At 37.7% G+C, this 123,573-nt stretch overlaps 10 protein-coding genes and 2 long non-coding RNA genes across 18 annotated transcripts; 8 read left to right on the top strand and 4 right to left on the bottom strand.

Moving 5' to 3' along the window:
• Positions 1-2,940: 2,940 nt before the first annotated feature.
• Positions 2,941-9,016, top strand: LOC109191424 (sugar transporter ERD6-like 5). 4 transcript variants are annotated; one of them, XM_019342076.1, is made up of 20 exons: positions 2,941-3,092; positions 4,237-4,370; positions 4,946-5,008; positions 5,387-5,476; positions 5,583-5,642; positions 5,720-5,785; positions 5,871-5,936; positions 6,021-6,096; positions 6,190-6,254; positions 6,679-6,771; positions 6,866-6,946; positions 7,040-7,124; positions 7,229-7,272; positions 7,417-7,479; positions 7,693-7,752; positions 7,839-7,898; positions 8,020-8,079; positions 8,465-8,579; positions 8,670-8,822; positions 8,961-9,016. In XM_019342076.1, the coding sequence occupies exons 2-19, from the start codon at positions 4,239-4,241 to the stop codon at positions 8,789-8,791; spliced, it is 1,401 nt and encodes a 466-aa protein (XP_019197621.1). In that variant the 5' UTR covers positions 2,941-3,092; positions 4,237-4,238; the 3' UTR covers positions 8,792-8,822; positions 8,961-9,016. The 4 variants fall into 4 exon arrangements, with proteins under 4 accessions (XP_019197621.1, XP_019197624.1, XP_019197620.1 ...); XM_019342079.1 differs by lacking the exon at positions 8,961-9,016 and having other exon boundaries at positions 7,842-7,898; positions 8,670-8,916; XM_019342075.1 differs by lacking the exon at positions 8,961-9,016 and having other exon boundaries at positions 8,670-8,916.
• A 6-nt stretch (positions 9,017-9,022) lies between these two features.
• On the bottom strand, positions 9,023-12,805 carry LOC109191423 (aspartate--tRNA ligase 2, cytoplasmic-like). The gene is made up of 10 exons (XM_019342074.1): positions 12,199-12,805; positions 11,941-12,051; positions 11,656-11,769; positions 10,848-11,138; positions 10,590-10,700; positions 10,307-10,360; positions 9,934-10,013; positions 9,724-9,839; positions 9,524-9,638; positions 9,023-9,377 (listed from the first exon to the last, which is right to left on the bottom strand). Exons 1-10 carry the CDS (start codon positions 12,694-12,696, stop codon positions 9,251-9,253), a joined length of 1,617 nt encoding a protein of 538 aa, XP_019197619.1. The 5' UTR covers positions 12,697-12,805; the 3' UTR covers positions 9,023-9,250.
• A 5,113-nt stretch (positions 12,806-17,918) lies between these two features.
• Positions 17,919-22,746, top strand: LOC109191448 (phosphoglycerate mutase-like protein AT74). Its single transcript, XM_019342128.1, has 3 exons — positions 17,919-17,933; positions 17,995-18,550; positions 22,111-22,746. The coding sequence occupies exons 2-3, from the start codon at positions 18,073-18,075 to the stop codon at positions 22,512-22,514; spliced, it is 882 nt and encodes a 293-aa protein (XP_019197673.1). The 5' UTR covers positions 17,919-17,933; positions 17,995-18,072; the 3' UTR covers positions 22,515-22,746.
• A 2,247-nt stretch (positions 22,747-24,993) lies between these two features.
• Positions 24,994-42,110, top strand: LOC109191440. The gene is made up of 3 exons (XR_002055921.1): positions 24,994-25,003; positions 37,881-37,884; positions 41,966-42,110. It is a non-coding gene; the product is annotated as an uncharacterized LOC109191440 (long non-coding RNA).
• LOC109191438 (phosphoglycerate mutase-like protein AT74H) lies at positions 38,787-40,158 on the top strand. Its single transcript, XM_019342110.1, has 2 exons — positions 38,787-39,374; positions 39,532-40,158. The coding sequence occupies exons 1-2, from the start codon at positions 38,879-38,881 to the stop codon at positions 39,975-39,977; spliced, it is 942 nt and encodes a 313-aa protein (XP_019197655.1). The 5' UTR covers positions 38,787-38,878; the 3' UTR covers positions 39,978-40,158.
• A 613-nt stretch (positions 42,111-42,723) lies between the features above and the next one.
• LOC109191437 (zinc finger CCCH domain-containing protein 18) lies at positions 42,724-47,514 on the top strand. Its single transcript, XM_019342109.1, has 4 exons — positions 42,724-42,963; positions 43,923-44,279; positions 45,657-45,717; positions 46,326-47,514. Exons 1-4 carry the CDS (start codon positions 42,832-42,834, stop codon positions 47,333-47,335), a joined length of 1,560 nt encoding a protein of 519 aa, XP_019197654.1. The 5' UTR covers positions 42,724-42,831; the 3' UTR covers positions 47,336-47,514.
• Positions 47,515-47,544: 30 nt separating this feature from the next.
• Positions 47,545-48,205, top strand: LOC109191439. The gene is made up of 2 exons (XR_002055920.1): positions 47,545-47,603; positions 47,727-48,205. It is a non-coding gene; the product is annotated as an uncharacterized LOC109191439 (long non-coding RNA).
• A 234-nt stretch (positions 48,206-48,439) lies between these two features.
• Positions 48,440-54,306, bottom strand: LOC109191451. Of its 3 annotated transcripts, XM_019342132.1 has the most exons (7): positions 53,904-54,303; positions 53,433-53,873; positions 52,802-52,904; positions 52,561-52,616; positions 49,406-49,570; positions 48,949-49,062; positions 48,440-48,858 (listed from the first exon to the last, which is right to left on the bottom strand). In XM_019342132.1, exons 1-7 carry the CDS (start codon positions 54,135-54,137, stop codon positions 48,766-48,768), a joined length of 1,206 nt encoding a protein of 401 aa, XP_019197677.1. In that variant the 5' UTR covers positions 54,138-54,303; the 3' UTR covers positions 48,440-48,765. The 3 variants fall into 3 exon arrangements, with proteins under 3 accessions (XP_019197677.1, XP_019197676.1, XP_019197678.1); XM_019342131.1 differs by having other exon boundaries at positions 53,433-54,303; XM_019342133.1 differs by lacking the exons at positions 48,440-48,858; positions 48,949-49,062; positions 49,406-49,570 and adding an exon at positions 50,792-51,177 and having other exon boundaries at positions 53,433-54,306.
• Positions 54,307-57,425: 3,119 nt separating this feature from the next.
• LOC109191379 (uncharacterized mitochondrial protein AtMg00810-like) lies at positions 57,426-58,586 on the bottom strand. Its single transcript, XM_019342024.1, has one exon. It carries the CDS (start codon positions 58,584-58,586, stop codon positions 57,426-57,428), a length of 1,161 nt encoding a protein of 386 aa, XP_019197569.1.
• Positions 58,587-60,645: 2,059 nt separating this feature from the next.
• LOC109191425 (5'-3' exoribonuclease 4) lies at positions 60,646-81,819 on the bottom strand. Its single transcript, XM_019342080.1, has 22 exons — positions 81,286-81,819; positions 78,844-78,946; positions 78,638-78,714; positions 77,233-77,421; positions 76,932-77,051; positions 76,790-76,852; positions 76,546-76,698; positions 76,266-76,430; positions 75,923-76,000; positions 73,985-74,071; positions 72,816-72,896; positions 67,146-67,241; positions 65,656-65,726; positions 65,309-65,437; positions 65,035-65,111; positions 64,914-64,954; positions 64,696-64,770; positions 63,159-63,310; positions 62,939-63,043; positions 62,773-62,848; positions 62,044-62,126; positions 60,646-61,949 (listed from the first exon to the last, which is right to left on the bottom strand). The coding sequence occupies exons 1-22, from the start codon at positions 81,490-81,492 to the stop codon at positions 61,184-61,186; spliced, it is 2,994 nt and encodes a 997-aa protein (XP_019197625.1). The 5' UTR covers positions 81,493-81,819; the 3' UTR covers positions 60,646-61,183.
• Positions 81,820-112,676: 30,857 nt separating this feature from the next.
• On the top strand, positions 112,677-116,252 carry LOC109191442 (TLC domain-containing protein 2). Its single transcript, XM_019342115.1, has 3 exons — positions 112,677-112,983; positions 115,391-115,668; positions 115,752-116,252. The coding sequence occupies exons 1-3, from the start codon at positions 112,722-112,724 to the stop codon at positions 116,064-116,066; spliced, it is 855 nt and encodes a 284-aa protein (XP_019197660.1). The 5' UTR covers positions 112,677-112,721; the 3' UTR covers positions 116,067-116,252.
• Positions 116,253-119,235: 2,983 nt separating this feature from the next.
• LOC109191443 (late embryogenesis abundant protein 47) lies at positions 119,236-120,919 on the top strand. 2 transcript variants are annotated; one of them, XM_019342116.1, is made up of 4 exons: positions 119,236-119,326; positions 119,437-119,608; positions 119,736-120,017; positions 120,540-120,919. In XM_019342116.1, the coding sequence occupies exons 1-4, from the start codon at positions 119,274-119,276 to the stop codon at positions 120,708-120,710; spliced, it is 678 nt and encodes a 225-aa protein (XP_019197661.1). In that variant the 5' UTR covers positions 119,236-119,273; the 3' UTR covers positions 120,711-120,919. The 2 variants fall into 2 exon arrangements, with proteins under 2 accessions (XP_019197661.1, XP_019197662.1); XM_019342117.1 differs by having other exon boundaries at positions 119,272-119,608.
• The last annotated feature ends 2,654 nt before the right edge of the window (positions 120,920-123,573 follow it).

Genomic DNA, 123,573 nt, shown 5'->3' with positions numbered 1-123,573 from the left:
AGACTGCTTGAAGACTATCAGCAGTTTGGAGAACAGAGATTGCTTATCTTATTTTGATCTTATTATCAATGATATTACGGAATTAGCTAAAGGTTTTTTAAAACTTAGCTTTTCTTTTGCTAAACGGTCTGCGAACAAAGTCGCCCATCTACTAGCTATGGACGCTTTGTCTAAGTCTGACTGTGTGAACTATTTTGGAGTCCCTTTTTCTTATATTTTTCATGCTTTGGATGTAGACTTTTATTAATTTAATAATTAAGTTTTTTCTTTTCAAAAAAATTTGTGCTTTTGGGCCTAAATCCCACCCACAAAAAAGTATAAACATTCATTTTTAATGTATGGAAGGTCTATTTTAGGTATATTTAAAAATGAATTTTCAATACACTAAAATGAACTTTTTCAATAAAAATAAAAATGCATAATAATATTGAACCACAAATATGTACTTAGAGAGTGTTTGGTAGCCAAGAAAGTTTTATTTGAATTTAAAAGGTGAGAAAATTATTCTCAGACTTACAATGTGGTCAATGAGAATCTAATCCCAACTAGGGGATGTATGATTCTTATTCAATTACATATTTATTATTTTTGGCGTTAAATTACTTATAAATATATAAAAAAAATTGTCTCTTCACCATTACGAAGGACAATAACATTATTTATTGAAAGACAATTTGTATCTCTCAACATTTTATTATATACGTACTGTTTTGAATTTTGAATATTATTGTTGCATACTAGAATCTTTTGGCAAATGGTTCACTAATTTACAAGTAATTTATTAAACTCTCAATAATTCGTTATGTTTTTTCTTTTTCAAAAATTTAATATTCGTTTAGAGATTTACACAAAAAGAAAATCACAGGAAAGTTTAAATGAACCAAATATCTTAATTAATTTATGTTTCTAAAATAACACCATGATAATTGATTTTCCCTGCAAAATTATTCTTATCAAATACCTTTCTTGAAAATATTTTTTTTCCAAAAATTTAATTGATGGGAAAAATATTAAAAGCCCTCTTAAAAGTCTTTTTCTGATCGATTTGTGCTTTCATGTAGTACTATTTATGATGTCAACATAATACATTAATACACAGATTTAAAAATATCTACATTACATCATACAGATTCAGATAACGATTTGAATGCTATATATATGCATTGTTTTTCCCCACAAACCTACACCACACAATTCTAAGGCAAAAAATTGTGTCGACCATAGTCCACATAGTGCTTTCTGAATCATAATAAAAAGTACATTATTCGTGTAATAAATGTATATTATACAAAATAATATATATTTTCAGTACTCAAACAATGTATTTTTTCTGAATATAATGTAAATTTTTAATATATTAAAAGTACATTATTTGTGTACTGAATATACATTATTTGATACTATGATCCACATAGCTGTGTGGACCATAATAATTGTAAATGTAATCAATTTATTTTACACGCAAAAACTCATGTTAATACAATTAGCTAATTGTATAAATATGAAATAAGTCTCATTCAATAGTAAATCATATGGTTAACTTTTAACATCATATATTCATATTACCACCGAAATTGAAACAACATATAAAATAAGGTTCATATTTAAAATCTATATCCAAATAAAGATTTCAAACGCTAGCTCAATTTATTGATAAAATGGTGCAGGTGCTTTGAGTACGTTTATGGGTATTGATTAGCGATAAAAGTTATTAGTAATACATATTATAAGAAATTAATATAATGTTTTATTTTTAAGAACACCAAATTTGGTTACTTGAAAGGAAAAAGGGGTGATGGGGTTATACATCATGACTAGTTGACTACCATGGCATGGTTATTATACCACAAACCCAAGTTGAATTATTATACCATAGTAGTCAACTAGTCATGATGTATAACCCCATCACCCCTTTTTCCTTTCAAGTTGAGTTAGTATCTAACACACTTTATGATCGACTTGAGCTATCAGCTATATGTTATCATGTTATTCGTGTCGATAATGAGATTTCAATGTTATACTCCTTGTTAGAGGTGGCCAAAGTTTGGCAAAGGAGAAGGCATACCAATCGGTTGTCTCTTCCAAATGTGATCGGCGATCGTTCGACTGCTGGTCGTCAGTGATTGTGACTGAAAAATGATGGAAGGGTCGCCGAAACTTAGATAACCTGTAATTACATGTTACCAATCGATTTTTGACTTCAAAATAACATGTTTATGGATTCAATTGTAATTTTTAAAAGTTTAAAAGTCTAATTGACTTTTTGAATAAAGTGACTCCCTGATTGATGTTTTACACTTTCATACATTTTTGTTTACCTAATTTTATCAATCATTATTGCGTGGACCATATTTTTTATACTGTAAAATAATGTATATTCAGTACAAAAATAATATACATTATATATTATTTTTATACTGAGTGTATATTATATTGTATAATGTACATTCAGTACAAAAATAATGTATATTCAATATATTAAAAATGTACTTTTTATTATGGTTCATATAACATTGTGTGGACCATGGTCCATACAATAATTTGCCTGACTTTATACCGGAAGGCTTTTAATAAGTTATGGGAAATAGAGGGACATCTACTGCTAGTTTGGAAGAATCATTGTCTTTCTCTCTCTCTCCCTTTTCTTTTATTTTTAACCAAGAAAGATATAAGTATAAAACATGTAGAGTGAATACAAAATAAAATGGTATAAAATAGAAAATGAAAATTAAATTTTATTTATCGCAGAAAAAAAGACTTATTTACTGAAATATGTGGCGTATGGTATCAAAAGAAAAGTTGGAATGTCGTGTTAACTTCTGTTTGTTTAATTAATTAATTTCTGTTATGTTAGCCCCAAGAACAGTATAAAAAAAAGTCTCCCCCACTCAGACTCTAAGCAAGAATCAATCAATTTTCAAAAAAAAAAAAAAAAAAAAGCAAGAACCAATCAATTAACTTTTGTCATTCATTATTGTATTTTGTATTTGTATACTCTCTCCCTTTCTATCTATCTCTTCGTCAGAGTTTCTCTTTCCTCTGTAAAAGATTGCATCTTCACACAACAATATTGGAGCTATCTATTCAATCAGGTTCATCATGTTGCTTACTGCTCTACTTTCATTATCTCAATAATCTTGTTGGATACATGCAAGTGGGTTCTTCAAGTTGTTAACTTTGTGCTATTTCTGAGTAGATTGCTTATATTTGCTCAGTAACTTCTAACTCAACTGTCATGGGGTGTTAAAGAGGTAGAGGTTGTTACTGGCTTAGAGGCTCTGAGGCTGAGCTAAAGGGTTTGATTCAGACTCATGTTGTTCATTTTTATTTTATTTTTTCAAATACTGATCTTTGGCTTTCTGGAATTATTCTTTTCTCAGTATTTGAACTGTCAACGAATTCTTGGACACTTTCTTTTTTGGAGATTTAATTCCTGGCTTAAATGCTCTGAGCTCTTTAGTTTTGAGTTCTGCCTTTCTGGTTGAGTAAAAAAGTTTTGTTTCTTCCTTATAGATGAAGGTTGATAGTTGTACTTCAATATGGATCTGGCCTTCATTGTCACTGCTTGATGGCTAATTGAGGGTACACTTAAATGCAGAGCAGTTCCTTTAGCATACACTCAACCTCATGGTCAACTAGTTAACTTTTAGCCTTAATGGTTGCTATACTGTTCATTACAATACTTTTAACTGCTGAACATAGCTTGTTGGTTTTGGTCATTCATTCATTTCTCTAGTACTTTACTTGTCATGAGTAGCTGCAGAAAATTGATATCCTCTGAGAAATTTCTTGTTTTGTATCACTGTGGTGGAAATCCTAAAACTCAAGATAGAAAAACATACTCTGTATTTTTTGTCAGACCACGAGGTGTTCTGAGCAGGTCCTAACTGTAGGAGGCACCTTTAAGCCCGTACCATACTCAGACTAATCCCCGTTCGCACCGAGTCGACCCAATTAAGGGGGCCAGATTGGTTTTTCCATACGAGAGGGGTTCGAACTCCCGTAAGAGACGAGAGTGCACGGCCACTCACACTAACCAAGCTGGTTACATACTCTGTATTATTATGTAGCACCTATACAATACTTTAGATTTTGACAGGGAATGTTGTTTTTTCTATAATGGACATAACCATGTATCAGTTTATTAACTTCCGTACAATACTATAAATATGCACATTCATTATTCTAATATTTTCTTTCTGCTTCCATTTTCATTTTTTTGTGCCATCCCAACAGAGATGCAAGAAAGAGAGGGCGTGGAAGAAGGCTTGCTAGATGGAAACAATGGTGAAAGTGCAGCAGAGATAACATTTGTTGTTGTCCTATGTACCATTGTTGCTGCCAGTGGTTCTTTAGCTTATGGTTTCTCTGTAAGTATACTTACTTTGTGGAATGGATTGATGATGCCTGCATTCAAGAATGGGATATCAATATTATTTTCTTTACATACTTATATCGATATGCATATATACATATTTTTGCAATAACTATTGAATTAAAGATGACAGTTTATACCAAGCACCTTGTGCTCAGATGACACCTTTGTGGCTCTCCTTGAGAAAAGGTCATAGGATCGAACCCCGGTGGTGGGATATTGACTCTTTGGTCTGCAATAGTTAGAGAAAGTATAGAACAGATACTACCTTGTAATAGAGTCAATAGTACTCAAAAAAAAAAAAAAAAAGATGACAGTTTATCTGCACCCATATTGTTCCTGGCTTCAAAAGAGCATGCTAGGATTCACTAGACTAGCTTCATCTCTACTCAAAATTATCATTTTATTTTAACTTCTTCACCCTCCAGACAACAATGATTTCTTGGAAGAATAATGCCGTGTTAAATCGTTATTACTAACTATACATCTATACTATCTCTTGTGAAATATGATTATTTAACTACCATTGGGTGATTCTTTAACTAACCAATAGTTGCAAACTTTTTGCAGGTTGGATATTCATCTCCTGCTGAATTTGGCATCATGGATGACCTAAGCCTGTCTATTGCAGAAGTATGTAACCCTTAGGTTTCTATATTGCATATTTTGAATGGATATTTGGCGACCTCTTGAATTTCAAGAGATCACATATAACAAGAGTTTATATTCAATCATAAAGTGGTGTAATTATTTCAATCAATAAGCATGTGCACCAGTATGTAATTTGGAATATGAAAATTTTGACATTTCTACCATTTTGGTAGGTTCTGTTTTGATCCAACTATTCAATTTTTGGAGTTATACGTATTTAATACAATGCTTTTGAGAATATAATGTTCTTCTTTCTTTAAGGAAGACTCCTATTTTTCTCTTTCTTGATTTAGAACTATAATTGCCTTCTTCGTCCTTTTCTCCTCACTGATGTTGTCCTTCTTTGGCTTTATTGAATAGTACTCAGCTTTTGGTTCAATATTGACATTTGGAGGAATGATTGGGGCTCTAATAAGTGGCAGAATAGCAGAAACCATTGGTCGAAGACTTGTACGTTTTTGAAGTTCCCCCTTCTTATAGTTGTATGCTTTATGCTTGTTTGTTATTGCTGTCCCTCTTGCTGAGAATTAGCAATCTGATTTATGGTTGAAAACAGACAATGTGGTTCTTGGAAATATTCTTCATCGTTGGATGGGTTTTAATTATATTTGCAAAGGTATGGTGAAATTTCCCTTATTATGGTTTTACCAAGCACTCTTGAAATTCATTGTTATTTGAATTTTTTGTCTGAAGAATATTTGGTGGCTTAATATTGGAAGACTATTGATGGGAATTGGAGCTGGACTTCATTGTTATGTGGTAAAGATTGTTAGCCCGATGATACATGTGTTCGTTTTTATCTAGACGATGGTACATGATATGACACAATTGGTTTTACAAGCAGGCACCTATATACATTGCAGAAATTACACCGAAGAATAATCGAGGGGGATTTACAGCTGCTATTACGGTAAGTAAATGCCATTTCCCATTATATCAGTGAATGCATCCCTTTTTGAGTTCAAACTGCACTGACAATATAATTCTACTACAGTTTTCAGTATCCATTGGCTTTTCACTGATGTTCTTCTTTGGGAATTTCTTCGCCTGGCGAAACCTGGCTCTAGTTGGTAATAAATACACTTTGATGCTTTACATAACACTTCTTTTATTGTTTGAGTTGACAAACTTTGATGTCTTGAAATTTGTCCCCGCCCTTTTAGGAACTATACCTAGTTTCATACAGGTGCTAGGCACATTCTTCATACCAGAATCCCCAAGGTGGTTGGTGAGTTTGATTATTATAATTTGCACAACTTATTTACTACGTTAGAAAGGACATTGTGGGCAGGGCCGGTAAAGGGGCTATGTCTAGTACCCGGTGGCTGGGGGATTGTTGGGCGTAGGCCGGTAAATCCCCTAAGGGCCAAGTCCAGCGCCCAGCCTGTCTCGAACAATGTGATGGCGGTCTATAAGTTGCGCCTTCGCTACTAGCTATAGCTTTTGGCGTGAGTGGTAAGCGCTTGATCCTAACAGACATCGTACTCAACAGACAATGAAAGGATCTAAAACTGCTAGATCAATAGGCATCTTCAGTTCAAACTATTGGGCATTCATTGTCTTGATTATCATTAAGAAATCTACTAGTGAAGATCTCTTTTGGCTCTACCTAAGTTATCTGCCACTTTCAGCTGTTCATCTTGTTGTTTTAGGCAAAGACTGGTAGATGGAAAGAGGTAGAAGCGGCTCTACAAAGGCTAAGAGGGAAGAACTCTGATGTTTCTTCAGAAGCTGCGGAGATTAAAGTAATGGCTGGCTCGACTCTACTGATCAAGTCATAATATTTTTTTTTTTGTTGTGGATGTTGCTACACAAATTTACTTGGTTGTTTTTGGTCAGGAGCACATGGAAACCCTTCAGAAACTCCCGCAATCCAGATTTTTGGACTTGTTCAACCGGAGATATGCCCATTCACTTATTGTAAGCAGATGGAAGCTTACTAACTGGACTAACTCCTAAGCAAGGAATTTGACATTTGAACATCACATATTTGTAATTTTGTGTTGTTATTAGGTTGGAGTTGGGCTTATGGTTCTGGTACAATTTGGAGGTACAGATGCGATCTCTTCTTATACTAGCTCAATTTTTGAAGCAGCTGGTAAGTCTATCACTATCAGTATTAAATTATGCAGTTCATCACTTATACTGTGGCTTTTAGGGGAAAATCTTAAAGGTTTTTGACTATCACTACCAATCAAAAAGGTTTTTCGAGTGGCATTGCATCTACAGTGATGGCTGGCCTCCAGGTTTGTGATTCTGCCTTCCTTCCTTCCTTGTACGGTCACTCTAACAAAAAGAAAAAGAAAAAACAAAAATGTTGCAGCAGAAAGTGTGTTTTTGAAATGGCAGGCAGGCATGCATGCATAAATAAATAACTTTTGTTTCTTCAGCTTCCTGCTGCAGCTGTAAGTGTGGCATTGATGGACAAAATTGGTCGACGTCTAATTCTGATGGTAAGGATAGGAGGCGATAGAATAATGGAAGTAATAGATGGAGAAACCTCCAGCTTGGTTGGCGTGAGTGGCCGTGCACTCTCGTATGGAAAAACTAATCTGGCCAGCACTTTGCCCCTTAATTGGGCCGTGACCAAAAAGTAGTAGATGGAAATGGAGGGACGATATACAATACATACATACTACATTGCAATAATGTTTTTGTTTTTGCAGGTTACTGCCACGGGAACCTGCCTAGGATGTTTGATTGCAGGGTTGGGATTTGCTTTTAAGGTGTGTAATGAATGAATTATTAGATTAATGTGATTTGTAAGTGTTATTGAAAAATTTGAGAAAATTAATGATAAGTAGCAACTTAACAGGGGGGGTATGAAGAGCTGGAACAACTTTCGCCTGCATTAGTATTAACTGGCATACTGGTGAGTGTTTGTTTTTGTTTGAGTTAGTTAAGTTAAATAGTGGGCATGTATGAAGAAAGAAGCTAGTAGCTGTGATGGATGGATTTACTGATATACATTGATGAATTCATTCCCATCGCAGGTGTTTTCAGTGTGTTTTTCTGCTGGCATGGGTGGTACACCCTGGGTTATCATGTCAGAGGTAAGTAGTATTTGGATTTTGAATTTTGAATTTAGATTGGTTGTTGCAAAAACTAATATAATGGTGTGTTTAGTGGTTTATGGGTTAGACACAAGAAAGAAATGAGAATGAAAGTTATACACATTGTTACCTAATTAAAATCAACCATTCCATTAATTCAGCCTTATCACTCCTCACTGCATTGCCTACTCACCTCATCGCGATCAATTGCCTTGATTTTTGTTTTTGTATTTGTAAATTCTTTATTCTAATTATAGGGTCAATTAAACATCAATATTGGTAATCATTCTAATTCCACCTTACTACCAAACATGCAAAATACTTTCACCAAAACTCATTATAATTACCAAATATTTGATTCATCCGTTAAATTTGTTTGTTGCAGATATTTCCAGTAAACATCAAGGGAACAGGTGGAAGTCTTGTAACATTGAGCAACTGGTTTAGTTCATGGATTGTAACCTATGCCTTTAACTTCCTATTTCAGTGGAGCTCAGCAGGTACCTCTCTCTTTCTCTCTTTCCTATAGATCAGATGTATATATACAGAAAAAAGTACAGTGAGTGAGAAGTTAAGTTGGGGAAATGCAGGTGTGTTTTTTGTATTTGCTTGTGTGTCTGCAAGTATCGTCATATTTGTGGCGAAGTTGGTGCCAGAGACCAAGGGACGAACACTGGAACAAATTCAAGCTTCAATGACGTTGCTACAATAATCACCACCCATCATTGCATTCTTATATATATATGCTATATAGCTGCTTTTCTTGGAACAACACAACGTCCACATTCCAAACTATGCTACAATAATCACCAATCATTGCATTCTTACATATATGTATAATATAGTCTCTCTCATGCTAATATGCTATATTGCTGCTTAGATGGAATAACACAACATCCACATTCCAAACTAAAAAGAATTCAATCATGTTGTATATCTAGAGTTGCCAAATAGATTCATAAATCATGTTCCATGTTCATAATGGCATAAGCATTTAAGTTAAGTTGTACACATTTTTGGTTAAAAACCCATACAAGGAGGGAGAGATGTATATTTTATATGGGAGGGGAGGGAATTCAAAACAAATATTCAACTCAAAAATGAAATTGGGAAAACTGGCAAAGCTGATTTTGATTTTGCGAGTCTGTCAGCCAGCGGCAAGGCAAGGCAATCATGGAGCGATCCTTTGCGGATCTCGTGGGAAGAGTGATGTTTTACGGATGTTGTTAAGTGCGCAGAAAAGCATCACCACACGCTCCAATCCCACTCCAAATCCACCATGTGGAGGTGCACCGTACCTTTCACACAACAAACAAATAAATCATCAACTCTCTTACTCTTTTTTTTTTTTTTTTTAAATTTAAATAAACATTTTCAGTTCAAACCAACAATTTTGGTAAATAACCCTTGGTAAAAAGCTATACTAGTATATTATTTGTGTTACCTGAATGAATCAATATATGTTGATATTGTTTTAACATCAATTCCACATTCCTCTGCACGCTTAGTCAATAATTCAGGTACATGGACACGTTGAGCTCCTGAAATAATTTCTTCCCCTGAAAATAACACATCAAACAAATTTCAACACTTTTTTTAACATAAAAGAGCGTGCAAGTCCAGAGTTTTTTTTTTTTTTTTTACCTCGAATAAAGACATCAAAAGAATTACTGTAAGCAGAATTATCGTAACAAGGCATGGTATAGAATGGCCGAACAGCCAAGGGATAACGATGAAGTATATAGAATTCTGTTCCATACCTACACAAGGACAACAGTGCATAACAAATTCATCATATAATCATGACTTGAAATAAAACACACGCGTCAAAATAAAATTAAGGGGTGTCAGTACTTCTCCAAAACAAGCTGCCCCAGCTTTCTCTCTGATTCAGTATTTAGGTCTCCAAGTGGATCAACATCAATGCCAGCTTCCTGACAAATCAGATTTTCATCATTAAGTAGAATAATAAGGTTTAGTTCATAACATAATAACTCAGGATGTCCTTAAAACATTGGCAACTTGCCCTCAAAGAGAAGTGCAACCATGAAAGGAACCTACATGAGATATCCACATTTTATAAATCTTTTACTTCCTTTTACCAAAAGAAAGCAAAATTGGTTTGCAAAAAACAGAAATGTTCCCTATATCTTCAGCAGGTTATCCTTTCTCTGCATTTGAGCATATTGAAGTCTCACTCAACAAGTATTTAATCAGGAATTCTCACCTTAAGCATTTGAATCCCTTCTTCAAATGTAAGCCGCAAAGTCTTTCGCAAATACTGCAGTGTCATTCACTTCTATAATTAGTCCGCACAAAATAAAATATGAAAATTTCAGTAGCAGTCGAAGTTACTCAAGTATATGAGTCATTCTACAACTCCATGGTGCTAATATATTTAGTTCGCAACCCATATCAGCTCCTTATTTTTCAAGGATAGCCACAGATGTTGTGTAGGAAAAATTCATATACAGAAGACCATTAAGGTCAAAGGACTAATCAGATATTACCTTTAAAGGTTCAAAGGGATACTGCCTCCCAATCGCTTCAAGTTCCTTCTGGCAATTTTCATTCAAACTATCAAACATAGCTACAAATAGGCGGTCAACAACATCCATCACCTGCACAATGAGCTCAATGCATCAATTTTTTTCTATATATCTTGCAGATTTAGGAAGGCTAAGGTTTTAGCTGTTCATATAATAGTAATTACTTTGGTACTCTTTCATTAAAAACACTGATAGAAGTTAGACGATTGCAAATTATACCTCAGAGTAGTGTTCATTGATCTCCATTTCAACATCAAGCCCAGTAAACTCACATAGATGTCTGTGTGTAAAAGAATCTTCAGCTCTAAAAACAGGCCCAATTTCAAATACACGGTTAAAATCACCACAAATAGCCATTTGTTTGTGTAGCTGAGGTGACTGCGCCAAACAAGCAGGTTGACCCTTGTACTCCAATCTAAAAACAGCCGAACCGCCTTCACTAGAGCCTGCAATCAACTTTGGAGTGTGGATTTCGAAAAAACTTTCTGACAGCAAAAACTGCCTGAATGCCTGTATCATAACAGAAGAGTTTTACCATAAGTGAACTAGCAGCTGAGGTTGTAATCAATTTATATTTTTCATTTTTCACTAATAGGGATAATTTTACTGAGAAAATACTAACAGGATATCCTTGGACATTTCCAATCAGAATTTGTCCAATATAAATCAAGTTTGTTTTGTGTGTGAGCAGACAGAAAATCACACAGCACACAATAAGGGGTGGAACTCCAAAAACTGATAGATAAACTTGTACATTGGAGTTAATATGTGTGTGTGTAGGAATCAACGTAGTGGTACCAAAGTCTATCTTCCTGAAAAAAGTTTTTTTTTGCTGCAGAACTTTAATCTCAAGGCTCCTTGAGAAGTTAAAAAGGGTCACTATTCTAATGTTTGATGAAGAGTTACAGGTCACTATTGTGCAATAAGTTTAAATTAAGGCATCAAATAAGCTTGAACAACGAATTGATGAACAAATTTTGAAAGAACAGCATAAAATGATATGCAAGACAGAGAGATTAGGACAAACATTTGCAACTTGGGATTGAACACGAAATATGCCTTGGTTAGCAGCAGTACGGATATCAAGAACTCTGTGGTTCAAGCGAGTGTCCTGATTTACACGAACAAGCTGCTCTCCCTCCTGCACATGAAAACCATTGCATACATAAATGCATGAATAGCTGTGAAATAAATTCATCGAAGTAAATGTCGAAAGCTTATTCTAGAGGGAAGACATATCAAACAAACCTGTTAATGTAGTTTTGCAAATCAAATTTAGAGTAGCCTACACTTCATGGAAATAGGGATTCACCTGCAAGGCTTTTTCTATTTCAGCTTCACTTCTTGATGCATCTTCAATACTAATAGGAAGTGTTGGTGCAGCCTTGCTGACGCAATAAAGTTTCCGTATTTGGACTTCCACCTGCAGTTAAGGTAATCATAATAATCTTGAGAACTTCCACAAAGACAAATCATGCATCTTGAGAGGTTCAGGTTGCCACTAGAAAAATAAAAAATAAAAAATCAGAGTTTGCACTCTAGTGAGAAAATATGTGCTCTCAATTTGTACCTGCTGAGTAGCGCCCTTGATTTGAACATTGGGAACAGAGACTACTCCTTCGACATCAACAATGGACTCTTTGCTCAAGCTGGTGGCATATTTGACCATCTGCCCACTGACGAGATCAGGTGCGACAGTCAACACGCATTGCACGGTGAATCCGCGCTTTCTCACCACAATAAACGCTATCTTCTTCCCGACGGCCCGGATAGTCTGCGCCCTGCCGCGGATGAGGACCTCCTTGTCCTTCAGCTCGGCGGTCAGCGCGCCAATATCCGACCACTTGCGGCCGGAGACTGCCTTGGACTTGAGATCGTCGAGCGGAATGTCGCCGTAGTTAGCAGCAAGGGGGTCGGGGGAGTCATCGATGGAGACGGCGGATACCGCAGCCGACGCAGCGGCTGCCTCCTGGCGGCGGCGCTGGCGCTCCAGCTTCGCAGCCTCTTTCTTCGACAGTTTCTTGCCGACATCGCCTTCATTTGGAGGGTTTGAGGGCTCAGAAGCCATAGTCTGTAGGTAGGGTTTTAGAGAAGACGAGAAGAGAATTACTTCTGTGAACCGGTAACTGCGGTAAGGGAAAGGGGGAAGTCACACAACCTTATGACTCTGTTTTGGCAGCATATATTCTTATTCTTAAACCACGTACTAAATTTATACCGTGTGCTTGGTTAGTATTGGATTCAAATTTTGTACAATTTATATATGCTATATTCTAAATTTTTATCAATCAATTCTTAACTTTTTAAATCTAGACTAAGTTTTTTATTCTAATCTATTTGTTAAATTCTACTTGAATGGGTAGTATTACACATGTGCAACCTTTTTTTTTTCTTCATGTTAAATAATTCTTTTATAACTCAAGCTTCCGATTTTATAAGACTATATATCATATATTTCATGAACTTGTCCTCAAATTTATAAAAAAATAAATTGAACAAATTTAGTTTCGATATTTAACACTAAATTATCCATCGAAATTAATGACACTTATAATACCACTCAAAATAAATGGTGAAATTTTTAAATTTGTTATGGGTATAAAATTAATATTACCCCACACTTTGAAGTTTGTACAAAATATCAACATGTATCCTTTATCTCTCACACATATATTATTAATTATTAAAAACAAATCATTTTTGTTATAAATTATATTATTTATATTTATTTGGACATTAGTATAACAGTTGCCTGCTCTCATAAATATACATGCAATTTACATTGGTAAATTATGAATGTTTTCATATGCTGTTATATATAAATATTTTCTGTATGCATTCAGTTCGTATAAATACAGTATCATTTATATAAAATATATTATTCAAAATATACATTTCTTTTCGAAAAAAAGAAACGGTATGAATATATATATGATTTCGGAAAGGATTTTTTTTACATTCTCTGTATATGTATGTGAATAAATATATATACGATACCTTATGAAATTATTGTGTATGGAGCTGTTTTCCGGCCACGAGGGTAGGCTACCCGGCTCCACTTCCGGTGACGATGGACGACGGCGATACTCCTCCGGTCTCCGGCTTAGCTCGGTGTGATGAGTTGTATCTGTTTCTCTCTGCCTCTTTCGCACGTTGTTTCTCTCTTCCTCTTTCGCACGTTTTCTCTGTTTTATTAAGCTGCTAGAGTTGAGGAAACTAGGCTTAATCCATAACAAGGAATATGGCCTTGGGCCGGGTCTGGCCCAATTCGGCCAGCCCTGAGCTTATTAATACAAATGATTTGAGCTTATTGTTGTTGGGCTCATTTTGTGTTCATAAGTTATTGAACGAAGATGATGGATTATGTTGAGCCATGACAGGCCTAATTCGATTATTTTTTGGGCTTCTTTGGTTTGTTTTTTATTTATTTATAGGAAGGAAATATCCTATTAAATCTAGGGATGTCAACGGGGCGGGGTGGGGGCGGGGGACATACCCCCCATCCCCGTCCCCGACTTTCTTCCCATTTCCCGTCCCCATCCCCATCTCCGTCGGGGAATGAAAAATTCCTCCCATCCCCATCCCCACGGGAATTATTCGGGGACGGGGAATCCCCACCCCGTTAACAAGTTATAAAAAAAATAAAAATTAAACATTAAAAAACATTTAAATAAATAACGCATATATATTCATCCCCAACTCAAAGTTGTATTCAATATTTTACAATTAAACATTTTATTTAAAAATATGCATGACATACAATGACAAGAATACTTCTAAAATTATATATATTGTATACAAAGTACTACATTTGTGTGTGTTGTGTGACAATATATATATATATATATATATATATATATATATATATATATATATATATGGGGACGGGACGGGGGGACGGGACGGGGAGAGTACTCCCCATCCCCGCCCCCGTCCCCGGCGGGGAATTTAAAATTGCCCCCATCCCCATCCCCTATTTCTGTCCCCATCCCCGTCCCCGTAGGGGCGGGGAATCGGGTTCCCCGTCGGGTGCGGGTTCAATTGACATCCCTAATTAAATCAAATGAAATGTCTCCATTGAAGCTCGAACCTATTATTTCTCACATAAAAAAGCAACGTGATACCATTGGATTACAAAGTCTTTGATTGGTTTGTTTAAAGTATTAGGAATCGTTTTAAATTCTGGACTCATTTAATTTAAGATTTGGGCTTAATTTTCTTATGTTTTTTGTTAACCCAATTTCTTAAAAATCATCTTCCATCATTTGTTATTTGTGTCTATATTTATTTATTTAAGGTATTTGGACTAGCCTTAAATCTATGCATGCTCATACACTTAATTGCTATTATTTTTGTAATTTATTTGCTTTATATGAGTTCATATGCATATTATATTAGCATAATATATAATTTTATTATTATGCGAATGACAAATTATTCTTTAGAGGTGGACCCTCGTTTTTAGCCAGCCTTAGTATATATAGATTTTTTTTTTTGAAAAATCTCGATCTTGGCTGCTATAACCAAGTGTGAATTCACCGAGCTTGGTTTCAACGGGAGCAATTACTCAGATGTCCACGAGTGATGAGGCCAGTTGTTATATTATAGACCGCGGTGCATAATCGATTATGCACCGCAGCCCATATACGGCGCCGTTTCTTTAAGTAAAGAAACGGTCCGCCGTTAGAGTTAACGGAGTCCGTTCGTTTGGTGTATTAAACACCAACTGACACTACAGTATATCCAAACCGACACTGTAGTTATATCAAAATGATACTGTAGTTATAGTGAAATGAAACTGCAGTGTATATAAACTGAAACTGAATAACATTTCACATATTTGAGTGTATATTGTACAATGAAGCTGTAATTATATCAAAATGATCATGTAGTTGTGTTTTAATAAAACTATAGTGTATATAAAATAAAATTAAATAACATTTTCACATATTTGAGTCTATAAATATCGAATAAAACTATAGTTATATCGAAATGAAACTGTAGTTGTGTTCAACTGAAACTGCAGTGTATACAAAATGACACTGAATAACAGAGTTACTTTTTGCAAAAGGGTGCGAGACGGCGGAAATAAACACTGTTAATTTTCATTTAAAAAAAAAGACGCGCGGTGCATAATATAATTTGCCGATGAGGCTTTGAAAGCTAAAAGCCCTAATTTTTCCTTGCCACCATCTGAACCATGACCTGAAAAATGAATACCTTTCTGAAAAAAGGACCCCTATGCCTTGGAAATCCCTGAAGGATAGTTTTAACTAGTAAATATTCCTAGACATTCCTTAGACACAATTTGACTGACTTAACTTGAGATTTCAAAATTTTAAAGTCATTATAATTTGGCTTTACACAAAATTGTGTCCCAATTTAACTCTACACCAGTGTCCGAAGCACGCAATGTTGCTCAGTCATGCAACGCCAAGAGGGACCGGGGAAGAGGTTACGATAGGAATCAAGGCAAAGGTGGCAACAATAACTCCCGAAACCATAATACATAGCAAAATGATCCAACTCGTCGAGGATAACCATTTTCATACAATTAGAACTCTGGCCAGAAGCAAGTATGCTTCAAGTGTGGGTGTAAAAGGTAGGGATGCCAATGTGCCCTGCCCCCGACGGAAATCCCCGATCCCCGCCCCGAAGAAGATGGGGGTGAAGAAAATTTTCGAAAAACGAGGATGAGGATGGGGATACCCCGCCCTGCTCCGTCCCGTCCAGTCCCCGAATAATTATATATATATATATATATATATATATATATATATATATATATATATATATATATATATATGTTTATTTATTTATATACTTAGTATTTTAAAATTTGAAACTAGGAATTAGATTTCAATTTTTTTTTATTATTAAAAATTACAATTATTTAACATTTTGACTAGAAGTTAATGGGAAATGGGAAATTTCTGTCCCCACTTAATTTTCCGTGGGGACGGGGAGTATTTTCAATCCTCCGACGGGGACGAGGATGGGTACAGGGTTGCGGGGACGGGGACGGGGAGCCTGTTGAGTTTGGATTTAGAACAACCTAAATGTGGCATAGCACCCCGGTTGAGTTTAGTTTAGCTTCCGCATTTTGAGAAATTTCACATATTATTGTGAATAATTGTATTTAGAATTTGGGGGTGTTACATACGCACTCCTGAATTCTTAAATAGTTTGAGATTGTCGGGTCTTCATAATCATTCATTGATATGTGTATGTTATGTTATTGCGGAACATAGACCACTCTCTTGGTCTTTGTAACGGGACGCAGGTCATCATCACAAGATTGACAGATCACATTGTCGAAGTAATAATAGTTAATGAGACACATGAAGGAACCAAAGTTCTTATCCCCCGAATGTCTGTCACTCCTTCTGATACGAGATTGCCCTTCAAGTTCCAGCGTAAACAATTCTTATTGATGCTTGCATATGTCATGCCTATCAACAAAAGTCAAGATCAAACACTAACCCACGTTGGGTTATTGCTAAAAAAAACTGGTCTTTAATCACGGACAATTGTACGTGGCTTTCTCCCGAGTCACCCATCCTGATGGCCTGAAGGTGTTAGCTCTATACGAGGATGGACAAGATTGTGTTGCGGGGTCGTCTATAAAGAGGTTTTCAATAATGTGTAAATACAATCGATGATATTTTTTTTTTATCCAAAATAACAAAATTGCTATATATCTAGATAAAAATATATTATTTATACAAATGAATTAGGATAACAATTGATTACTATAACTAAGTTGATAGAGAACGAACACATTTGTCAATTTATAAAAATCCTAAACAATAATATATAAAATCTCTAAAGTTACCGCCTCGCATGCGTATCTACACATTAGTTATTTATTTGAATAATTATTTGCTCAAGTTCGAGCAATAATAACATCAACAAACATAAATTATCTAAACTATATATTGAATTACAGCATATAATATTTGATGTTATAATTTAAATAATTGTATATCGGTTCAAATATTTTTAATATATTATAACAAATATATTCAGTGCATCGCAGAAATGAAAATACTAATATTTATTTAAAAATATAAACATTGGTATTATCCCATAAGTTTGAACGTAATCTGTTACCATATTGGATAATATAATACGGCCCTCATCTTATTATATGCTTATGGTAAGAATTCAAAAAAATCATACTCCGCAGACCGTAGTATTTAACACGTTTTCCCTCCTTCAAAGTAAAACACTTCCTAATTCCTATGCCATGCGCGTGGGAACAAGAAAGCCGCTGTTCAAATTTCAAACGCTATTGATATATATATATATATATATATATATATATATATATATATATATATATATATATATATATACGGTATATCTTTTGAAACTAGCGAGCCGTCTCTATCCCCCCAATCCAATCCCATTTCTCTTCATCTTTCCCAAATTTCAGCGAAGAATGTTGACTGCCGGTGATACTGGGCAACTCCATCAGAATCACCAAAAGCTTCTCCCTAAACGCATAATCTTAGTGCGCCACGGCGAGAGCCAAGGCAACAAGGACGACGCCGCCTACACCGTAACCCCTGACTACAAGATACCATTGACGCCTCATGGGATCGAGCAGGCCAACCGGGCCGGCTCCAACATCCAGCTCGTTGTCTCCGATCATGGCGCCTCCAGGAACTGGAAGGTCTACTTTTACGTCTCACCTTACGAGCGCACGCGCTCCACTCTCCGTGAGATCGGTCGGGCTTTTCCCAGGAATCGGATAATCGGGGTTAGGGAGGAGTGCCGGGTCCGGGAGCAGGACTTCGGCAACTTCCAGGTGGCCGAGCGGATGAAGATCATTAAGGAGACTCGGGAGCGGTTTGGACGTTTCTTCTACCGCTTCCCCGAAGGTGAATCGGCCGCCGATGTTTTCGATCGCGTTTCAAGTGAGTTTCTATTTTCTCTTAGTTTTTTAAATTTTTGCTTTCTTAGCATTCGTCTCTGCGCGCTGTAATGTTGTGGATTTGAGCCTGTTGACTGTTCTCAACACTTCAACTGCGTATCGATCATTGACAGGTTTTGTTGGATGAAACATGAATATTGCGTGTAGATAGCTGTTCTCTACTCTCTAGGTTTTTTTCCTTATTTAAGAATTTGTTTATATATATATATATATATATATATATATATTTTAAACAAAGCCAGAGGATTAAAGTAGTTAGATCATATCAAGATGATGAAATTATTTCAGTCTGTGTTTAGGTGGAAAATAGGTATCTGCTATGCTTTTTCTTTTAGCATGTTCCATTTATTTTCCTTTTTCTTTGCTGATTGGAATTTCGAAAGGATCATTATTCTATTCTCATTGAAATTCCCTCATATGTAAACTGTAAATATGCTCAATTTTCATTAAATTACGGAGAAGTAGAAATTGCCCATAAAAATTGGATTATCCTGCGCTTCAGAAATTGTGATTTGTTGATATCAGCTAACAATCTCCTCCAAAGACAACTTAGAAAGAAAAGAAAGAGTTTTCTTCTTTCCATTTAGTCATGCATTTTTCTATAACTAGCATTTTAAGTACAATGGATGTTCCCTTCATATCATCATAGGGAAAAATGGGAAATATGATTGGTAGATGGACTGTTCTGTCATGGAGTATTTTTACGTGCTATGGTGAATCATAGGTTAGACTACATAATTTGTTATTTTTCTTGAAATGCTGCGATAGCAACCCATATGATCTTACCAAGTTTGGATGAAGTTCCTTTTTTTTTTTTTTTTTTTCGTCTATTCTGCATAGAAATGAGCTATTTGCTTCTCTACTATAGCGAATTCCTCAAAGTTAGTCATTAATTTCAAAATTGCAGTTGCTTCTAGACTTTTATTGTAGTATCAAATTTATAGGTATTGTTTTAAGTTTTGGGTTAAAATGGATGCAAGCTGGTGTGTTTGAATGGTATTTTTCTAATCTTCATTAGTCCTCTAATTGTTATAGTGTAACAGGGGGCTTAGTTCCTGTATTGTAGGCATCACCCCTTTTAGGGTGTGTTTGGTTGGGGACTTTTGCATTCTACTATAGGTTTTGATATGCATTACCATGTTTGTTTGCCTACTTTTGTTATCCTACTATTGGAATCAAATCTTTTAGTAATTACAAAGCTTTTTACCTTTTTTACTCTACTTGTGAACAATGGAATACAAAAATAAGGAAGAAAAAATTAAAAAAATAAAAAGGCAATTGTCTATGTATTAAATATGGAATTTTAATAATATACACACATATATGTATGCATATATATCTGTATTATATTTTTATTTTTTATTTTAATTAATTAATTATTTATTTGTTATTATTTCAATTCCTATTTACCACCAAACAAAGTGACTCATTATACTTAAACTCATTACCATTACCAAGTATTTGATCCCATTACCATTTGTTTGAACCAAACACACCCTTAGTTGTTAGGTCCTTATGTTAATGAGTTCGTCAAAATTTACCGTTATTCTTTAGAAATCCTAGTTGATTAGGGTTACTAATTGAAATTTTACTTGCTATTTTTCTTTTTATCCCCAAATTGCACTCTAGCATAGTGGCCAAATGGAGGTCATTTGTCTACATTTTTGCATTTTTGAATCTCTGGCCACTAAGTTGTGAAGTTTGGGTGCAATTTGGGAGAAGAAGAGAAATGAAGTGTGAAATTTCATTACTAGTCTTGATTAACTAGAGTTTCCAAAGATTTAAGAGTAAATTTTAACAACCGTAATAAAGGAACCAAAAACACCACTTCGTTGACAACTCAAGGATTAAAAGTAGTAAAATGCATAACATAGTGATTGTGTGTGCTATTATCCTATATTTGAGGGACACAAAGTGCTATTTTCTATTCTATTTATTTATTTCCAAACTATTCCTTATTTCCCCCAATTTCAAGCCCTAATTGCCAATATCATCTCATTTTAATGTTGATTTATGGTTTGAAATGAGAAGAGGTTAGATATAAATTGGAGTAGAAGAGAAATGGCTAATGAAATTACATAAACACCATCTTAACCAGCCTACTTTCTAACAACCCAAAGTGTCTTCTCTTGCTCATTCTTGAATTAAATTGTGGAGATAAGCTCAGAAAACTTTTAAAAGCTGTAAGCTCTTTTCATAAACCTATCCAAACAACAAAATGAACAAATATTAGTGTAACTACTTATTAGTAATGGATAAGCATAAATAAGTTGAAAATAAGCTAATCCAAGTTGTGCCGTAGTGTTGAAAATTTTATGTCTTAATGATCTCAGAGTTAAGTTGGATTAATATTTTGTTTCTTGGAGCTTTGAACTCTTCCTTGTTTCTTGAAAAGCTAAAGTGAATACAAGCAGAACTTGCACTTATGCTTGTAGTGGCACTTCATCTTATAAAAATAGGGAATGCAGAGATCCTTACATCACTTCTGAACTACGCTCTTTAACTGTAAAAAATGTAACTTAATATCAGGTCCTTGTGATAACACCAAAGTTAAAGATTGTGCATGAATGATTTAAGTAACAGCTATGGTGTAAAATTTGAAACAGAACAGATTCTTTTTAAGGTCAGTTTGAGACAAGGAGTCAAGGAACTGTACTTTATTATAATGCTGACATGTTGGCATGACCACAGTTCAGTATTCTGCTCTATATTTTGATAAAGTTTTTGCCAATGACATTTATTTTTTTGTTACTCGAGTACAAATTTAAAATGATAACAAATAAATGATCTACTTAATATAGTAATTGAAGTGTGGTCAGATGTGTTTGACTGAACTTTTTAGTGTATAAGAATTCTTTGACATCTTTTAAGCATGTAGTTGCATCAGTTACATTACTGTTGGAATGGAACTTTGATTGATCAGATAGCTTGTCTTTTCGTGATCTTGATTTCATTTTAAAACTAAACAGATCGTTTAAGAGTTTGCAATTTAGCCATCTTCAAGTGATTAATAGCCTCTTTTTTTATATTATTTTATTTTATTTTATTTTATTTTTTTCTTTCAGGGCCATATTAGCTTATTTATTTGATATTTCATCTGTGTCATTTGTTGACAAGACTATAAGATTTTCCATTAGTTCATGTGAATATATGAAGTGCTGATTAGACCTTTATAACTGTCTCAACTAATTGTGTTCATATGGAAGTGTTTTTTAAGTGTGTTGGGAAGTAAGAGACTAGTATTGAAGTAATTCTAGGCAGGCAGAAAAGCCTCTTAAGAGGATTAAGCTATATGATTAAATAGCCACTTACAAAGGGGCTGCTACCAAATGTTATGGAACATAAACGAAAATTGATTACTTGATATACTCCAAACTCCATGCTTTGTACTTTTTATCTTCATTGTACCTCGAAGCGAAATGTTAATAAATTGTCTATTATATACATGTTGTGAATGAAGCTGCAAAAGGGGTTTGGGTCTTGGCTTCTGTTTGATGATATTGCTGCTGCACCCGTTAATTTACAACATACATTACACTGCAGGTTTCCTTGAATCTCTATGGAGGGACGTAGATATGCACAGATTCCACTGTCAACCATCGGAAGAACTGAATCTTGTAATTGTATCCCATGGACTAGCTATACGTGTGTTTCTCATGAAGTGGTTCAAGTGGACAGTGGAGCAATTTGAGCGTCTAAATAATCTAGGGAACTGCGAGTTTCGTGTTATGCAGATGGGACGTGGTGGAGAGTACAGCCTAGCAGTCCATCATTCTGATGAAGAGATGCAAGCTTGGGGGTTAACCCCCGAAATGATTGAAGACCAAAAGTGGCGAGCTAATGCCCCAAGAGGCGCTTGGAATGAAAATTGTCCATGGTACCTTGATGCTTTTTTTGACAGTTATGCTGTGCAGTCAGATGATTGTGGTGCTGAAGATGAAAAATGAAATTTAAAAGCTGGTAGGCAATAGATGATTCTGATTCCCATTTGTTCTTGCTTGGTATGCAATGCTAGTCATGCCTAAACTAGTTTATGAACCATTAATTCACCTCTGCTGAAGAGATGGAGGTTCCTTATAATCAAGCATTATATTCTTTGTAAATTTAAATTCTAAATGTAGCTGTTGTAATGAATTGGCTAACATTTTCAGGAAAATAATGAAATTCAGCATTACCTTACCATTGTGCATTTTGTAGATGTAGTATTTAATTTTCCAGGCATTTAAACATTTTCTTCCCCAGTCTCTTAGATGCATGCATTGATGCATTCATGAACTTTACATGAGAGGGTCCTAAAAGCCCATTAGATTCATAAATTCATCACTTTAGTTAAATTTTTGTGTGGAGAAAACGATATTTAAACCTCAAATATACTAATAAGTTTGTGTTCAAACTTATACCAAGGGTTAATATGGACCAAGACAAACATGGCTTGATGAAGTTACTTGGACAATACAACGACAATAACATCTTTGTTTGTATTTAATTTTCCACACATTTAAACATTTTCTTCCCCGATCTCATAGATGCATTCAAATGATGAACTTTGCATTAATCACTTTAGTTGGGTTTTTGTGGAGGAAATGATATTTAAACCTCAAATATACTAAGTTACGTGTTGCAAAAATCTCGCCTAGACACTGGTCGGCTGCCTAGCGTATCACCATAATCGGTAGTCTAGGCGACCGACTAGGCTGCCTTGGCCGCTTAGGCCTCCTAGGCACTGACTAGGCCGCCTAGTCGGCCGATATGATTAGCCATTCTTCATTTTTTTTTAAAAAAAAAATGGGTTATTTCACTCAAAACAACATCGTTTTGAACAAAATAACCCTAAATTGTTCAAGCTCTAGATGTTTTTTAAGTTAATATTTAATATTTTTGTATTAACTATTAAAGTATTAAATACTTTATAATTATCAAGTTTTAAAAAATTTAAAAATTTTAAACATATTTTAAAAAAATAAAAATTAAACTAAAAAATACACGGATGCCTAAGCGCCGATTAATCTCCGCCTAGGCGCCCCTCGAGTGCCTAACAATTTTTTCAACCACGACTAAGTTTGTGTTCAAACTTATACCAAGAGATTGAATATGGACGATGAGAACTGATTGTATTATATTTTTTGAACTTGATTACAATGAGATCAGATGATGTGAATATATAGAATAGAGAGTCACAGTGTGACAATGATAAGAAGTAGAGAGTCACAGTGTGACAAGGATACGAAGTTCTAAACAGACTCATATACATAGAGTCCTAATACTCCCCCTCAAGCACAATGTATACTAGTAACTTGTAGCTTGTCCCTTAAGGAAGAAAATCTAGGTCCAGGCAGAGCTTTGGTGAAGATATCAGCAAGTTGATCCTTTGTGGAGATGAAGTTGACTTGGATATCGCCCGAAGCTACTCGATCACGAACAAAATGATAATCAATCTCCATATGCTTGGTGCACGCATGAAAGATTGGATTGGCACTCATATATGTAGCTCCTAGATTATCACACCATAATTTTGGAATGGAAATACCCGGAATCTGTATCTCATGCAATAATGACATAATCCATAGAACCTCAGCACAAACATCTGCAAGAGCTTTGTATTCAGCCTCAGTGGATGACCTGGCAACAGTTCTCTGTTTCTTGCAAACCCATGATATAAGATTACTCCCCAAGAAAACAGCAAAACCACTCATGGATTTTCGATCATCAGGACAACCAGCCCAATCAGAATCAGAGAAAGCATGAATGTCTCTAGATGAGCATCGTCGTATGCGTAAACCATGATCAACTATTCCCTTAACATACCTGAGTACCCGTTTGAGCTGCTCCCAGTGTGATATGGTGGGAGCATGCACATGCTGGCATAACTGATTAACTGCAAAGGATAGGTCAGGTCGTGTGACAGTGAGGTATTGCAATGCTCCAGCTAGACTCCTGTACTGTGTGGGATCATCATATAGATCTGAATTGAAGGTGACACTTTTCGAGACAGAGATAGGTGTAGAAAGGGGTTTGCATTCAGACATTCCAGCCCGTTTTAAAATATCATTCATATACCATTGTTGAGATAAAATAATCCCATTGTCACTCTTAACTGTTTCAATACCCAGAAAAAAAATTTGGTTCACCAAGATCTCTGATTTTGAATGTAGCAGACAGTTTGGATAAGAGCTGAGACATAATACTCTGATCACTTCCCATTACAAGAATGTCATCCACGTACACCAATAGATAAACCAAAGCAGAGTCTTTAGAGTAATAGAACAGAGAGACATCTGTCTTGGATGCTTGAAAGCCAACCGATAGTAAGAACGTATGTAGTCGATTAAACCAAGCTCTGGGAGCTTGTTTTAACCCATATAGAGATTTTTTTAACAAACAAACATGATTCGGGAAGTTAGCATCAATATAACCAGGGGGTTGCTTCATATAAACTGTTTAAGCCAGATTACCATTCAGAAAAGCATTATGAACATCTAGCTGTTTGATAGACCACCCAGATGATAAAGCTAGAGATAGAAGGAGTCTTACAGTCGTAGGCTTTACCACTGGACTAAAAGTGTCGAAGAAGTCCTGACCTGGAACCTGATTAAAACCTTTCGCAACCAGCCTGACTTTATGCCTTTCAATAGCACCATCAGCCTTTCTCTTCGTATGAAACACCCATTTACAGCCAATAATATTCATACCTGCAGTGGGTGGAACTAGAGACCATGTGTGGTTATGCAGGAGAGCATTGAATTCTTGGTCCATGGCTTCACGCCACTCAGGATATTTAACAGCTTGAGAGTGACATGTGGGTTCCGTGGGATGCACCTGAGCTGCTAGAGCAAAAAGAGGAGCATCTGCGTTGCTGTGAGTGGCCATAGAGTGAGTACGGACATTGGGCCTGATGGACCGCCCACGTGGACGGCCTCGCCGGCGAGCAACAGGCTCCACAAGATCACCCGACGAGGCAGCCTGTCCGGGATCCATGGTTGGTTTGAATGAAGCAGGTAGCGGCGGTTCTGGCAGGTCATCATTGGACATGGTAGGAATAGGTGTGCTGTGACTGAGAACAGATTCCGCCCAAGGTCCAGAAAACGGAGTAGATAGATCCTGCAAAGAAGTTTTAGTAGCAAAGGGGAAAACTTCTTCATCAAATCTGACATGCCTGCATGTGTAAATCTTATTAGTATGTAAGTCCATGCATCTGTACCCCCTAAAGGACTTAGGATAACCTAGGAAGACACATGGAGAAGACCTGTATGACATCTTATGACGATTATATGGTCGAAGATGAGGGTAACATAAACACCCAAAGACACGAAGAAAAAGATAGGAAGGTGGGGATTTATGTAACAGGAGATGAGGACTGGAGTTATTTAATACAGAAGATGGCATTCTGTTAATTAAATAGACAGCAGTCTCAAAGGCAAAATCCCAAAATTTCAAAGGAACAGAGGCATGAGCTAGAAGAGCCAGACCAGTTTCAACAATGTGACGATGTTTTCGTTCAACACGACCATTCTGTTCATGTGTATAGGCACAGGATTGTCTATGTTGAATTCCTAATTGAACAAACAAAGAATGCAACTTTTTGTACTCAGCACCTAAATCAGACTGAATGGCCTTTATTTTGCAATTAAAGGACCGTTCAACGAGAGTACGAAATTTATCAAAGATGACATAAAGACCAGACTTTAATTTCATAGGGAAGAACCATGTATAACGGGAATAGTCATCCACAAAGATCACAAAATAACGGAAGCCAGAAGTAGATAAAGTGGGCGCAGGACCCCAAATGTCTGTGTAAATAAGATCTAGGACTTGAGAACTAGAGGAAGCAACACGGTGGAGGGGAAAGCGGGCAGATTTGCCTAATTGACACACATTGCATAAAGAATTATGACAACGAATATTATCACGAGACCCACTAACCAAACAAGAACGAAGTATATGGCTAAGAACACGGTTATGAGGATGACCCAGACGATTGTGCCAAGTGGAAACCGAGGCACGAGCGGAAATAAACGCTGACGGAGACGAACTAGGTAATGAAAGTGTGTATAGTCCCCCCGAACTATTGTCCCGAAGAAGTATTTCCTTGGTATTGATATCTTTCACAACAAAAAAGGAGGGGTGAAACTCAAAAAAGACTTTATTATCGGATGCAAACTTCTGAACAGATAATAAAGAATTAGACAAACGCGGAACGTGAAGTATATCAGACAATGTAAATGATCTAGAAGGGGTATTAAAAGAGGCATGGCCAACATGACTAATAGATAAACCCATACCGTCACCGACATGTAAAGTGTCATTACCAGTGTACTTCTCCGATGTAGAAAGAGCAGCGATGTTTGGAGTTGCATGATTTGTGGCTCCAGTGTCCGGAACCCAAGTATGAGAATTTGACGAGGTTTTAGCAACTAAACCATTCTGAAACACCAAATTAGCCTGAGAACCCGGAGCCCCTGAATATCGCCAAAAACAGTTGACTCCCGTGTGACCGAAACTTTTGCAAATTTGACACGGATCATTATAGCGCCAAAAACAATTGGCTCCCGTGTGACCAAAACGTTTACAAATTTGACACAGATCATCATAGCGCCAAAAACAATTGGCTCCCGTGTGACCAAAACGTTTACAAATTTGACACGGATCATCATAGCGCCAAAAACAATTGACTCCTGTGTAGCCGAAACCTTTACAGATTTGACACGGATCATCAAAGCCACATTGCTGACCTCCACGGTAATTAAGGTTGCCATCGCAGCGCTGCATCTTCTTGATTTTATGAATCACAAAACCCTAGCTAACTGATACCAGATGAGAACTGATTGTATTATATTTTCTGAACTTGATTACAATGAGACCAGATGATGTGAATATATAGAATAGAGAGTCACAGTGTGACAATGATAAGAAGTAGAGAGTCACAGTGTGACAAGGATAAGAAGTTCTAAATAGACTCATATACAAAGAGTCCTAATATGGACCAGCGTTGTTTGATACTCATCCTTACCTAATATGGTATTGAATTTTGACAAACGTGGCTTGATGAAATTACTTGGACACGGCAACGACAATAACATTTTTGCTTGTATTAAATTACTCGTATTTTATATACGTGATTCACAAAAAATATATGCGCACTAGTAATATTCATAGTTGCAGTATATAATAATAGTATATAATTTTTTAAAAATTTATAGTTGTAAAATTTATATTATATAAAAAGTATAGTTGTGATAATTTGAGTAATAATTATATACGGTTAATATTATTAAAGTAAGAATTTTAGATATATATGGTAAATTAATAAATATAATTATGATAACATTATATATATATATATATATATATATATATATATATATATATATATATATATATATGTTGGAAAATATAGCTTAAAATGACATAAAATGGCATGTTAAGTGGCTATTTTGTGGTACAATTATCAGTGGGTCCACTTCCGATTTGGGTCGGGTCAAAGTGGATTCAGATTCTTCGTAGTGAGACGAAGAGATTGATATATTGTACGCTCAAAACGGATAATGGGTGAATGAGATATTGATTCTCAAAGTAGACCCATTTGAGTTGGAAAATGAAGGGAAAAAGTGAGCTTTTGTCCCACATTGCTTTGGAATGAAGATTTTCCCCCCTTATATACAAGAGCTCTTTTGAAGCTTGTAGAATTGTATAACATAGAGGCTCTCTCGCGCGGGGGGGGGGGGGGGGGGGGTGCAAATCAAATTCCAACTAGCAGAGATTGAAAAAGGCTTGATTCAAGCCCGAGCTCGTGTGCGCCGGCACCTGGGGGCACGAATGTCGTCCGGAAATTCGCGCATAAGTTATGCCAAACTTCGGTATCAGAACCGAACCGAGAGGTTGTGGTGCACCCTACTCTCGTGCTACAAGAGAGCACGAGAGGGAGGTTGTGGTGCACCCTACTCTCGTGCTACAAGAGAGCACGAGAGGTTGTGGTGCACCGTGAGCACAACTCTCGTGCAACAGAGTCCACGAGAGGTGCAAGGGCCGAAACTGGATAAGGTCGAAAGTTGAGACCGAACCCTGTACGCTAACGGTCTGGAACCCGAAAGTTCTGACTGTTGAGGGGATTGAATCATCAGTTACGGAATTAATTGTCTATTAATTCCAATTTTGAATTCTGTATTCAATTCCCAGGTAGTGGCCTGCTGTTATAGCTGTTGGAAGGCAGCTTTAATGTCATTTTTAATTGCCATAATAAAGGCTATTGGCTCCTTTCAACCCTATATAAGAGAGGGTAGAGGCAGTAGAGTTTTACACACAGTATTACACAACACGAAAGTATAATTTTTCCAGCTTCAAAAATCTCTGCTTCTACTCCTTCTTAGCCATACTGTGTTCATAGCTTGTTTTGCTCGCCGGATTCCTTGTTTGAGTGCTCAAACATTGAATCACTAGCAAGTTTTATCCTGGGAAGCCTAGGCCACAACGCTCCTAGCATCTTTGGGAGGTGGCAAATAAGGTTTTAAGGAAAGAGTGCTCACTTGACTCTTGCAAAAACCCAACACCAAACACTAGCAAAATTTGTTCATCTTTTCTTCCTCTCTTTCCAGAAAATAATAGTCATTTTTATTTGATTATTATTTGTTTTTCTACCAACGGTTCCTACAATCTTAAAACCTTATACCTTGTTTTCCCGTTGGTTGTTTTCTCGAATTTCCTTGAAGAAATGGAGAACCCCGAGTTGCCTATCGTGAACAATGGGGAAGAAAATGTTGTTGAGAACAACAATGGAGGAAACGGCAACAATGTTGCTAATTCCCAAGCTACACCAGTGAACGTTGGTTCACAAGATGGTGGGAGTACTGAGGGATATATTCCCATGTCTCGAGTACCTTCGGTACCGAGTGGTTCGGCTGAAAAGCCGGAGAAGTTCACCGGTGTTGGTTCGAACTTCAAGAGGTGGCAACAGAAAATTTTGTTCTACCTAGCAACTCTCGGCTTGGCAAGGTTCTTGTCCGAGAAGGTTCCCGAGTTGAAGGAACAAGATGCACAATCCGTGATGGCAGTTGGCTATTGGAAGGATTCGGACTTCCTTTGCTGAAACTACATCCTGAATGGATTGTGTGACATGCTATACGATGTATATCGAAAGATAAGCACATCAAAAGCGTTGTGGGAAGCTTTGGATCATAAATACCGAAGTGAGGATGCTGGCTCAAAGAAATTTGTGGTTGGCCGATTCCTCGACTTCAAAATGGTTGATTCAAAAACTGTGCTAAGTCAGGTAGAAGATTTGCAATTAATCTTTGATGAGATTCGTGACGAGGGCATGGTGCTAAGTGAAGCCTTCCAAGTGGGATCTGTGATCCATTTGTTGCCTCGAGGTTGGAAGGACTTCAAGAACTACCTTAAGCATAAGCGAAAGGAGATGAATCTGGAGGACCTGATCCAGCGACTCAGGATTGAGGAGGGGAACAGGACGAATGATAGGAAAGTTCCTATCGTTGTTGGCGCTAAGGCCAATGTTGTGGAGCACGGTAAGAGCTCCAAGAGGAACAAGAAGGACACGCGAAAGCTAGGTCCGAAAGGTGGCGTTGCCAAGAACAAGTTTCCTGGTGAATGCTACAATTGTGGCAAGCATGGCCACAGAGCATCTGAATGCAAGGCTCCAAGGAAAAAGAACAAGAGTTCTGAAGCCAATGTTGTTGGAGATAGCAGTCAGAAGGAGGTCGAGATTAGCCTTTCGGCTATGGTGACCGAAGTGAACCTCGTGGGCTCAAACCCTCGTGAATGGTTCATTGATACCGGTGCAACCAGGCACTTGTGTGAGACCGTTGAGGGTGAAAAGGTGTGGATGGGAAACTCTGCTCTGTCTGCTGTGGAAGGCATGGGCAAGGTGGTTCTGAAGATGACTTCCAGGAAGGAACTAACGTTGAACAACGTGCTGTATGTTCCTGAGCTGAGGAAGAATCTTGTGTCTGGCTCTCTGTTGAACAAGCATGGCTTTCGCATGGTGTTCGAGTCCGACAAAGTAGTTTTGTCCAAGTTAGGGATGTTTGTTGGTAAAGGATATGTAACTGATGGGCGCTTTAAGCTCAGTGTAATTCCTGTTATCAATAAAAGCAAAGTTAATTCTGTTTACTTGCTTGAGTCTTCCAATTTATGGCATGGTAGACTAGGTCATGTTAATTTTAATTCTATGCGTAGATTAATTAGCATGGACCATATTCCTAACTTTAATATTGACACAAATAACAAGTGTGAAATTTGTGTTGAGGCAAAACTAACGAAAGTACCTTTCAAATCGGTTGAAAGGGAAACTGAACCACTAGAATTAATCCATAGTGATTTGTGCGATTTTAGATCGATACAAACGAGAGGTGGTAATAAGTATTTTATCACATTTATCGACGATAGCACACGATACTGCTATGTGTATTTGCTTAAAAGCAAAGATGAAGCCGTTGATAAATTCATTCATTATAAGAATGAAGTAGAAAACCAACTTAATCGGAGGATTAAGAAGGTTAGAAGCCCGAGGTGGTGAGTACGAAGCACCTATTGGTGACTTCTGTGCAAGTGTAGGCATAATACATGAACGTACGGCACCTTACTCACCTCAATCGAACGGTATTGCCGAACGAAAGAATCGTACATTGAAAGATATGATGAATGCGATGCTTATAAGTTCGGGCCTACCTCAAGATGCGTGGGGTGAGGCGATTTTGACAAGTAATTACCTTTTGAATAAGGTACCTCAAAAGAAGCTCGTTAAGACTCCTTATGAGCTGTGGAACGGTAGGAAACCTTCCTACCAGTACCTGAAAGTGTGGGGGTGTCTTGCCAAAGTTTTGGTGCCAACACCTAAGAAAGTAAAGATAGGTCCTAAGACGGTGGACTGTATCTTTATTGGCTATGCACATAATAGTAGTGCTTATCGGTTCTTAGTACACGAGTCCCATAATCCGGATGTACACGAGAACACGATAATAGAATCAAGGAATGCATATTTCTTTGAAAATATATTTCCTTGTAAGTCCAACGAGGGACCAAGTACGTCAAAATGAACGTTTGATGAAACTATGGATAATGATAGTGGGGAATCCGAGAGAGAACCCGAGCTCGAGCCGAGACGCAGTAAGCGGGCGAGAGTTGAAAAATCATTCGGTCATGATTTTCTTACTTACTTGTTAGAGTATGATTCGGGTACTCTAACTTGTTTATTGGAAAACGAACCTGATTTTCTATCTTGTTTGATAGAAAACGAGCCTCGAACGTATGTAGAATCCGTGACTTCTACGGAAGGACCAATGTGGAAAGAGGCTATAAAAAGTGAAGTGGATTCTATCCTACAGAATCACACTTGGGAACTTGTTGATCTTCCTCCGGGTAGTAAACCCTTAGGATCCAAGTGGGTCTTTAAAAGGAAGATGAAACCGGACGGTTCCATCGAGAAGTATAAGGCTAGGCTTGTAATCAAGGGTTACAGGCAACGCGAGGGCCTCGATTACTTCGACACGTATTCTCCTGTGACGAGAATAAACTCCATTCGGATGATTCTTGCCATAGCCGCGCTGCGGAACTTGGAAGTTCATCAAATGGATGTGAAAACCGCTTTCCTAAATGGCGAATTAGATGAGGAAATCTATATGGAACAACCCGAAGGGTTCATGGTTCCGGGCCAAGAAAGGAAAGTGTGTAAGTTAGTTAAATCGCTCTATGGTTTAAAACAAGCGCCTAAGCAGTGGCACGAGAAGTTTGACCATGCGATGTTAACTAACGGGTTTAAAATAAACGAAAGTGACAAATGTGTCTACGTTAAGGAAACGATAGACGGCTACGTCATTCTTTGTTTATATGTCGATGATATTCTCATCGTTGGTAGTAATGATCGGATGATCAAGTCTACCAAGAACATGTTAAATGCGAGATTTGACATGAAAGATATGGGTTTGGCTGATTTAATCCTCGGGATTAGAATCATTAGAAGACCTGATGGTCTCGTGTTGAGCTAATCACATTATATTGACAAAATCCTTGAGAAATTTAACAAGGATGATAGTCAAGTGGCTAGGACACCATTTGATACAAATATTCATCTAACCAAGAACCACGAAGAAGGTATTTCACAAGTGGAATATGCTCGGGTTATTGGTAGCTTGATGTATCTTATGAGTTGTACTAGGCCGGATATTGCCTATGCGGTTAGTAAACTCAGTAGATATACGAGTAACCCCGGTGCTATGCACTGGAAGGCAATAGTAAAGGTTATGAGATACTTGAGGTATACTCGTGATCTTGGACTGCACTACGGGAGATATCCCGCTGTACTTGAAGGGTATAGCGACGCGAATTGGATATCCGATATTAAGGACTCTAAGTCCACGAGTGGCTACGTGTTTACACTAGCCGGTGCAGCCGTTGCATGGAAATCCTCTAAGCAAACTGTGATAGCTAGATCCACGATGGAATCTGAGCTGATAGCCTTGGACAAAGGTTGTGAAGAGGCTGAATGGCTACACCATTTTATAGAGGATATTCCTAATTGGGAAAGACCGGTACCTCCAATATGTGTGCATTGCGATAGTCAAGCCACAATCGGGAGAGTACAGAGTCATATGTATAATTGTAAGTCTAGACATGTGAGTCGTAGACATAATACCATTAGACAACTACTCACAACTGGTGTTGTCTCGATTGACTACGTTAAGTCAAAAGACAATATAGCGGATCCGCTAACCAAAGGGTTAGGAAGAGAAGTTGTGGAGAAGTTGACACGAGGAATGGGTCTAATGCCCTTGGACTAAAAAAGTTCTATAGTGGATACCCAACCTAGCTGGCACCTAGGTTCAATGGGACAACTAAATTATGGAACGGAGCGCGTCACTGTGGGGGTCTCGGACTCCTTACCACTCCTCGTTAAAACAGTGACTCCCGCAAGAGGCTAGCATGTTAATGCTTTAATGATTCTTGAGTATGCGGGATACTCGAGAAAGAATCACCTATGTTAGAGAGAAGTGAGGGTCGCTTCAAAGGAGAATTGTTGGGCACAATTCTTTAGAAACTCTCGCAGAACCAGGAACGGTGACCCACGACCAAAATGGGCACACTCATGAGAGCAAGAGCATGGTTGGGAGATTTCTTTGTGAGATATGTCATTGTCTACACAAACGGCAGTCGGTTCAAAGACATCGCGTTCTACCGTACAGCCAGTAGAGTAAACATGTCTTCACGAGGGAAGGTTCAAAGGGTATAGTGACTCCCTACCTTATCCTATGCAGGGATCGACCGTTTGAACACAGTTGTTTCCGATTTCAAAAATACATCGAAAATCAATTTTTCATTCATGTGGGGGATTGTTGGAAAAAATAGCTTAAAATGGCATGTTAAGTGGCTATTTTGTGGTACAATTATCAGTGGGGTCCACTTCCGATTTGGGTCGGGTCAAAGTGGATTCGGATTCTTCGTAGTGAGACGAAGAGATCGATATATTGTACGCTCAAAACGGATAATGGGTGAATGAGATATTGATTCTCAAAGTAGACCTATTTGAGTTGGAAAATGAAGGGAAAAAGTGAGCTTTTGTCCCACATTGCTTTGGAATGAAGATTTTCCCCCCTTATATACAAGAGCTCTTTTGAAGCTTGTAGAATTGTATAGCATAGAGGCTCTCTCGCGCGCGGGGAGGGGGGGGGGGGTGCAAATCAAATTCCAACTTTCAGAGATTGAAAAAGGCTTGATTCAAGCCCGAGCTCGTGTGCGCCGGCACCTGGGGGCACGAAATTGGCTGGCCTTGCGGACATAAGTTATGCCAAACTTCGGTATCATTTTCCAACTGGTATAGCCACTTGGTTCGGGCAGAACCGAACCGAGAGCACAACTCTCGTGCAACAGAGTCCACGAGAGGTGCAAGGGCCGAAACTGGACAAGGTCGAAAGTTGAGACCGAACCCTGTACGCTAACGGTCTGGAACCCGAAAGTTCTGACTGTTGAGGCGATTGAATTCATCTGTTACGGAATTAATTGTCTATTAATTCCAATTTTGAATTCTGAATTCAATTCCCAGGTAGTGGCCTGCTGTTATAGCTGTTGGAAGGCAGCTTTAATGTCATTTTTAATTGCCATAATAAAGGCTATTGGCTCCTTCAACCCTATATAAGAGATGGTAGAGGCAGTAGAGTTTTACACACAGTATTACACAACACGAAAGTATAATTTTTCCAGCTTCAAAAATCTCTGCTTCTACTCCTTCTTAGCCATACTGTGTTCATAGCTTGTCTTGCTCGCCGGATTCCTTGTTTGAGTGCTCAAACATTGAATCACTAGCAAGTTTTATCCTGGGAAGCCTAGGCCACAACGCTCCTAGCATCTTTGGGAGGTGGCAAATAAGGTTTTAAGGAAAGAGTGCTCACTTGACTCTTGCAAAAACCCAACACCAAACACTAGCCAAATTTGTTCATCTTTTCTTCCTCTCTTTCCAAAAAATAATAGTCAGTTTTATTTGATTATTATTTGTTTTTCTACCAACGGTTCCTACAATATATACACACAAACTGAAGTTTAATGATGTAGCTTGTCAGATAATTTTGTTTGATGAGAATGATAATATAATACTTATAGCACAATATTTATACTAAGGGTTTGAATATGGACCAGCGTTGGTTTGATACTCATTCTTACCTAATATGAGATCAGATTTTGATAAACGTGGGTTGATGAAATTACTTGGACACAGTGCAACGATAATAATATTTTTGTTTGTACTAAATTAGAAATAGCAGTGGGATGAATAAGTGAATACTAGAAATCTAAGGAATAATGGAAATTGATGTTGTATTGTATTGGTTGGATCGATGGTGATTGGCGAATAGATTCTTCATTAATTCCTATATATATTCAACTGGGAGGCTTCCACACGTTAGTGGGTGGACCAGTAGGTGGGAACATTATATTTTGCAATTTGCATGCACACTTTAAATAATTGGACGCATTTAATTTGTCGGATATATAGGATGGTTTAATTTCGCTACGTTGGCAGCGACACTACTCACAAGTAGCATCCAGAAAACAAAAGAGTAGTGCGTACTTTACTGTTTTCAATCATGTCGTGTGGTCTAGATATTTGAGTTGACTTGGTTTAAGTTTGGTCTTTTGATCTTTGTTTTGTTGATTGATACCGCGAAATCACAGCTCAATATGTTCTTCAGATCATATCGCTCTGTCCCTTGGAAGATGCATGCTACTTCCATTCCTCATTTGCATAATTGCATTTCCAGTTTAATTAAAAGTTTTGCACCACGTCCTTTTCTTTTTTTTTTTTTTTTTTTTTTTTTTTCTGTAAATTACGTAGTGCAATATATATACTCAATATTTTTTCTTCGAGTAGTAGGTAATGTGCTTAAAATGTAGAGTTTTTACTTGCAGGATTTTTATTTTTATTTTTTTGGAAAAAAGGAAGGGTGAAATTTCAAGAAACACAAAATAGATCAGTCACCACCGACATAAGGAACCTCAATACAATCTTTATGGACACACGTCGCAAGTTTGGCGTTTGGACAAAAATACGTACAACAAGGCCAAGTTAAACTCTAAACCATAATTCTTCACCAGCTAGTCTGTCACTTAATTTTGTTCATGCAAAACGTGACAACATTTGACATTCCAATCTATTTTGATCTAGATTTTGCACTCAAAAATAATATTGTTCAGAATTCCACCATCCTTAACGTAAAAAAGAGGGCCATTGATCCGGCTAACCACATTGACAGAGTCACTTTGAATAACAGTATTGGTAAAGGCCATTTGCCACGCAACTTTGAGCCCATTAAAACAGCCCAAGCCTTAGCACGCAATCCCCAAGGTTGAGCTGGAAACCAACGATCCATTCTCCACAATGGTTCCTCAAAACACCATCACAACCAGCAGTGTGGTCCTTGTCTTTGCTACTCTCGTCGATGTTAACCGCGATCCAGTCATCTTCCGGTCTGTTCCAGCCAAGGAGAGTCCTCCTTTACAACCTTAAGGTTCTTGTGAATATTGTAGGTTTATTCTACTAGGATGTGATTGATTTTTTTGGGGTGTACTCAAAACCGTTCAACACAGTAATTAATCTCAATTGTAGACATTTTTAATGAGTGGATCATTTGACTTGGAAATTTAAAACGGCTCGTCTGCTCCATACTCAAAATCAATAATTGAGCCATTAACGTTTGGACAGTTTGATTAAAGATAAACAATTCTCTTCCACTCAATCTCATTTACATGTTATTGGGTTGTGAATAGTTGATTTAATTTAAGAGTAAATACCAACGGAGGTCCTCTGACTTTGGTGGCACTGCCACTTTTAGTCCTCAACTTTTAAATCAACCACTTTTAGTCCTCTTACCTTTTGTTTCTAGCCATCTATGGTCCTTCCGTTAAACTTGACCATCTAATGCCGTTTTCTCAAGGATAATTCAGTCCTTTCATAATTAATTTATTAATTATTATGTTTGCCGAGTCATACCGAGATATTCCAACGTCGTTTTGGCACAACCTTCGTACTAGCTTTTGTACGCCATTTTGATTCACGAGCTGGTTTTGTACACGTTCATAGCTGGGAAACCATTGTTTGACTATTCTGATGAGGAAATTAAACACAATAATTAATAAATTAATTATGAAAGGACTTAATTATTTTTTAGAAAACAGCATTAGAGGGTCAAGTTTAACGAAAGGACCATAGATGGCTAGAAACAAAAAGTAAGAGGACTAAAAGTGGTCGATTTAAAAGTTGAGGACTAAAAGTGGCAGTGCCACCAAAGTCAGAGGACTTCCGCTGGTATTTACTCTTAATTTAAAGTCTGTATATATGTGGTTGTGTTCACACGTACCAGCTTTTTGAGTATGGTCTATGTTGAGTGAGAGTGTAGTGGACGTAGCAATCTCTTTGATATTTTGTCCCCTTGGGATATGATTAAAGCAAAAAAGGAAAGGAAATTCATTTGTCATTCCAAGGAAATTTCATAACCCCTTTGACGGGTAATGCTTTCTCTATCGCAGTCTTTGTACTGGTCGTGCTTTTGAATTATTGACATCTAGAGCGCACGTAGTAAACGGACTTTTTTGAAAAGCAGAAAATTAAATATACATGGAGTACGTCTAATTAGCCATACTAGCATAATTCATTCACTTGAAAATATGAACAATATTTAACCTAATAACGTAAAACAATTGATAAACGGTGCGGATTACTAATATAATTCTAAGATCAAATTTAATGATTAACTAACTTTGGTATTAATAGACTATGTTAAATAAGAGCTTTGCACTTGCATGACTTGACTTGGATTTAGATTAGTTTCGCCCACACCCTGACCCGACGCCGTTGGTACGTGAGATTCAATCACTAATCATTCTTTTCAAGTTTGAGCCCTATGACCAACTGAGGTGTCCATGCGAGCTAAATTAATTTCACAGTGATAAGACTATTGGATGTTGTACAAACATATGGAGGCATTGCATTTGATTTTTGTCATTTATAAATAACTATTCCATACATTTCATTTTATGTGTCTTGTTTGGTTAATGAGGTCGACTTGACATAAGTTATTTTAAATTCAATTTTTTCATAACATGAAATTTAGTATTAGTATATAAATTTAATTTAATTTATATATTTAGAAATTACATTACAAGTACTATAAAACACAAAAATTTAAATTTAAAAATAATTAATTAACACTAATAAAAAATAAGAAAAGAAGAAATAGTTAATTTGATAAATGAATAGTAAACATGATAGGTAAAATATGACAGGTGGAGTACTTATTTGATAGTGCTGTATACTAACTATTTTGACTCTGTTTGGAGCATAAAAAAAGTTTTTAATATAATATTCACTAGCATTGTTGTTAACATCGTCGTCAATTGTATAGTAGATGGACCAGGACTATGTGGTCTAATGGTATCAGGGTTGGACTTCCATTTGGAAGATTATGAGTTCAAGCCTCAGTGGAGGCGTTATTGGTTCTTTGTGTTTCAGTAGGTTGAGAAAGTATATGAAAGTATATGAACAGATACTACAATGTAATAGAGCCAGTAACTTTCAAAAAAAAAAAAAAAGTATAGTAGATGGAATCAATTCTATATTATAGTCTTCTCCGGCCGTATGTATAGTATATATTGTTAAACGTACTAATTTAACCCCCGGTGCACGGCACGGCATGATGGAGTTGTATATATAGAGCTCCAAGTTAGGCAATTAAGGATACATAAAACACAACACATAAAGCAAGCTAGCTAGCGAGGTAGCGAATTGAAATTAATAATAATTATTTGAAATATAATTAATATGATGAGGAGCAACGGGAAGCATGAAAATGGCAGAGTGAAAAGCGAGGATCGAATTGGAAGCAGGAAATGGGTTCCGAAGCGCATAATTCTGGTGCGCCACGGGGAGAGCTTTGCGAACGCGGATGTAAAGGTGTTCAGCACCACCCCCAACCACATGATCAAGTTAAGCCCAAAGGGCATCGCCCAGGCCCGCAACTGCGGCCATTTGATCAAGCAATTGGTCTCCCAGGAGGATGATGAGGATTGGAAGGTGTTCTTTTACGTGTCCCCCACTGCCCGAACTGTGGAGAGTCTGAGAGAGATGGGGCTCGCATTCCCCAAGCGTCGGGTGGTGGGCGTCAAGGAGGAGCACGCCCTCAGAGAGCAGCATTTTGGCAACTATAATGACCCCCCAGCTATATACCGGATTAAAGATGAAAGAACCACCTATGGGAGGTTCTTTTACAGGGTTCCCGGAGGTGAAGCAGGCTGCGAGGTTTATGATCGAATTTCAAGTAAGTATAGTATTATATATTTTAAGCCCTGTCAAACAGAGCTTAGCTCCACTTTACTTTAATTTATAGCTAGAGGATCATATATATTAATTACTTCAATTCAATTGATCGAATTATATATATATATATATATATATATACATACATACGTATACAGGTTTTGTTGAAGGTTTGAAGAGGGATATAGACGCAAACAAGTTCGGGCGGGGGGTGGATGATGATGATGATCCGGCAATTCCAAGTGAATCGTCGCTGAACCTGGTAATCGTATCCCACGGATTCACGGCCCGCGTGTTTCTGATGAAGTGGTTCAACTGGACGGTGGAGCAATTTGAGAAGCTGAACAGAATGAAATCGTCAGAGTTTCAAGTGCTGCAGCTGGGGAAAGGAGGAGGAGAGTACAGCCTGGCTATTCACCACGACGATGCCAAACTCATGGAGTGGGGACTTTCAGCTGAGATGATTGAGGACCAAAAGCGGAGAGCCGCAGGGGGGGAATTGGAACACAAATATTGCCAATGGGACACCCACCGTTTTCTGCACCTCTTCAGAGATTCATCAGATTCCGAGGATGATGATGATGAGCAAAACGCCCGCAGTTGATCGAAATCCAGGCAGGAATTTACGTTGATTGTTGATGTGGTATTGTGGTGTCCGTGTCCCTATACCTATTAGCTAATAGCTGCTAGCTTCTAATAATAAATTTACCTGCTGCACTCTGCTGTTGTATCTTCCTTCAATTCACCCCTATTATTCAATAAACTTGCATCTTCAATTCATTTTATTTTAGAGCACCCCTATTATTCAATAAACTTGCATCTTCAATTCATTTTATTTTAGAGCACCCCTATTATTCAATAAACTTGCATCTTCAATTCATTTTATTTTAGAGCAATCCCAATGTCGTAAAGTAATGTAATGGTTACATGGATAATATATACTCCGTATTATTTATCAATACAATGTATTTCTTTTCTTTGCTTTTTTTTTTTTTAAAGAGATTTAGAAATTTTTTGAACCAAAAGAACAAATATCAATTACCTTCCCATGAGGATGGGTGATTCATGAGTTCCATGATACAGATCAACATGCGTTATAAAATATAATTAGACCTTCAGCCTTTAAAAAATTTCAATTAAACACATGAACTTAGTACAATTGTCCATCTAAGTCTTATTTACTATTATTTACTTCTTAACTCTGTCACCTACCACTAGGAGAGTGCAGCGGAGGAATCTAATCGGTTTGGATGAGTAGAAGCTCAAACTGTTCGGATTTCATATTTTATTATTTAATTAAACCCAATTATGTTTTTAAATGTATACTAACCTTTCGATTTTATGTTCCTTCAATTCGGCCGGATATCCGAATAGAATTCAAGCAGTATTCATCAGAAAAAGAATTAATAAATTTTAACAAAAGTCTTGAAAATTGAAACATATATCATATTTAATATTTTGTTTTCATATTTTCAAAATTCTAATAAAGTGTATACTCCCATACTTGTATAATCATGTACTAAATTATTAATATATAAGTATATTAGCAACTTATTAATTATTATACAAAACTGAAAATTTGAAATACAAAATTACTATGTAGTTTAATGGTATCCGGGTTGGACTTTCATTTGGAAGATTATAAGTTCGAGCCTCAGTGGAGGCCTTATTGGTTCTTTGTGTTTCAGTAGGTTGAGAAAGTATATGAACAGATACTACAATGTAATAGAGCCAGTAACTTTCAAAAAAGAAATACAAAATTACTATGAATAAAATCTACATATTTACAATTTTCACATTACAAAAAATTTAGAAGCCAACTACTAAGTACTAAGTAATAATAGTATCAAATTATCCAAATTTCAAATCATGATTTACAGATTCAACATTCATGATTCATCCACAAAATATCAAGCCATCAAGCTATTATCTATATATCCATTTCCTATTACATTCCAAAATCCAAAACCTACTCTTCTTCTTTGAAAAGTTGAAAAAATTAGTAAAGTAAATAAGCAAGTAACATGAAATAATTAAACACTAGATAATTATAAAGTTCGCTCAGTAAATTTCTTGTCCATATCAATATTTGGATTAAGGGCAAATCGCTACAACAATTCTGGGTGTAGCTAAAAAAAATGCAACATCATCATGAACATTGAGCAACATATCAGCTTAATCATTCTTTTAGATCATAGGTGGAAGCTTCATTATTGCCAAAGGGACAAACATACTAAATTTTTTCAAATAGAAACATTACCAAATTTACAAAAGTGCACAAGGAGCTTAAGGCAACAACTTACAAAGTTACCAAGCCTCAAAATAGGAAGTAGTGGGCAACATTACCATTTACCAGTGCAAGGGCAGCAACTAACAAGTTAACAAGTCTCAAAAACTGAGGCAGAAATTAGTTGCATTTGACAAGACAATAATAATTAATTAATTTGAGACACATGTAATATAAAGAATAAAATTACAGGAATTGTAGGCAGTGTAGAACCACTAGTCTTCCCACTTTCACCATCAGCACTTGACTCTGCAAAATAAGAATTACAAGAATGTGTAAAAAAAAAAATTTACAGGAAAGTGTAGGAAATGTTACTTTGTTCAAATCTCTCAAATTCTTCCAGATTTTCCTCACTACATAATGGGGTATTTTGGTAGCCTAAGCCAATCCTGAATACAAACCAAAGCTTCCACAATTTTTGGAGTTGATGAACTCCTAAAATGATCTAAAACCCTCAGCTCCTAGGTGTACTGAAAGCAAGATTCTGAATAAATATTTGAGATTGGTATAGGCGTATAGCTAGGACATCCCTAGCAAGTTTAGAAAGAATAGGAAAACTTTTATACTTAATCTTCCACCACCTAAATATATCAAAAGAGTTTTTCTCTTCAACTATTACTTCACTCAAGTAAATATCAAATTCAATCTTTTTCTTACCCCTACTTTCTAATCTTTGGTTTTTATTTTTATTGTTATTTTGGACTTCAACTTGGTCGCCTTCCCAGGCGAAGGAGAAGGCAAACCAGTTGATCGCCTTCTCCAAATGCGACCGACGACTGTCTAGTCGCCGGTGATTATTATCGAAAAGTGTAAGAAATTTCTTCAAAATCTTAGATAACATGTAATTATAGATTGCCAATTGATTTCTGAACTTGCATGCTTGATGTTTCAAAATAATAAATTTATGAATTTAATTGTAATTTTTGAAAGTTTAAAAATAACTTTTTGAATAAAATTCAAAGACTTATTTAACTCTTTTTTCTTTAATCAAAATTATAATTATTTAGTGAATTTCAAATAGTGACTAAAATAAGGCAACAAACCACCACTTTATATCCCAAGGCATTTTTTTTTGAACCAAACGACGGAACTCTTTTGGGTCTTGCCCAGCCCAACGCAGAATGCATTTTATCTCCAACTGGCTTCTCCTTTAGGAATCCATCATTCATCAATGGCAAACAACGAAGAAGAAGAGAGAACTCTGGAGGAGCAGTTGGAGCTTCAGCTACAAGAACAGAACGACTCTCTCCGCGACCTCACCGAAGCCCTCTCTTCCGATCCTTCCAATATCGAACTCCTATCGGTTCGCTTCCTTTTACCTTTTAGCCCCCTAACCTAACTAGGGTTTCATTTTCTATATTTCTCTCTGCTATGCCTATGCCTATTCTTGTAAATAATGTTCCATGACTTTTGTTTTTCATTGTTTACATGAACACCCACCCCCCCATTTAATCTTTCCCAACTTCTTTCAATTAATTAATTGATCTAGGCTGACTAAATTTTCAAGTTGCAACTTCTACTAATTTTGGAACAAATACAATAAGTTATTATCTCCTAAAACAGTTGAATTTAGGTGGAACAACCACTTTTCTCCTCATAATACCCTCACCCTTTTAATTGCCTAAAATGCTAGGATTTGGTATCTTTGTTCAACATTTTGATCTTGAGTAGAAAGACCTTTTTCTCATTTTCATTGAGAATTGAGGAATATGGTAGAATGCATACAAACCAAACCCAGGACTATACATCTGGAAGACATGGCACCAATGAATTTGTTAACTCTTGTATTCTTGTTAGGTGCAGCAACCTGAATGAAGTGGCTTAATGCAAGATAGAACCTTAACAAATATGGACACTATTTACTATTTCATATGGTGTTTACTTTTATGAACGTACGTATTATGCTGAATATAATTGTGTTGTATAGAAACGTAAACAGAACTCTGAAACAATTATATACTATAATGTTATGCATGCATTGTATGCCTGGCAGTTCACTGAACTGCATTGAGGTCATGTGCTGAAGGTCAGATTCAGACAACTTTAAGTTGCCCTTTTCCTTTTATCTTTTTTCTCCTAAATGTACCTTAATGTTTTTATTTATTTATTTTTTTTTAAATTTTTTTATAAGAACAATGTCACTTATTCTGATGCTATTAGGCGTAGAGTTGATATCATTGATGTTAAAATAGTAACACTGCATTATTGCTTCTGCTAGTTTTGCACACTGTTTATTCTTGATTTTTGATAATATTAAATCAGGTTCAAGAAGAGATTATACAGTCTATCAAAGAAGTGGAGGAAGCGCTACTTCACCTGAAACGCGCAAGATTACTAAGAGAAGTTGATAATGCTATACAAGGGTCCAAACATTTTTCTAAGGATGCCGAGGTTGAGCCTCTTGATTCAAAAGTTGTTGAAGTACATCCCTTTCTGGATCAAAATTATTCAGATGTTGAAGCAGAACCACATGCACTTGTGGATCCAAATTATTCCGTTGGATCAAAATGTAGGTTCCGCTCTACTGATGGACGATGGTATAATGGATTGATTTTGCAGCTGGAGGGTTCTAATTCTGCACTGGTTTCATTCCTGACTCCCACATCTGAAAGCATGCTGGTGGGTACAATTTCCTTTTTGTCATGTTTCTATGCTGCCATTTTTCTTAGCTTCATAAACATTTGTGGAAGGTGAACCTCTAAATTAATCAAGTCAATGATATGCCGGGTTTTAGTGGCTTTTTTTTTTTTTTTTTTTTTTTTTTTTTTTTTTCTCATTATTTAAAGGTGTGCCATAATATTAAGCTTGGTGGATCTCAATACTGTATATTGATCAAATAGATGCACTTGCTTAATAATTTGGCATGCATTGCCTCAAGTTGGTTCTTATATGTTATTTAAGGCCCGCCATTGTGATTGCCATACATGAAAATGATCACATAGAATATGAGTTGTGGTTGGTGTTAAGTTTGGAAGATTCTCATTGTAGAAAATAAAGTGATTACTGATTACATAATGAAATGTTACCCATTCCAAATAATGAATTCTAGATAATATATTGCATGGAATTTTGGTGTGTTTTCTGCCCCCAATCCCTACCACTCACCCAGTCAACCTTGTTTGTTTGCACCATATGTTGCTTTGATCAATTGCCCAAATTCCATCATATGTTCTACTTGTATGAAACATTCTTAAAAGTTTTGTTAAAGCAATAAAACATTTTAGGATGAGTTATTCTCAACATTGAATATCTTAGTAAACTATGTGACCTTTTGTGAATTCTAGCTTATGATGAGCTTTTACAAGCTCACCCTTTTCTACATTTGTTGGAATCATACAAGTCAACCCACTTGAAGTCTACACTTTTTACTTAGTATGCCTGTTTGAAGAGTGCCATTTTTCATGGCCTTAGAGGGCAGGCATACAAGAATTTTCCTCTCAGTTTACTATGTAAACAGCACTTCTATGTTAGTCACGCCTTCTTTTGTATTTTTAATTTTTTAATTTTTTGTTAGGTTTCATTTAGATATTGATGTGTTCATTTATCTTTTCAGTTTTTGACCTTTTTCTTGTCCATCTTTAAGTTTCTTTATGTTAATCATATCATTTTGATCCTGTAAAGTTCCACTTGAAGCTTCTTGAAAATACTCATTGCCTATCCTATGATGTTCTTTCTGTATATATGCTATACAGTTCTACTGGAATATGTTATCATATCTTTTGCTCCGCACTATATTATATACTTCGTCTTCATGGAGGTATTTATCTTTTCTTCTCTGTGACTTGTACTCTTAACCTTATTGAAGGATGGCATCCCCTTGCCATGGGACAATGGGCAATCAGGTTGGTCAAAAAGCATGTCCATTCTAAAAGTATAAAACTATATATAGCTTAAGTTATGCATATTAGACATCTTTTAACATCTTATTGTTTTACTGTATAGAATACTTAAAATTTAGTAGCATCATCATACTAATGATAGATCACCCAAGTGCAGATGTGCAAGTTCTTTCTAAAGCAGCGTTGTCGGTTTGGTAGTAGTTGCCGCTTATCGCATGGTATGTTGAAATGCAGAAGTAACCCTGACAAGTGGATCTTAAAAAATTTGGTTTAAGAGACGATGACTACACAGAATTGTGTTTCCATTTACTTGGAAAAGAAAAATATAGTAGGTCATGAAGTAAGCAGCAAAACAAAAAGGAAATTTGGTTTATTCAGAACTAAAATGGGTAGTGTAGAACTGTAGACTTTCTTCATGCAAACAGGGAATATGCTGAAGTTTCTAAAAGGTTCTAAACTCATGTCTCTGATACCACTAAAGTGGTGAGGAATGGTAGCATACTTTTAGACTGAGTAATAGAAATTTTTTTTGGAGCTTGCTGCAAACTATAATGTTATGAATAGAGGGATTTTTTTTTACTTCTAGTGTTTTCTTTTCTACAACAGATTTCGGAGTCTGGCACACTTAAATGTGTGGAATAAAATCATGCTTTATTTATAAGTTATTGGTGTAGAAACTTATAATTATTGGAATGTTGAATTGTTGATACTCAACATTGAACTGGTTTCAAATGCTTATATTAATGCAGCTCTGCTGATAATTGAATTTTTTGCTGTTATGATCCATAAAGTGTATAAGCTTACTGATAGCAAGTTGTTATCTCAGGTATTCATGTCCCAATATCTTCCCTAAAGAAGTTTGTCCCTACTGTATGGGGTCCATCAATGGTAGGGTCCAGTATTTGGGCTCTGGCAGATAGCAAGGTTGGCCTTTGGAGAGAAGCTGAACTGGAATCTTGGGACGAGAATCTCAAACTGGGGCATGTCGTATTCCGGGATAATGGAAGCTTTGTAAAACTTGGGGTGGAGTCTATTTCTCTTTCTGAGTATGCAGAGGTGAGTGATGAAGAGGAGAGTTGTGCAGGTTCTGAGCAGTGTGATTCTAGTGACTATGAGGAGGAGGATAGTCCACAAGGATTGGGATTTGTAGGAAGTACAAACCTGCAAAGTGGTGTCCAGACAGAGACTACACTTTTTGCTAAGTGGGAGAATCACACCCGAGGCATAGCTTCCAAGATGATGGCAAATATGGGGTACCATGAAGGAATGGGGTTAGGTGCTACTGGACAGGGGATGTTGGATCCTATTTCTGTAAGAGTTCTACCATCAAAACAATCTCTTGACCATGCTGTTGAAGGTCAGAAAAATGAAGAAGCAAAAGAGCATCATGGAAAGAAACGGAGTAGGGGAGGAAAGAGGAAACGCGAGAAAAGGTTTGCAGAAGCAGCACGGGCTGCAAAAGAGGAAGAGGAATCAAAACCAGATGTGTTCACTCTTATTAATTCCCAGCTTGCAGTTCATGCTGAAAGTTTAAATGGGAGGTGGTCTTCTTCGAAGAAGCATGAGAATAGAGGAAACGGAGGAGGAGAGGCAAAGAAAGAAGGAGGTAGGCGGGGTCTACTTGCTTATGAAGATGAGATAAAAGAGTTGAGGATGCGTGTGGAGAAACTGGAAGAGATGGCGAATAGGAACAGGAGAGAGAAAGTAGTTTTTGAAGCAGCTATGAGGAAACTGAATGAGACTCGGAAAGCTCTGGGTGATGCTGAAGCTGCTCATGCATCTGCTTCGAGCCAAGTTGTGAATAAGGAAAAGGAGAAGAGATGGCTCAAGTTTTGAAAGAATTGCTTGCTTTGCTTGCATGTGTGGTGCGGCTTATTTTGATATGGTATATGCAAGTGTAACTGTGTAAGCAAAGCCAGCCACGGCGAATTAGTTAGTAGGTTTAAGATTAAGTTTGATAGTTCACATTATTATTGTTATTGTTGGTGAGAATTGAATTTGATGGATAGGATAGGATAGGGATAGGGATAGGGATAGGGATAGGGAATGTAATGAAAACAGAGAATAAAGAGGAGATGCTTTACCCTCCATGGAAGTCAGGCAGGTATGAGATATGCCTATATTCAGACTAACGCAAAGCAATACTTTTCTTGATGGAGAGATGAGAATTGAAGAATCCCTCCTTGTCCCTGTGTAGTATAACTAAACTACACTTGTTATTGTTCAGATAGATCAGATCAGAGAGCACAAGAGAGACAGAGATAGGCGTGGATAATATCTAATAACAAGTCACAACAATGATAGACTGGGCTCCGGAGCTACTGGGATTGATTCTGTTTATCCTACTCTCCCCGGGAGTGGTTTTTCAGTTACCGGGAAACCACCGACACGTGGAGTTCGGCAGTTTCACCACCAACGGAAAAGCCGTCATCGTTCACACTTTGATTTTCTTCGTCGTCTTCACCATACTCATTTTGGCTCTTCGAGTGCGAATTTTCTTTGGCATGTGATGTCAATCTTTTTCTTTTTACTATATTCCCATTCCCATTTCTTTTTCTTTTTTAATTATTATTCAATTCAATACGTCGGGTTTTTATATAACAATTATATTCTGTAATATAATGGCAAATTTAATTTGTTAGTTGCCACACGTACTAGGATTCGTATTTTACTTGGAATTGAATAATGATTATTAATTGATTAGTACACTCACTGCCAGTGCCATGCATTTTTTTACTATCTCCGATCCGTCCGCACAAAACAACTAGGAAATAAGGGGTGTATTTATATATGCATGCACCTTGTTTTGAAAAAGTATGCGCCTTAAGTTTCGAACTGATACAGATATATCTTAAGTACTGAACTAATGCACCTTAAGTTTCAAACTTATGGACATTAAGTATTGAACTAATGCATCTTAAGTTTCAAACTTATGCACCTTAATAAATAGCTTGCCTGAGTGCATGACATTATTTACACATGTTTTGGTACCGGGGAAATTAAGAGAGATGTGATAATTATAGTGATTAGTGAAAGAGGTGGGCAGGCATTTATATACACGTACATTTCCATGAACAGAATCTCATGTGCTGATTCTTGTACCACAGAAATTTTGTAATGTAACAAATTGTATCTATCATTCTATCTATCTATACTGTGAGTCTGATTGCGATATCAAAAAGATGCGATGCGATGCTATGCTATGCTATGCTTCAATCAACTATATCGTGAGCAAATTGGAAACAAGTTGTAGCTTTATAGGTGTGTCACAGAGGCCGCAACAGCGGGTAATCTTCCAGAAGTTGTCGCTCTGATAATGTGTCATTTTCATTTTGTGGAGTCCATAACACCTCAACTGCCTGCAAAGAGGTTGGTTAGTCACAAAATGAGGTACAGGGAGAAAAATAGGCCACCCATCAGTTCTCAATAATGTCTTTTACTTTGCTTACCAGTGTTCTACTTGAGGGAATAGAGGCAATATTTTGCAATGCTTCCTTCAAATCTCCACTGCCATTAATGGTAGGCAGCTTATAAGCACCTTCAGCAGCCACCAAGATAGTTACCTGAACAATAAAAATAGTAAGAACAAATTGATATTGAGAACAGGAGAATTGCATAGCAATGAAAACAGGATTATTATGCAGCATAGCAGTTGATGTAAAAATAGATCATACAACACAATCACGGGGGCTGGATGCCTGAAGCCAAAGCAGATATGATGCTTTTCTTTTTGTATCTTAATGGGAAGGTGCAGCAGTGCAATTCTTAAGATTCCTCTTCAGTCTTTACTGATTGCTTAATTTTAGAGGCCTATTCACCCACTTTATTTATTTTTATTTTATTTAATTTTCCTTCTAGTAACCCTTCTCTACAATTAAAAAGTATATTAAGAATTTTAATCCTTACCACAATATATTCATTGCTGAATGCATTTGCTCTCTGGCTCATCGAACTTTGCCTTTTAATGTTATTCACATTGACAAGTGTTTCTTCATCAAATTTACCACGCTCCTCAATTGAGAGCTGATTGAACCGTTTCTCACCTGCTTCCATGCTCTTTTTAACATCAACCTATATACAAGGTAGAATAAAGTATAAGGTTTAATACGCTCAAAAAGGGGAGAGAGGGGTTCCTAATGCATTGTTTTTAAAAGATGAGCTGTGAAAATTTAAGTGCAACCACTAAAATTTCAACAAGATAACACAACAAAGGGAAGAACAAAACAGTGATAGCCAAGCTAACAGGGCCTTATTGAACCCAAACTTAGAATAGAAAGTAAACACAGTTGGAGCTATGTACTTTTTTCATTATTCCACAGACCATTAATAAAATATGTTTTAGCAATGTCAATAAGGAATTAGATGGCTTACAAAAAAGAGTGTAATGTTGTTCAATTTGAACCACTGATCTTCAAGGATAGTAGTTCTTTTGTTTGCCTTATGTCCCAGGGAAGCTAAATGATCTACACATCTATCTGTTCCCTTCCCAGAAAGTATGTTGAATGTCAGGCTTCTTAAGAAGGTTCACCAACTCTATCGGTGCTGTCATTTTTAATTGCTCTTATGAGAGCTATTGCATCAATTTCTACATCAATATTGGAGATTTGTCTTTCTTTGAATAAACAGATCCCCTCACAAGCCCCCATAACTCAGCTAAGTCACTCTCTGTTCTGCTAATATTTACACCAACTCAATCGTGATCTCTAATCAATCCACCTGCACTAGCTTTGTGAGGGCATCCACGAACCTAACCATCTGGATTTAGTTTCAAGTGCCCATGACATGGAGAATTACATTTAATATGCTTAGGAGTACTGAACAGCTTCATGGAAATTTTTATCAAACCGGCTTTGAGCATGCATGCATGTGCAAATGTTGGGTGTGCCCTGTACAAGGTGTAGGCATGAGCGTGTTCTGTCATGTGTGTGCACGTAATTAAAGACCATACTTGACACTGTAGTATCTTTTTTGAGTTTTGGTGCCTTAAAATTTTTAATTCTTTCAGCCCCAACAAAAGAAAAAGAGAAAAATGATCACACCCCCACCAATAGCAGAACATCCCCCCCCCCCCCCCCCACCCACCCCCAAATAATAAAATAATAAGAATAATAAAGAAACAGTTCTAAAGTTTGAAAATATAATTTTGGGCCATCTTTGTCCTGGCTGGCTGGTGAGTGCCAAATCCCACAAATTTTTAGGGGCATTTTGTGGCAAATTTGGGATTGGATTTGTTCTTATTGTGTGCAAAATGCCTTGAATTGTAAATTGTGACAAAGGACCGACTTTGAGACATTTTTATGTTTCGTAGGGAAATAGGGCTAAAGCAAGGGTAAAATGGACAAAATGGAGCAAAAATGGAAAGGAAGCAAAAGTATGCTATTACAAGCTTTATTACGCACATAACAAGTCTCGTAATGCCCATGATCAGAAGCCCAGTTCTGCTATTACGAGCTCTATTACGCTCGTAAAGAGGGTCGTAACAAGGAGCATTAGAAAGTCAGTTCTGCTAATAGCCCTCATAGCGGAGAGCATCAGAAACCCATCTTTGCCACTATGAGCGGTGTTACACTCGTAATGGGTCGCGTAACAACCAACATCAGAATCTTGTTCCTGCTGTTACGAGGCACGTTAGGCACGTAACGAGCCTCGTAACACACTAACACAGGGGAATCCGGAACCTATAAAAGGGAGAAGTTAGAATTTTCAAAGGAGTTTTTACTTTTTCTAGGTTTTCCTTAGACTAGCTTTAGACCTCTTAAAACACTTTTAGCTTTTAATACTTGTCAATTTCACTTTACAATTACAAGATTTACTTTCAATTGCACATTTGGATCAAGGATTGAAGAATTTCCAATTCAATAGATAAGTTTCCCTCCATTTACATTTCTTGCAATTTTGTCTTGTGCTTTGATTAGTGCTTTATTATCTTGTGTTTATGATGGATTGTGCTTTCATTATTGAATTCCTTGTTATTTCATCCTCTATGATGTGTGAGTAGATTCCTTTGGAGGGTGATACGGATGTAGACTAGGGTTTTAGGCATTGTGGTCTTGAATTGGTTGACTAGGGGGGATGAGACTTGATGTGATGATGTTGATCAACATGATTGGGTCCCGATTAGGAAGTGACAATCTAATCTATGCTCGAGGGATTGATCAACCATGCTTGGCCTTTGATAAAATGCCTCTTAGCCATTTATGAGGCATTAGAATGTCCTTAAGTGCTCTAAGGGTGTAGAATGACCTTGAGAAATGCTTCCTTCTAGTTCATATGGCATCCTTCATCTAATCAATTAAATCTCTCCCTTATTCCCGATTCAATCACGGTATTTAATCCTAGTTGGATTTCCTATTCCCTGCCACCTTTCTTTTATTGTGTTATCCTATCTCTTTCTTTATTGCATTCATTATTGCACTCTTCAAACTCTTTGCTTGGGGTAGATATCCCATAGTAGGACTAGTACCTTGTGCTTGAGAAACAAGCCACTCAATTCCTACCGGTGGTCCTTCGAGAACGATACCCGTGTGAAGATACCCTCAACACAATCACACCCCCACTATACCACTTCCATCACTAGCCATGAATAATCAGACCCAAGGAATGGTGGGATACAAACCCTGGGTATTTACACCTGGGTCATTTTGTTATTTTAAACTAAGTATTTTTATTCTTAGTCCACCTCTAATGCCCCATTTTGTGAGTCAAGTTCTCAATCCCATCACTGTTTATTTTACACCAAACATAGGATTGCTAATCAGATCCTACCTAATCCCATCAAATCTTTACTGGAAACCATGATAACCCTTAAGAAGTAGAATAAAAACTTGTTCTCTCGCATATTCTTCCAATTTTATTTCACTATAGAAGTATGAGAAATACATTAGAAAATCACCAGTCCAAGATGAAACAAGGAAGTCACTTGTCAAAAAAAAAAAAAAAAAGAGTGAAAAGAAGTTACTTGCTCTGTTCACATTTCACAACAATAACACTTTATAAACCTAAATCACACATCACAATAGGCAAAAGATAAGGAACGAAAAGGAAGTAGTGCCACGACTTACAGATGAATAAGCTGAGATGCAATATTCAGGATGGCGAAGCAAGGCTAAAGTTGTCTCTGCGGCCAGAATGAAAAAGGTGCAAGTAATTAGTTATGCCACATACTACTGAATACAAAGTTATACCAAAATGAATATATAGCCAAAACAGGTAAAGAATAAAACTAGAAGGAAAACAGTATTTTGTACAGGGAACAACTAAGGAACTGAAAACAAACTTGAAATGCTCAATGAATACAATTACCTGTCAATACATAGCTTAATCCCTCTGGTGTGGATGTATCAGCTACTTCTGCAATCCGGTTCAAGTCCCTCTGAAGTGATCTACCCAAGCCCAATAAGCCAACCTGAAGAAAATAATGAACAAAAGCATTGTAAGAAAATGTGTCAATATTTGTGAAGGAGCGATTGGAGAAATGTGCAATGAAAATGCAGCCAACAACTCCACATTAGAGCAGGTTAGACCTATAGCATTTTGTTAGGCTCACATCTCTATTTGTCATTTCAATAAAAACACAAATGTTTCTTAGTCCTTAGCAAGCACATTATAAATTATAGGCATGAAGGCAATATTTTTGTATATATTACGGTAAAACTGTTTGCTTTTTCACATGATTCTACTCTGGCATTTTAGCTGGAACAGATAATATATGCATGCCTAAGAGAGAAAAGCCTCTAAAAATGTCCCAGCAGAGATGCAACAAGAAGTAGAAACAACAAGACTATCCCCTTTTCTTCTTCTTGTGTTCTGAGCAACCATGGAATTGAAGACAAGGCAATTCAATACAAATAAATGCAAAAAAGTTAAAACTATTAACAGCAAAAAAAAAAAAAAAAAAAATGTAGAAAAGAAAAGAGTATTTGATATAGCATACCTGCAGCTTAAGGACAGTTGTTTTGTCAGTAGCTGTGAGCACACTGCCCTCAGACCTGTCGGATAGGAAGCCAGAGACGAGAATGAAAGCAGCGAAGCTCATCAATATGAGAAAGAAACTGGAACCAACCCCAACAGCAGGACCTACGTAAACCCCACCTCCTCCTCCAAATCCAAAAGGGGAGGGGGCATAGTAGGGCGCGGAATACGAAAAGCTGGGGCCCGCAATCCGGGTGGAGTAACTCCTGGATGAGGATGAGGAGGAGGAGGAGGAAAAAGAGCGTCCGCCGACTCTGCCGCCGGATGCGGCCAACGCCGAGTTAGGATCGTACATTAAAAACAAACCGACAAGCAGGGCGGCCACCGCGGGCTTACGCAAAGCCTTGAGGGCATTCACAATACCTCTTGCCACAACCTCAAACGGGTGTCCATTATTATTATTATTATTATTGATTGGGCGCACCACTTTATTGAGAAGCTTAAGCTTAGCAGAATTGTGATCCTCCTGGGTGGAAGATTTAGAGTTGGCGAAGAGGCATTTGAGATTGAATTTCGAATAGGGTCTATGAAGCCTCCTAATGGTAGAGGGGGAATGTGACAAGGAGGGGCCCCCGTAAAGAAATCGAATTGGACTTGGGGGCTGCACTAAATGGTGGTTCCATTTGAGGTTTGATTCTAGCAAAAATGGAGCAATCGCCATCGCCATAAGCACCGAAGCAGAGGAGATACTGAAAATGGGTTGAAGAACAGAACAGATATTTTTGGAGGAGAGAGAGAGAGAAGAGTAGTAGAAAGAAAGAAGACCACTCTTCTCCAGAACCAGAAGGAGGGAAACCAAAGCTGTGGCCTCCGGGGGTGGGTGGCTCAAACCAAATTGGAGCCGAACGTGTGGGTAGATTTGAACCTCATCCAGTCACCCTTTAGATTTTTTTATTTTATTTTTTTTCTAATAATACTTCATTACTTATTAAAGAGTAAATACCCAAAATGGTCCCTCGACTATAGCTAAATTCACAAATTGGTCCTCAACTTTCAATTGTAACCAATTAAGTCCTTAACTTTGCAATTTTGACACGATTTGATCCTCCATCTATTTGACCATTTGTTGACCGTGATCGACGATCTCCAGAAGAACCTTCAGCTTCGTCGGAGCACGTGGAGGCCTCCAGGATGACGTTGCACCGGTTCGGAAACACGTCGTCTTCTTCGCTCTGGTACAAACTCAACTACATTGAATCCAAAGGGAGGATGAAGAAAGGCGACCGAATTTGGTAGATTGCTTTCGGCAGTGGATTCGAATGTAACAGTGCGGTCTGAAAATGCAACCAGAACCTTAAAAAACCGATGATGGACCATGAAAGTACATATATATCCTCAAAAATCACAGTCAACAAACGGTCAAATAGACAGAGGACCAAATTGTGTTAAAATTACAAAGTTAAGGACTTAATTGGTTGAAATTGAAAGTTGAGGTCCAATTTGTGAATTTAGCTATAGTTGAGGGACCATTTTAGGTATTTACTCCTTATTTAATACCCAATTTAATTCTTGACTATAATGATTTTTCTCAATTTAGTCCTAAATAAATTTTTGTGTTTAATTAAGTTCTCGACTTTGATGATTTTCTCAATTAAGTCCTTGTTAAAATAACTTGTTAATTTCACCTCTATTAATACCCAATTTAGTATTTACATATAATAGTTTTTACTCAAGTTAGTCTTCGACTATAGTGATTTTTATTCAATTTAGTCATTAAACATACTGATTTTTCTCAATTTAGTCCTTGATTCCAACAACGAGGACTCAAGGGTAAAATCATCAAGGTCGATAACCTAATTAAGCACAAAAAAGCGTTTAGGACTAAATCAAGAAAAATCACATATAGTCAATGACTAAATTGGGTATTAACTTTTACTTATGCTTAAATTAATTCCTGTGAAGGGTCATATAGTAAGTGAGTGGGAGTGGCTAATCCATTCTTAACCAAAGGTGAAGGATTTGATTATTGACTTCGGGTATGAAGTAACTTTAAATCTCCTGATCAACTGTCACATCCAAAAGAGGTATAAATCTTGAGTATACCCTATATATATATATATATATATATATATATATATATATATATATATATATATATATATATATATATATATATAGAGAGAGAGAGAGAGAGAGGGTAGTTCACGTGCGGCAGGGGCTTTAGGTGCGGCAGTGCGGTCAATTTCATGTCATTAGATTAGATAAATTCAATGAATCACATTCATCAAAGCTTCTCCGATATTTTCGCGCACGTTCTCACTCTACGCAAACTGCAAGGCTAAAGTCGTCATTGAGCACCAGAAGAGGGCAAATTATAGTGTTGTGTGTTTTATGTTCGTTATTGGTGCATTATTAACCTTACTCTGGTGTATTTGTGGATTCGTGTTGGTGTCTTCCCGTGCGGTCAATGCGGCCGCACTAATAGTTATACCAATAATACCATCCATGTTAGAAAAAGCACACCCAAAAAACATTCACAAATTAGATACGCATCACCAGGACGCATCATTAGGTATGAATAAAAACACCACAAAGTGTTCAGAAATACACCATTGGGGTGGTGAGTTATATGGTATATTTTTTGGGTGTGTTGTGTGTTTTTTTGGTGTATTTGTGCATTTCATTGTTGTGCTTTTCCTAACACTATTGGTGTCTTTTGTTAACACTGTTGGTCAATCAACTGATATAAATGACCACTATAATTACCATAAACTAACCGCTGCCGTTAAATTAAGCAGAATGGACGATGCTAATATGACCGCACCGTCGCACCTAAAGCCCCTGCCGCATTTGAACTTATATATATATATATATATATATATATATATATATATATATACACACACACACACACACTCATAGCCCCTTCCTTATACACACACAAGAAAGACCCTACCTCCACATTATCTCTAAGGTTATTTGATCAAATCAACTAAGCTAATTTGATTTTCAAGTAACATGTCCTTTTCACTACCGAAATACGCACATACATGCTTGAGTTTGGCTTAGCAATCCCCTTCAACTATTTAAACAAAATATAAACAAAACATTCTCTTTAAAATAAAAAATCAAATAATATTTACAAACTTTCAAAATATGAAAATTACAAACATTATTAATATATACTTTTTTTTTGCTAACTACCATGTAGTGTGATTGAATCCCAATTACCATCCTGAATGATAGTCATAGATTTGAAGCCATTACTACCTTATAAAGAATCATAAATATTTCAAATATATATATATATATATATATATATATATATATATATATATATATATATATATATATATATATATATATATATATATATATATATATAAAAGATCATATGAGAACACCTGTTTAGGTGAGAACAAATCATGTGCATCCATCTAATATTTTTTAATGTTGTAGATTAAATTAAGTGTGTGCGAACGCGCATTAAATGTGTGCAAACGCGATTAAGTGTGTTTGCACACATTTAATGCGCGTTCGCATACACTTAATCTAATCTATACCATTAAAAAATATTAGATTGATGGACATGATGTGTTCTCATGTTCTCACCTAAGCACATGTTCTCACTGAAACCCTGCCATGTATATATATATATATATATATATATATATATATATATATATATATATATATATATATATATATACACACACACACACATTACAAAAAAAAATAAATAAAAACATTTGCAAAAATTGTATACTTTTTACATTTTAATAATAAATTTAAATAATAATAATAATAATAAAATTATTATTATTATTATTATGATGAGTGAATTGATTCACATTAACTCAGTACTGATCGTTACAGGAGATAGATAAGAGATAGAAAACTAATCTAACTAACCCTGTACAATAGCTAATAGTTACAAGACTAAATCAAATACAATAAGACTAAGTCTAGTGTAACATAAATTGTACTAACAACATAATATGACTAACACACCCCCTCAAGCTGAAGGTGGTGAAGCAACAACATTCAGCTTGTCCCTCAAAGCAGTAAAGCGTGTAGTAGCCAGAGGTTTGGTGAAGACGTCGGCCAGCTGATCCCTCGTAGATACAAAACTGACTATAAACTCTATAGTCGACACCTTATCCCGTACAAAGTGATAATCAATCTCCACGTGTTTAGTCCGAGCATGAAACACTGGGTTCGCGCACATGTAAGTAGCACCTAAATTGTCGCACCACAGAGTTGCGGGTGTACTGGATTGTAGACCCAGTTCCCGAAGAAGCGACATGACCCATGTTACCTCGGCTGCGACATCGGCCAGCCCCTTATACTCGGCTTCAGTAGATGACCTAGCGACCGTACGTTGTTTGCGTGACACCCATGAAACAAGATTCGTGCCAAGGAAAACAGCATATCCACTAGTAGACTTCCTGTCTATAGGACACCCGGCCCAGTCAGAGTCCGAATAAGCGTGAACATCCGCTGACGGAGAAGCTGTTAAACGTAACCCATAGGTGAGAGTACCCTTCACATATCGTAGAACCCGCTTGAGCATGGCCCAGTGCTCGTCAGTAGGAGCATGCATAAACTGACATAACCTGTTGACAGCATAAGATAGGTCCGGCCGAGTGATGGTAAGATACTGCAGGGCCCCGGCCAGCCTTCGATACTGTGTTGGGTTTTCATACGGATCTGTAGACGGAGAAACGGCTTTAGTAATTGCCGCTGGAGTGGAAAGAGGCTTACAGTTAACCATGCCGGCACGGGTAAGAATGTCATCCATGTACCGGCGCTGTGACAACAACAAGCCACCGTCTACTGATACTGTCTCAATGCCAAGGAAAAAGGTCGGAGTCCCCAAGTCCCGAATCTTAAAAGCCACTGATAACCGCTCAAGCACAGTAGTCAACAAAGCGGTGTCGTTGCCCATCATTATGATACCATCTACGTATACCAGTAGATAGATGCGTGAGTCCCCTGACCTGTAGTAGAACAAAGACACATCAGTCTTAGACGCCACAAAGCCTGTAGATAGAAGAAACTCATGTAAACGATGGAACCAAGCCCTCGGGGCTTGCTTGAGGCCGTATAGTGACCGCTGTAGGTGACAAACATAGTCTGGGTGCACCGGATCTTCATAACCAGGAGGTTGACGCATGTAGACAGTCTCGGTTAGACGCCCGTTTAGAAAGGCGTTGTGGACATCTAGCTGCCGTAGAGTCCACCCACGTGAGACAGCAAGAGAAAGCAAGATACGCACCGTAGTCGGCTTGACTACGGGACTGAAAGTCTAAAAAAAGTCCTCACCGGCTATCTGATTGAACCCCTTGGCAACCAAGCGGGCCTTGTACCGGTCTATCGTCCCGTCAGCCTTACGTTTGGTGCGATAGACCCATTTACACCCAACTATATTCATGCCAGGTTTGGCCGGGTGAGACTCCAGGTGCTGTTGTGTAGAAGAGCATTGAACTCTGCATCCATGGCATCCCGCCAGTGTGGATGTCCAACTGCTTGACTGTAACACGTCGGGTCTACGGTGGCCGTGAGGGCCTGAAAAGTCTCATCCGTGCCCCGCGTCTGATGACGAAGACGCATGACGTGTCCCCTTTCTTGGGGTTGCGCCCGAACACGTGCCCGAGCCCGGGGCGCACGAACCGGAACTGTGGCAGCCCCTTGGTGATCCTGGATAGCCATTGGTGGCACATGCACCGCTATGGGCGGTTCATCTAGCGGGACCGGTGGTGATATATGAGGTACCAGGGGCCCCGAGCCCCAAGGCGTGGTCCCATGCAAGTCAGCCGACCCCACCTCGCTTTGTGCACCTGTTGCATAGGGAAAAACACTTTCATCAAACCGAACATGGCGACAGATGAAGGTCTTTCCAGATATTTGGTCCATGCATCGATAACCCCTATAGGACGTTGGGTAACCTAGGAAGACACAGGGTGCAGAGCGATACTCTATCTTGTGGCGATTATATGGCCGTAGATAGGGATAACACTTGCACCCGAAGACCCGTAGGAAAGTGTATGGTGGTGTTTTGTTATAGACAGACTCGTAGGGACTGACATTTTTAAGTGCAGAAGATGGGAGACAATTAATCAGAAAAGAAGCAGTTTCAAAAGCAGAAGCCCAGTGTTGTAAAGGTACCGAGCTTTCTGCGAGTAGAGCCAGCCCGGTCTCGACAACATGTCTGTTCCGGCGCTCTACACGACCGTTCTGCTCATGCGTATAGGCACAAGATTGCCTATGCACAATTCCCAGTGTTTGGAACGTTGTATGCAGACGGCGATATTCGCCACCTAAATCTAACTGAATAGACTTGATAGAACGCGTGAATTGGCGTTCTACCATGACTCTAAACGACTCGAATATTTTATAAATATCTGATTTTAACCGCATAGGGTAAAACCAGCAAAAACGCGTACAGTCATCAACAAATAAAACGAAATAACGAAATCCCTCGGCTGAAACAACGGGCGCCGGTCCCCAAATGTCAGTATACAGAAGATCAAGTATATTATTACTACGAGAATAAACTCTATCTAACGGGAATCGAGAGGATTTCCCGAATTGACACGATGAACACAATTTTGCACTACTTGATCTTGACGGAGTGACCGGACACGAGAAGAACATGATGTTGAGCACGCTCATGCGGATGACCAAGCCTACGATGCCATATATCCGGCGTGGCACGGGCAATTATTAACGCAACTGGTGACCGAGACTGAGACAGACGATAGAGACCACTCGTGGTAGGACCCCTAAGGAGCACCGCCCTGGTTCGGCAATCCTTCACAACAAAGTGATCATAGTGAAATTCAAAATATACGTTATTGTCAATGGTAAACCGATTAACTGACAATAAAGGTAATGACAGATTAGGCACATGTAAAACATTATTTAATTTTAATGGCCTAGACACAGATTTTAACGATGCACAGCCAATATCAGAAATACCCAAATCTGAACCGTTTCCAACCCGGAGCACGTCATTGCCATTGTACGGCTCGGAGTGGGTATTCATGAAATATTCTAATCAAGCAAAGAAACATAGGATTTCTTCAAAGATTTTTTTTTTTATCACCAAAACACATTTACTCTTGATTAGTATTACATTTTTCAGTATAAATATTACATTTTCAATTTTTCATATTGACCCGACCCGTCTCACGGATAAGAATCCGTAAGACAGTCTTACACAAGTGTGACCCAAGACTACAAGACTTTTAAACATTTTACCAACTCTCAACAGACATCTGATCATCTTTTTAATACAGCTCAAAGAGTCCATTTTCATTTGTAGGTTTTGCTCAATGCGTAAGGCATAAATTGATAATCACTGTTAAAACTTAAAACATACCAAAAAGAATGTATACTTGTTTTTTTTTTTTTTTTTTCCCTACACAGTACACCTAACCAACTTTACAAGGATGAATGTGTGTTCCAACCTTTTATCATCCTTTCTCTTTTGTTCGTTAATGTACTGGAAAGTTGTACAAGGGTTGTTGTAATGGATTTTCTCCCTCCGGGATCTTGATCTACAATTGGCTGGCTGGCTCCAATCAGGTAAAATGCTGCTGGAGCTCCTCCCTCCCTCCCTCCCTCCATCTTCAAATCTGAACATACATTCTTTACTAGATAGATACTCTTCTACATACTGTTACAGGGACACATATTCTGATCCCGCATAAGGAAAAACTGTAATATAAACTGTAAATAAGGAAAAACAATGAAGCAAGCAAGCAAACATCACTGTCCTGATCCCGCATCAGGCAGAGTCTGGGCTGGGCGGTTTTTGACCTGATAAACCATCTTAACTTGCTTCTCATGCCCTGCTGCTGCTTTTGAGTTCTCTTGCTGCTTTGAGGAGTACATCCCTCCGCTTGATACTGATACAGGTTTAGTGATCCACCTAGGAGGCGGTGATGGAAGTGGACCAACATTAACATTGTTCACAAATGGAGGGGCCGGGGGCTGAATGTTAGACAATTGTACTGAATTTGGTACTCTGGGAGAGGGAGAAATTGCTGTATTTTGCTGCCTTGTTCTACCACCACCTTCAATTGTCAAGGCAGACATTCCACCCCTGATGGTGTGGGACTGATCTTGATGTACAAATCTATCTTGCCCCTTGAAATTTTGCCGATTACCCTGAAACTCATAGGGGGAGGAGGGTGCATATCTTGGAATGCCCATTGCAGTGCGAGGTGTATAATTATTATTGCCATATGAGTAAGAAGGATCATCATGAAAACGCCCAGATTGTACTGCTGGTCGTGGCCTGTAACCAACATGATTAGCTGCTGAGTTTCGATAACTAGTTTGATCATAAAACCCCCCTTCTCGCCCAAATGCTCCACAAGCTCTTGGCTTAATTAGCACATTGCTGCCGGTGAAATTTCTGGAGTCCGATGCTCCGGAATTTCCTCCATGCCCAATATTCAACGTGTTCTTGAGCAAGCGATGTGCAGCTTCTCCCAACGAAGGGCCAGCTATTGCCCCAGCTACAGGGGGCCTGCAGAGCCAAACATATCAAAATGAACTGCAGATCCTAGCACTGTAGAAATACACATGAAAAGGCCATAGCACGGAAAGGAACCAAAGTTTACCTATCTTTGCCAAGCTGGCGCCTGTAGCCGTGATCTTCATGCCATAGTGCAGGGAAGGGTTTTACATCAATATGTCTCAAAATCTGTAGCAGAAAAGTAAGGCTGTTTTCAAGTTCATACACTAAGCAAACAATTTACGCACAAGTGAAAAATACACTTTTTGTGCCTCATCTCATTTTCAATGTCCACTATATTTGGGGATGCCCCAAAATAAGACACTCCTCTCCCCCAACCCCACTTGCTCCCTCTCTTTGACAAAAACAATAAACATTTCAATCAGCAACCACTCAAATCAACTGGAGAACATTGGAATTTAACCTCGATCCAATTTTTCTTTCATACAGTCGGTACAAATCAATCCTGCCTTAATAATTTAATAAATACAGTATCTTACAAAATCAGAAGGGTTAATCAAAATGCAAGCAAAAGCAAGTCAACCATAAATTTGTCTCAAAATACAAACAGCTTCATAAACAGAATCTTAAGTAATTGAAGAGTAATACACTAAGATGTAACTTTCCTACATACATAGATACACAGACAAATACATCCAATCAAAAACATATTCATTTAACACCCCCTTGGACTGCCTAAGCAGTATAAAAGAGATTCATATCAGCAATGATAACAAACAATCAAACTCCCATGTTAAAATTATGTCACTTGATCTATTGTACTCAATCTTGACCTTTGAAAGGAAAAAGTAGCAAAGCGGATCCTGTCACATACCTTCTTAGGCATAATCACTCCATAAGGAGGCTTTGGAATATGCTTATGAGGAGGAGGATTCAGGAAGGTAATATTCCTAGGAAACAGATATTACATCCTATAAGTTAAGGGGATAAAACTAAAATTATTATATGGGAGGATTTAGAATGTGATATTAGGAACTTACAGAATTTTATTGTTAACAATGTCATCCAATCCATGGATTGGGGAAGGAACCACATTTCTCAGTCCATTTCTTTCAGATAACCAAAGGAATCCATTCATTCCACCGCTGCACACAACACCACCACCAAAAAGAGAGAGAGAAGGTGAACATAGAACCAGCAAATACATTAAATGACATAAATCAGATCTTTAAATTGTTAGCAACATTCAAGATGTCAAACCTTGTACTTGCATCAATTAGCCATGGCACTTGCTCCTTTGGAGGCGTGGAACCATTGTGCCGAAAGTAAGCCAGGATATATGGTGCCAAAGCATGTATAGGGTGGACATATAGCAAATCAAACATCATACTGTTCCTTAGTTGCTCTTCTTGCTGAAAATGATCAAATGAGGGATGAATAAAAAGCATAAAAGTATGTGATATTAATTGTATTCTCTTGCAGGCAACTATTCATACCTACCTAACTGCTTCAAACAGTTTAGAAAGGTTTCAATTCTCCATGCTCAATTTCAACATAAATGAGAATCAGAAGTGTATAATATTAAAACTAGTTACTTCATAATATCACAGATTCACAGGTTAAACAACAGAAACAAGGTTGGGACTGGATATTATTTATTGGAAAATGTATATCTAAAAAATACATGACCTGACGAGATAAACAAAATACCTACAATTTAGCTCTAAAAGATTACAATAACACAATATCTAGGCTGTTTTGCACTAGATATTTAAAGATGTTAACGAAAACAATGCTTAAAATGTAGAAAAAGCATCATTAACTGCACCCACTTTGCTGCCTCAACCACCAATGGAACACTCAATGGTCAAATCTTACAATTGATGCTATACAAAACCACCACGATAATACAAGGCTAATAAGAGAAAAGGATACATACTCAACTTAACCAAGCATTGATACAAAATCTAGTTGCCAGGGATTCTAGTTCTCCATTTAATGCCAAATTCATCTTAATCCATTGGACTAACATACCGTTTTAGTAACACTACTAAAACAAGTTCTGACTTAACTCTGCCTCTCCTTTCTCCTATATCTACCACATTACCACTCTTTTTAAACAAGGCATAAACAGGCCTCCATTTATGGCCGAACCACCTGAATCTATCTCTCTTTCAATTGTATTCTATTGGAGACACATATGCTTCACTTCAATAAGTAATTTCTAGTGGCTCCATGTATTTCATACATCCTTATTTACAAGTATCCTAATTTTAGTTACAACCTACTGATAATAAATTTGAAGAATGTATATACAATTATCTAACCATAACGTAGAATCCCAAATGCATTTGTTCCCTTCATCTAGATAGATAGACTACCTTAGTTCTAATCACATCATCATCTTCTCCATTAAATTTAATTACACAAATCCGGTTTTAGTATAGGTCTAATGTAAAAGGTTCAGGACTCGTGATGTATATTGCCCAGGAAGTTGATTCTGATATATCAATCAATCTTTAGAACCAAAAAATGTCCGGTGCCTATTTGTATAACTGTCACATTGAGTACATCCTCCAATAGTTGTCCACTTGTGGGTCTGGACACACTTACAAGAGCAACACAAATCAAAACCACATGACCAGAGAGAATTGTAATGTTCAATATGAAAGTATAGTAGGAGGAAATGCCATGAATTGGCTAGAAGTGTCTAGTTCAGAAAGCTTTAAGTCTAAAATCAATTAGACAATGTAGCAATAGAAAAGAGGAGCTTATGGAATAGATCAAACTTTCATACCGTCAAAGTATCCTCAAGCTTTTTTGTTTCAGCAAGCAACTTCTTCTCATCAATGAATGGCAACTTCACAACAGCCTAATTTTAAAGAACCTCATAGTGAATAACTGCTATAAAAAAGTGACTTGGGGAGAGAATGAAAAATCAATGAGAATTTAGGGACCAAATATGGTATTAAGTTCAGCAAAAACTACAAGGAGTATCTTAGTATAGTGAAATACCTGCCATGCGAAGCGCTTCCCATTCATATCTAATTCAAAGTCTATCAACATAAAAAACCAAAAGGGAAACGTTACTTCTGAATCAAGAGGTAGGGGGAAAAGTTCAGTCAAATGACAGTACCAGTTGGATAAAAGTCAATTATTGGGGATGATGGATCAGTCATTAATCTCCTGTATTTTTCAGGAAGAGCACTTGAACTGCAGGCACAGGAAAAACAAAATAACTAATAATGACTTGAACAAAAAAAAAAAAAACAAAAAAAAACAAAACAAAACAAAACAAAACCAAAACCAAAAAAAAAAACAAAAGAGAGATAAAAAAGACTGCAAATAACAAAGTTTGCTAGTGTATATATTCAAGAACTGAAATGTATAAAGGGAAAAAAGTACCAAACCTCGCAGCAGGCAAGACACCCATCAGCTGATCAAAAGGTTTAAATGGTTCACCACGGAAGAATGTAATTTCCAAGTCTGCTAGCCCTTTAAGATCGGAAGCAAATGGAGCGTAATGATATGGGTAAAACCTGAAAAGAGAGTCAGATATTGTAAGTTCTCAATTCCACTTACAACTGAGTGACAGTGACTGACAAAAAGAAAATGAAGGAAAAAGAAAATAATGTGTCGTAAAATAACACATTAAAGCACCTAAAAAGAAAAGAATGGTTACATAACCTAGAACAAATGTTAGATGTTGGTAGAAAGATGTACATAGGGGAATAAAAATAACTGGGATAAGACTAACCATTGCCAAGAGCATACACCTTGGTAATAATACCGGCAAACCCAGCATAGTCCTTCAACAAACTTCTGAACCTGCAAAACACACTCTCATCATTAACACCAGTAAATGTATAAACTGGATGGTTCAACATAATGTGAATGTTTGGTCTAGACTCCTACCTAAGATATGTCAAAAGTCACACCTTAAAGATAATGCTCTAAGAAATCAAAAAGGCATTTTCCACAGAATAGACTTGTAGGGAAAGTGGGGAAAAAAAGAGTGTTGATTGTTTAATCGAAAGGAATTGATGTATAGTCTATGTTGGCTCCCATGCAGAAGTTCTCACACTACCAACTAGCTCTCACATTCTGCAATCAAAATGTGCTCACATCATAGATTTTGATCACTTCAAGATTTTAGATTTCATTATTGATCCTTCTAAAATTGATGCATAATGATTTCATCACATGCCAATATGGAGTATAAGAAGTAGCACTGCGGCAAGGAAAGGGAGTAGCAAAGTACACAGATTGCACTTTTGGTAAGTACAATTCCCCTGAGAAAACAACCCATAATCCATATTTCTAATTACACGAGTTTCCTTAGAGTATCAAGCATTACAATGTCCAATTTAAGATTTACAGCAGCCACCAGAAATTGAATTCAATTATGTGTTACAAAAGAAGTTTGATAACCAAATATTTCAAAATAATCCATACATTAGTTCGGAGAGCAACCAATCATCAGTGAGATATTGGTCTTTTAATCAAACAGAGAATTTCAGCATAAAAGTATTACAGGTTGTTGGAAGTTGGAAGTTGGAAGTTGTGCATATAATATCGTGCATCAGTAGTAGTATAGACCAAAGGAATGATTAGGAATCTTTGTATGGCAGTAGGAGAGGAGCAATATATTATGAATGTTGAAAACCAAAAGGGTTATGTCTGTCTACAGGTTGTGTCTGTTTATAAGTAGGTGTCTGGTTATGAATAGGTGTTTAAATTTTAAATTAACAGTTATATATATATATATATATATATATATATATATATATATATATATATATATATATATATATATATATATATATATATATATATATATATATGTACCATGTTTCTTCATTAGAAACATAGAATCATACTAATATATTGTAACCTTTCAATCTTATATACATTTTCCCATTCCTTGATTTTTCATCTCTGCTTCCGCCTAACTGGCGGGTGGTTGTTATTCTCCACCCGCCAGGCCTTATTCTTTCAAATTCAACAATGAATATTACAAATACAGACAGACAAGTCCTGAAAGCCACAGCCTAGTGTCAAACTGTCAATTGCAGCTAGGACAGGCATGTAATCAACCATATACTAATAGCCTTATATGAATACTCAGCCTAGAAAGCAATAGTGTTCCTCCTAAATGTTTAAGGAGCATATCTATTGAAGTCTGATAATGATAATAAAATATTACCAAAAAAAAGATACAAAACTGTATACAAGTAGTGCACTTACAACATCTTGTCTAACTTCATTAATTTCCACTGGACTTGACAAACCAAATTTCTCAGAATAATAACGTTCCTTGTATCCAGGTTCCCCAAGCCTCACCTGGAAACAGAAAACACACATAATTATTGTACATGTATATATATTTTATGAAGTTACAGAATGAAACAGATAGAAAAATAGTCAGAGAAGTATATTTCACCTGCAAGAATTAGATGAATGAGTATTAAACACACAAGCCACAGTAGATATGTTTATGTGTGTACATGTTTATTTCTCAAAGCTGGGAACAAACTTGCTAGAGTTAGAATTTGACTCTATTATTGCTTAGAGATTAACAGATGTGGAGATTCCATTCTTATTAGATTTATAATCTCTATTCGTGTTTCTGATATTCAACATACTACTAGAAATCACACTACTAAAGTCCTAGTCTCTGTCCAGAAAAGAGTTCAGAAATAGTTCTTTATATCTAATTTGTTTAATGCTGAAACATACTTCTTTATGGGATTTAAGACGCCCGTGCTGAGATTACATGTCATGAATTCTGGTAATTCAGAGGGTATGATTTAGATTATTATTCTGGATATGTTGAAATTGAGGGATTGCATGCTTGGATTTTGGAAGATGGTAAATAGCCACCAGTTGCAAGTTAGGCAAAAACTAATATATATGAAAACCCAAGAAAAAGGATGTATATTAATTATACTAATAATATTATAAATTTACTAACACTCATTTTTTCAAATTTACTTTTTTATACTAACGTTATAAAATTAACACAAGTTTAATTTTGAGTTATTTTAAAACCTTGTATCTAAAATATTTTTGGATATGTTTGGTTTAAATTGAATAAATATAATTTTTTCTTTTAAGTCTAATATATGTAAGATTTTTACATTAGATATCCGAACCAAATTCATATCTGTATATAACATAACTAAAAACATATATGAACCAATAACCTATTAAGTTCACCTAAAATTAGTTTAGATAATATTAATATTTTTTGAACTAATATTTAAAATATTTTTAGATATATTCATTTGAATGATTTGTATACATATAATTTTTACTTTGATGTCTAATATATGTGAAATTTCAATATCCAACATAGTTATCACGGCGTCGCCTAGGCGACGCCTTGGCGTCCTGTCGGTGGAGACAGGACGCCTGGGGGGCTCAACTCGCCTGAAAGGGGCGAGTCGAGATATGGCGTCGCCATGGCGTCCCATGCGACGCCATGGACGCAAATCCGACGCCGAACCCGGAAACCCGGCCCATTTTTGGTTTTTTTTTTTTAATTTTTTTTTAAAGTTAAGTAACAAAAGGAAAAAACCCTAAGATAAGAAATAGAAAGTGCGAGACTTTCAGACTTAGTCAAAAACGAAGAAACTGCTGCGACTCTGCGACCTTCAGTGCGACTCCGACGCCGGCCCTCCCTCCCTCCACTGTCGTCGCTCACGGACCACCGCCGTCGCCGGACCACCGTTTCCCTATGAGTTGCTTCCTGATTTCTTCTTTCTTCTTCGCTGTTCACTGACTCACTTCGTCGATTTTTTTTCGTCTTTTTTTGTTTGTTTTCTCTTTGTTTTGCATTTGTAGTGGCTTTATATACCAAAGAAATGAGTCAAATGACTTTGTTTGGTATTTAAGCCATTAATGGCCTTATGGCCACGTGGGGGCAGTGAGCAGAGGCAGTGCTCACTGCCTGCCACTTGGTCATTACTTTATTTTTTTTTTTAATTTTTTTTTTAAATTGTACATTGTTTCATGGTTGGACAGTAGGAGTGCACTCAATTATGGCTGCAAATTCGGAAAATGAAAGCTATGATCCATCTACCGACCCTGAGAGGAAAGCTAAATCAAATGATCCGGGATGGAAGTATGGTTTTTGGCCGGACTTGGCAAACAAAGATTTAGTCGAATGTTCACTTTGCCACAAACAAATGCATTCGGGAATCAAAAGACTAAAACAACACTTGGCGGCGGGTTACGGAGATGTTGCTAAATGCCCCAAAACAACTACGGAGATTATGAGGGAAATGCAACAATATATGCAAGGCACATCAAGAATGAAGAGATCAAGGGTGGTCTTGGATGATAATGTGGATGATGATGTGCAAGAATCGGCAAGGGAAGAAACACAACCATCATCTAACGATTCCGTTACTTATCCAAGTTCCGGGACGGCTAGTAAGAGAAAACAAACCATGTTGAGATTTGCCGAACCGCAACCGAGAGTAGGAAAACAAACTCAATCCGTTGCATCACTACTTAGAAAGACCCCTGAAGAAGTAGTTGATGAGAGGCATTCCAAGGGTCCTACTCAAAGAACAATTGAGGCTTGTACGAAGAGTAAGGAAGAAACAAAGAGGACAATGCTACATATAGCAGATTTTTTTTATGAGAATGGCATACCATTTAATGCAGCTAATTCAAGAAGCTTTGAAGTAATGGTTGAATCAATTGGACAATGGGGGCCGGGATTGAAGCCTCCTAGCTTTCATGAGTTACGAGTACCCCTCCTTTTGGACTCAAAGCAAGCGATTGATAAGTTGAAAGAAAGACATAGACTTGCTTGGAAGCAATACGGGTGCACACTCATGTCTGATGGGTGGACCGATAGGAGAGGTAGACATTTGATTAATTTTCTTGTGAATAGTCCTGAGGGGACTTTTTTCTTGGAGTCGGTTGATGCATCAAGTGAGTCACACGATGCAAGAATGTTAGCTGGATTGTTGGAGCAAAAAGTTGTAGAAGTTGGGAAAGAAAATGTCGTTCAAATAGTGACCGACAATGGAGCAAACTATAAAGCCGCGGGCAAACTTTTGGAGGAGAGGATTCGGACATTATTTTGGACTCCTTGTGCAGCACACTGTCTTGACCTCATGCTAGAAGACATTGGGAAGATGACGGAGTTCAAGTCCAAGATTGCAAGTGGTAGAAATACGGGTGCCATGAGAGAGCATACGGGTGGGCAAGATCTTGTAAGAGCTGGAGCTACTCGATTCACCACAGCATTCCTCACTTTACAGAGTTTGTATAAGCACAAAAATGCTTTGAGAGCTCTATTTGTTAGTGAGGATTGGGTTCGCTCAAAATTATCCAACACCAAAGCGGGTAAAAAGGTGTGTGAGACCGTGTTGTCGTATAGATTTTGGACTGCGGTTGAGGATTGCTTGAGGGCATCACATCCCATTCTGATTGTGTTGAGGATCGTTGATGCTGATAGTACTCCAGCTATGCCCGAGCTTACGATGGCTATGTTGGCTTCTAAGAAAAAGCTCAATGAATCATTTGCAAGCAAGCCAAGGCTATTGGGAAATTTGATGGCTATTGTAGAACGAAGATGGGATGATCAGATGGGAGTGGATTTATATGGAGCCGCCTTATTTTTAAATCCTTCTAAATACTTTGACCTTAAGGCGACGGATAGTACATGTGCTCGTAAGCAACGAGCCATGTTCAATACAATACTCCATAAGATGATTGACGATGATGACTTGCAAGTGAAGATCAGCAATCAAGCAGATAACTACGATAATATGAGGAATGACTTTGGAATGCCACTAGCAGTCAAGCAACAAAAAGCAAAGACTCCTCGTAAGTAATACTATCATACTAAGTAAATAACTACTAAGACACTAAGTACAAAGTATATTAAATCTTAAACTTATTTTGTAGTTGATTGGTGGAATGCTTTTGGTGGACTTAGCATTGAGCTTCAAACACTAGCAATGCGCATCACAAGCCTTTGTTGTTCATCTTCCGGTTGTGAGCGCAATTGGAGCACATTTGAATTTGTAAGTATAGTTTTCCTAATTAGTAAATAGTATTATAGAAATTATAATTTATCTCAAATTTTAATACAAGAATTTTAAACTTGTTTATGTTTCTACTTTGACTTTTTTAGATCCATACAAAGAAAAGAAACCGCTTAGAGCATAAAAGATTGAACGACTTGGTCTATGTTCAATACAATCGCAAAATTGCAAGTAGGTTTCAAAAGATGCGTGAACAAGGCTCCAACTTTAATCCATTGGTCTTAGAAGAGTTCCAATGGGACAATGAATGGATTAATGGTGGTGAATCTAGTGATGATGTTCATCCCGGGGGTGATCTTTCATGGAGGCATGTTGATGAAGCAATTGGTGCATCATACAACCTTGAGGGCTCTCATCTTTCTACAAGAGCTCACGCGGGGGAAGGTTCACGTGCACAAATGTTGAGCTATTCACGACGCCGCAATGTTTCTACTAGTACTCCTTCTAGTTCTAGGATAGATGAGGAAGAACAAAATGAAGAACAATCGCAAAATTGCAAGTAGGTTTCAAAAGATGCGTGAACAAGGCTCCAACTTTAATCCATTGGTCTTAGAAGAGTTCCAATGGGACAATGAATGGATTAATGGTGGTGAATCTAGTGATGATGTTCATCCCGGGGGTGATCTTTCATGGAGGCATGTTGATGAAGCAATTGGTGCATCATACAACCTTGAGGGCTCTCATCTTTCTACAAGAGCTCACGCGGGGGAAGGTTCACGTGCACAAATGTTGAGCTATTCACGACGCCGCAATGTTTCTACTAGTACTCCTTCTAGTTCTAGGATAGATGAGGAAGAACAAAATGAAGAAGAGCATTTTCCTAATGATGATGAAGACATTGAAGATGAGGATGATGTTCAAGATGATGATGAAGTGGGAAATGAAGATAGTAATGATGGCAATGAGAGAGAAACAAATATTGATGACTTCTTGATGGACCTTTGAGACTTTGAACTTGGATATTGTTGTCTTGTTGATTATTCTAGTATTCTACTTGTGTAGTTGTGTTACTTGTGTGTTATGTAGTTGGTAACTTGGTACCTTAATATGTTGAATGCTTGAATACTTGAATATGTTTAATTGTTTAGATTTTAGACTTTAGCATGTTTAAACTTTAGAATTTTAGATATATATTAATATATATATATATATATATATATATATATATATATATATAATTATATATAATATATATAATTATATATATATTGTTCTTCCTAACTTGTCGCCTAGGCGACAAGTCGGTCGGGGGGCGCCGCGACTTAACAGGGCGCCGTGATAACTATGATATCCAATATCCGAACCAAACTTGTATTACGATATAACATAACTAAAAATACCCAAACCAATAATCTATTGAGTTCAATCAACGCTATTAACGTGAAAGCCGACAACCCTCGCTTCCTCATTCTAGTCGGCTAGTCGGCAGCGCCTGCAAATGCGACCACACATTCTGGAGAAATTTTGACTTCGTGATACTCTCCGGCACACCGGCCAACTTTTTCTTTTTTATTTTAAATTATAGAAATGCAAGTACGACTTGCGTCTCTTATGAACGCGTGAATTACGAGAAACGCAAGTCGTGTCCAGAGCTTTCATTTCAGGGGAGGTCCAATCCAATTTCAAGTGGTCAACCGGTTAGATTCAACCCGATTGTCTACTTGAGGTCATGGGTTAGACTAACTAAATGATTGAATGCAGTCTTTTAGTGTGGTTTGGCTCATATGCATTATAACCCAATTTAGTGACCTTAACCCAATCTTACATTATTATGTGCAATATACAAAATCAGTGTACAGTGCTCCATCAAGAAAATGTGAATAGTAAAAGCATCAGATGAGGTAAAAACCTTGTCCACCTCAGGAGGCTGTGGCTCATCATTACTGTCATTTCTTGCTCTTAGCCTTGCCCCTTCACTATTTTCTATTGCCTGAGTGAATTTCCAAAACATTAAAATAAAAAATTTAATCGAAATAATGAATGACAAAAAGGTTCATATTATTAAATGCTATGGATGGTTAAAAGTTAAAACCATACTACATGTTGAAAACATGTAAGATAACATGACTGAACATCACAAAAATGAAATTTAAAACTAAGTGATTGGAACTTCAAAATTTAACTCATTAATATAAGAAATCAATTATTTAATTGAATGAAAATTACCATTAGTTGCAAAGTGGATGACGACTGGATATATCTTTAGTATATCAATTTTATTATTTTAGCATCTATGGTGAATAGATATATCTATTGATTGTTGTGTCCAGCTCTATTGGTTTCCTACGTTTTCTTAAATTCACATGTCGTTGCATCCACATAAATTAATTTGCAACTATGCTCTTCTGAAGATGAACTTGTAAGAAAGAATGTAAGAAAAAGTAAGAAACTAAGAAATACAGCAAAACCAACTTAAATGATAGCAATTACGAATACTATGCCAACTTAGAGATTAATATTAACAAAATGGAGAATAGCAATATAAGCGGCCAACCCAAACTAGATTAGGACTAGGGTTTAGTTGACTAGACTTGTGTGGTTCAATGTTTTCAAAATAATCTTTTTACTAGAGGTAAATAATTGAATTGTAAAATAGCAAATTCATATAAATACAATCTCCATTATTTATGTATATAACTATTAAATCATATGTTAGTGCCAAGCACCTTGTGCTTAGATGGCATCTTTGTGGCTCTCCTTGAGGGAAGGTCACAGGATCGAACTCCGGTGGTGGGGTATTGACTCTTTGAGCTATAACAGATAGAGAAAGTATAGAACAGATACTACCTTGTAATAGAGTCAATAGTACTAAAAAAAATCATATGTTAGTGAAGGAATTGGAAAGTAGACTGCTTGTAGAGACTGCAGTCTACACTCCACATAAATATTGGATGAGATAGTTTCATGCCACCAACAGATAAATCCAGAACAACAAAACTTTGATATATAGTTTCCAATTTCATATCAAATCCTAGATTTAATTTCTTTCAATCCTTCATAGTGAACAGGAGAGATCACCTGATGTATACGAGCTCGTTTCCGAAAAATTTGGTCTTCATGAACTGCAACGGCCTGAATAAAATGTTCCACTCTATCCAGAAAAACCTGCAATTATCAACAATTCAACTGAATTTGGGGATAGGAGGTTAAGAAAAGCAAATAACTCTGAGAATTCTGGTAAATTAAATACAACAATGGGTTACAACTTCCTAGATAGCAGGTTGGAAAAGACAGGCGCGTTTTGACTTTTGAGTGGAAAATTTCCACTTTTTCCAGAAAATGGGAAAAATGAAAATTGTGTTAAAGGCAAAGTCTGCCATGCCTTCGGCTAAAGCACAGGTCCAATGAACTCTCAATATGACGCCCTATTAGTGCATAAGTAGTACCACACTACTACTGCTCCTAATAAAAGCTCATACCAGTATTTCATCCAGGGCCCTAGATGATTTGGACCAAAAGTCAGCTAAAAATCCTAACAAGGGGGTGTTTAGTTCGTAGAACGTGAGATTACTTTAGGTAATAGGATTATCTTCAGAAATGTAATGTAAGATTATGGGGAATGTAAGATTGGCTTGTGTGTTTAGTTGGGATTGTAGGAATGTAAATTAACATGTTTAGTTGAGAGTGTTGTATAATACTATAATTTACTTAAATGCCCTTAATACAAATAAGTAAATAAATAAAAAAGTTTATGAGGGTGTTTGGCAAATAGTTGTTAGCTGATAACGAATTAACTTAGCTGATAGCTGTTAGGGATTGGGTTAGCGGGTTTGACTAGCTGATAGCATTAGCTGGTTGTAGAAAGATGTTTGGTAAATTAGCTGTTAGCTGATTATATGCAAAATGACCTGTAAGGGGCATAATTTATTTTCTCAAAAAGCTAAACGAAAAAGTTGCTTTGAGCAGCTTTTTGAATTTTAGCGTTTTGGAGCAATAAGTTGTATGGTTTTCTTGCTCCATCGAAAAATATGATATCCCAACAGACAAGCAACATTTACTGGATTTGGTAGTAGTGACCACATCAACAAAAGGGTTTCTGCAAGACTGCTCTTATAGATGGTTTTGGCACTTCAATAACATTTGAAGGTCAGAGTAGTAAAGGAGCATTTAGGTAGTAAACTAGGGCTTCAGGGGTTTGGACCACTATGAAGTATGAATCATAGTTTTAATATATTTCCCTTTTGACTTCAATTTGTAAATCTCTTAAACCATCATTCAGAATTCTAATGTTGAGGGGGAAAAAACCCCACCTAGACTAATAAAGATTTAATCCTTTTTATATACAAGTAATAAAGATTTAATATTTATCTTTTCTATTGCATTTTGGTTGTTGCACAATTGCTATTTTGTGTGTTCTATCACATAGGATTAAAAAGTCTCATCCTGGAATACCACCTTGGTTTAAAATCCCACTTTTCGTAATTTCTTTTTGTGTGGCAATAAAAATTTATCTATCACCCTTGATTAGAGTGGTGAGTTTCAATTTAAAACAAGAATAATAATTTTTTAAAAATGAAACAATTTAATTTATTTATTAAAAAAAAGGTCATTGGACAGATAAGTTTACTTAAAACATAAATCTATATTTTATTCACCATTTACATGCATCCGAGCAAAAATTTTGGACACCTTAGTATCCTAAATCTGCAAATTTCACTAGTCTCACACATGGATGGTCAAATATATGCTCATAACAGACACTCGACCACCGTGTAAGATAGGAATAAAATAATTAACCCACAATATAGTACACAATATGTAGATGATAACAAATTCATCCAGATTATCCTAATAAGTAAAAAGATAGTGTAGCATTGCCAACATAGACAAACTGCCAGTTCTGATGAACAGTGTTAACAGAAGATAAAGTATGTGTTATATAGGATCTATACCGTGTCAATTTGGCTTCAATAAATGTTGCAAATACACAATGAAACTGCAAGAAGTGTAGATTACCTCACCCGCATCTGTGAGATAACCACCCATTGCTGTAAACTCACTTCTATAAATGGACATCAGCAAATTGATTGCACCCTAGAGTTGTAAAAATTCATCAACAATATATATTAAAAATGGTAGGAGAAATCGATGTAAAAACATGATAAATTGATAATGTGTGGAGAATGCTAGTTGAACAATTGGGCAATGAAAGAAATATTACCCACTAGATAGTTTCAGTAACTCAGAGAATAGTAATAAAATTTCTTAGCAAATCAATAACCAAAAAAGGAGCAAATAGAATCAGCAAATAACAATCTACAAAAATAGAGTCCCTGCATTTCCATTACAGATAAGATACCTCTCGAATCTCCAGTGTGGGCATATGGGGCAGAAAGTCATTGCCAACAAAGAAACATAAGAACACAAAGTCATCCACCAGCCTCTCAAAGTCTATTTGAAATGGGGGGTTTGAAATTCCCAAATCATGTTGCAAATATTCTCGCAACACCCAGATATTGAGGAACTGCCAATGAGACAAATAACAAAAGCAACAATGAGAACCATACATGACCAATAAATGAAAGAACAGACTTGAATTAAGATTGTAGAGAGTAGAGAGCATTCAACATTTCTATGACCTGATACTTTTTCTTGTAAATAGGAATGTCATTTAAAGCTTTCCCATTTGCATCTACAGATTGATTTCCATCTACGCCACGACAGTCAGCTGCAAAATGACCAGGTTGTCCACAAGCAAAACACTTATCCTGCTGTCCAGGTGGAGTAATCACCTAAAAGGAAAGATCTTAAATTTATAAAATTAAAAAAAAAAAAAAAAAAAAAAATTGAATGTGCACAATTCAAGAATTAGCAAGTACTAACCTCCCTCAATATAGAAAAATGCACCTCATGAGTAGCTAGAGACAACATTATTAGATCTGCATCCTAATTAGGAAAAAAAATTAAATAACACATTGCATTTGTAAATAAGACATCAAATAAAGAGTTAAAGGTTGTAACTCACCAGACCATATAGACAATGCTGAGTGTTTGGATCAAACCCTGGAAGGTTACGCTGCAAGCGAATGTAGGACATGATTTTGTGCTCCCCTTCACCAGGAACATTTGCATCAGAGAGAATTACCTTCAAATAATCACCAATGCAGCCCCATAAATAAATTAAGAGACAAAAGCATCCTGAAAACCAGAAATATAATGAAAATTGCCATAAAGGATTACTCCACAGATGGGAATCATCCACTCCTAAAACAATCCTTTTAAGTAAAGGGAGAGGGAAAACATTCTTTAGCTAACGTGAGACACACCTTGGTAAACCGCCAGCCAGCATTACTATTCAACCTTGACTGTATGTAATATTGAAGCGCCACTGAGAGCACTGCCATAAATGGAGTCCCAGGGGTAATAACATTGGAATCAGATGTCTCTGGCTTTTCTAGGGACAATAAGTTGGCCTCCATCTCAAATTCTTTCCTCAATCTTTCTTCTTCAGCTTCCTATGTAGACATCAAAATCCAATAGATTTTACATTTTATTACTTTCTAGAAAAATTTGCACTCTTGGCCCTCAATTATTACCCGTTCTGTCCTAAACGTGAACCTTCAATTTCAAGTTGAACAAATGTGACCCCTCAACCTTCTTGCAAGTTGTCAATGTGGTCCCTCCTGTCGCAAAGTTGACTATCGGGCTATTGGCATTAACACCTAGCCACCTAGGGTTTCCAATGGGCTTTTTTTGTAGTTCTGCATATTCCCCTTCACTACTCAGGCTCTGCATACTTCCTTTAACCAAACTATTGAACGTGTTTGAGTTCTATGCAAAAGTAGCTTAAGTACAACTTCAGGATATACAAGCCCACCTTTGGAAAACCGAGAAGCTGATCCACTGATAATGAAGCCCACCGCTTTGCAGACTTCAACATATTTTCTTTCTTACTTGTGCTGTTGTAGCCCATCACAGGGTTGGAAGTCAATTTTTTCAAGCAATAAACTCCTGCAAGAAATTTCTCAGTAGCAAAGGCACAACACCTGACAATTTTTCGACAAGTTATCGGTGAACTTTTCTATCAAAAAATTGGGGCACCCACCACTAGCATCGATGCAAATTCAGGCTCCAAGGGTGTCCTTCTTCAAAGCTTGCCATCCTGATACCACTGCTCTAGTTCCTTCATTTCCTATCTTGCCATTGCCATTGCTATTGCTTTTGAGTTTCACCCAAAGATTCGTCTTTTGCCATTAGAGTTGTCACTGCTGCAATTTCAGCCACTGCTCCCAATCTGTAGACATCACTGTCATAGATTGCTGCTTCTTCAACTTCCATCCATTGTTAATGGCAATTTCAAACTTCAACCAACATCCTCATTTTCCTCTTCCCATCAACTAGACAACCTCTCCCCGTCCTTCTCACTGGCAGCTAGGTTTCTAGCGTGAGGAACAATTGCAGCAAAAAGGAAGAAAGCAACCTAGAACCAGGTCAGGACTGATCAAGTAGGGAGAGGGGGATATATGAAGAAAAAAAAAAAAAACCTAGGTTGCAACACCTTTAGTCAGCTCCATGATCAGCGGGGCCAAATTGACAACTCATGAAAAATTTGAGGGACCATATTTGTTCAACTTGGAATTGAGGATTCACATTTCAGAATGGGTAATAATTGTGGGGTCAAGAGTGCAATTTTCCATACTTTCTATAAACCATGTAACACATTGTCCTTACAGCCTCAGTAGCATCTTTAGCAGCTCTGAAACGCCTAGTACGTTGTTGATTCATTTTAGCTCTAGGAGCCACTCCATCTAAAAAGGTCTAGAGTTAGTGAAGATAAGCCTTGATGAAAAGTTTAGAGGAGATGACAAAGTGTAAATATAATAGCTATTTTTAGTTTTTAGTCAGAAGACAGGGTAAATTAAATGCTTGATGCTTACCGATTGCCATATAAAGTAGCTTTCTAGGACGAACTAATGAGAAAAGATGGTCAATGTACTCAAAAATTGATTTGAATACATCATCATAAGTGGCAGGTGCAGGCTGCAAATAGAAGAATAGTCATTTAAATTCACAAAAATACTACAAGCATAGAAGTTGATGCAGCAAAATTGTAAGCAAGCTATCCTACAAACAAACAAACAAACAAAAACCAACCAACAGAATATTAATTTTGGTTTTATTGGTCAAGAAGAAGAACCAAGAAAACACTAATGCATGTTGTTACATAACATTACTCACAGTAACACATCTACACATTTTGCCACTAAATATTAGTTTCACTTGCAGGGCATATCTTTGATAAATTTATTTCATTTATATGTAAAGTCTTAACATTTATTTCTTGCTTCAGTTGAAAGGGTTTTTATGCATCTTTCCTTAGGTGTGTAGTACACTTACCCCATAGTTTCATTTTCTCAAGATCCTTTTATTTTTCTTTTTGTTTGTGGCATTAGTATTGTTCTCGTTTTCATTCAGATGCCAAACCTCATAATATGACTTGTAAAAGAATATATGGAGAAAGACATTGGCCCTGTTTGGTAAAAAATTGGCTTATAGGCCAAAATTGGTTAAAAAAGCTAATTGAAAAAATTGTTTGATTTGGTAAAAATATCAATATAAATGTTTGGTTAATTAGCTTTTTGCAACTCCAAAAGGCTAAAATTCAAAAAGCTACTCCAAGCAACTTTTTCAATTAGCTTTTTGAGAAAAGAAATTACAACAGCTATCAGCTAACAGCTAATTTACCAAACACTTTTCTACAATCAGCTAATGTTATCAACTATTTATACCCTCTAATTAACACAATCAGCTAACAGCTAACAGCCATCAGACCAAACAGGGCCATTATTAGCTACCCAAGTCACTTTAAGATATAACTTCAACTCAAAATAGTGAGATGGGCTGAAAATAACCTGCTAACTTAATGGTTAAAATTTGTTATAATGTTACAGCAGGGCAATATGATGCCTTATCTACTTCAGTACTTAAATATCAAGTTATACATAGAATTACTATTATTCTCTAGACACTAGGTAATATATATATATATATATACACACACACACACACACACACACACACACACACACACACACTCACGCAGACGCGCACACACACACTAATACAATAATCTATAAAGTAGACTTCTGTGCCATTAGGATAGAATAGCAGCTTCTATCAAACGATGACCATTGCAAAGGAAATACAAGTAGGAAGAATAAAAAGGATTTAATTTGTTATTAATTGATTTCCCACTAAACAAGACCTTACATCTTTCATAATAGGTTTAACAAGATATCTGTAGAGAAAATTAGAAAATAGTATGCTAGTCAATTGATATCATTGGATAAGTTCATCTGTAGCTTTTGAACTAGGTTTGGAATAATCCAATATGAATTCATCAATTATGTTCATCTTAACCCTTGACAATCCAGAGTACCAACATGAATTTCACCAATTGAACTTAAAATGTTTTTGCAAACCACAAGGGCACCTCTTTTTCAACTGTCATGTAATAACAATGCAATGAACAGGACAAAATCTGGAATGTAAAATTAAACCCTCCCTAAAGAATGATTTAGTTCAAGTCATCCCTTAAACCAGCTCTTATCCCACAACACAGCTACATCCACTGACAATAAGTCTTTCTTGACAACCCATTACCATATAAGTTATTTTTTCCTAAATGGTTGCTGGTTACTTATATCAAACTGCTTATTTAGGCTATTAGTTGATTAGAAACATCAGGAGATTTAATTGCTTGAAAACCGCTTTTGGTGTTGTAAAGAGGAATTAGTTTTGCCAAGTTTAGGATAGATCGAACCATTACAGAGAGATGGTCCAGATATAGTTTTGGCATTTATGATTTATCCTATATTAATTAACATATCTATTTGCATCTGAAACCCAGATCTATGGAGCAAGAAATAGGTACTAATTCACAGTTTGACATGGATGAGCCTTCTGTAGGAACTTTGAGTTCAATTACATTTACAGTGCAACATTTCCCATCTAACAAATAGCAGAGTTCACTAGATTCCATCACATTTGCTCTATTTACAAAAAGTCAACTGAGCAAACTACATTTACAGCCTTTGTTCACTGCAATTGAAGTAAACAAAGATTTAGCCAAAACTATATCTCTGCAAGTACTGTAACAGATGTATCCAGCCATTTTTTACTCGTTTGCCTTAAAAATATCCAGTAGTATCAAAGCAATAAAATTGGGATAAACTGCAATTTCACAATTTCAAGCTAGGTTTATTTCTTTTTCTTGCCATAACTATAGGCTTCCGGGAAACAAAAAGATTTAAGTTATTAAAGCATTAGATGGTATGAAGTAAATTCTCAAGCTGAAATTCAAAGAAGCAGATCCATACCTTGCCTTCTGGGTGAAAACAAGGGTGAATAATCCCATTCATGTCCAGATACAAGTTATCAAACTCCATACCATTAGGGTTCGGCCTAGACACATCTATTGACGAAGGCACCCGGTTCTCACCCTCCCTTGGCTCTTCCTCCACCACGTCAGCAATCGACAGCGGGTACCGATCTGCCAGCCATCTATAAAATGCAGGCACTCCCATTTCTCCTCCTTAACCACCGATGGCTTTAGCAGAACCCCACCTCTCTCTGTATGAATACCCAGATCGAAAAGCAGAGTTTGATTCAAAAGTTGGCTTCAAGAAATCATAAATTATATTGCACCGTGTACTGTATGTTATATCTCTATGCGTTTGTATAGAAAGGTTTCAGAGACCGAAGAAAAAAGAGGGTTGAGGAGTAGTTGAAGAAGAGAGAGAATGGTCAATTCGGCGGAGTGTAAACAAGCAAAACACGACCCTGGAAATTCTGGAGTTGTACGGAGCACTGATGGGCTGCGATGTACAAGCGTACAGCTGCGAAGGGTGTGAAGAAATTGATTAAAATGGACAATTTTTCATAGCATTGGAAAAAATGGAAAACTTAAGGGTCCGTTTGGAAAGCAGGAAAATGACTTCTGAAAAATGATTTCTGGAAAATGAGTTATTTTTTGAAAAATATTTTCCTTTTCCAGTGTTTGGTTGCATTTGGAAAACTGTTTTGGTGTGTTTGGTTCATTTTCTGAAAAATGAGTAGAATAGTATAATTAAATATTTTAATTATTTTATTCTGAATTAAAAATTCATTTTAAATCTTTAAAACAAATATATATATATATATATATATATATATATATATATATATATATATATATATATATATTATGGCTTCCGGCGAAACTGGGTTCCGTCAGAAACCATAGGCATGGTTTCCGGCGGAACCCAGTTCCGTCAGAATTTTAAAAAAAAAAAATGAAAGAGAAGAGGCGGAAAATGACTTCCGTCCAAATTTGGCGGAAGTCATTTTTCGCCAAATTGGGCTCATTTTCCCCAGTCAACGGAAAATGTTTTCCGTTGACTGGATTTTTCAGGTGTAGTCAAACACCAAAAACCCAGAAAATGACTTCCAGAAGTCATTTTCCGGGTTTCCAAACACAGCCTAAGCTTATTTAAAACTACTAATAAGCTATAAACTCTGTTTGGTAATGTTTCTAAAATAAGCTTATAGTTTAAAATAAGAGTTTATTTTGGAATGCTACTTTAAGTAGCGTTTCAAAATAAACTATGAGGTTTCTAACTTTTTTTTCATCTTCATCCTTATTATTTTAACTAGTTTTTTTACGCACTTTGCGCGAATAGGATAATGCCCAATACTTATTTTTAAATAAGTATTTCAAAGTATATCAATGCAATATTATATAGAATATGTTCATGCATAGGTAAATAAATGTTGAATTTTTTTTATTTAAATCGATAATTTAAAGTATATAAATGCAAGATAATATATGAGAGATTGATTATATATAACTATCACAAAAATAAATGTTTGCAACTTTGTAATAACGCTAATCTAAGTACTAAGTCTAAAAGCGATAGTCTAAATAAATACCCCCTCCGTCACTAACTGATTGTCTTACTTGCATTTTGCACAGTTTTTAATACAACATAACAAATGTTACTAACTTTCCAATTTTGTCCCTCAAAAGTAGGTGTTGTTTGTACAAAGTACAATTGTACTTACCTCTAGAAATTTGAAAAGTCAAACGGTAAATTGGGAAATGTAGAGTGATAGTTATGTTCAATTTTAGAAATATGACACTATTTTGGGACAAACCAAAAATGAAAGTAAGACAGGTAAAATGTGACGGAGGGAGTACTGTTTTTTGTTTAAGTTTTTCTAATTCTCTTTTGCGTAGCATTGTTATTGTTTTCATCTTCCGTACGTGTCTTCTTCTTTTTTTTGTTATTGGTAGTGTGCTATGTGCAATTGGGTTATTATTGGTGGTATCATAGAGGGATTCATCATGCAATGAGATTATGGTGTATGAAGTTTTAGATTTGTCTTGTTGTGTATATGACTGAGATCTTAGTTGTGTTATGAACTCTTTATCTTACAAGCACATGTTGATATTTGGTAGTGATAGTTTTCCCCTAAATGTTTCATGTGTTGTGAGACATCTAATTCTAAATTAATTAAATGCATATGTATTATTTTTTGTTGTAGCTACTAATTTATTTTTTAATTTAAGTAATAAGAGCAATAAAGTGGGAAAATTATGTTGTGGAACCGTGTTAACCTTGCAAGGTGGACACAGTTTCAAAACTGTTCATAATTATGAATATATAGTTCAAAATTTATGAACATATAGTTCTATAATTATGAACATACAGTTGTGAACATAATTATGAATATATAGTTTTGTAATTATGAATATAGAGATTCAATAATTGTGAATATGAAATTAAAAAATTATGAAGATATAGCTTTATAATTATGAACATATAGTTCAACAATTATGAACATAGAGTTCTGTAATTGTGAATATAGAGTTCAATAATTATGAATATGAAGTTCAAAAATTATGAATATATAGCTTTATAATTATGAACATATAGTTCAGTAATTATGAACATAGAACTCTGCCCACATTGCAAGGCGGACACAGTTCCACAGCATAACAATTGAATAAAGTAGCATACAGTAGGGTATATCCCGACCGACATGGCTTCACCACGACCGAGGTACCTTCGTCTTTTTCTCTTTGTCTTTGCAGATAGCAGGTCGGGCTCCTTATAAAGAACCCGGTCGGGGTCCGACCGGGAGTTGCCCGAGCGGTAGCCCTTCGGCGAGAGAGCTGATAAAAGACACGTGTCGGTTCTCTACGACGACAGACAGGGCACCCGGGAGGATGACACGTGGAGGCTACGTGGAGAGCATGCCGAACGACCGGATTCTTGTCTCCGGCATAGCGGCTATAAATGCCCACAGTAGCCACAGTGTAGGGGACTTTTGGACGATCGATAGGTTGTTGTTAGAGAATCCCGACCGCAGTCAGTCGGTACTCAGAGCAACCAAGTAGATTGTGCTTAGGGCCTCTATTGTGATCAATAAAGACATTTATTTGCTTTAATTGGTCTCGAGTTATTTCATATCGCTTAAGTATAATTAGCAGTATCATTTTGGCGCCGTCTGTGGGGACCGTGCAACAAAGCTACGTTTTGACGAGCACTCGGTCTCTTCGCAACAATGTATCCGTGGGCATACAACAACTTCGCCGACGACCAAGCAGATGCGGCGAGCTCGTCTGACCATCACGCTACCCAACAGCAAGGCCAGACGGTCAATCTAAACCTCAACCTCTCGCCACCGCACCCATCAAACACATACCCGGCCGCCCAACAGCCGGTGAACTACATACAACCGGGATTCCAGACGCCCGGTCAACAGTACCCGCAACCGATGATGTATCCCGGTCAGTATCCGTACCCGGTCCCACCTCAACCGTATGGGTATTGGCCAGGCCAACCGATGTACTATACTCCTCCGGTTGGCTACCCACCGTTCACGCCTGCGTACACGGCTCCAGCCGCCGCCCCTCTAGTATACCCGGCCGCTCAGGTAGAGCCGCAGCATCAGCCCACTTCCCGGGCTCGACGCTCGGCTCGTTCGCGGTTGGGGTCGGGGGGTGCTGTTGCGATGGAGGCACCACGGCAGGCCCAGCAGGAAGAAGAGGTTCCCGCCCGGGCGGAGGATCCTGAAGAAGTTGCCCGAGCGGTAGCTTTTGACCGTCTTCGACCGGAAATGCGGCAAAGATTGGGACCCCAAGATCCGAATCGCCACTCGGAAGATGTGCACATGCAGGACGCCAGCCAGGAGGCTTCATCCGGGCATAGCGGGTCGAGATCACACCGACGGCGACGCACTCGGGAAACAGCCTAAGCCGTCCAAACCGCCGAGCTCAACGAAACCCGAGGATTGCTCTATAACCTCCAGGCGGAAGTTGCGCAGCTCAGAAATGCGTACCCTGCGACACCCCCGGTCGACCAATCGACCCTGCACCAGACGCCTTTCACAGCAGCGGTAATGGCCCAGCCTTACCCGCTCGACTTAAAGGTTTCTGGAGAGAAGAGTTATGATGGACGGGCAGACCCTGAAGCCCACGTGAATGATTTTTACAACAACATGATGCTGGAGGGCGTGTCAGACGCCGTAATGTGTAGGGCTTTCTATTCTATGCTCACCGGTCGAGCAGCAGAGTGGTTCCGAACCTTGCAACCGGGGTCGATCGACAAATTCGACACCTTGGCGATCAAGTTCGTGAGGAAGTTCATCACTTCCAAAGTGGTGAGGAAGCCCTATATGTATTTGGAGAAGGCCAAGCAGCTCGAAGGGGAGAGCTTAACTGACTTCCTCGTCAAATGGAAGGCGGCGGTCGGGGAGGTCGAGCCTATGGACGATGCGACCGCCACCCATATGCTTCACATATCTCTCCGGGCGGGACATTTGTATCAAGATTTCATCCTACACCCCCCGACCACTTATGAAGAGGCCCTTCGGAGGGTCACAGATTATGCCAACGCCGGCGAGGCGAATGCCGTAAAGCGCTTGCAGGAGGTCGGCTCTTCGTCCCGTAAACCGGCCGGCCGGGCGGAACATCGGTCGGGAGATGACAATCCCCGATCCCGCACCAGGCCTGGCGAGTTTACGGCCTTGAACCGATCCGCAGCGGAGGCCATGCAGTACGCCCAGTCCTGCAATCTCATCAAACTCCCCCATCCTGATCGAGACGGCCCTGACAAGAGTAAGCACTGCGCTTACCATCGATGCGCCGGGCATGACACCGAGGAGTGTACCCACTTGCGTCAGTTGTTGGAAGATCTGCTTAACTTGGGAAAATTGGACAAGTGTGTGGGGAAGAGAGAGGATAACAAGAGGAATACCGATTGGAGAGATTACAGACGCTCTCATCACCGCTCCGATCGGTCAGGTCAGGACCGAAGAGATGATCGAAGGGACGATCGTCATGATGACCGACGGGACCCTGACCCTCCGTCTGGCAGCCGCCCATCCGGAAAGCCCACCATACACGTCATTTTCGGCGGGCTGGAAGATGCTTCCCGACCGAGGACAAATTGCCCGGTCGCAATAGTGGATTCCCGAGAGACTGGGAAGAGGCAAAAGATGGAACCCATAACCTTCACCCTTGAAGACCAACCTACCAGCAGTGACCACGGCATGGAGGCGCTCGTGGTCACGATTGACGTTAAGGGGACGGACGTCCAGAGGGTTATGGTTGATACGGGCAGCAGTGTGAACGTCCTATATTTGGACGTTTTTGAGAAGCTTGGCCTCGACAGGAAGGAGCTGACTCCGGTCGGTGTACCACTGTCAGGATTTACCGGGGCTCTTATTTACCCCGAGGGAAAAATAACGCTCCCGGTCGAGATCGGCGCACCTCCAAAGTCGATCAAAACGGAGCTGGAATTTGTTGTGGTCAACCTCCATTGCGTCCACAACATTATCTTGGGCCGACCCGCCATTATGAAGATCGGTGGGATAATTTCTATGCCCCACCTGTGCATGAAATTCCCCACCCCCAATGGGGTCGGTGTGGTCCGTGGCGATGTCCAATCCGCCCGGAAATGTTACACCCGAGCGGTCAACAGACGCGATTCCGGTCCGTCTTCCCGGGTGAACACCATAGCCAAAGAGGAGGCTAAGGACCGGAAGGAACAACCTGAGCCTTCCGAAGAAATAGAAGAAGTTCCCCTATCCGAGGACCGCCCGGATAGGAAGATCAAGATTGGTCGAGCCCTCACCCCCGAGCTTCGAGCGGAAGTTTTGGCCATACTCCGGGAGTACGCTGACATCTTTGCGTGGGGGCCCGAAGATATGCCCGGGATTGATCGATCGGTCATTTGTCACAAATTGGCCGTCGACCCCGCAGCCAAGCCGATCGTGCAGAAAACACGACACCTGTCATCCGATCGCCGCGAGTTTGTGAGAGAAGAAGTCAAAAAGATGGCGGCGATCGAGCACATCCGTCCGGTAGTGTACCCCGAGTGGGTGGCAAACATCGTTCTTGTTCCTAAGCCCCCAGCTTGGAGGATGTGCATCGATTTTACCGACCTCAACAAGGCCTGTCCGCTCGACCCGTATCCTCTACCGAGCATTCACCAGATGGTCGACGAGACGGCCGGGGCCGAGTTAATGAGCTTCATGGATGCCTTCAAGGGGTATCATCAGATCATGATGCACCATGAAGACGAGAGCAAGACAGCCTTCGTGACCCCGGACGGGCTGTATTGCTACCGAGTGATGCCGTTCGGCCTCCGGAACGCGGGAGCGACCTACCAGAGGATGGTCAACATGCTCTTTGCCGATCTATTGGGCCGAACGATGGAAGCTTACATCGATGATATGCTGGTCAAGAGTCGGGACCGATCCGACCACACTCGGGACCTCCGGGAGTGCTTCCAGATCATGAGGAAGTACCAGTTGCGGCTGAACCCGACCAAATGCACATTCGCGGTTCAGACCGGCAAGTTCCTCGGCTATATGATGACCAAGAGGGGAATTGAGCCCAACCCGGCCAAAGTAAAAGCGATTCTGGACATGCAACCACCTTCCACCGTTCGGGAAGTCCAGCAATTGACCGGTCGGTTGGCAGCCCTCAGCCGGTTCCTCTCTAAGTTAGCCGAGCGCGCTCTACCTTTTTTCAAGGTATTGCGGAAGGTTAATGGATTCGTCTGGGACGAAGAGTGCCGAGCGGCTTTTGATGAGCTGAAGGAATATCTCATGTCGTCGATCGTGCTCTCAAAGCCCGAGCTCGGAGAAGAGCTAGACGTGTACCTCGCCGTTTCCGATCGTGCAGTAAGCGCAGTGTTGTGCCGAACCGATCCGGAAGGGGTCCAGCGACCGGTGTACTATGTAAGCCACGCACTACATGGTCCCGAGCTCCGGTACTCCCGGCTAGAGAAGGTCGTCTACGCCTTATACATTGCCGCGAAGAAGTTGGCTCCCTATTTCCAAGGTCGAGCAATTCGCGTGTTGACCGATCAGCCGATCGGGCCAGTCCTCCGAACTGCTTCAGCATCCGGACGTTTAGTCAAATGGGCGTTAATGCTGACCCAGTACGCGATCGAATACCGACCGAGACCCGCAATCAAAGGTCAAGCCCTTGCTGATTTCGTGGTCGAGTGCACCGCCCAGGATACCCGACCTCCCGAGGTTGCGGATCCCGAGGCTGAGTGGTGGTCGTTGGCTACTGACGGGTCGAGTAGCAAGAAAGGAGCAGGGGGAGGAGTGGTGGTCACGAGCCCGGAAGGATTCAAGGTTTATTTTGCTCTCATGTATCAGTTCCACCCGACCAATAATGAAGCCGAATACGAAGCATTTGTTAATGGCTTACAGTGCGCTCGGGACTTGGGGGCTGAATATGTCCGAGCTCAAACAGATTCCGCACTTGTGGTCAGGCAAGTCCTCGGGGATTATGAAGTCAATGGAGAGCGTTTGCAACTGTACCGAGACCTTGCCATGGAGAAGCTTGCTCAGTTCCGGGGGTATACCGTCCGACACATACCCCGATTGGATAATGCCGACGCAGATATCTTATCTAAATTGGCTCAAGACGCCCCGGAACACATGTCGAAGATAGCTCGGATTTTGGTGATCCCGAGACACAGCATTCATCGTCTACCGGTCAATCCAATCCAACCGGTAGAAGACGATTGGATCACCGATCTGAAGGAGTTCCTCGAGCACGGTCGACTTCCAGACGACCCCCAGCGTGCTCAAAAAGCCAAACTGAGAGCCCCGAGGTTCCAAGTTTTGGACGGACGCCTCTATAGGCGATCGTATGGAGGCCCTCTTATGCGATGCTTGACCGCATTTGAGGCCGATTTAGTCATGAAGGAACTCCACTCGGGAATTTGCTCCTCACATCAAGGAGGCCGATCCCTGGCCCGTCGTATCATGTTAATCGGGTACTACTGGCCGTCCCTCCAGCTAGACTGTGAAAAGTTAGCTCGGGAATGTGAGACGTGCCAACTGTTCGCCCGGATGCTTGGACGACCGGCAACCTTCTATCAGCCAGTCACGACCGCAATTCCTTTCGCTAGGTGGGGGGTGGACATCTTGGGCCCCTTCCCTCAGCTCTCCGGTCGGAGAAAGTTCGTGATTGTCGCCATTGATTATTTCTCCAAGTGGATAGAAGTCGAGCCCTTAGCCACGATCACCTCTCAGCAATGTGCTCGTTTTCTTTGGCGTAATGTGATTTCCCGCTTTGGCGTGCCCGTACATCTCATCAGCGACAATGGCCGCCAATTCGTAAGCCAATGTTTCCAGAATTTCTTGGCCACGATCGGGACGACTCACGTCCGGTCGTCGGTGGCTTACCCGCAGGGAAACGGTCAAGTGGAAAATGCCAACCGGACGATTTTGGAAGGTCTAAAAAAGAAGCTGCATTCGGCTGGTCGTAGTTGGGCCGATGAGTTACCATATGTCTTATGGACTTATCGGACGACCCCGAGGGAAGCTACTCTGGAGACCCCTTTCGCCCTGGTTTATGGAGCTGAAGCCCGACTCCCGATCGAGGCTTGGATCCCGACCGATCGAGAGAGAACCTATAATGCGGAGGAGAATGAACATGCGATGGCCGTGGATCTCGATGCGGTCGAAGAAAAAAGAGAGCTAGCCGCTCGGCGTATGGCCGAGTACCAGAAGCGTGTTAAGAGTTCGAAAGACGTTCGGGTCAACCCTCGTTATTTTCAAGTTGGAGATTACGTTCTACGACGAAGGGAGGCCAGTCAACCTTCAGAGGGCGGAAAGCTAGCTCAGAATTGGGAAAGGCCGTATATCATTAGCGCAATTATACGCCCGGGTACATACCGGCTGGAAACGACAACCGGTCGGGCAATATAGGGGACTTGGAATTCCGAGCACCTCGTTATGTTTAGGCATTAAGCCTATTTTTTGTAATCCTTGGACGAAAAGGGGGCTTGACCTGCGTGTAGGTCTCGGTCGTCGTTTGTAATTAAATTTTTATGGTTGTAAATATTTACTTAACCGCCTGTGAGCGGAAAGGTTTAATGTGTATACGATCGGTGATTGCTCGACCGCTTGCACGCGGTGGCCCGATCGGTTATTTTCTATACCTTCAGTGCATGCAGATCAATTCATCTTCAAGCTACACTGGCCAGGCGAATCTATCGACCGGTCAAATGCGCTCCACATCGGCGGACATTCGAGTCACGCCACTGATCGGGGAAGCCAGGAGCTCTCAGCATAATTCCCCGATCCGTTCAACTTCTTTCCATGATTGCACCCACTCGTGCCTCGAGCGCACAATAGTGTGGGGGCTGGGGATGTAGGAAAGTATTTACAGGCCCGTCGTTCGGAAGTATCCCGACCGTAGAGGCTTACTTATTTTCAAAAATTTCGTCAAGGCCTAGAGCTCGGGTAAACCCGATCGGGTCGGCCATTTTACGACGAAACGTCAGACGTGCGACCAAGCCGTAAGGCCCTAAGGTCGAGCGTCAGCAGGGTCGAGTATTGCGAGACCGGGCCTGAAGGCCGGGCGGTCAAGCGACTATGATCGGTGTGCGGTTATGATCAGTGTGTGCCAATTAAAAGCAAAGGTGTAAAAACAAAAAACGAAAGGCACAACTTGCACAAAAAGGGTTATTTATTGAATCCGAACGTGCCCGGTACAAAATCGGGACCGGGCTCCCGATCAGTGTCATTTACAAAGAAGTGAAGCTCAAACCTACTCTACTTCTTCGCCTCGGCATCGCCCTTCCTCGGCGCTTCCTCCCCGATCGGGGCGGCTTCAGCTCCGCTCGCCGTAGCCCGATCCTTCGGATCAAAAGGTGCTGGCCCCGGGTCGGCTACGTCGTCGGGGAGTGTGGTCAAGACCAACTGAAGATCATCCCCTTCAAGGGCCTGCTCCATGATCTTCTTGGTTTGATCACGCATTTTTCGTTGACCGGCTTTGTACGCCCACCGGCCAAACGTCCATATCAGCTTTTCCCCGACCTCTGTGCCCCGAACGGACTGGAGAAAGCGAGCGCCCAATTTGGTATCTTGGAAGAGATGTTGGGCGAGCTTATCCGGGTCGTTTTGACGAGCCTTGAGCTCGGCTGCCTCCTCGATCGCCTGTTGGGCGACCTGCTCGGAGAGATCCCGTTCAGCTTTGACCTTCTTCAGCTGAGCCTCCAGGTCCCGGATCTCCTGTAGTCGCCGGTTGGCGACTTTCTTCAAGGCCTCAGCTTCGTTGGCCTGAAGGGCCCGTTGTTGAAGAAACTGGGCCGCTCGGGAGATCTGCATACGCGAACAATCAAGTTAGCCTAACGGCAATACTTCAAAAAATTCAAGAAAAGAAAATACGCTTACCTCAGCCAAGTCATGGCCGATTTTCTCGGCTACCTGGCTCGGGGTCAGCTTGGAGAGGTCCTCCTTGGCCGACCCGGCATTCCCGATCCGAGCGAGGATCGAGGATCCGCCTTTGTTGCCCCCGCCCGAGGGTGTCGGGCTGTGCTGTTCCCGGCGCCGTTTCAAGGCCCCGGCCTCTGAGGTGGTCTTTTTCGCCACCTTCTCTTTCCCCTTCCCGACCGCCACTCGGGTGACCAGGACCTCCGAGGCGTCCACCACGAAGCCTTCGGTCGTGGTGATGGTCGATGCCCCTACGGGTCGGGCAACCGGTATCTCTTTCTCCCCGGCCGGCTTAGCTTGGCCCTTCTTCTTGCCAAGAGAAATCTTGGCCACTGGGCGCAGAGGGATGTCCTCGTCTCCGAAACCGGCCATTTCTGCAAACAAAACAAAGTAGGTTAGATCGAGCTAAAGGCCCATTCGGGCCGTTGAAGTAAGAGACAAGGGCTAATGTAGCACCTTTGCCTTTTCGTTTGCCCCGGGCGGGCATCCTTGCGATCGTAACACCCCGAGGCTCGGGCTTATACTTATGAGGTATATTATATACGGGCTCGGGCAAGTCAGCCGCTTCGAGGGACTCGGGCGTCTTGAAGATTTGGTACTCGTAGATCTCGCCCGAGATTTTGGTGACGGCGTCTATAAGGGCCTGGGTCTCGGTTGGGATGACTTGTCTTCGGAAACGCTGACTCCAGACCCTCTCGACCAGGAGGATCCACGGATCGTACTTCACTGAGAAGATCCGGTTTTTCCACCCCCAGTTGTTCCCGGGCAGCCCTTCGATCGAGCATTTGTCCGTTCGGGATTGTATCATCAGAAATCCACCCCCATATGCAGCCGCCAGCACCTTCACTTGGTAGACGAAGTTGAAGAGCTCCATCGTGTAGGCTACGTCGTGCCGACTGCAGATCTGGGGAAAGCACGCGATGATCCGATGCGCGTTCGGGCAAATCTGCCCGGGCATAACCTGGTAGTAGCCCAGGAATGCAGTGAGGAGGCTGGAAAAGGGGAACGTAATCGGGGCCAGTAGCGAATCGTAGTGCATCCCAATCCATTTCCCCTGGTGCCGCTCGATGATATTTCCGAGCTGCCTGCTGGTGTCGAACTCGACCCGACCAGCGATAGTTGCCGCGATCCTGCTTGCTTCTCCCTTTGTCAGCAAGCTCCTCTGGCCTTCGACGTTCTCGCTGTTAAGGAACTCAAACCCGTCCCCGCCCGGCGGCGCCGGCCCGGTCGGGTCCTCTTCATCCGCTTCGGCTTCGTTGGCCCGGTCTCCGCCCTCAGGCTCGGCTCGAGGGTAATCCCCTATTACCCTCGTAGGCGTTTCCCTAACGCCTTCGTCCGGGAGGTTTCGTCCGCTCGTGGACGTTGCCTCGCTCCCCGACCCTCCGGAGCTCGACCCCGAAGTCCCTGACGAGCTTGATGGCCTTGCTGGCTCGGGGGTTCGGTCGGGAGTGGGCTGTGGTCGTTGTTCGACCTCTGGGGAATAGGACATGATGTCCACCTCCTCGCTGCTGTGCTCGATTGCGTTGTCGTAGTCTGCGATCGAGGCGTTCTGGCTATCCGAATCCGACATGTTTTCTACCTAAAGGTCGGTCGGGGTTAGTACAGGGTCGGGAGGTTAGTTCAAAGTTAGTCCTATCCTACTCCTACGCAAAGCTAAAAACAAAGTAAAAAGCTAAGGGATCACGAGCTTACCGATTGCTGGTACTTTGAAGAGAACTTGAAGCTTGGCTTTGCTCGACTGGTTCGCTGAACTGCTGCTCGGGACTCTCTGAGGGTACCGACTGCTTCAGTGGATTGAGGAAAGTTCAAATGAGGGCCTCAAGGGCCTATTTATAGGAGAGCATTTAGGCGGGAAACGAGCCCACTTGCTTGACGCGACCCGCGCTGATTCCGAGGCAACTGTTGCAGTCGCAGAGGCCGGCAGCGGCCGACACGTGGCGAGGAGAGGAATGACAGCTGGCGGGTCGGTTTGATGGCCGACGGTTGGGCTTCTTCATCCCGTCCCGTTTTTTCTCGGACGGTCAAAAAGGCCCGGGATGGGGGGTCTTGGTAGGGTATATCCCGACCGACATGGCTTCACCACGACCGAGGTACCTTCGTCTTTTTCTCTTTGTCTTTGCAGATAGCAGGTCGGGCTCCTTATAAAGAACCCGGTCGGGGTCCGACCGGGAGTTGCCCGAGCGGCATTGTCGACCACCGAGCGGTAGCCCTTCGGCGAGAGAGCTGATAAAAGACACGTGGCGGTTCTCTACGACGACAGACAGGGTACCCGGGAGGATGACACGTGGAGGCTACGTGGAGAGCATGCCGAACGACCGGATTCTTGTCTCCGGCATAGCGGCTATAAATACCCACAGTAGCCACAGTGTAGGGGACTTTTGGACGATCGATAGGTTGTTGTTAGAGAATCCCGACCGCAGTCAGTCGGTACTCAGAGCAACCAAGTAGATTGTGCTTAGGGCCTCTATTGTGATCAATAAAGACATTTATTTGCTTTAATTGGTCTCGAGTTATTTCATATCGCTTAAGTATAATTAGCAGTATCAATACTTTTCATCCACAATAATGAAATCATTGATTTTTTAAAATTTTCATTCGTTGTTGAGACAAATTGTTTTGAGAGTTTGTCAATGACAATTATTGTCAATAGATGATGATAATAAATAATTCAAAATATAAGGTTACAATAGATATTATTATAATAATATAGTAAAAATTAACTTATAAATTTATTTAGAAGTTTTCATGCATGGATAAAAGCATAATTGAAATATATAAAATTTTGTTCTCAATAATCAAAAGAAAATTAATTAAACGAAAAAAAAAAAAACTGAACTTAAATTTATTATTTTTTTAAATGAAAGAAAAACAAATGATTTTTAAAGTTCCTGATTTATAATTATTGAATGCTATATATTTAGTCGGGCTAATTATTTGATCAAATTTTATGTTAAATTTTATATTATATTTTTTTAATACATTTTAACATATTCGTAGTATATGTTTAACAATTATGCTAACTTTAATTGGGATGAGGTTCGAATCTAAGACCTTTCTTATATAAATTAATGAGTAAGCTAACGGAATTTAAGGTTATTTAAAGAAAGAAAATAATATAATAAAGGGTAAATAAGGAAAATCATTAAAAATACTAAAATCAAAATAATATGAACCATTCATTTTAAGAAACAATTAGTACCGACATTTTTTTTATTCCAGTTAAGGGCTTAACATTATTGGCTCTTATCAGAATTGTAGATGTAGATAAAGAAATGACATCTTTTACCATTCCTAATTAAAATTCTTTTTTCTTCTCCTTTATCCGCAACTTTTATCGAAATTATTATTATTATTATTATTATTATTATTATTATTATTATTATTATTATTATTATTATTATTATTATTATTATTATTATTATTATTATTATTATTATTATTATTATTATTTTGAGATGAAGGAGATTCGCAACACTATTGCTACTTCATTATGAGATGTTAGATCATGATTATGCTAATAATTTTATTTCAAAATGTTAGTTTTTTTTTAAAGACAAAATGTTAAATTTTAATATGTAAACAAACTAATTTAAATTTTATGAAGATGTCTTTTTTTGTCTTTTTACATTTATCAGCTTATTAAAAAACTAATTTTACCAAACACTTTCAAGCATTATAGCTAGCTTATCAGCTCTTCAATTTTCAGCTCATAGCTTATAGCTTTTTAACTTTCAGCTCCTTTTAAGCTTTCAGCTACCTTTTCAGTTAGGTTGGCGAAATGGCCTATCTTTATTATTTATTGCTATGCTTGAAGGATGAGATAGACTAGGACTAGTTGGTTGCTACTAATGGTAGTTGTCCCTGCAAACTGTAGTAATAATTAATGTGTAGATGAATTTAAAAAATAATAATACTAAACGCATTTGCCACATACATTTGATGTACGGAATTGGCTTGTGGGAGTTTTCACTTTCCCAAGCTTTTATAGGGAAGAATTCGGTGGATGGCATTGATCACCGAAGACTTTTTCCAAACGGGTCTAGATTGGACATGGTGAAATCTAATAATCTGGTTAAGTAGGCTACGCCAACAGAAGTCATAAAGGTCGTCTTCATGATGAAACGATTTTGGAGCCGGGACCTGATGGGATCCAGGTTGCGTTCTACCAGGAATATTGGGGTGTGGTTAGTGTTGCAGTCACTGAAACCTTTATCCTTGACAACCGGTGTTGGGACTTGCCAAGGCTTAGTAATTTCCTTCCTAATGATACCATGGAGAACATTCGGGCTACCCCGATTCCTGAAAACCATTGGATGGTTGGTAGGATTTGCTGGCAATCGTCTACCTCATGTAAGTTATCGGTTCGTTATGCGTTTTCTTTGGTTGCAGGTGGCCTAAAAGGAGAGGATGAGTATGCATGGATCTGGAAGATTAGTTGCAAGGAGAATGTGAAGCTATTTCTTTGGCTTGTGTGCAATGAGAAAATCCTTACTAACGTTGAGCGCCGCAACAAACACCTGACGAGCTATGCAAGTTGCTCGACCTGTGGGGAGGAAGACGAGAGTCTCGAGCACCTTTTTCGGGGATGTGAGACTGCACGTTCCTATTGGCGGGGAACTCTCAGTTCAATGCACTTCAATACTAACATAATCACTCTGTGTTTGGCTTGGATTAAGGACAATTGTTCTTGTTAAGAGTGGCTCAATAATGGGACCGTTTGGGAGACCAAGTTCACGTATTCATTATGGAAGGTGTGTAACAACAAAGTCTTTACCGGGAACCACACTAATATCAAGGGGATTATTATGAAGGTGGGGGATCTTGCGAGAGAATAGGTGAGATTTTTACAGCTCGTTTGGTTCGCTGGAAAATATTTGAAGAGAAATGGAATTGAAATTCCATGGAAAATAAATTCCAAGAAAACAGATTCCATTGTTTGGTTGGTGGAAAAGAAATTACTGGGAATATGAATTCCATTGTTTGGTTGAGTTTGGAAGGGTAAGGAATAATGAGTATAATGACAAATGTAACCCTACACAATAATAATAATAATAATAATAATAAGAGTAATTAATAAAGAATGATGAGGGTAAAATTGTCATATTAGTTTTCCATGAAAAACAAAATACCTAGCATAAGCTAGGAATTTGTTTTCCTTGTTCTTAAGGAATGGAAAAAGTTTTCCATCCAACCAAACAACATAAAACATCATTTTCCTTCACTTTTAGGAAAACATTTTCCATGGAAAATGTTTTTCATCCAACCAAACACCCCTAGTGAAAAGAAGTACAAGACATGGGGGTAGAACCTTGTGGGTTTGCTGGATTCCCCCTATTGAGGGATTGGTTAAGCTCAACACTACAGATGGGTTCAAAAAAACAAACGACGAATTTACAAGTGCAGGTGGGTTGTTCCGGGATTACAAAGGTAACTGGATAATGGGGTTCGTGGTCAATATTGGTGTGACTGATAGTTTCTTTGCCAAGCTGTGGGGCCTAAGGGAGGGTTTACGACTCAGTAAAAAAAGTGATTTCGGAAATTGGTTTTTTAATTAGATTCTGAAGCGGTGGTTAAAGTTATGAATGAAAATTATGACAGCAATGACTTTATCATTACGCTCATCTTGGATTGTAAACATCTTGTCCTAGCATTTGAAGAGGTTATTTTATGCACGTCATAAGGAAAGGTAACATGTGTGTCGATTTCCTGGGCAATAATGGCCATACAAGGGATTGTGGTATGACGATTCTTGAAGTTCCTCCGGATGGCTTGCCAGATCTCTTGGTCGCTGATGCCTGCGGTGCCAGAGTTAGAAGAGTCAGTTAATTTCCGCTTTTGGCGGGGTCACTTTTCCAAAAAAAAAAAAAAAGGGTTTTCTTGATTATCAAAACCAATAAGGTATTTCTGGATACTAAATCAACTTAGCTATAGTTGCACGCAATCATTACCTTTAAATATTAGTTTGATAATTTTTGTTATATTATTTGTATTATTTTTCTAACTTGCAAAATTAATTTTATCAAGGAAGAAAATACTCAAATTTTTTTTAAAATTTTAACTTTGAAAAGTTAACATGGTAAAACATCAAATTTAATATTTTTATTCTTAATAATGGGATAAATCTAAAGAAATTAATTTTTGTTTTCACAAAAATTCTTCATAATCTAAAGTAGTAATAAAAACTTGTTTAATTAATAGATTATTACAAATTAAAAATTTTCACAAAAACCATTCATCATCATATTGGATAGTAATAAAACATTTTCTTATTCATCATTTACCACGAATTGACGATTAAATAATTTTGCTTATTAGTCAATTAAGAGTCCTAGTTTTAAACTTACTAGTATTTTCACTCGTGCGATGCACGGAATGAATTTGTTATATTTTTTAAAAAATATTTGGATCGATATACAATTATATAAATTATAACATCGAATATTATATAATGCAATTGAAGAATTGAGTTGTATCGACTGTATTTTCTGATGTTATCATTGCTTAAATTCAAGCAAATAATTGCCTAATTAACCGTCAATGTGTATGTGTATGCATCAAGTGCTGAAACTTTAGATATTTTATATACCATTGTTTATGATTTGTATTAAGTGGCAAATTTGCTCGTTGTCTAGCAACCCAGTTATATAAATCATTTACTATCCTACTTTATTTGTATGGAAGATATATTTCTGTGTAGATATATATCAATTTTCTCATCTTTGCATAAAAAGAAAACATAATATCACTTGTTGGAATTACACATTATTGAAAACCTTTTTATAGACGACATTGGTAGTAGCAATATAATCTTGTCCACCCTCATCTAGAGCTAACACCTTCAGGCCATCAGGATGGGTGGCTCGAAAAAATTCACATAAAATTGACTATTGCCCATTGCATTACTATTTTCTCTGAAAAATCAATGAGCTCGGATCCATATGTATCTCATATAATACATATACTATAGTTAATCCGTTTTCTTTTTGAAATAGTTAATTGGGGATCATTTAGAATTTTGAGCCAAATAGTAATATTCAATTGGCATAATTTTCGTGCCATTTTTTTAATCTCAGCCAATTATACTTTGTTACTACATATCAATTAATTAATTATTAATGATATATTTTTTTTAATATTTCCAGTCAATTATTAATAACAGATTCATTTTCCAATTTATCTATACTATTGTTTGGGCGGTTTGGCCATTTCCTTTTTCATTTGAATCAATTTGTGATCATTTTTTAATTTTTAATCAAGTATTAATATTCATTTCATTTTTCAATTGACCTAATTTCTATGTCATTTTTATTATCAGTTAATTATTCATTTTTAATACATATTAATTAGTTAATTATTAATAACAAATTTATTTTTAATATTTTTAGTCAATTATTAAGAATGAATTCCATTTTTGGTCCTACTGTTATAGGGGCGTTTCCAATTTCAGTCCACTTTATTTTTTTTGCCACTTTACAACCACTGTTATTGAATGTGTTCCACTTTTAGTCCACCGTTAATATTTCCGTCAAGAGACCATATAATCAAAGGGTATTTTGGTCTTTTTATGTTTGTCTCTTCTCTTTTAATCCAGGCACTTCGTCCTCCTCCTCCAATATTCGAAGATGGCTCTTCGAACAACGAGAATGGGAAGCCAAAGCTACATCGTTTCGTTCATTCCAACATGGGCTGGCGAGGTTCATTAGGTTTTAGGTTTAATGTTCTCATTTCTTTAGTCAAACATAGTCTTGGATGCGAAGAAAGGTCAAAATACCCCTAGATTACACGGCCTCTTGATGGAAATACTAACGGTGAGACTAAAAGTGGAACACATTCAATAATAGTGGTTATAAAGTGGCAAAAAAAAATAAGGTGCACTAAAATTGGAAACGCCCCTATAACAGTAAGACCAAAAATGAAATTCATTCAATTATTAATAACAGATACTTTTTCCAATTTACCTATACTATAGTTAATCCGTTTCTTTTTGGAAATAGTTTATATGGGGATCATTTTTAATTTCCAGATAATTATTAATATTCATTTAATTTTTCAATTGGCCTAATTTTTGTGTCATTTATATTCTCAATCAATTTTTTAATACATATTAATTAGTTGACTATTAATAACATATTCTTTATATATATATATATATATATATATATATATATATATATATATATATATATATATATATATATATATATATATATATATTCAGTCAAATATTAATAATAGATTTCTTTTCCAATTTACATATAATATTGTTTGGGCGGTTTGACCATTTCCTTTTTCATTTTGATTAATTTGATTATTTTTAACTTTTAGTCAATTATTAATATTCACTTCATCTTTCAATTGAGCTAATTTTTGTGCAATTTTTATTCTAATCAGTCAATTATTCTTTTTAAATGCATATCAATTTAATCATCAATTAGTTAATTATTAATAACAAATTTAAAAAAAAAAATACTTCTAGTAAATTATTAATAACAAAATATTTTACCAATTTACATATACTATTGTTTGGGCGGTCTGATCATTTTGTTTTTTGTTTTTTGTTTTTTGTTTTTTGTTTTTTTTTTTTGTTTTTGCATTTGAGTCAGTTTGGAATCATTATTAATTTTCAGTGAATTATTATTTATTAATATCCATTTTCTATTTCAATGGACCTAAATTCCGGTGTCGTTTTTATTCTCAAGTAATAATTATATTTTTGTAATATTCTTTTTTAAAACTATAATTTCACATCTGAACATGGTGTGAATAAACAAATAAAACAAATGCATATTCAAAGTAATGTAAAACCATGAAATCTTACAATTTAAATAAAATACACAAATTTAAAATTATAAATATAAAATATAACAAAAATATTGAAATGACCAGGGACAAATGCCTGTAAAATGTCAACCATCAATCATAGGAACAATGTTTAATGTCCGCCCGCATGGGTAGCTCAACTGGTCATAGAGGTGAAACTTTGGAATAATGACCAGGGAGCAACCTCTCAAAGTGAGGGGGGCTTCTTGTGCGCAGTGAGCACCGGTCTAGCCTCTATGGTTCATGTTCAGTTGAGTCACCATGATTTACATCCTCCCAAATGCTTTGTCGGGCCGGGGTGTGGGGGGCCCTTAGGGTTGGGGTTCAACCTTTTGGAATAATGTAACTTCTTAACATTCACAACTCTTAACATATCCACCATCCTTTGCATTACATTGCTTGTTTCGCTCAGAAGTTTCAATAGAACTTTCAACCACCTCTCCATCCAGAAAGTCTTAAAAGGCAAGAAAACTCAAATAACTAAATAAAGTTACACAAAAAAAAAATGTTTTGACAAATAAGTAATCACAAATGTAAACAATACTGCATCTCATCAAAGAAATCATCATCTTCTTTGTCACAAATATGCATAGGAAAATCTGCATCCTTGAATCTCTCACAACTGTGTTAAAATAGAACTTCAAAAATTAGCAATCATAAAAAAAAAAAAAAATTATACAAAAAACTTGGCCTTCTTTAAATCTTTTCGAATAATTTTAAACATAATCTTTAGGAATATGTGCATGAAGAAAAGTTCCCTGAAATTAAAGTGTTACAAAAGAAAAATATAGTAAAAAACAATATGCATAAACAAAACATTTTGAATTAAAAAATATTCAAGCGATAGTACAAAAATACAATGCCTCTTCATCAAGGAACACACACTCTATAGACTTCACTGTTTCATCACCTCTACTCTCTGAATCTTATAGGTACACAACACTCTAACCTTTATTGCATTCCTCTAATCCTCTGTTCTTAGGAGAAATTTCAGGCCCAACAATGTCAATTGAAGTTGAAGACATGCGTATTTGGTGTAATAAGATTTCTATGCTTATTTGTATTCTGTTAAGATTCAAATGTTTATAACCGAGAGGAAGTTTACAGCTATACAATTAGCATAATGAAGTGTATAAATAGGACTCTACAGCTATACATTTTGTAAAATCTTCCATTTTGCCAACAATATTGTCACTTAACCTGCAGATTTATAACACAAAAATAGGCAGGAAAAATCAAGAAGAGTGGCGAAACAAACTATTTGCTAGCATATATAAGCTAACGGCAATGCCAATATTTAAAGCAATTTAAAGCATAACAGAATAAACCGTATGTTAAGCATTTAGTCCACTTAAACAAAGAAAAACAAAATCACTGTCTAATGGTGCGAAAATATGAAATTTAATTGCCCGGAACACAAATATACATTTTTTGTCGTCAATCAAAAACCAACCGGTTAAAACTCTCATGTATTGGGTTCCATCTTAGGATTCTTCAAAACCTTTGAAGACGATGAACATCCCACGTTTAGTCTCTTTAAAGACTGCTGCTAGGAGTGCTTTCATCAACCAAAATGACTTCTGGACTTGACGAAGATGTAGCTTCCAGTGGTGCTATGCCCTGGATGAAACTAACTATATATTAAGAAAAACATGGTGGAAAAATATTATTGCAAGAGGAAGAAACATGTTTAATGAGAACTAACTTGTTCAACATTGTCCTGTGGAGTATTGATATTCCCTAGACAAATAACAATGCATCAAGCAGAGCCTTATAAAACTTTTCTTCGATTGTCTTAGGGGATAGGTCGGAGGTAAAGACGAAAATAGACTCCATTAGTTAACAATAAGGAGAAATAGCAAAAATACAAGAGAAGAACATAAAATAATCGATGGAAGAATTGTTCACGATTAAGAGAGTATTTATAGTACAATTTCAATATTATTATTTGTAGAAATAAGAATGCATGTCTCATTTAGGGTTGGGGTTCAGCCTTTGGAAGAAGAATGCATGTCTCATGTACAATTGTATTAAGGTTAGGAAAGTATTTATAGTGTAATTTCAATCAGTATTATTATTTGGAGATTCTGTAAAATAATAAGTAGCTAGAATTGTATTACGGATAGGAAAGTATTTATATTGTAATTTTAATCTAAATTATTGTAATTTCAATATTACTATTTGTAGAAATATTGATGCATGTTTCATGTACAATTGTATTAAGGTTAGAAAAATATTTATAGTGTAATTTCAATCAATATTATTTGGAGATTCTGTAAAATAATAAGTAAAATTGTATTACGGATAGGAAAGATGTACAATTTTATTACGATTAAAAAAATATTTATAGTGTAATTTTAGTCAATATCATTATTTGGAGATTTTGTAAAATAATAAGTAGAATTGTATTACGGGTAGAATATTTTTTTTTACCAGTTCTTTTCCATTATTCCTAATTATTATTATTAAGTGTTTGGACAAAAAGTTGCAAAAGTAAGATTTTATTTTTATTAGTAGTATAGATTATGTTGTAGGGAAGTATATGTAATTGCATTATTACGATTAGTAATTTTAATCTAGAATTGTATTACGAATAGAAAAGTAGGAAAGAATATATTGTATTAGGAATTATATTACCATATTTTAATGTACAATTGTAGTACGAATATGAATTGTATTTCCATATTTTACAATATTACACAAACCTTAATAGTATAGGAGTGTTTTGGACGGGAAGTTAAAATGAAAGATTTAATTTTTATATATAGTATATATTTAGTATAACAAAAATAAATAAGAACACATCCAGTATAGGACGAAATTTTAAGAAGAATTTACCAATTAGTTGATTGCTATCTACTCCTCCAGGAGCCTTCCACGATCCAAAATCATTGAGTTTGAACATGTGTTTGGGAAACTCAGATTCATCCTTGAGTTTGAACATGTAATTATTAGGTAATTATACTAATATAACTACGTAAATTATGTATTGTCAATGATTAATTGTTTATGCTGACGATGTTATTATTTTTAGTACTGGGAGGCAGGGGGCAATCTGCAAAGTCATACGCGTTTTAAAAGATTATGTGGAGATTTCTGGCCAAATGGCCAGTTTCCCTAAGAGTGTTTTTTATATGCATCCTGACACTTCGGATCGGGTTATTCGTAGGATTGGGGATATCACTAGATGCATTCATAGGTCCTTCCCTTTCACTTATCTTGGGTGTCCTATTTATGTGGGGAGGAAGAATATTTTTCATCTGTGATGGACAAGGTTAAGGCCAAATGTCTTGGGTAGCAACGTCGGTTGCTATCCAGGGGGGGGGGGGGGGGGGGGAGCGGTTATTATTACTTCTATTTTGCAGGCTATCTCTTTACATCTCTTTGCAGCTTGTGCTCCTCCTAAACAGGTTATCCGTGATCTTGAGCGGTGCTTCGCGAACTTCTTTTGGCGGCAGTCGGGAGGTGCACGCTACAATTGGGCGTCATGGAAAACGCTCTCCCTCCTTAAAAAGGAGGGTGGTGTGGGCTTCCTTGACCTGGACGTAATGGTACGTGCATCGAGTGCAAAGGTTTAATGGAATTTTTGCAAGGTGCATTCACTATGGGGAAGTTTCATGATTGCTAAGTACTGCCGCCGAGTTCACCTGGTGGCGAAATTGGTGCGAAGTTCTGACTCGCACACTTGGAAGCGGATGCTCAGCGTCAGGAATGAGGTGGAGGCAGTCTTCGGATGGCGCCTGACTCACGGTGATGTTAACCTTTAGTGGGATAACTGGTCTGGACTTGGCCCGCTAGGGCGCCTTTACCCCTTCCCGAGGGTTGAGTACTCTGGTGATTTGCTGTCTGACTTCATCCAGGACGGAGAATTAGACTTGTCGGCTTATGATGACTTTCTGCCGGCTGGGTTGGAGGCTGACCTGTCTTGGTTGGGTCAAAGAGTGGCTGACATCCCTATTTGGCGGGTAGCTACGGACGGTTTGTTTTCTTTCTCTTCTGCAAAATCATTATTAAGACCTGAACCGGTGAATTCTGATCCACTTTTGAGGGCATGTTGGCATAAACACCTGCCCTTTAAGGTTTCCTTTCTCGTTTGGCGTGTGTTACGGGGCCGTTTGCCCACCGATGATGCCATAGCTCGATTTGGGCACCTTATTGTTTCCAGATGCTGGTGTTGTAGTAACCCAGCTAGGGAGACCATTGTTCACATCTTTTATGCGGGGGACAATGCCCGGGCTGTATGGGGATTTTTTATGGGATCACTTGGCTTGCGGTTCAGTCATCTGGGTCTACGGACGCTGTTGACTGGGTGGAAGCGGGTGGTTTCACATAATCGTCTTGTTGCTTTTGTTATTTGCAGGTTGCCTTATCTCATCCTTTGGGAGTTATGGAAACACAGGAACGCATGCTTGCATGGCAGAGGACCACCAAGTGTGCCTCGAGTGGTGTATGGCGTGGCCAAAGGGGTGGCAGAGTGCCTCTTTAGGCGGTGGCCGAGGGAGCACATTCTGCCGCCAAACTGGTCTGTTATCGTATCCTACCTAGATTCCACTATCCCGCGAAGTGTAGTTTGGACTATTAGGTGGGACCCCCTCCGGACGGTTCCGTGAAGCTCAATCTCTCATACTCTGAGTCTATGGGTGGGGCTACTGCTTTGGTTCGTAATGGGGGGGGGGGGGTGGTTTCTGCTATGGCTTCGCCATTCCGGCAGTGGACGGGTTTCGGGATGTATTCCGTGTTATCTTCCGCTGTCTTGAATGGTGTTTGGCAGGGGGTTTTAGGTCTGTGGTCCTGGAGTCTGTATTGCCTGAGCTTAAGGGTTATGTTGACCCCTCCGTCCTAGCTCCATGGGTTTTTGACTCTGAATTGTCACGCCTCCGCTTTCTTTGCTCCTGTGCATCTATTTATGTTTTTCAGTGTTTGTAACAAGGTAATCTCCATGGGGCCACATAGGCAGATTGGGTTGGGGATAAAGACGGGGAGTTTATTTTTCTAAACTTGTTTGACTTACCTCCGAGGGTGCATGCGTTGCTTGTTCATGATGATGTCCCCTCGGTGTTCTTTGACGATTATAACCAACCCTGAACTATTGTTCTCTTTTCTTGATGTTTTGCTTTTGATGAAAATGTAACAGAATTGAAAAAATAAGAGAAAAAATAAAAGAAAAACAAAAAGAAGGAAAAAGAGGAATTGGGAAAAGGGAAAAACAACAAAAAGGAAAAGAGATGATGAAAGAATTGAAAAAAAAAAGAGGAAAAAGAGAAAAAAAAAAGAAGAGAAAAGGAAAAAAGGAAAAAGGGAAATGAAGGAAAAGTACTCTACTTGGAGGCAATGATGACTTGACTTTATGTCGGGTCTAGCCTCAACAACGCAGGTGTCAGCGGTACAAGAGGCACCTTAGTACGGGCTAAACGGTGGCCGAGCAGGATATATCAAATTCGTTGACCTAGTCAGGCTTGCTGCTGGCCAATAGTAGCCGAGATATATGATGGGGATTGCCTTTGTTCGCATCTGCCTGTTATTCCCTTATACACTACCTTTCAGATCATGATTTTGTGTTGTATTGGATTAGGAAATGTGGCGTTTGCTTGTCATGTCACGTTTTCATTTTACAGGTCTTCTTTGGCTTCTGAGGTATTGCTGGTCTTAAACTTATTTGGTTTCGCCCTTGTGGGTTTCTTAAAATAAACAACGCCTCAACGTTGGTGTAAGCGGTAAGAAATTGCATCCTGGCCCGAGCTGAACGGTGGCCGGGTAGGGGTTTATCAAATCCGTTGGCGGTAGTCCAGGCTTGCTGCTGGCCCATAGTAGCTAATCCCGTTAGGGTTCTGGTTATTTTTCGTTGCTGGTGCCGTTCAGGAGGATTGTTGCTAATTGGCTGGCATGTGATTTTTTGGCCTGCGAGCTCTTATTCGTTAACGGAGATGTTTTAGGCCTGCGTGCTCGTATGTTTTGCCCAGCGTGCCATTTATCTTTTTTAGGCCTTTGTGCTGATAGTTGGACAGCTGTTGTTGTATATATCTGTCCTTGTGAGATAGCCTTGCAGCACCGTTACGCTGCCGGATATCTTACAAAATGGCCTAACCTGGAGCCAGCCAATAGCACTAGACGAGACGTGGACGTGAAGCGTTGCGGCCGTGTTGGCACTGTTGCATCGTTGCATTGTGGTGCAGAGTCGTGACATTGCAACTTTGTGGTGGTGCGGCATGGTGGCACAATAGTGCATGGTAGCACAATAGTACATGGCAGCACGCAGGTATAGACTGCTATCATTGAAACAGCCATTATGCTGTTGGATTTTGTAAAAATTGGTGGTGCCGATAGGGGGATTCTGCGCCTCCATTTCAGCATCCTCTTTTATTTATTTCTTCCCTCCATTTATTATTCTTTTGAGCATTATAGGCCCAAATGGGCTTAGTATGTTTTCTGGTCACTTTTGGACCGTTAATTCTAAGACTCTTTCTCCATTGTTTAATAAAGATTTTATCTTGAAAAAAAAAAATACCACTCTAACGAATTGGACAATTTTTCTTATTCGTTGTAATTGTATTATTATTTGCAAGTCTTTTTCTTACCCTTGCAAATAAAGGCTTGTCTGATAAAGAAAAACGTGAGAATATAAATTTTACCTAATTGAAAAGTCAAGGTCCCAATTACTCTTCCTCAATCTTCTGTTTTTTTGGTGATGGAGTGCTGGATTTTGAGTTATATTTATAGGTGATTTAGGAGTGTTTGAGTACGAATAGAAATATGAATTTTAATATTGTTGTATTGTATTACGAATAGGAATTTTAATGTAGAATTGTAGTACAAAAAAGTATAAAACAATATATTCTATTAGGAATTATATTACACTATTTTATAATATTAGAATTTAAATTTTACTGAGAGAAGAAAATTTAAATTTTAATGTAGAATTGTAGTACGAATAGGAAAGTAGGAAAACAATATATTTTATTAGAAAGTGAATTTTTTTAGGAATTGGGCGGAAAGTTAAAGTTTAGGATTTCTTCCCTATACTTATAATTGTGAGTTGCCAATTGCCCCTTAAAAATGACACCTCTACTAGCCATTGATCTTAAATTGTATGGCTGAAACTTTTTGATATAACATTTGGATTTATTTTTTCTTTCAATTGCCCTCAAACTTAAAACAAATTACAACTTTGCCATATACAAAGTTTGTGGCAGTATGTCAGAGCACTTTTCTAGATAGCTATTTTGACTTTTCTAAAATAAACTCACCTTCTAATCTGCTATGATAGAGAAAACTGGCAAGAGTAAAGAAGATATACCTTTACTGTCTGTTCTTCTTCCATTTCCAACTTACATTTGCCGCAACTTCTCCAGCTCCATTATATCATCGTGAAGGTGGTGGAGGCCTCGATGGATATGTTTTAACCCGCCATGCTCGCTGTTGTAAGTGCCACCGGGTTCTTGGTTTTGCGAGGGGGTCTTCGATGAACCTTGCTGACCAACGGCGATCTTTCATGTTTTTATACGAGATTTATATTATGATCGTTTAGAGCAAGCTTAATGACCACCTTTTTGCTTCATTTTTTGGGTTTTGTGTACAATAATGTTAAAGGAGGAAGAGTAAGAATGAGAGATTTCATGGAATCAATTTCAGGTGGGCCTTGTCGGATCGGCCTTCTTCTCAGCGAGCCTTTTCTCTGTCTTGGGAGCCATGGAAATTTGTTGATCAACAATGCATGTTAGTTTTGGAAAATTTTGTTTCAGAGTTAACTGACTCAAAAAATCCTATTAAACATGGATGACAATTTAATTTAATGTTTATCTATCCCTTCTCGAGTGGTATGATAAAAACTTACTAATATATATTAAATTCCGATTTCCCTTTTGTTTTGCAATCTAAGAGATACCTTTTACATATAGAGTGAACAAAGAAAAAAAAATAATTGTATCATGCGAACGAGTGGCCTAGCCGTTGTTAAATAAAAAGTGGATCCCTTTCACTTAACCAATGTTAGCTTCATTACATATGCAACATTTGTGATACGGTGGTGGATATCCATGCTTTGATTCAAGTATCCGCAATCAATGCGGACAAGCCTCCATTCACAATATCCGAAAGCAATTCAAGGACTGCGTAAGGCAATTTTAAAAAGCTTGGTGAGTATATGTCCATTATCACTGTAATTCAAAGGAATGTAAGAATATTTTGGATTAATATGTCCACCATTATTTTCAAAAATAAAATACAATATGTCCACCATTGAATTAATTAATCCAATGTTAGTATTAGTTCAATTTTGTCATAATTTTGAAAAAATAAATGTACTAATGTATATATATATATATATATATATATATATATATATATATATATATATATATATATATATATTTGATGCACTATTAATGTTTAATTTGTCATGATCATGTTTAATTTGGAGTTATAATTATATCATGTTGTTATTACCTAAATAATATATTTATGAATGTTTTTATTTTGTATATAACAATTATTAAAATGTGTACATATTGTTAGTTAAAATTAGAACACATTAATTATTCTTTGAGCATGGCGTTTCGCGCAACGCGCGTGCCTGTGACTAGTTGTTTTTATATATAGGACTAGTTTTTTTTTTTTTTTTTTTTTCGTGCATTGCGCGAATGGGATAATGCCCAATAATTATTTTTAAATAAGTACTTCAAAGTATATCAATGCAATATTATATAGGAGATGTTCATGCATATGTAATTAAATGTTGAATTTGTTTATTTAAATCGTTATTCAAAGTATATAAATGCAAGATAATATATGATAGAATGATTTTTTTTTTTTTTGAAAACCAAAACACTTTCATCATTAAATCAAATGTTCAATACATAATGAAATAGTATCAAGCCAAATTGAAAAACCAGAATTAGAACGAGCTGCCCTTGCCAATACATGAGCGACTTTATTCACTAATCTTGAGATAAAATTAATAGACACACTTCCATAGTGTCGTTGGAGCTTTCGACATTCGTTCTGATATAATGATTATAATTGTCACTAAAAATAAATGTTTGCAACTTTGTAATAATGCTAGTCTAAATACTTAGTCTAAAAGTAATAGTTTAAATAAATATTATTTTTGGTCTAAATTTCTCTAAGTATTTTTAATTCTCTTTTGTACAACATTGTCATTGTCTTCATCTTCAGTCTATTTTTTTTATTGGTAGTGTGTCATGTGCAATTGGATTACTGGTGGTAGGATAGAGGGCATCATCATGCAATGAGATTATGGTGTATGAAGTTTTAGATTTGTCTTGTTGTGTATATGACTGAGATCTTAGTTGTACTATAAACTCTTTATCTTACAAGCGCTTATTGATATTTGATAGTGGTAATTTTTTCAACAACTTTGTAATTAGGTCGCGCATGTCTAACAATGATGTAAGAACAATTTTGTCCGATAAAAAAATAATGGTATAATATTTGTAAAATAATATACAATTATACCGCACATTATAAAAATACATACAAAAAATATTAATACCATAGTGATCTTTTTTTTTTCTTTTTTTTTTTCTTTTTTGGTAAAGAATACCATAGTGATCTAAATCATTATAATAATGCAAAAACATAATTGAAATATTGAGGGGTTGTTTACTAACTGGAAATTTCCGAAAATTGAAAAATAGAAAACAGAATACATGTTTACTAACACAGTTTTCGTTTTGAAAATTGAAAATAATTTCTGGAAATTTCTAGAAAACTGAAACACACTTAAAAGCTGTTTTCAAAATGGAAAACAGAATCATCTATCATCTATTTAGTTATATGTCACTATAACCACATTACTATGATTACATTCATTATCATCTTATTTTACTTATCACTATCTTCTATATTTTCTACTTATTTTACTTATTTAAACATAATTTATTTGCTTACACTTTAAAGTTAGACATTATTTACATTATTAAAATGAAGTAAATTCTATATAATGTTTTAGATTTTGATTGAACTCAATAGATTATTAGTTCGAATATTTTTAATTATGTTATATCATAATACAAATTCGGTCCAGATATCGGATATTGAAATCTCACATATATTAGAATTTAAAGTAAAAGTTATATATTCATATACATGTCATTCAAATGAATATATCAAAAAAAAAAATATTTTAAATATTAGCTCAAAAAATATTAATATTATCTAAACTAAATTTTAAGTGAAAACTGAAAAATTAGAAAACAGAGAATAATTTTCTGTTAGTAAACAAGTTTTCTAAACAGAAAACAGATAATGAAAACTGAAAAATTAGAAAACAAAAAACAGAGAACAATTTTCTGTTAGTAAACGGATCCTGGGCTAAATAATCAAAAGAAATTAATTAAACGAAAATAAAAAAACTTAACCTGAATTTATATTTTTTTTTAAACAAAAATGCAAGAAAATAATTTTCAAAGTTCATGATTTATAATCTTTGATGCTAAACTTTGAATGTTTGGTATTTAGTCGGGCTAATTATTTGACAAAAGTTTATGTTAAATTTTATATTGTATTTATTTTTTTAATACTCCGCATAGTTTAACATATTCGTAGTATATGTTTAACAATTATGACAACTCTGATTAGGATGGGGTTCAAACTCAAGACTTTTCTTATAGAAACTAATGTGTAAGTTAAGAATAAGGGAAAATGGCACTTTTTCCCCCTATGTTATATACTTATAGCATTTTTTCCCCCTCAATTATTTAAGTGGCTCTTTTTCCCCCTGAAATGTTAAATGGACATATTTACCTTAAAATAAATATTTCATTTATTTTTATTCTCCAATAAATTATTACTATAATTTGGTTCAAACCAGATACTATAGTAACCAAACCAAAATATTCCAATTACAATTTATAATCAAAACGCGATATTTAGAGTTTATTAAAATCGCGAACTGGAATGGCTGGTTCATGTTCCGAACTGAAAAAATAAAATACATTTATTGTTGAATTTAAACTATTTTAAAATAAAAAATAAAATTTTAAAATATAGGCAGTTCAAAATCGCGAACGGGATCCGGAACCGCCGGTTCATGATCCAATTTTTTTTATTCTTAAATTTAATAAATTGAAATCCAAATATTGGGTTCTAGATCTGAATCATAACTGAAAAGTTTTAATTCGATTGCTATAGTGTCTGGTTCAGTTCGAACCGAACCGTGGTAATAGCTACATATACGCAATAATTTGTTGGAGAAGTAAAATAAATAAAATGTTTACTTTAAGGGTAGAAATGTCAATTTAATATATTAGGGGGGAAAACCACCACTTTTAAAATAATTGAGGGGGCTAATGTGCTTACATAAATAATTGAGGGGGAAAAAGTGCTATAAGTATATAACATAGGGGGAAAAAGTGCAATTTTCCCTAAGAATAATAAATAGTTAACAGAATATTCCGTTAGTAAAGTTTATACTAACGGAATCCAGTGTTATTTAATGGAAAGAAATACTATAATAGAAGGTAAATAAGAAAAATTATTAAAACAATACTAAAATTAAAATAATATAAACCATTCATTTTAAGAAACAATTCTACCTACATTTTTTTTGTTCCAGTTAAGAGCCTAAGCTCTTATTAAATTTGTAGATAGAGTAATTATTTTCATTCATCACATCATTCAATAAATTAAAATTTGCACATCATTTTCAAAGGAGACATTACTACATATGGTAGTAGAGTTTTTTGCACTTTTGGTCCCACGACTACAGTGGCACTATCAGAATTGATCCACGACTTTCAGACCTTGCAATTTTAGTCCACGACTATTATTTTTTTGGCAAAAATGGTCCTTCCGGCCATTTTTCCGTCAAAATTCCACCGGAGTAAAATTTCTTCATTTTTAAGAGGGCTAAATTTGACATTTCTCTTAACAATTCTTCCTAGATAAAAAACAATTCTTTATTGCAAAATATGGCAGCAAACAATCAGTAATACAAGCCTCTTAAACATGTCAACTTTAACCTTCTTAAAAATGAAGAAATTTTACTCCGGTGAAATTTTGACGGAAAAGTAGTCCGAAGAACTATTTTTGCCAAAAAACAAATAGTTGTGGACTAAAATTGCAAGGTCAGAAAGTCGTGGATCAATTCTGATAGTGCTACTATAGTCGTGGGACGAAAAGTGCAAAAAAAAACTCTATGGTAGTATTTACATCGCCGAGGAAGAAACGAAAATAAGAGGAGGATATGGCGAGGCGGGGTAGCGGTGTTGTTCATGAAGAACGCAATGCCATGTCCGGGGCATTCTTCATGGCGACGCTGTTGATGTGGGCCCTTTCTGTGCTATACGAGATTGTCTTCATCCACCGGACGGAACTATTACCTATCCTCGCCGGCTTCTGCTTCTACCAATCGGCCAATTGGGTCATCCGTAGTTGCCTCAATCGGGACCCTCTCTTTGTCAATACCTCGGTGTCTCTTCTTCACTCATCCATCACCTCCGTCTCAGGTTCACCTTTGCCTTACTTTCTTAGTTTCCTTCATTCAAATTTATTGTTTTACTGCTAGAATTATAGAGCTTGAACTAGTTGGGAAATGTAATGAATCAATGATTCTCTGTTATTTGCATCTAATTTTGGATTAAAGCTTAGTTGCATTGAGTTGAAAAAAGCGGAGCTGAAAAGTCCAACTATGAAACTGCCAATATTATGTAATTTTGTCTTCCTTAATCTACGGAGCCGTGAGAGAAAATTAAGCAACTGTATATGACAGTAGGGTTTTAAGAACAAAGGTTTTGATTTGACATATTTCCACTGTGAGGCCATCAGTATATCTGATTTCCCCTTTCTTCATTGAGAACCTGAAATGGATTTGAAACATTTATACTATTGACTTTGAAACATAGACTTTCAGGGGCTCCGATCTGTAAGGGGATGTTTGGTTCATGGAATTCGAATTCCTCAAATTTGAGGAAAATAAAATCCTTGGTTGGACCAAGGATTTTGTTTTCCATGGAAGATGGGAAGAAAAAGTGATATGGATTGCCTATTTTACCTTTTTTTCTTTTTTAATTATATTACTCTTATTAATTTGTAGGGGCATATAGGTCTTTATACTCGTTATTCTTTACAATTCCAAATCTAACCAAATAATAGAATTAGTATTCTCAGTAATTCTTTTTCCACCAACCAAACAATGAAATTCATCTTCCTAGTAATTGTTTTTCCATGGAATTTCAATTCCACTTCCCTTAAAATATTTTCTGCGAACCAAACGAGCCCTAAGTGATATACACTTTAGTTTGTCCTACCTTGGTTGCCAATATTTTTGATAAGTAAAATTTACTCATGAAAGGGGTGCACCTAGATGGTGCCCAGATAGATAGTTTTACAAACAAAAGCTGTTTTGAAGGGTTTTTTACTCATGTGCATAGATTGAATTATGTTTGCTTGGGTCTCTTGATATTTTGGTGTAAAGTAGAACCTAGGTTAGTATAGAACACAGAATTTTAATGATCAGTAGACCATATTATGACAGCATTTATTAAAAAGAGCTTGTAATGTTCGGCATGCTATTGTCCATTTTTCAAAATGTATAGCATTTTGACCAACAGATACTATAGAGTAGATGAGGTACATCAAATAAGTGAACTTAACAGAATTAAAATACTAATAATGTTCCCAAACTGTTTGCTTTTTATAAGCTGTCCATGAAGCCATTAATGCAGGCAATTTCTTTTGCTAAAATTGCTCGTCTATAATTCTATTCATGCCAATTTGATAAGTTACACTTAAATATTCTAGAACCTTTCCTCTGATCTAGTCTCTAGTTGGAAGTTGTGGTGGACCAAAAGAAAGCAGTGTAGCTAAGCTAGATTTTTCTTGTGCATTCCACTGGTTTAGCATTTGGAGCAAGCAAAATGACAAATTTGTTAGCTTTAACTTCATTTTTTTTAGAGATATATATTATGTCTGACGTATAGCCACTCCATTATGTGCATTTTAAAGTCAGTCTAAATAAACATTTCAAGATCAATCTTCAATAGAAGCCAAGTGCTTGTTTTTCAATCTTTATGAATGTTCTAGTTTGTCCAGTAGCAATTCATTGGGGATCTTTTTAGTCCATCTGTTGTCAAAATGAAAGAGTCAAATGAAAACTGTCATTAATGATGAAGAAGAGAAATGTTAGAATATGTTCAGCTTGTAACTTAGCTGTTATATGATGGTGAAAGAGATGTGAAGTACATCAAATCAAAAAGAAAATAAACAATAAGCAATAAGAAATGCAAAGGATAATTTTTGTTCCATCTAAGAAATGACAACAGTGTAGTTCCTCCAAAGTGGATCTCACCTCCTTCCAACATTGTTGGAGAAGATATAGAAGCCAAAATACACATAGCCGTTGTAGACATAAGGAATCATTTACGAATATTAGAAATCCCCTAGATGATGGCTTTGAAAACCAACTTCAGTTGCATTTGTGGGTTTCAACACTCAAGGTGGTGCACCAGCTTTTGTCTGTGAGCACCAAATGTTGCAGTGTATGACATTGAAGAATTGATGGTGGTGATGAGATAGTAAATATATATTTATATACTTGGTTTATGTCTATATATATTATAAATCTCATTGCATTGATGTTAGTTGATTAAAAGTGCAAATTGAAAATTATGATGGGATGCCTGACTGCAAGTTCTACTACGTGTACTCCCTATTTCTACTCCCTCACTTTTACTCCATGATGTGGCAAAGAATGATAAGTTATCTTCATCCTATGGGTCCCAAGGAAAATGTCATCATCAAAATTTTGTGAGGGGGAGTAAAAGTTGAGAGTAGAAATAATATTCTCCTTTTGATTATAAGGAGAAGATTATGTTTATGGTGCTTAATCATAACAAACATGCAAATCTTGTGCAGTTGTTTTTGTTTTAGTGAATCAGTGGATGAGAAACAGTTTGAGTACAATGTTTGCACACTCGGAATTGGTTGAGCATTCATGGCCATGGGCATATCCAGCTTTGTGCATTTCATGTGGGTATTTTGCTTATGATCAATGGGATATGTTACTTCACCATTTATACAAAGGTTGGATTCCTTCAATACTGGTGCATCATCTAGTGCTCCTTGTTTGCTTTACCCTGGCTTTGTATCGGAATGTCACAATCAACTACCTTATTCTCACTCTTGTTTGTGAGGTAAGTTTCGATATGCATTCCATTCAAAAAATATGAGTATTGCAGCCTTCTTTTGTATTATATACGAGTCTTTTTGTGTACAGCTGCATTCCATATTTTTGCATACACGCAAAGTGCGGCGAATGGCCGGTGTCCGTGATGCCAGTAGCAGAATTGTAAAGGCGGAATGGTGTGCTAACTGGACAACGTTTGTTTTAGCGAGGTTTACATCTCATATTCTCATCACTGTGAAGTTGCTCAAAGATTCTTCCAAGTTTAACAAGGGCGTGGAGCTCCCGCTTGCTCTTTTCGGCATGGCGGGTATGAACTTACTTAATATTGGTTTGGGAATTGATCTATTTGAAGCATACCGGAGAGAGAGGAAAGAAAAAACAGATAATCACAATCATCATGAATGACCCCTCACCTTCTCACGGCCCGGTTTGTTACAGGAATTTTTAACTTAATTTGCCTGCCCAACTTGTGTATAACTGTATACTATACTTTAATGCATGTTTAAAACTTGTACCCATGCTGTATATCCAAATTAATGCTGTATATCAATTAATAATTTGAATTTTTTGCAATGGAATTATTTTCCAGCACTTGATTCTCAACTTTTATGTACGGAATATTCCACATCTTTGATACGGGAACTGTTATACAAAAATGCGCTCAGAGTTAAGTTCGCCTTTTGATGGCACGGGAAAGAATTATGATGCAGTAAATATGGAGATTCTTACAAATTCGGAAGATATGGGGGTTGGATTACTGGCTCAGTGGTTCCCGAGTTTTGAGTATGGGCATGCTAACCCTTAACCTAAAAAAGGAGCATGCTCATACCTGAAACTAGGGGCTGAGCCAGAAAATTTATGTAAGAAGGGTCAGGATCTTAGAAAAAATTTATAATACCAATTAACAACGGTACCGGTCATATCATTATATATATCATGCATAATTATATTATATATTATTGATAATAATTTATAATGATATTTATGTAATGATTGACATTGATGTTAATTGATACTTTATAATTTTTCACATAACACAAAATATATACAATAATAATGTTGCTTGTCACTCTTTTATCAAATAAGAGTTTTCAATTATTTTGTTGGCAACATTTTTTTTTTACATAATTAATTGATATTATTTTACTAATTACCAAAATTTTGAAGAATGAGGACGAAACTCAAAATCACGAATTAAAAAACCAATATTAACATTAATTTTTCCAATTTTAAAACTAATCTTGAATTAACAAATTTACATATTAAAAGTGTAAATAAATAATAAAAATACATAATAACAAACTAATTAATTATTTGATTTATTTCTTTTTATTTGGTGAATTTGAACTTCAATGTATGTTTTAGGCTTATATTTAAGGAATAACGGTCAAATTAGCCATCGAACGTAACGTGAAAATGCAATTGGACCACTCAACTAAAAAAAGTGCAATCAGACCATTAAACATTGTAAAATCATGCAATTTGTCCCAGTGACCGTTACTAAGGTAATTAGTTAAAAATTAAAAAAAAAAAAAAGGGTATGCAAATCGTCTCCATCGATCTGGAGACGAAAGACAGACGCAACGCCAACGAGAGAAACGAACGCTGACAGCCATGGTCACTGGCCGGAAGCTTTGCCACCATCAACACTCCGCCTTCTCTCCCACCCAAAACACCGCCATTAGCGTTACCACCCCGAGTCGAGCCAGAGATCGGAGTAGCACCACCGCTATGGCCGAACATCCTATTGCTGACGTCATCGCCATTCGCCTCGCGGTCACCGCCCACCGTCCGCCGTCGCAACGCCAGCCAATCAACGATTTGCAGAACACCCTCAAAACTTCGTCGTCGTGTTTCTCCGGTTAAGGTGGAAGCTTACACCCCAAAGAACATCCTTGTCACCGGAGCTTCCGGATTCTTTCATCTCATGTTGCAAACAGGCTTATCAGGAACTACCCAGATTAGAAGATTGTTGTTCTTGATAAGCTTGACTACTGCTCAAACCTCAAGAACCTTCTGCCCTTGAGCTCGTCCCCTAAATTCAAGTTTGTCAAGAGAGATATTGGGAGAGTTGATCTTGTAAACCACATTCTCGTCACCGAGTCCAAGAGAGAGAAAGCTAAGCCCAAGAGAGAACCGAAACCAACGAAACACAATGAAATGACTGAAATACCCCTACACTTAACACCTAGTTGACATAAAAGGTAATGGAGGACTAATTTGGGGTAATTTTTAAAAGTCAAGTGATCACATTGAGTGCAATTGAAAGTCAAAATGCAAAATTGAGAATGAGCGATAGTCGATAGATCATTTTGAGAAAAAACTCTTTAATAAATACATAGTAAAATTTTGTAAAAAAAAATTTGAGGGAGGTCAAAAGAGAATTTTTATTCGTAATATAATAATATATAATTAAATATTTATTAAATTTTTAGGTTAGGGTGGGGTGGGGGAGAGGCCCCCCACGTACCTTCGCCCTTGCTCGAAACCCAGAGTGAGGGAGACAAGCTAGAGCCTTTCTCTCCCGGGGTTGCCCCCCTCCCTTGCTAATAAAAGAAAAACATACATTATATTCATCATACACTATGCAAAAGATTCGCCACGGTAAAAGCTCAAGATCACACTTACTTTTATAAGTAAAATATTTTATGAAAATTTAAAAATAAAATAAAATTTTAAAAATTTATAAAAGTCTTCAAAGTTGGTGTGTTTTTAACCAAAAGAGTAATAAACAAATTAAAATAGTAAGTTCTTCTCCACACTTATTTTCAATAAGAAAATACCATGTGTATTTTCATTTTCGATTTACCCCAACTTGTACCCCACGCACAAAATCTTGATGTAGACATTTGTATTGAAACCTATGAAAAAAGTAGCTTATCAGTACTTGTCATATCAGGAAATGAAATTTAAGAAGTAAGATTTGAGAGTCTATATTGTAGAACTCTTTTCAATTTTGTCTGGCCTCAATATTGAGAAAATAAATTGGGGAGAGAAAGAATGACTTCCGTGATAAGTTATCTTCATAACTTGTGAAGCACATTCCATATATACGTTTCTTTATGTGGAATTATTTGCAAGAAAAATAAACATTACAAAGAAATGAAATCAAAGCACTTAATTAAGTCAACTTCCATGTAGTGTGATGACATCTTTATTACCATTCCAAATAGGTTGTCATATGTTCGAATTTCAGTGGTACTTAAATTCTTTGGACTGAAAATGTTTGAAAAAGTATAAACCAGACATTACCTGGTAAAGAATCATGAGTATTTAAAAAAAAATAGTTAATTAAATTTGAAGTAATTATTTTATTGAGTTAATTAAAATAGTTCCCGGCATTTTTGTACATGTAAATTAAATAATACTTTATGTAATTTATGTTAGTTTTTATTGTTTAGAAAGATGATACAATTTTTGTGGTCCTTGTCATCTTTATCCACCAATTTTGCTCTTTAATATGGTCAATCCTAATCCACTCCTATCCCAAGAGAAAAGAAAGGTTAAAAAGGAAAAACAGATTAGTTATTACCAGTCACCACATATTTGAAAACCAGAACCACCCAATTTTGTAGCCAAATGTAAGACATAAAACAACCATCCATTGGTTGCATGCATATATATAAATACGATTGCATTAGAATTGTGAACAAGATCAGAAGAAAGTAAATTGTACTACTGGCTTATATATATATATTTATATATATATTTTTATTTATATATAGTAGCAATAACATTACTAGCTAGTTAGCTAATTAAGCACAAATTGGATCAGAATGAGCCAAGAACAGCCCATGAGGCCACAAGCCGAAGAAGAGACCATCAAATCTGGGGATGTTCAAGGTGATGAGCAAGTGGTGGGACAATCTTCAGCCCAGAATGAGATTACAGATGTTAACACAGACATTTCCGGAAAACAGATGATATCAGACTCAATTGGTGGAGAGGTTCATTCAATTCTCAGCTCTCTCTCTCTCTCTCTCTCTCTCAAAATAAATATTGATCTGAAAATTAATTAAAGGTGGTCTGTGATCTGATCTTTCTGGCATACTATTTTGATTGCATGATTAAAAGGTTCTTGTAAAAGACAATCAATCTAGTTTTGTTTCACCAAAAAACAATTCAAAAAAGGTGACCATTACCATTGGCGAAGCGCTGGAAGCTACAGCCCTTACCGCAGGTGACAGGCCAGTGGATTATGGTGATGCGGCTGCAATACAAGCGGCAGAGGTGAGAGCGACTGGGCGGACCAATATAGTCCCAGGTGGTGTTGCCGCAGCTGCTCAATCGGCGGCTTCTCGCAACGCCCGTGCTACCCGCGACGAAGACAAAACCAAATTGAGCGAAATCCTCTCGGTACGTACGTTGCACGTGCACTCATCGACAATTAATTATATATCAAGGACCTCTGGAGAGAGTCAAGTAATTTAGAGTATATCGTCTCCATTTTTTTCATTCATCACGCACACAACACCAACAAAGCCAAGTTGAAATTGTCTTGGCCTAGGGGTACCTAGCATCTAGTCTACCACCTGATCGACTTTTACAACAGTGGCTCAACAGACACGATAAAATGTCAATTTTGAGCATGATCCTAGCTTCCAACATTGGACACAGTAAACAGAGTTAAATGCGCATTTTGGGGCATAATCCTTACAACACTGGACTCAGTAGACAAGATCAAATGCCCATTTTAGGGATAACCCCATACCTTCAGCTATGAGTTTGAAATCTTAATCTTTTCTCTTAAATATTGTTGTCTATTGAATTAGTGAGCTAAGCTATTTTACTCCAGATTTTTTAAATCTTACATATTTTGAAAATTTCTTAATTTATACGTCATTAATTAATAATAACGTAAAATTGTCCTTGTAATAGGAAGCAAGTGCGAAGTTACCATCTGATAAGCCGGTGACACGCAAAGACGCAGAAGGAGTGATCGGTGCTGAGCTAAGGAACGACCCAAATTTGTGCACTCGTCCAGGCGGGGTAGCTGCTTCTGTGGCGGCGGCTGCAAGGCTGAACAGCCAGAAAAGTGGCCTCAAGTAGAAAATATAATATGAATTAATCATATCCCCCTTACGTTTATTATTGATAGAAAATGATGTATTTGAGAGGGAATGTGAATAAACCTACCTACCTGCCCAGATGAGGAGAAGATAATGTGAGATAATTATTATTTAAATTTGTAATTAGTGTCCACCTCTTCCTATATACGGAACGGAGGACTAATATATACATAGTTGTTTGTACCTTAATCACCACCATTAAATATTTTAGTACTAGTGTTCTTGTGAGATAATCCAAGTTTATGTTGTTAATTAGTGTATACTAGTAATTGTTCTGTGTGATGCACGGATGAATATTTCTCAGGATTTTGTAAAATTACAAAGTGGATATCGTGATATAGGTAAAATCTTATTATATCCTTGTGGATATAGTAAAATTAAGATATTACTATATTAAAAATTAAAAATTTCAAATTATAAAGTGGATCTTTAAAAAAAAAAATGTAAAGGCAAAATAGTAAGAATAATGAAATTAGTTTAATATACAAAATATAAAAATAAGTGTCATAAAATTACAAATTATTGAAGATCTCGTAGTATAACACGTTGGTTGTTGATGTAGCATTTGTTCTTGAGTCGTTGGCAATCAATATTTTTTATTCTAAATTATAAATTATTAATTATTTCTTAATATCCATGTATTTTTTTTTTTTTGAAAATTTTCTGCGGTGCTTCATTAGAAAAATGCTGAAATAATGTCTGGTGGGTGAGTATCCCAGTACATAGTATCAGGTTGCTGATAAGCCGTAGTGGCTAAAGCATGAGCTAAATAATTGTCCGATCTAGAAATATAATTAAAAGAACATGAGTGAAAATAAACGGCAATTTGCCTGCAGCTATCAATGGCATAGCCAACGTAAGAGCGAAACGCAGTGGTTGATGATGTAAGGTAGCGTTGTAGTGTCAAACAATCCGTGTAGATCTCAATATTCTGTTCACCTCGATCCTTTAGCCATGATAAAACTTCCTTACACGCCAAAGCCTCAGCCATAAGTGGTGACGTACAGGCCGGTAGCGGCGCGGTTAGTGCCGAGATATAGGCTCCATCTCCATCTAATAAAACGGCCCCTACAGTTGCATTCCCTGTCTCGTGTAGATATCCCGCATCGACCCTGCATCTTCTCACTGGCGGCACAGAGGATCCGGCGGCGTCGGCAGCACCGCGGCCGGCGGTGGGACTCGCCTGGGCAGCGTGGCGGTTTTCTGTCGGCAGCGTAGCAGTGGCAGTGGCAGCCACGGCTGGGCGGGACTGAGTCCATGCGGTCTTGGCTGCCGCTGCGGCTCTGAGTAGGGACCCCGGGCGTGGTAAAAACGCCTCCCAAACTGCACCATTTCGAGCTTTCCAAATATTGTATAGAATTGATGCTGCATATAATATTCCATCAGAATCTAAAATATTTAGAAGTTCCCCAAACCAAACATGAAAAATATCCGTGACAATATTGGGGATTGTAAGGTTGGATTGATCCCAAATGTTTCTTGCAAAATCACACAAGACTAATGCATGCATTGTATTCTCATGTGATATCCCACACATAGCACAATATGGGTTCACCTCCACCCTCTTTAAAAGCAAGTTCGTAGTTGTAGGCAAAATATCACAAATAGCTCTCCAGAGGAACATTTTCCACTTTGGTGGAATTTTTAGTCTCCATAAAGCTAACCAATTAGTAAAGGGGCCTTGATTATTCTCATAATCTCCCACCAATCGTCTGTACCCGCTTTTCACAGAATATAATCCTCTCGGGTCCCCGTACCAATACCATGCATCATTATAATCCCGGGATACAGGTACTCTCATAATTCTCTCGACATCCATAGGTTGAAATAAATCTGATAAAATTTCATTATCCCATGTACCAGTTTGTTGATCTATTAGCCCCACTACTCTGGTCTCTCGTAACTGTATAGGCATCTCTGTTTGTATCATAGGGTCCTGGTCATCCAGTAACCATGGATGGGTCCATATAGATGTAGTTTCCCCATTCCCAATTCTTTGTCTGACCCCACTACAAATTATGCTCTTTGATGCCATTATACTCCGCCAACAAAAACTGGGATTATTTCCTACCTGCGCATAAAAGAAAGTATCCCTGGGAAAATATCGGCTTTTGTAAACACGAGCTACTAAGGAATCAGGCTTAGTGAGCATTCGCCATGCCTGTTTCCCCAACATAGCTAGATTAAATGCACGTAGGTCCTTAAAACCCAATCCACCATACTTCTTAGGAACACATAGCTTGTCCCAAGCCTTCCAGTGAACTCGGTTGTCCGTCCCAGAACCCCACCAATATCTATTCATCGTTCTTTCTATAGCCGTGCATACTGATATAGGTAGCAAAAAAACACTCATTGAGAAGGTAGGCATAGATTGTGCCACACTTTTCAACAGTATTTCTTTCCCTGCCTGAGACAATAGCCTTTTATTCCACGACCCAATTCTTTGGCGTATTTTATCCTCAATATATGCAAAAGCTGCCTTTTTATTCCTACCCACAAACGAAGGTAGACCCAAATACTTGCCAAAGTTTGGTGCCTGCTCCACCCCCAAAACTTGGGCCACACTTTCCCTATCCACATTACTCGTATTCCTGCTATAACAAATACTCGACTTGTGGTAGTTAACCACCTGTCCCGATAGATCCTCATATACAGTCAGGCATTTCTTTATCTCATTAGCCTCTTCCACATTAGCCTTAAAGAATAAAAGGCTATCGTCCGCAAAAAACAAATGAGAAATCTGAGGGGCACCTCTTGCTACCCTACATCCATGAATTAATCCCGCTCTGTTAGCCTGTTGTAGTAACAACGAGAGTCCCTCTGCACAGATAATAAACAAATAT

The sequence above is a fragment of the Ipomoea nil genome, unplaced genomic scaffold (genome assembly GCF_001879475.1).
Source record: "Ipomoea nil cultivar Tokyo-kokei standard unplaced genomic scaffold, Asagao_1.1 scaffold1622, whole genome shotgun sequence".
NCBI classification, from domain to species: Eukaryota; Viridiplantae; Streptophyta; class Magnoliopsida; order Solanales; family Convolvulaceae; genus Ipomoea; species Ipomoea nil.
The sequence above is the reverse complement of the archived record's forward strand: the minus strand, read 5'-3'. Positions and strand labels throughout refer to the sequence as shown.

Excerpts from the sequence above, each read along its gene's own strand:
- LOC109191425 (XM_019342080.1), bottom strand. The coding sequence starts at position 81,492 with ATGGGAGTGCCTGCATTTTATAGATGGCTGGCAGATCGGTACCCGCTG. Across the intron at positions 76,431-76,545 it reads TTTACAAGAAAAAGTATCAG|TTCCTCAATATCTGGGTGTT; the intron begins GTCATAGAAATG and ends TCTCATTGGCAG. Across the intron at positions 62,127-62,772 it reads GAGTGATTATGCCTAAGAAG|ATTTTGAGACATATTGATGT; the intron begins GTATGTGACAGG and ends TTTCTGCTACAG.
- LOC109191448 (XM_019342128.1), top strand. The coding sequence starts at position 18,073 with ATGTTGACTGCCGGTGATACTGGGCAACTCCATCAGAATCACCAAAAG. Across the intron at positions 18,551-22,110 it reads TGTTTTCGATCGCGTTTCAA|GTTTCCTTGAATCTCTATGG; the intron begins GTGAGTTTCTAT and ends ATTACACTGCAG.
- LOC109191424 (XM_019342076.1), top strand. The coding sequence starts at position 4,239 with ATGCAAGAAAGAGAGGGCGTGGAAGAAGGCTTGCTAGATGGAAACAAT. Across the intron at positions 4,371-4,945 it reads CTTTAGCTTATGGTTTCTCT|GTTGGATATTCATCTCCTGC; the intron begins GTAAGTATACTT and ends AACTTTTTGCAG. Across the intron at positions 7,125-7,228 it reads CTCAATTTTTGAAGCAGCTG|GTTTTTCGAGTGGCATTGCA; the intron begins GTAAGTCTATCA and ends CCAATCAAAAAG.
- LOC109191438 (XM_019342110.1), top strand. The coding sequence starts at position 38,879 with ATGATGAGGAGCAACGGGAAGCATGAAAATGGCAGAGTGAAAAGCGAG. Across the intron at positions 39,375-39,531 it reads GGTTTATGATCGAATTTCAA|GTTTTGTTGAAGGTTTGAAG; the intron begins GTAAGTATAGTA and ends ATACGTATACAG.
- LOC109191443 (XM_019342116.1), top strand. The coding sequence starts at position 119,274 with ATGCATATATATAAATACGATTGCATTAGAATTGTGAACAAGATCAGA. Across the intron at positions 119,327-119,436 it reads GTGAACAAGATCAGAAGAAA|AATGAGCCAAGAACAGCCCA; the intron begins GTAAATTGTACT and ends AAATTGGATCAG. Across the intron at positions 120,018-120,539 it reads AATTGAGCGAAATCCTCTCG|GAAGCAAGTGCGAAGTTACC; the intron begins GTACGTACGTTG and ends TCCTTGTAATAG.
- LOC109191442 (XM_019342115.1), top strand. The coding sequence starts at position 112,722 with ATGGCGAGGCGGGGTAGCGGTGTTGTTCATGAAGAACGCAATGCCATG. Across the intron at positions 112,984-115,390 it reads ATCCATCACCTCCGTCTCAG|TTGTTTTTGTTTTAGTGAAT; the intron begins GTTCACCTTTGC and ends AATCTTGTGCAG. Across the intron at positions 115,669-115,751 it reads TTCTCACTCTTGTTTGTGAG|CTGCATTCCATATTTTTGCA; the intron begins GTAAGTTTCGAT and ends TTTTGTGTACAG.
- LOC109191437 (XM_019342109.1), top strand. The coding sequence starts at position 42,832 with ATGGCAAACAACGAAGAAGAAGAGAGAACTCTGGAGGAGCAGTTGGAG. Across the intron at positions 42,964-43,922 it reads CCAATATCGAACTCCTATCG|GTTCAAGAAGAGATTATACA; the intron begins GTTCGCTTCCTT and ends ATATTAAATCAG. Across the intron at positions 45,718-46,325 it reads TAGTTGCCGCTTATCGCATG|GTATTCATGTCCCAATATCT; the intron begins GTATGTTGAAAT and ends TTGTTATCTCAG.
- LOC109191379 (XM_019342024.1), bottom strand. The coding sequence starts at position 58,586 with ATGCGTCAACCTCCTGGTTATGAAGATCCGGTGCACCCAGACTATGTT.
- LOC109191423 (XM_019342074.1), bottom strand. The coding sequence starts at position 12,696 with ATGGCTTCTGAGCCCTCAAACCCTCCAAATGAAGGCGATGTCGGCAAG. Across the intron at positions 9,840-9,933 it reads GGGCAGCTTGTTTTGGAGAA|GTATGGAACAGAATTCTATA; the intron begins GTACTGACACCC and ends GTCCTTGTGTAG. Across the intron at positions 9,639-9,723 it reads TTTTGATGTCTTTATTCGAG|GGGAAGAAATTATTTCAGGA; the intron begins GTAAAAAAAAAA and ends TGTTATTTTCAG.
- LOC109191451 (XM_019342131.1), bottom strand. The coding sequence starts at position 54,137 with ATGGCGATGGCGATTGCTCCATTTTTGCTAGAATCAAACCTCAAATGG. Across the intron at positions 52,617-52,801 it reads ATTAAGCTATGTATTGACAG|AGACAACTTTAGCCTTGCTT; the intron begins GTAATTGTATTC and ends TTCTGGCCGCAG. Across the intron at positions 49,571-52,560 it reads GCATCTCAGCTTATTCATCT|GTTGATGTTAAAAAGAGCAT; the intron begins GTAAGTCGTGGC and ends CCTTGTATATAG.